The 144,179-nt window shown below is 39.5% G+C and overlaps 1 protein-coding gene across 4 annotated transcripts; it reads left to right on the top strand.

Moving 5' to 3' along the window:
- The first annotated feature begins 28,174 nt into the window (after positions 1–28,174).
- Positions 28,175–136,079, top strand: LOC133620373 (transducin-like enhancer protein 4). 4 transcript variants are annotated; one of them, XM_061981827.1, is made up of 20 exons: positions 28,175–28,691; positions 29,003–29,088; positions 46,893–46,956; positions 47,043–47,087; positions 70,037–70,099; positions 84,532–84,606; positions 88,077–88,278; positions 88,582–88,598; positions 102,293–102,406; positions 102,473–102,526; positions 102,608–102,760; positions 115,010–115,145; positions 115,855–116,030; positions 120,297–120,373; positions 122,854–123,103; positions 123,171–123,418; positions 126,841–126,988; positions 127,072–127,222; positions 127,303–127,379; positions 135,699–136,079. In XM_061981827.1, exons 1-20 carry the CDS (start codon positions 28,647–28,649, stop codon positions 135,804–135,806), a joined length of 2,289 nt encoding a protein of 762 aa, XP_061837811.1. In that variant the 5' UTR covers positions 28,175–28,646; the 3' UTR covers positions 135,807–136,079. The 4 variants fall into 4 exon arrangements, with proteins under 4 accessions (XP_061837811.1, XP_061837810.1, XP_061837809.1 ...); XM_061981826.1 differs by having other exon boundaries at positions 28,991–29,088; positions 88,080–88,278; XM_061981825.1 differs by having other exon boundaries at positions 28,991–29,088.
- The last annotated feature ends 8,100 nt before the right edge of the window (positions 136,080–144,179 follow it).

Here is a 144,179-nt window from a genome sequence, read left to right as displayed (position 1 = left end):
GGCAGTATGGATGATATTGGACGTGGCCTCTATCTGGATCGAGTTCGTGATGTGGGTGACGTGGTCGCCGAGGTCTTGGCAGTGCTTGGGATGCTGTCCTACGTGTACTCCCAGGTGTGCCAGCTACGCGGTGCCCACACAGCCCACTGGTTTGTAAAGATGATTCATCTCTGGGTTTGGGGAATTGGATGGGGGACTCTAAGCTCCCTCTGCCTGGCAGGATACCTATCCAACCTGCCATTAATTGTTTGGTTCAGCCTGTATGGATACCTATTCCCCCAACCTAACAGTAAGACTCTAGAAAGTGGTGAGGTTCCCCCGCATCAAAAGGGGCCTGCTCCTGTTCCCCCCAAACGATGGTCAAGATGGTCTGAACAAATTTATGAAGAAGTTCCTAAACCCTTGGGGTGAAGGGCTACAGTTGGACTTGCTATTTTCTCGCTAAAGTTGAAGGCCTGTATGCTATTTTGCTATGTGCTAAAGTGTTAAATTGAACTGTATTGGTGGAGGAGGAGTTTATGTAATGTGAAAGGGAAGTGGGTGGTCCTCCCGCCCACAAGGCGGGGCACCCTTTCAGTATTTAGGGAGGGACGCCGGACCGCTCCGCTCAGTGTGGTTCCGGCTTCCACAACGGTAGGATCAAGCAAACTTAAGCTACAACCATGCCAGGGCAACGGTCCCACCAACTCCCTTTGTAATTATTGTGAGTATGAATGCTACTACTCATACCAACCTATCAGATGTGCGTCCCTCCGGGGTAGTACTATCCGCCCTGGACTTTTGGATCCTCAAGGGCATCTGGCTGTTATTCTGCTGTACGGGAGAATGGTCACTGGACCAGCTGTTGCGATTTTTCAGTGTCCTGCTGGGCGCTGCTAAATCCATCCACGAGAACATTTTCCAAGGAAAAATGTGGCTGGCCTTTTTCTGGTTTGTAACCTATCAGCTGGGAGGAGTCTGGATTGATTCCTCCCGCCTGGGCCTGGATCCAGGGTACGGCCGTCGTCATATGGATGGCGCTTGACACCACTACTGTGTTCTGGGAGCTGTTAAGGGTCGTGGCCACTGTTCTCGAGGCCGTGTCGGTGATCCTCCTGGTGGTCTATCTCCTGGCCTTGACCACCCTTCTACACAACCACAGAAGGAGGTGGCTGTACAGAATCGGAGTCGTGATCCTCTGGGGTGTTGGCTGGGGAGCTCTCGGAGCCGTCTCCTGGGCTGGATCGGACTCTTCAATCTCGATGGCCGCCTGGTTCATGGTGTACGGAGCCCTCTTCCCGAGACGTGCATCTGGGGCGGGGTCGACTCCACCGCACCGGCTCCGAAGTCCTTGGCTGAGTCAACTGGCGCTCCGGAGGGCCATGGCACGCCACTCTGCCCCGGTCTAAGATGTCTCACGGACGGCGCTGCTTGGGGGTGCTCGCCTCTGCTTCTGCTTAACACCTAATGTTTCTTTTATTTTTATTTTTGTCCAGGACGCCACCCACTGCAGCAATTGTGGGCTGCGCTTTGTCTTGGATGGCTGCTTCTGGGACATTGCATCTGAACTGTTGAGTACCCCTGATATCCTCTCCCCCCTGATCCCTGAAGACGATTTTAAGCCTGTTCCTGATATATTGGATAATATTCTCCCTGAGGAGGATGCTGATCTCTTTTGACCACCCTCCAGATGGTTTCAAGAAGGGGGTGTCAAGTGAGTTGAAACCCTCTATCTCACCCACCTATGCACAGCACAACCCCAGGGCCTAGATACCTAGATACATACTCATCTGTGTATAATCAAGATTGTAATCACAACATATTTAATCAAGTGAGTTAAACGTGTATTATTACATGTTCTTATGTGTATTATCCCAGTGTGGTGAAAGAAAGTAATTGAGATAGTAATGATGAAATGTGATGAAATGTGAAGGGAATAACCTGAAATGACCCGAGCAGAGGCGTACCTGACTAGAAACACGTTGTTATTGCCAGCAATGTGATGGGCTGTACTCCGAGACCAAAAAAGGAGTTGTTTGTCTTAAAATGTACCGGCCCACTTTGAAGGGCATAAAAGGGTGCAGAAACAGCTATTATATGGGATTCGTACTTGGACCAGTCATCGGATGGAAGACAAAGAGGACTCCTGCTTGCTTGGACAAGAACTTTTCCAAAACTCCAAGAAGAACTAATTCGACGAAAGAGACTCTTTTTCATCTGAGATCCACCTGCTAAAAAGCAGAGAGGAAACAGATTTCGAATTCTACAGTCTGACGACAAGGCATTGAACTTGATCTGCCGAAGGACATCAAGGGCGTCGCCCGCCCGAGCACCAGCTCCTGGTCGACGCTGGTCTTCCGGGCTTCCTCTTCTGTGGAGCAGCCAGAGCCTGGGTGCGGTCGCCCTGATCCTGCGACCTACCCACCTCCTTCCAAACAAAGAGACACTTTTCGGACTTTTTTGGACATTCCCCAAAGAACCTTGCATAGTAAGAAACGAATTGAACTCCAATTTAAACTGAATTATAGATTACATAGAGGGGACGGGAACCTGTGAAAGGAGAGCTGGACCTGATTCGCAAGTTCTGGGAAGAACTTGTGGGTTACCACCGGAATCTAACAACTGTTAGTCCATTCACACATACCGTATTTCCTTGAATTGCCGCCGGGTATATAGTATACGCCTGCCTAGAATTACCGCCGGGTCAAACTCGTTTCGCAAAATAATTAGCGCATGCTTAGCATTACCGCCGGCTCAGGATTAACGCCGGGTCAAACTCGTTTCGCAAAACATTATTTTTATTATCGCATGTCTAGAATTTCCGCCGGGTCAAACTCGTTTCGCAAAATAATTAGCATATGCCTAGAATTTCCGCCGGGTCAAACTCGTCACGTCACGAGTGACACTTCACCTGTCATCATTTTCAAATTGGAGGAGGCTGATTTCAATCTTTTGAAATCGCATAAAGGGAAGAAGATTAAGAGCTATTCAGTAGGATTTAAGGTCCAAGCTATTGAATATGCTAAAAAGAACAGTAAGCAGCTATGTTTTATTAATATACCGTAGCTGCGTGTGTCAAATATGAGTCATTAAATGACTCCCGCCTCCTGGTGGTAGAGGGCGCTGGTGATCCTTCTTGCGACTACTCGGCTGCAGAAGAAGTGACCACAAGCAGCAACAGTGAGCAGCGATCGTTTATTTTTTCCTCTCGCTTGCACTTTTGACATGGAGGATTACATATCTAAAATAGAACAGTTTTCTAAACTGGACTTTCAATCGAAGCAGGAGGTAATAATTAAAGGAATATCTCCATCGAGACAGAGAGACTTTTAAAACTGAAGAAAGATAAGGAAGACTTCTATAAACAAGTTATCGATGCTTTTGTTCAGAAGGAGCTGCGCATGGACTTCATTTATTAGTAAAGGTAAGACCATAATAAAGTTTTTTTTATTAAATCTGCTTTTCATGACGGTATCCTTACATCACACTCAAATTTATAAGCGCAGGCCTAAATTTACCGCATGCCTTTGGTAAGCGCCGGAGTGAGAAGAGGTTTTAAATTAATTACCGCCCCGGCGACAATTCAAGGAAATACGGTATGTTAACATCTGTCTATTCTATGTACTGTATGAATAGATGTTGTCTATCTATATTTTCATGTATACATGCCATTTAAACATACTGTTAGTCCATTCACACACACATATGTTAACATCTGTTTGTCCATTCACATATACATATAATAAGTAGATCAAAGATGAGTTCTTAAATCCCAACATTTCAGCAACAGATACCGTGTGGCGTTTTCTTTTCTAAAATAATAGTGCTCACAATGGTTCCAGTTCTCGCTTTCCTCGCCACAGTCGTGTGATTTCCAGCGCCCGCTTGATTGGTTTGCATTCCAGTCACCTCTCATTGGGCGAGGCAGAACCCTGACTGAGCGGGGCTAATTTGCCATGCTAATGAGATGGCACCAGCAAACACAGCCAGCTGGAGACCAGAGTAAATGATCCTGTCACCGGTCGAGAACACAAACACGGCTAACGGCTAATTAGCTCGCCTCGGCTTGTCAGGGTGACATTCTTGCGGATTCCGAGGAGAACGACCAGAGGTGGGGGGGCGGGGGAGTGACTGGAGACAAAAGGAGCATATATTTTTGTAGCATTAGGTGCAGAATCTTCCTGCCACGTCCTTTTCTTCCTAGCCGCGCCGTACACTGAGGGGTAAGAGGGGACGACGGGCCATGAGAACGAGGCGGGCAAATATGCTAAGCAGACAATCAAAAGTGTACCCCCTGGTGCTAAACAGCCAATCACGGCAGCCCCAGCGTGTGTCACCAGCCGGCGGGAGGCAGAATTAGTCCTGGTTAGCGGCCAAAGCCCTGCCGTGTGGCTGATTAGGCCTTTAGATATAGACGAGGAGACATGACGGCAAAGTCTGCCTGCTACGTGCGCTGCTGACCCAGACAAAGGACTTTTTATACTGTTGGAAAAGTTCACAGCATATAGTTTCACTTTTGGAAAATGTGGCAGCACCCACACCTGACAGGAAATGTGACCAACAGGATCGATCCTGTCTGTCCGTTCACATAAGCAGGGATGTCAAACATTGAGGGCCACATGGCAGTTGTGGCTGCCATCAGAGGGCCGCTTGTAACAGTGAATAATGTAGGAATTTGCCTCTGGATTTCATTATTAATTATATACATTGTTGTAAGTAGACATTTTACAGTAAAAACTTTACTTTTACAAAATTTTACTGTAAAATATAGCGGTTTTTTTTGTGTTTTTTTTTTTTACAACATTTTACAGTAAATTGAAAAACATTACCACCCTTTTTTTGAGGGGTGGGTGGGGGGTGTTACGGAAAAAGCTGGCAGCTTAGTTGCTAGAATGTTAGTGTTAAATTAACATTGGTTTTTACAACACTATATTGTTAATGGAAAAACAGTACAAGTCTTTTTTTTTATTCTGGCAACTTCACTGCCGGTTTTTCTACCTTAAAAACAAACAACAACAACAACAACAACCATAGATTTTACAGTCAAAAACTGGCAGCTCAGTCAACAGAATTTTAACGCAATAAACAGTAGTTTCTTTTAATCTACAGTAATATGCTGTAAAGAACAACGTAACATTTATTGTAATTTGTATTAATTTGATGGGTAGTTTGCTCTAAAGTTAAGTATTTTTAATTAAACAAAAACATGTTTGGAAAGTATGATAATATACTGTAATATTTGTTGCAATATTGGATACTGTTAAAGTTTAAAAGGCATGCAAATTCAAGCAGTACATATATTTTTTCTGTCAAAATGACAAAAATCAATTACATTTAGTGGGAAAATGTTAAGTACTTTATTGACACATATCATTTCAAGGTGTTTGCGGGCCGGATAACCGGGCTTTGAGTTTGACACCTGTGCCATAGACACATCATGTAAAGCTTTGTCTGTTTACAGTATTAACATATAGTTGGTAGAGTGGCCGTGCCAGCAATCGGAGTGTTGCTGGTTACTGGGGTTCAATCCCCACCTTCTACCATCCTAGTCACGTCCGTTGTGTCCTTGGGCAAGACACTTCGCCCCTTGCTCCTGATGGCTGCTGGTTAGCGCCTTGCATGGCAGCTCCCGCCATCAGTGTGTGAATGTGTGTGTGAATGGGTGAATGTGGAAATACTGTCAAAGCGCTTTGAGTACCTTGAAGGTAGAAAAGCGCTATACAAGTATAACCCATTTATTATTTATCATTTAAAGGAGCCATATGTATTAATGTGGCCAGAAATGGTACTGCAATCACAGTCAAAATTCTGTAGTCCCCTCCCACTCTCCATGACTGAGGTTGCCAGATACGAATCCGAATCCTACTCCAAGGAACATCAAATGGCTACGGTTTCTCTTCTTTATGCTTCTTGCAAGATGGCTTACTAAGTAATTATGTCACATTTAATTTTTATTTTATTTATTTATTTATTTTTTGTCCTGTTCAGCTTCTCAGGCAAATCATATTGTTGATGTAAATGCCCATATCCGCTGTACTAATTTACTTCACAAAAGAGAAGTGTGGGATACTTCTCTTGACTTTATTAAATGCATTTATATTATCATTTAGTGCAGCCGGGCCGGAGCAGGAGGGTATAGAAAGTGAAAAAAAAAAATATTATTATTATGCCACATTTGAAATGTATTTGTAAAGTTACGCAGCAATATTTTAGTCGGGAGTCGGGACAGATTGTTGGCATTACCCTGCTAAAATGTCTAGTTTGACCGCACGGACCACCATCAAAATAATTATGATGATATCTTTATCATTTTCAAAGCATTTTCAATGTCAATTATTTGCCATCTAAAAAATTTACAAAACCCCAAAACATTGTGTAAATGGTAAATAAAAACAGAATACAATGATTTCCAAATCCTTATCAATCTATACTTAATTAAATAGACTGCAAAGACAAGATACTTAACATTCGAACTGGTAAACTTTGTTCTTTTTTGCAAATATTAGCTCATTTGGAATTTGATGCCTGCAACATGTTTCAAAAAAGCTGGCACAAATGGCAAAAAAGACTGAGAAAGTTGAGGAATGCTCATCAAACACTATTTTGGAACATCCCACAGGTGAACAGGCTAATTGGGAACGGGTGGGTGCCATGATTGGGTATAAAAGCAGCTTCCATGAAATGCTCAGTGATTCACTGATTCACAAACAAGGATGGGGCGAGGGTCACCTCTTTGTGAACAAATGTGTGAGCAAATTGTCAAGACGTGGACTATGGTGTGTTTGTTTTCCCGAGATGCAAGTAAAGCTGGACTGGTCATGGCGTGAAGGTGAATACATATTTATTTATAACACTCAAAGGAACAAAAAGCGCGCTCAAGGCGGATGTACAAACTTGACTAACGAAACAAAAAGACTTGCACGTGGGCAAAAAACTGTGAACAATTAAACAAAAACACTAACTGTGGCATTAATAAACAAAAAACTTACTTGGCATGGACTATGAAGTGCGCAGAGGTAAATGTGTGACAGGGGTATGAATCCGGGATTTCGCCAGAACGACGAACTGAAAACAATGAACTTAAATACTACCGACATGATTAACGAAAACAGGTGCGTGACTCAAAACGTGAAACAGGTGCGTGACGTGACAGGTGAAAGCTAATGGGTTGCTATGGTGACAAAACAAAACAAAAGTGCACAAAAAGTCCAAAAACAAAACCGAACATGACTAAAACAAAACATGATCACACAGACATGACACAAATTGTCCAACAGTTTAAGAACAACATTTCTCAACGAGCTATTGCAAGGAATTTAGGGCTTTCACTATCTACACTCCGTAATATCATCAAAAGGTTCAGAGAATCTGGAGAAATCACTGCACGTAAGCCAAAAACCAACATTGAATGCCCGTGATCTTCAATCACTCAGGCAGTACTGCATCAAAAAGCCACATCAGTGCGTAAAGGATATCACCAGGAACACTTCAAAAAACCACTGTCAGTAACTACAGTTGGTCGCTACATCTGTAAATGCAAGTTAAAACTCTACTATGCAAAGCCAAAGCCATTTATCAACAAAACCCAGAAATTTGTTAATATCAATGTACTATATGTGCTCTTTGTTTTACTTATACATTTAAGTTAAATGCTACATACTGTATTTACACGTGGTTTATATTGAGCCAGGACACTTGTTTTTTGGCATATCAGTGCTTGATTGTTAAATACAGTAAAATACCCACGATGCCTATTGAATATGTATTTGCAGTCAGATGTATAACAACTTGTTGCAAATCAGTGACAAGAGAATAAGGTAAATTAATACCTAATATACATAATAATAATCTGACTTGTTAAGTGGTTAAAAAATAAAACCAATTGGGTGTATTGCACCAGGCACTAGAGTTGGGGAAAATATTCGTTTTTTAGATGCATTACGTCGATAATCGATTTATTTATCGTAAATAATGTAATATAGACAGTTCTGAAATTTAGCTGACTGCAACGAGCCACCTCACCGAGAGATCCAACCAGCTCCTTTATTTTAGGGCACTTATGTTCCAGTTTTGCACACATTCTCATTAATTTAATATACAGTACAGGCCAAAAGTTTGGACACACCTTCTCATTTCAATGTGTTTTCTTTATTGTAGATTGTCACTGAAGGCATCAAAACTATGACACCTGTGAAGTGAAAACCATTTCAGGTGACTACCTCTTGAAGCTCATCGAGAGAATACCAAGAGTGTGCAAAGTCCTTGGGCGGGACACTTCACCCTTTGCCCCCGGTGCCACTCACACCGGTGAATTGAATGATGAATGATAGGTGGTGGTCGGAGGGGCCGTTGGCGCAAATTGCAGCCACGCTTCCGTCAGTCTACCCCAGGGCAGCTGTGGCTATGAAAGTAGCTTACCACCACCAGGTGTGAACGAATGATGGGTTCTACATGTAAAGCGACTTTTGGTACTTAGAAAAGCGCTATATAAATCCAAGGTATTATTAAAGCAATAATCAGAGCAAAGGGTGGCTATTTTAAAGAAACTAGAGTATAAAACATGTTTTTAGTTATTTCACCTTTTTTGTTAAGTACATAACTCCACATGTGTTCATTCATAGTTTTGATGCTTTCAGTGACAATCTACAATGTAAATAGTCATGAAAATAAAGACGCATTGAATGAGAAGGTGTGTACAAACTTGTGGCCTGTACTGTATGTGGGAATTAATTTAACGGTTTACTATTACAAATGCACTGTTTTTTGAAGTTGCAAGTGATAAACTCTTATTCGGTAAAACGAAAATAAAAGTAAAACTACATCATTATGTATAAATTAAAGATGCATCAATAACCAGTTTTTGATCGAATCATAATTCCTGAGTTTATGTTTGAGTTTATTTGGAACATGCATGCATACAACATGATACATCACAATTTCCAGTTTCTCTATTCAACATGTTCGAAAAGGAGTAGGAAGAAGCAGAGCTTATTTAATCCTACCCCTTTTCCTTTACATATTTTGTGTTTCCTATTAAAAATGCACTGTTTTTTTAAGTTGCAAGCGATAAACTGTTATTCGGTGAAACGAAAATAAATGTAAAACAGCATCGATATACAGTCGCGATCAAAAGTTGACATACACTTGTAAAGAACATAATGTCATGGCTGTCTTGAGTTTCCAATAATTTCTACAACTCTTATTTTTTTGTGATAGAGTGATTGGAGCACATACTTGTTTGTCACAAAAAACATTCATGAAGTTTGGTTCTTTCATGAATTTATTATGGGTCTACTGAAAATGTGACCAAATGTGCTGGCTCAAAAGTATACATACAGCAATGCTAATATTTGGTTACATGTCCCTTTGCAAGTTGCACTGCAATAAGGCACTTTTGGTAGCCATCCACAAGCTTCTGGCAAGCTTCTGATTGAATTTTTGATCACTCCTCTTGACAAAATTGGTGCAGTTCAGCTAAATTTGTTGGTTTTCTGACATGGACTTGTTTCTTCAGCATTGTCCACACATTTAAGTCAGGACTTTGGGAAGGCCATTCTAAAACCTTAATTTTAGCCTGTTTTAGCCATTCCTTTACCACTTTTGACGTGTGTTTGAGGTCATTGTCCTGTTGGAACACCCAACTGCGCCCAAGACCCAACCTCCGGGCTGATGATTTTAGGTTGTCCTGTAGAATTTGGAGGTAATCCTCCTTTTTCATTGTCCCATTTAAAGCACCAGTTCCATTGGCAGCAAAACAGGTCCAGAGCATAATACTACCACCACCATGCTTGACGGTAGGTAGGTGTTCCTGGGATTAAAGGCCTCGTCTTTTCTCCTCCAAACATATTGCTGGGTATTGTGGCCAAACAGCTCAATTTTTGTTTCATCTGACCACAGACCTTTCCTGCAGAAGGTCTTATCTTTGTCCGTGTAATGTCAGATGACATACTTTTGACCCAGCAGATTTTGTCACATTTTCAGTAGACCCATAATAAATTCATAAAAAAACCAAACTTCATGAATGTTTTTTGTGACCAACAAGTATGTGCTCCAATCATTCTATCACAAAAAAAAAAAAAGAGTTGTAGAAAGTATTGGAAACTCAAGACAGCCATGACATTATGTTCTTTACAACTTTTGAACGCGACTGTATTTAAATAATCGATTTTTAATCCCATCATAGCTCCTGAATCGTAATCGAATCGTGAGGCACCGTCAAGAACACTGGAAAACAAGAACATTCAAGGGGGCATTTAACGGGGTTAAAGGGGCCCACACGATAATCTTTCAGGGGGCCCAGGATGCCTAGCAAGGGCCCTGATGTACGGTGTATCAGTTCAAGCATAAACATCTGTTGGTTAATTCTTGAACTCCCATCATGTAAACATCTGTATGTCCTTTCACATACACCAACATCTTTCAAATGCACTCATGTAAACATCTATTTGTCCATCATGTACACTAGGGTTGTACGGTATACCGGTACAAGTATAGTACCGCAATATTAATTCAATACTATACCGCCTCTAAAAAGTATTGGCTTTATTTTTTGTTAAAATAAAGCCAATAATGCAATTTTTTGTGGTCCCCTTTATTTAAAAAAGTATCGAAAAGTACAGTTACCGGTACCAAAATATTGGTATCGGGACAATACTAATGTACAGTAAACATCTGTGTTCATGTAACGTCATGAGTCAATAAACGGCACTACATCTGAGGGGCGGTGTGACTTTGAGCACCAGATGTTGACGCTCCCCCGAGGTGCTTGCCATCCTTAAACGTCTCGTCACACACGTCGCTCTCCCCCGTGCGGAGGCAGGATTAACCTGCCGCCGGTGGAGTAAAGCCAGTGCTGCCTCCACCTCTCCATCTCTGTGTCTGGTTATCCCTTCACAGGAGCCGCTCCGTTGAAAGGGGACGGCAGCCGAGGGATTAATGATGTGTTAAAGGGGCCACAATGGAGGATTTGGATGCAGCTTGCTGTAAGGACAGGAGATTTGAGAACAGCGGTTAGTGCTGACTGGAGTGTGATTAGGTAGCAGCCGCAGACGCGTAAAAAGACAGCATGACAGACAGGTGATGTATTATTATTTCATGGGCCTTTGGTGGCGAGCTGTTCCTACAGCAAATACATGCCCACAACCCTGCTGACCTCAAGGTCAACAGCAGCGACTTATTGTTGTGTGATTTATTTATTTGTTGGATTGTGTCGTGGCACTGATCTCTCTTAGGACCTCAGAACACATTTGCATGATGAAATGATGATATAAATGAGTCAAGTGCAGCCCCCTCCAGGATTTCACAGCCTTTTTTTTCTGTGATTGTCGCGGTCTAAAGTGCCTGAATTCGTGGCAGCTTTTTAGAAAGTTTCGGCAAAAGTTTCAATGTGACGAGACTTATTTCTTCCCCCAATATCAATGAATCCACTTGTGATTTTATGAATTTATTATCAGTGTTCCTTGTTTGAGTTTGAGTTTATTTGGAACACATACAATATGATACATCACAATTTCCAGTTTCTCTATTCAACATGTTTGAAAAGGAGTAGAAAGAAGCAGAGCTTATTTAATCCTACCCCTTTTCCTTCACAGAGCAGTTGCTAACACTTGTGTTCACTTCCTGTTCTCAATGTATTCATAATATACTCCATAAGTAATAACATTAAAAAATAAATAATAATTAGTGAAGTAAGTTATATTTAATATGGTGAGATAAATAAGATTATCTAGAAAATGAATGGATGGCTGAAGTAAATTCAGAATGTTTATAATGGTTCTTCTTTGCACTTTGTAAACACTTTAAAGGGGAACATTATCACCAGACCTATGTAAGCGTCAATATATACTTTGATGTTGCAGAAAAAAGACCATATATTTTTTAACCGATTTCCGAACTCTAAATGGGTGAATTTTGGCGAATTAAACGCCTTTCTATTATTCGCTCTCGGAGCGATGACGTCACAACGTGACGTCACATCGGGAAGCAATCCGCCATTTTCTCAAACACATTACAAACACCGAGTCAAATCAGCTCTGTTATTTTCAGTTTTTTCGACTGTTTTCCGTACCTTGGAGACATCATGCCTCGTCGGTGTGTTGTCGGAGGGTGAAACAACACGAACAGGGACGGATTCAAGTTGCACCAGTGGCCCAAAGATGCGAAAGTGGCAAGAAATTGGACGTTTGTTCCGCACACTTTACCGACGAATGCTATGCTACGACAGAGATGGCAAGAATGTGTGGATATCCTGCGACACTCAAAGCAGATGCATTTCCAACTGGACTGGACAGATCAGCTTTCAGGAAAAGAGAGCGGATGAGGGTATGTCTACAGAATATATTAATTGATGAAAACTGGACTGTCTGCACTCTCAAAGTGCATGTTGTTGCCAAATGTATTTCATATGCTGTAAACCTAGTTCATAGTTGTTAGTTTCCTTTAATGCCAAACAAACACATACCAATCGTTGGTTAGAAGGCGATCGCCGAATTCGTCCTCGCTTTCTCCCGTGTCGCTGGCTGTCGTGTCGTTTTTGTCGGTTTCGCTTGCATACGGTTCAAACCGATATGGCTCAATAGCTTCAGTTTCTTCTTCAATTTCGTTTTCGCTACCTGCCTCCACACTACAGCCATCCGTTTCAATACATGCGTAATCTGTTGAATCGCTTAAACCGCTGAAATCCGAGTCTGAATCCGAGCTAATGTTGCTATACCTTGCTGTTCTATGCGCCATGTTTGTTTGTATTGGCATCACTGTATGACGTCACAGGAAAATGGACGGGTGTATATAACAATGGTTAAAATCAGGCACTTTGAAGCTTGAAGATGGGTAAAATTTTGAAAAAAACTTCGAAAAATAAAATAAGCCACTGGGAACTGATTTTTAATGGTTTTAACCCTTCTGAAATTGTGATAATGTTCCCCTTTAAGTTTGAAGAGTTTCTTGAAGTGGATGATATTAATACATTGTTTGATTGCTTTGCTTAATCCATTCCATAATTTTATTCCACATACTGATATACTGAAGGTCTTAAGTGTTGTACGTGCGCACAAATGTAAAAAAATGTACATTTTTCTCTAAGACTATATTTCTCCTTGAAACCTTAACCTCAAAAAGCACATGATTTCAACACAAAATGGGAAACAAATTGTGTATTATTTTACTAATTTCAGAGCACACTGACTTAAAAATAGTCATTAGATGGCAGGAATTGTATATGTTATGTATGTATGTATATTTATTAGGGTTGTACGGTATACCGGTACTAGTATAGTATCGCGGTACTAATGAATCAAAAACGGTACTATAATCTGTTTGAAAAGTACCGTTTCCCCTTTTTTTTTTAATAACGGGCATGAGGGCGCGTCGTCACGTCGTGACATTGCTGGTTTTACGAGCAGAGGAGCATGTTCGGCAGCGCAGAATCACGAAGTACTTACAAGCAGACAAGGTGTGTAGACAGAAAAGGGAGAACGAACGCATTTTGGTCTAAAACCTAAAGATAAAGGTGAAGTTATAACACTGAAACTACTTCAGAAAGTGGTGCTTTAAGACATGGCTAGCTAGCTGGCAGCTAACATCCAGCCACATTCTGCAGTGTTTTAGCTACTTCTAAATCACTAATCCTGGCCTCCATGGCGACAAATAAAGTAATCAGAAAACAAAGACTAAAACCAACTACAACCAACGCTAGCAATGGTTACACTGGCATACTTGCCAACCCTCCCGGATTTTCCGGGAGACTCCCGAAATTCAGCGCCTCTCCCGAAAACCTCCCGGGACAAATTTTCTACCGAAAATCTCCCGAAATTCAGGCGGAGCTGGAGGCCACGCCCCCTCCAGCTCCATGCGGACCTGTTGTACATGCACATGTGACCCACCCATAACGTGTCACATTTTTGTGTTGATTTATTTATTTTATTTTGTGGTTTGAATTCGTTTTTGGAGCTGTCATTACACATTTATCAGTATTCACATTGGTCAGTAGGGGGCAGTAGGGCGTTTCTTCCCAATTGAATGCTATCACCTGCAGACCGGAAGTGTCTTGTCATTCTGATGAGACTAGCGACCAGTCTGTGAACAATTGAAACGTCTTGTGTGCTTTTTCCTCCTGTATAACAGGTTAGTTTTGGTGAATCAACTCACTGAATAATATCCATGTGATCTTTATAAGTTTAAGTACACATTCTGATGGTGGAGCCTAACTCTAAAGTGTTTGTGAATTGTAGTTTGTATTTGTGAATGAATCCAGTGTACAGCTGCAGTAATCAATACAAAATGGCGACGTGAGTACGCAATGTTTATATAGGAACTTCTGATCCTAATTCAGACTCCCAAATTAGAGCTCCCGTTTTCTTATTGATTTTATAATGTATATTTGTATAATGTGTGTGTTCTGAAATAGTGACAGAGAATAGAACAAGGATGGACAATTCAACCCTTAACTCAACAATGAGTAGAGGAGTGTTATGTGTGTGTATATGTGTAAATAAATGAACACTGAAATTCAAGTATTTCTTTTATTTATATATATATATATATATATATATATATATATATATATATATATATATAATAAAATATATATGTATATATATATATATATATACATATATATACGGTATATGTATATATATATATCTAGAATTCACTGAAAGTCAAGTATTTCTTATATATATATATAATAATATATATATATATATATATATATATATATATATATATATATATATATATATATATATATATATATATATATATATATACATATATATATATATATATATATATATATATATATATATATATATATATCTAGAATTCACTGAAAGTCAAGTATTTCTTATATATATATATATATATATTTTTATATATATATATATATATATATATATATATCTTAACCACGCCCCCAACCACGCCCCCGCCCCACCCCCACCTCCCAAAAGCGGAGGTCTCAAGGTTGGCAAGTATGCACTGGTGAAAATAAGTCAGTTATAATACACATCGACATACAGGCTAACAGGCATATATTTCCCCCTGTATGTCGATGTGTCATTGCTGACATGCTAAGCATTGGTTGCAGGAACATACTATTGATTGATTGATTGAAACTTTAATTAGTAGATTGCTAGGGGTGTGGGAAAAAATCGATTTGAATTCAAATCGCGATTCTCACGTTGTACGATTCAGTATTGATTCTCATTTTTCAAAAATCGATTTTTTTTTATTTAAATTTTTTTATTTTTTTTATTAATCAATTCAACAAAATAATACACAGAATTACCATAACAATCAATCCAATTCCAAAACCAAACCTGACCCAGCAACATTCAGAACAGCAATAAACAGAGCAATTGAGAGGAGACACAAACACGACACAGAACAATCTAAAAGTAGTGAAACAAAAATGAATATTATCAACAACAGTATCAATATTAGTAACAATTTCAACATAGCAGTAATTAAAAATCCCTCATTGACATTATCATTAGACATTTGTAAAAATGAACAATAGTGTCACAGTGGCTTACACTTGCATCGCATCTCATAAGCTTGACAACATATTGTGTCTAATATTTTCACAAAGATAAAATAAGTCATATTTTTGGTTCATTTAATAGTTAAAACAAATTTACATTATTGCAATCAGTTAATAAAACATTGTCCCTTACAATTATAAAAGCTTTATACAAAAATCTACTACTCTGCTTGCATGTCAGCAGATTGGGGTAGATCCTGCTGAAATCCTATGTATTGAATGAATAGAGAATTGTTTTGAATCGGAAAAATATCGTTTTTGAATCGAGAATCGCGTTGAATCAAAAAAATCGATTTATAATCGAATCGTGACCCCAAGAATCGATATTGAATCGAATCGTGGGACACCCTATAGATTGCACAGTACAGTACATATTCCGTACAATTGACCACTGAATGGTAACACCCGAATAAGTTTTTCAACTTGTTTAAATCGGGGTCCACGTTAATCAATTCATGGTAAGCTTTGTTAGACAAGATCATAGACTGTATTGGACAATATAGTTTACATACCAAATGTTAATTTCCATTTATTACAAGTAATAAGAAAACGTAAATGCCTGACTTCAGGATTCAGGATTCAGGATGCTGGAAAAGAGGTTCTGGGGAGCCTGGCTGCCCTGATGGAACCATTGCTGTGGGGAATGTGATCGATTACTGGGACAAAAAGAGGTTCCCGTTATCAAGGCCACTATAGTAAAGAAAAAGAGTTGGTTCTTTATTCCAATCCCTGGGAACAAATCCGGTCCCACAGGAAATGCCCTGTGGAACATCACAGGAAATTACATAGCTCAGTCATTAAGCAGCAGATACAGAAAGCAGCAAAAATAATGGACCGGAAAAAACGCCTCAAGGCATGGCTTCATTTTACAAAAAAATACGACGAGGAAACAGCAATATGCAATTATTGCCAGGCTTCGCTCTCATGTAAGGGGAGGGAAGTACAACAAGCATGTTGAAACATGTTCAGGCCGCACATAACCTGAACGTTCGAGAACCGTGACGTGTCTTCGACACGTGTAGAAGCAGCTACAGAGATGACGAAGCACGCCCCTCTTCCTGTGCTTCAACCTGCAGCCCCAGTTCCAGTGATAGTGCCGGTGAGTAACTAACGTTAACTGTTGCCGGTTAATTTCCATATTTGCTCACTTGCAGCCTTTAGGCTAAAATAACGTTACCTCTTATGTCAACCAGGACTGCAGTAATGTTAGCTGGACTAACGTTACCTAAGCATAGTCAGTGGCTAACGGTAACGTTAACGTTAGCCTGTTTGTATGTGTCTGATAATGTTAACAGCATCTTGGAGCCTACACCACTCCAGAGTTTGCAGGTCTGTCTAATAAACTAGTGCTTTCTTTCTTTCTTTAGTTTATTTCGTACATGAACACACTTACAGTATAATACATCACAGTTTCATATCATTTCACTTTACATCATGTCCGAAAAGGAGTTGGAGGAAGTGAAGCTTATTTAATCCTACCCCTTTCCCACTTCAGAGCGTTTACAAATATATACCTCATTTACTGAACTTTTTATAATCAAATAACATCTGTGAATTAGTATATAGAACAGTTTTGTAATATGTAATTAATTAATTCAGTCATTATTAATATACTGAGATGAAGAATATCTTATTTTCAATAAGGTTGAAAGTATTTCTCATAATTCTTCTTCTTTGTACTTTGTAAGCACTATTAATTTGAACAACCTCTTAAAGTGGATCATATCAGTACAATGTTTAACTTCTTTACTTAATCCAGTCCATCGTTTAATTCCACATATTAATGCTAAAGACTTAATAACAGACATCCTAGTCTTCATATTCAGCTAATTTCCCCCCTAATCCTATGCTGTGTCTGTCCCTCATTTCCCCTCCAGGACAAGGACGTGCAGTCATTCCTGGAGGAGGCCACACTGATGGACCCCAGAAGGTTTAGATACAGACTGGAGGAGGATGTCGTCAAACCTATCTGTGTGTCCAAGCTAGTTCCACACCAAGTGAATGTGTTTTTTCCACCGTTGGCGACACAATTAGCGAAGAGCTGGTCAGACTTGATCCTGAAAAGGCAGACATGCTAATTTCTTGGAAGAAGAATTGTTGATTGATGACTGTGGTTTTCTTAGTGTCTTAGTGTGTGTAGTTAGTACGTTCCAATAGCAGCAGAAGTGCACTTTTTGGAGAGCTGTATTATTTTCAGTTTTGTGCCCAAGGGACTGATTTTATTTAACACTATATTATTATTTATACACCTATAGTGATCACAGAGACAGGTTGTTTTTGTGATACTGTATATATTTGTTTTTCTGAAAAATCCCACTTAATATGACAACAGTCAATATTTTTTTTTTTTATCTTTATTTTTTTAGGGGGGTAACAACAGTCAATATTTATTTAATTGTTTATTTAATTTAATTTTTTTCTTATAAAATAAAAGTGAGCTTTTGTTAAACCAAATATTGTGTTTTTTTTTCCCATATTCAACAACCTATCTGGATTCGATAAGAGAATCGATAAGGAATCGGTTCGATAAGAGGATTCGATAATGGGCTCGAACTCGATAATTTCTTATCAAACATCATCCCTAGCTCTATGTATTTTATTTTATATATATATATATATATATATATATATATATATATATATATATATATATATATATATATATATATATATATAATAATCAAACAATAATAATAATAATAATAACTACGGAAATGGAGTGTGACAAAACCCAAAAGTGTGTGTGTGTGAGGCTATGTGTGTAGTTAGCTGAAGTGTGTGTTACCAAGTGTTGAGAGCGAAGGAACGAGGCAGTCCAGGGCAGGAGAGGAGTGACAAGGTCTGTGTCCGGGCGAGGGTCAAAGATCAAGGAAGGCAGTCCAAAGTCCACAGGGGAAATCAACAGAAGAATCACCAAGGGCAAAACTTGGGAGGGCACTGAGGGAGGATAAACAAGGAAGTCAGGCCATGATGACGACGCATCCACCTCCTCGTCGGCCACGGATGTGGCCATTCCCAGGTTGCCCATCTCATCAGATGCAGCAGCGTTCTACGCGTCGTCGCCACCTAACTCCGCCCCGGTGGATTCAGGGACACGTGGTATGGCGACCCACCACCATGTCCCCCTCCCGCCCTCCCATGACTCTTGATCTTGTTTTTGTTGGTTGCTTGTGGACATCTGGGATCTGTCCGTAAGGGGGGTCTCTGTCATGTCTGTGTGATCGTGTTTTGTTTTGGTTATGTTCAGGTTTGGTTTTTGGACTCTTGGTGCACTCTTGTTTGTTTTGTCACCATAGCGACCATTAGTTTTCACCTGTCCTCATGTCACGCACCTGATTCATTTGAACTCACACACCTGTCACTAATCATGCCACTGTTATTTAAACCTGTCTTTTTCTGTTGATCGTCCTGGTGACATTATCCTTACTACCTCTGCTACTCATGAGATTCCTGTTTACTATAGTTCATATGCGTCATGCCATGCCACAGTAAGTGTTTTTGTTTCATGTTCATAGTTAATTGCCTTTGTGCTAGTCTTTTGGTTTCATTAGTTAAGTTTGTTCTCCGCCATTGTGCACACCTTTTGTTTGCTTTCTTTTTTTTAGTGTAAAAATAAACATGTCCTTACCTTCACGCCTTGCCCGCGCCAACTTTCCTTTGCATTCCGGGAAAACACAACACCCCAAGGTCCACGTATTGACAGAAACTTATTAGAGATGTTGTTTATTTTATGGAGAAATGTAGTTAATCATAGAACTGGCAACCAATGTTATCAAAAAAGTATTGATTTTTAATCGAGAATCGATTCTCAGTCGAATTGTTACCTCCAAGAATCGAATCGAATCGAATCGTGTGGTGCACAAAGATTCACAGCCCGAGTAAATTGTACACATTTCCTTCACTTCATTTGTTTTAGTCCAAAACATGCATCAAATTTAATTAAATCAAAAGTTGTATTAAAAATGTGTTAATACATAAATCAATTGTTTATAAAGTTGTTTCAAAGAAATACACATTTCAGTATTGGGATGTGCTTTAGACCTCAATTTAGCCAGAGTAACGGACTAAAAGATTTATATTGACATTACCAAAAGTCCTGTTATCAGCAACACAAGTTGGTGCTGTTTAGTTCAGACAATGTTTTGCTTGATTAAAAAAAACCTGTGAATGATACCAAAATAAGTGACCTGTACTACAGCACGTTTCTAGTGTCTCACATTCATTGGTGGGGGAAAGTGGGTCACGCCTACACAGCTCACGATGGAAACAAAAGCCAACTCAGGCTTTTACTAATCCAAAAAAGTACGGAGGAGAGCTGAACTCGACTTAACCGGTCGGTGGAAACATGTTTTATGACGTGGCGTGGTGTCTTATAGATACAGGTATGCCAGGTAATGTACAGAGGAAACATTGGACTATGGCATTAAAATAATGACATCAGATACAGTTTAGATGACTCATTAAGTTTTATCAGTCTGGATTTCCAAAGCAGATATTATTTTCAAATTATTTTTGCTTCTACTTTCAAGTGGCACATATCTCAGGATGGGCACCATTCACATCTGGACCGATACGAATTGATACCGATACTCAACAGTAACAGTTTTCAGTGCTTTTGTGAGTGTTAATAAATATTGTTTTTGACACTGAAATCTATTTTATTATCACATTTCTGAGTCTCATTTACAGTTGCAGGTCCTAGACCAGACCTGGGCAATCATTTTTCCTCGGGGTGCCGAATTCAGAGAAAAAAATGTGTCTGGGGACCGGTCTATCTATTTTTAGGAACACTAATACAAAACCTCACAATAATGTCTGATTTAATGGTAAAAGCGTTATGACAGACCACCTTAAAAAAACGGAATGGAATTTTAAATGTTTTACTGAATGAGATACCCAGAATGTACATGAAAATAAAGAATGTGGGATTTACAATATTAATGAATGATACAACACTAAGTTATGACAACATCGACATGTTTTACAATCAAGCGAAACGCAACAAAAATGCAACAAACACAGCGAAATATGAACGCTAAGAGTAAAGAAAATCCACCTACAATCTGATATATCTGATATATTACTAAGCTTTAGGACTTTGTTGTAAAAATCTCCTTCCGCGTCTGTCCCTGCCACCCGCATTTCAGGCTGACACTCTGTGGAAACGCTCCCCATCCACACTGCTTGGTGCCTCGTCTGAGCTGCTGTCACGTAGATTACCATAGTAGTGAAGTGAATTATATTTATGTAGCGCTTTTTCTCTAGTGACTCAAAGCGCTTTCCATAGTGAAACCCAATATCTAAGTTACATTTAAACCAGTGTGGGTGGCACTGGGAGCAGGTGGGTAAAGTGTCTTGCCCAAGGACACAACGGCAGGAACTAGGATGGCGGAAGCGGGGATCGAACCTGTAACCCTCAAGTTGCTGGCACGGCCACTCTACCAACCAAGCTATACCGCCCCATAGTAACTAATTAGATTACCATAGTAACTAGTACATCATGCAAAAGCGCAGATTCCAACCATTGAAATACTTTGTATAGTTCAAGACTTCCAGTAACTAAAAAACATCACTGCACATCATAGTGGCAGCTACAGTTTCCATCTTAAAGATGTAAAAAAATTATTTGGGAATGTCCGGCGGGCCAGATTGGAAAGCTTAATGGCCCCGGGCCTTAATTTGCCCAGATTTGTCCTTGACGTTAGATGACAGTAGTGTATGGTTTATGATGTGTTAGCTAGTCATTTAAGTCTTTTGTTAATACTGTAACAACTGTACATCTTACACACCAGCTGTTTGATTATAACGTGCACCTTAGTTGCAGTTTTCATTAGCAAATTTGGAGGTGTTAAAATCGCCATGTAAAATCGCAAATGCTAATCAGTTAGCATAATAGCATCAAGCAAGCGCCTTCATGGAAAAGAGGAGCCTTAATTTACCTTTGTTGGAGTGTTTTTTTGTCAGTTTCTTTGTTGGCATTGAAAATGGCAACATTGCCTGAAGGCAGTTTGGCAGACTGTGCTCTCAGTGCTGCTGGGGTAATCGCCAAGTGCCAAAATGCAATCGACAACCGGACGTGACACCAGGCGTAACCCAAGTACGGCAACGCGGCACTGTTGGGGTTTACGTAAATGGGTGTCCGGGTGGACCGACGGGATTCGGTCGGTGCCATAAGAGGATCGGATTCAGTACCCGTTCACGACCCATATTTGATTACTGTATTATACAGCTAGCAACAAAGCAAAGACACATTTTATTCAATAAAATTAGTAATGGTGAAAAAAAAATTTTAAATTAAGAAAATGTATTTTCTGTTAAACCACTAATAGTATCATAAGCTCGTGGTCTTGTCATATTTTTAGTACAGTACTTATGTTTGCTTTTAACGAGTTGCAAACAGCTACAGTCGTGGTCAAAAGTTGACATACACTTGTGAAGGACATAATGTCATGGCTGTCTTGAGTTTCCAATAATTTCTACAACTCTTATTTTTTTGTGATAGAGTGATTGGAGCACATACTTGTCACAAAAAACATTCATGAAGTTTGGTTCTTTAATGAATTTATTATGGGTCTACTGAAAATGTGACCACATCTGCTGGGTCAAAAGTATACATACAGCAACATACATTATACATTTTGGTGATGTAGAAAAGTTAATCAAATCAAATTAGCTTCATGGCATGGCCTCTTAACTTCATGTGAGTGATTATGTTTGACACCTGTTGACTTCTCTGTGCCCATTTAAATAGGGCTCATGTGATGCAGTCATTAGACTCGGTTACAAATGCGACAATGGGAAAGTCATAAGAACTCAGCACAGATGTGAAAAAACTAATCATTGACTTGAACAAGTCAAAGCAGCTTATGGTCCCAAGAACAACTGTGCAGACAATTTTTCGTAAAGTATAAAGTGCATGGCACAGTTTTGTCACTGCCACGATCAGGAAGAAAATACAAGCTATCACCAGCTGCTGAGAGAAAACTGGTCAGGATGATCAAAAGTCAACTGAGAACCACCAAAAAGCAGGTCTGCGATGAATTGGAAGTTACTGGAACACAGGTGTCAGTGTCCACAGTCAAGAGTGTTTTGCATCGCTATGGACTGAGAGGCTACCATGCAAAAAGGAAGCCCTTGCTCCACAAGCGACACCTCAAGGCTCGTCTAAAATTTGCTGCTGATCTCATGGACAAAGATAAGACCTGTTTGGCCACAATACCGAGCAATAATCTTTGGAGGAGAAAGGGTAAGGATCCCAGGAACACCACACCTACCGTCAAGCATGGTTGTGGTAATACTATGCTCTGAGCCTGTTTTGCTGCCAATGGAACTGGTGCTTTACAAAGAGTAAATGGGACAATGAAAAAGGAGGATTACCTCCAAATTCTTCAGGACAACCTAAAATCATCAGCCCTGAGGTTGGGTCTTGGGCGTAGTTGAGTGTTCCAATAGGACAATGACCCCAAACACATGTCAAAAATGGCAAAGGAATGGCTAAATCAGGCTAGAATTAAGGATTTAGAATGGCAAAGTGCTGACTTAAATGTGTGGACAATGCTGAAGAAACAAGTCCATGTCAGAAAACCAACACATTTAGCTGAACTGCACCACTTTTGTCAAGAGGAGTGGTCAAAAATTCAACCAGAAGCTTGTGGATGGCTACCAAAAGTGCCTTATTGCAGTGCAACTTGCAAAGTTACATGTAACCAAATATTAACATTGATGTATGTATACTTTTGACCCAGCAGATTTGGCCACATTTTCAGTAGACGCATAATACATTCATAAAAGAAGCAAACTTCATTAATGTTTTTTGTGACAAACAAGTATGTGCTCCAATCACCAAAAAATAAGAGTTGTAGAAATTATTGGAAACTCAAGAAAGCCATGACATTATGTTCATTACAACTGTATGTCAACTTTTCACCACAACTGTATATCTGTCAGTAGACTAGCTATCAAAGCGCTAAAAACAGGTGTGGGTTTACATAATTCACCCATAGAACTTTAGTTATTAGAGAGCTCCGGTCGGACGGTTTTTCACGGGACACATTTCCGGCCTTGTTGTTGCACTAGTGAGCCACGGATGAGGAGATGCTGCTCCGTTATTGATTGAAGTAAAGTCTGAATGTCATTAAAACAGTTAGCTCCATCTTTTGACACTTCTTCCACTTCCGTCCTTGCATGCTACACCGCTACAACAAAGATGACGGGGAGAGGACGCTGTAGAAGGTGAGCCACGTAAGAAAGCGACTTGAAGATGATCTGTAAAACATAATCTATGCAACATTTTGACCAAAGAACCACCATTACATGTTTTGTAGACCACAAGGGAGTGTTTTACATTTCGAAAAAAAATCTAAATAATATTACCCCTTTAATGCGCCCTATAATCTGTTGCGCCTTTTATATGAAAAAAGATCAAAAATAGACCATTCATCGCCAGTGCGCCTTATAACCCGGTGCGCCCTATGGTCTGGAAAATACGATAAGCATTGTATTAACGCATATTATTTCCAGGCTTTCGTTGGCCACATAAAATAATGTGGCGGGCCAAATTTGGCCCCCGGGCCTTGAGTTTGACACCTGTGATTTACAGTAATACATGTAAAAACACAGTAAATGTTACGTACACATTTTCTTTTGTAAAATAAATAATTTTTGTCAGTGTATTCCACATGATTGTTTTTGTTTGACGCATACCCGAACTGAGAGACAGGGGAGGCAAAAAATGGGAAGTGGGTCACTTGATTCATGTAGGTGTAAATCCCCCCAACGGTTTATGGTTGCACATAATATGTTACAGCCACCTCTTCACTTGTGCTTAGTGTGGCGTTTAAGGACGTGCATGAAATGGAACACAGCTGATATAGACCTTCTTATGTGGCACACTGGACAAGAACAATATGTTTTGGGATTTGTTGCTGATGAATAGCTGTCACAAAGGGTAAGACACACATACAGTATACACACTCATATCCATCTCAAAAACCTGCAATCTCCTGTGCATCAGCTGCCAAATGAAGTTCCTTTTTAGAAGACACAAAAAAAAAAAAGGAAGCCTGAGCTGTCAAATCGTCAGAGACTTCGTGGCCGCCGGCCTTGCAGCTCTTGTGTTGAAGCCAATAATCCGGCGTTGGGGCTTCAGGCGCGGCGAGAGCCGTGATTGATAGGACTCGATATGAGGCCCTCGCCTCACTTGACATTTGGGTTTCATAAGGTCTGGAACAAAAGGCAGGGGCAAAATAATCAGAGACAGGCGCAGGCAAATAAATCTGTTTATTCCTCCTCACCTGCCTCACCCCCGCCTCCGCCCCCCCTGCTCGCCCGCATCACGGCTCCGGCTGTTGGAGAGGATGGAGGGAGGGCATGATATTACCTTTTCTGAGCCTTAGTGGACTCATGCGCCACGACAGCAGGTCACTTTAGGCCCTGTGCTTACCTGAGATATTAGTTTGTATGTGTGCTGGATAGAGATATGTATTTGGATGGAGTGTGTGTGTGTGTGTGTGTGTGTGTGTGTGTGTGTGTGTGTGTGTGTGCGTGTGTGTGTGTGTGTGTGTGCGTGTGTGTGTGTGTGTGTGTGCGTGTGTGTGCGTGTGTGTCTGTGTGTGTGTGTGTGTGTGTACAAGCCCAAGATGTGCCAACCAGCAGGAAGGAAAGAGAGACCGAGGCAGATACAGGACGGATGTTGCGTCCAAGTCTAGATCATTACCAGGATGCACCCGAGTGATGGCCACCATACTACCACCACTCTTTTTTAAGACCTAAACTTAAATAAAATTAAAAAAAAGGCTATGTTCACAATACAAGTCAATTCTCATTTGTATCTGTTTTTTCATGTGAATGTAAACCAAATATATCAAAGTCAAGGCCCGCGGGCCGGATCTGGCCCATGAATGAATAATCCATGGCCCCCGGGATGATACTAGAACCGGCCCGCAGCTGTTTTGCATGCACCAATACTCCATCCGTGTTGGCGCTAGGAATTTTCAAAATGGGGTCCCAATGACATATATATATATATATATATATATATATATATATATATATATATATATATATATATATATATATATATATATATATATATATATATATATATATATATATAGTAGCTCAATAAATCATTGAGCTACTACACCCCTTTGTGGTCTGTATATATATATATATATATATATATATATATATATATATATATATATATATATATATATATATATATATATATATATATACATATATATATATATATATATATATATATATATATATATATATATATATATATATATATATATATATATATATATATATATATATATATATGCAACATGCAAACTCCACACCGAAAGATTGAATGATTGAACTCAGGACCTTCGTATTGTGAGGCACACACACTAACGTTTCTCAAAGTGCAATTGCAAGAAATTTAGGGATTTCAACATCTACTGTCCATGATATCATCAAAAGGTTCAGAGAATCTGGAGAAATCACCCACGTAAGCGGCATGGCCGGAAACCAACATTGAATGACCATGACCTTCGATCCCTCAGACGGCACTGTATCAAAAAGCGACATCAATCTCTAAAGGATATCACCACATGGGCTCAGGAACACTTCAGAAAACCACTGTCACTAAATACAGTTTGTCGCTACATCTGTAAGTGCAAGTTAAAGCTCTACTATGCAAAGGTAAAGCCATTTATCAACAACATCCAGAAACGCTGCCGGCTTCTCTGGGCCCGAGATCATCTAAGATGGACTGATGCAAAGTGGAAAAGTGTTCTGTGGTCTGACGAGTCCACATTTCAAATTCTTTTGTGAAATATTCGACATCATGTCATCTGGACCAAAGGGCAAGCGAACCATTCAGACTGTTATCGACGCAAAGTTCAAAAGCCAGCATCTGTGATGGTATGGGGGTGCATTAGTGCCCATGGCATGGGTAACTTACACATCTGTGAAGGCACCATTAATGCTGAAAGGTACATACAGGTTTTGGAACAACATATGCTGCCATCTATGCGCTGTCTTTTTCATGCTTATTTCAGCAAGACAATGCCAAGCCACATTCAGCACGTGTTAAAACAGCGTGGCTTCGTAAAAAAAGAGTGCGGGTAATTTCCTGGCCCGCCTGCAGTCCAGACCTGTCTCCCATCAAAAATGTGTGGCGCATTATGAAGCGTAAAATACGACAGCGGAGACCCCGGACTGTTGAACGGCTGAAGCTCTACATAAAACAAAAATGGGAAAGAATTCCACTTTCAAAGCTTCAACAATTAGTTTCCTCAGTTCCCAATCGTTTATTGAGTGTTATCAAAAGAAAAGGTGATGCAACACAGTGGTGAACATGCCCTTTCCCAACTACTTTGGCACGTGTTGCAGCCATGAAATTCTGAGTTAATTATTATTTGCCATAAAAAAAAAAGTTTAGGAGTTTGAACATCAAATATCTTGTCTTTGTAGTGCATTCAATTGAATATGGGTTGAAAATGATTTTCAAATCATTGTATTCCGTTTATATATACATCTAACACAATTTCCCAACTCATATGGAAACGGGGTTTGTATATATATAATAAATCATAGACCTACTCCGCCCCCCTTGTGGTCTGTGCCGTCTACTCTCCTCCTAAACATAATAGATATATATGTACGTATATATAAGATAAAGATATATATATATAATATACATATCTATCTAACTTATATATATATATATATATATATATATATATATATATATATATATATATATATATATATATATATACATATATATATATATATATTATACACACACGCACGCACGCACGCACGCACGCACACACGCACACACACGCACACGCACGCACACGCATACATTTATTTACATATATTCAGCATTCAAAGTCTTCATTTCTTGATAAGTCAACATTACAGCAGATTTTACCTAACTTAGGTAAAGGTCCTTACTTTACTGTGCTAATTATTTGATTATCAGTTCACTGTCTTTGCTTAAGGGAGTTTATAATATTATAATCACATTGTTAACTGTATATGACGATGTCACCAAAATTGAACAGACACGGAGATTGATGCATGTAATCTCAATAATTAATCAGGCGCACTGTCAAAAAGGTGCAAAGAGTCTTAGTGCTGTCCTGTTTAGGTGAGTCATGCCAATGATGGAAATGACCGTACATATACACCATTATGTATCCCACTTTGGCAGCTGTGATCATTCACATTGTGCTCACATCAGCACACCTACATGTCTTAATTATTCATGCGCAATACAAGCAGACTGGTGTACCTGCAAAGCCTGGTGACAATTTAATTGCGGGGTTGTAAAATGCAAAAATGTGCACATAATGGCAGACTGTTTTAATAGGTTAATAAATAAATAGTAGAAACAAACAGGGAGCACATGTTCGCCTGGGAGTGTGTGATAAAACCCACATAAATCTCGGTATAGTTACCATTATTGCTCTGTGTCATTTAGGACCAGACAGAGTCCACCCACGTGGGGTGTCTGCATAACGCGACGTGGTTGGACGACGTAGAAATGAGTGACAGGTGGCTCGTGCACTTCTAGATCACTATTGGTTGCCGTTAATGACCGCCCCCTCTTTATCCCAGAAGCAGAAAGTTGTAGTTCTCAACATCCGATTCACGCACGAAACACCCTTACATTCAAACTACAAATCCCATACACGCTCGCTCGACTCGGCGTTGTAAACGTCGTGAATGTGTAATTGAGCTCGTTTGACTGGCTGCTTCTAAATGTGCTTTTTGAAAGGTGGGGGCGAGATCCGTCAGTGTCGGTGAAGTGTTCGCCGCCGGGATGTGTGAACATTAACGGAGGAAGTAGGAAATTAACCGGCTGGCCAGCAGCAGGAGGACAAGTGGGGTCACGACATGGCGGAAGACGACGATTAGAAGAGGAAATTCAACAACATAAGTGACTGCGAGAGGGACATTCTCTCATCTCTTCAACTAAACCACCTCCGGAAGAATGGTGACCTGCCGAAGGTCCGAGGCGGCTTGATTCTGTTTTTTTTATTGACGCACAGGAGAAAGAGCCACGCTTCATTCTTTTGTTTCTTATTTTCACGTGGAGGAACTTTTTAATGCCTTTTTAATGATTCGAGACTTGAGCAAGATGTACCCTCCGGCGCGGCACCCGGTAAGTAGATAAAAAGCTAAATACAAATATATAAATAAAATGTATAAATAATAATATCAATAAATAAATAAAAATACATTTAATAAAATCTACCATTGAAGTGCGCATGCGTAATCACTTTGGTTGGACTTTCCGTGCCACTGTGCGCTATTGCTAGGACAATTGGGCTCATTGAAGGACGTATGTGTCCGAAAACATAGACAACTTGACAGGGGGCCATTGTGGTCTTGACACTCGTACCTCAGTTCTTCCTCTCTTCTTCTTCTTCTTCTTCTTGGGTTGTGTTGGTTCCACTTGAGGTCGTGCACCAGCCTGGACAGCCGTTTAAGTTCACTGTGTCCGAGTCCTGCGATCGCATCAAGGAGGAGTTCCAGTTTCTGCAGGCACAGTATCACAGGTGAGTGTTAAGTGCTGGGGTTGTCAGATCCCTGAATATAAAGCAGACCTGGGTAAATTAAGGCCGGGGGCCCCTTAAACTTTTCAATCTGGCTCACCAGACATTACCAAATAATTTTTTTTAGATCTTTAAGATGGAAACTGTCGCTGCCATTATGATGTGCAGTGATATTTTCAAATGACCATAAGTTTTGAACTATACAAAGTATTTCAATGGTTGGAATCTGTGCTTTTGCATGATATACTAGTTACTATTATAATCTTAAATCACATCAGCGTAGACTGGCACTAAGCAGTGTGGGTGGGGAGCGTTTCCACAGAGGGTCAGCCTGAAATGCGGGTGTCGGGGACTGATGCGGAAGGAGATTTTTACAACAAAGTTCTAAAGCTTAGTGATGTATCAGTTTTATATTAGTGTTCCTAAAAATAGATATACTGGCCCCCACACACTTTTTTTTTCTTTCTAAATTCGGACCCTCGAGTGAAAATATTTGCTTTGGTAGTCTACGTCACAGCAGCTCAGACGAGGCACCAAGCAGTGTGGGTGCGTTTCCAGTGATTCCAGAGCGGCCAGCCTGAAATGCGGGTGTCAGGGACAGACGCGGAAGGAGATTTTTACAACAAAGTTCTAAAGCTTATTGAATATCAGATATATCAGATTGTAGGTGGGTTTATTTCTTACCCTTCGTGTTCATATTTCGCTGTTTGTGTTGCATTTTTGTTACGTTTTGCTTGATTGTAAACTATGTTGATCAAGAGGGGGTGTGACTTTCATATGTTGTCAATATTCAGTGTTTTATAGTTCTTAGTTAATATTGTAAATCCCACATTCTTTAATTACATATACATTCTGGGTGTCGCATGCATTAAAACATTTTTAAATTCCATTCTGTTTTTTAAGGCGATCTGTCATAACGTTTTTAGCTTTCAATCAGATATTATTGTAAGGTTTTGTATTAGTGTTCCTAAAAATAGATATACCGGCCCCCAGACACATTTTTTTCTCTAAATTTGGCCCCCCGAGTAAAAATAATTGCCCAGGCCTGAAATAAAGGGTGGTTGACCTGATTTTATTTGTGTGTAAAGGAGTTCTATACTCGAAAACTGTATCGCGATATATGTATTCTATATCGGTCGATATTTTTATGAGCTATCGAAAATGAGGACCAGGAGAAAAATATATTAAATGCAAATATTTTAGTTTAAAATGTAACCTTCCTCTGATTATAATCCTCTCAGCTATCAAGGCAGAAATTAATTGTCATCACAACCATGGAAAACACTCAAAACAAACAACATAAACACAATTCTACACCTCTTAAAATGAAGGTGTAATAATAAGGAATATGTAAGAAATGCTTAATAAAGTGTAACAGAAAAGTGCAAAGTGTGAAAATCTAAACAGAGAAACAAGAGAACTATTTTCTGGAGGTTTAGTGTCGGTGTTCTAGAAATATTTCCGACTATACCCATGAAAATTTGCTACCCAACGCTACTGAGCTTGTGCACCCATGTGCACCAACGCTTAAGTTGTCCTCGAACAAAATAACCATAGCAATTAAGGTATAAAACGTTGATATGTTGTGGTTATTTTTCTGCATTTTTTTATATACCACGACCCAAACCAAAACAGTAAAAATAATTAGCCTAAAATGCATGGCTGGTTGCCAAACTTTTTTCACCAAGTACCACCTCACTTTTCAAGTACCACCATAATGACCAACATTATAATACAGTAGCATAGTAGGCCTAAATATTAATTACAAACAAGGCATAGATTTTATTCAACAAATATAGTTACTATTTTTGGTCACTGTAACATTACACACAGGGTTTTCCCGAAACCAATATTTTAGTACCGGTTCAATATGTTCTATCTACACTTGTGTTAAAATGTAATAATCACTTATTCTTCTGTTGTTTGATGCTTTACATTAGTTTTGGATGATACCACAAATTTAGGTATGGATCCGATACCAAGTAGTTACAGGATCATACATTGGTCATATTCAAAGTCCTCAAGTGTCCAGGGACGTATTTCCTGACTTTATAAACATAATATACATTTTAAAAAGAGGAAAAAAGATTTTGTGACGATAGAAAATATCGATGTAATCATAGTAGTATCGACTAGATACGCTCTTGTTCTTGGTATCATTGCAGTGGATGTTAAGTGTAGATCCACCCATGGCATTTGTTTACATTCATGGGTGCTAGCTTGCTATTAGCGGTTAGTTATCGAATCCTCCAACAGTGTGTAGTGAAGCATGTTTAGCTATTCCTCGTCCTGCAGGGATGATACTTGTTAGAAACTTACATTATTTGTCACCATGGAGGCCAGGATTAGTGATTTCGAAGTAGCTAAAACACAGCCAAGTGTGGATGGATGTTAGCTGTTAACTAGCTAGCCATGTCTTAAAGTACCTCTTCCTGAGGGCGTTTTAGTGTTATAACTTCACCTTTATCTTTAGTTTTTAGGCCAAAATGCGTCCATTCTCCCTTTTCTGTCGACACACCGTGTCTGCTTGTAAGTACTCCGTGTGTGCGCACTGCCAAACATGCTCCTCTGCTCGTAAAACCAACAATGTCATGACGTGACGGGGCGCCCTCATGCCCGTTATAAAAAAGAAAAGAAAAGGGGGAACCGGTACTTTTCAAACAGAGTATACCGTTTTTGATTCATTAGTACTACTAGCAATACTATACTAGTGCCGGTATACCGTACAACCCTAATTACACACAGTTTGGATATTTAATGCAGTGATTATTTGGCGTACCACTAGATCAGTGGTTCTTAACCTGTGTTCGATCGAACTGTAGTGGTTCGGTGAGTCGGCCTCTGGAGGTCAAGACACACCCGACTCATCGTGTCAATAAAAACTTCTCCCTATTGGCGTATTATGGATTCCCCCAAACAATGTTCCCTCTAATTTACCATATGCGTGGACCTACTCAGTGGCCTAGTAGTTAGTGTCCGCTCTGAGATCGGTAGGTTGTGAGTTCAAACCTCGGCCGAGTCATGCCAAAGACTATAAAAATGGGACCCATTACCTCCCTGCTTTGCACTCAGCATCAAGGGTTGGAATTGGGGGTTAAATCACCAAAAATGATTTCCGGGCGCAGCACCGCTGCTGCCCACTGCTCCCCTCACTTCCCAGGGGGTGAACAAGGGGATGGGTCAAATGCAGAGGACACATTTCACCACACCTAGTGTGACAATCATTGGTACTTTAACTTAGATGTACACACTGTGGCCACACCAGCAGCACACCTGTCCCAAACCTGACTAAATACCAAGTTAATGACCCCAAAAGGGACAAGCGGTAGAAAATTGATGGATGGATGTTTTATTATTATAATCAAATGACAGCAGTCATTTGAATGGTATTATTTTCTAATATAAGTGTTTTGGCCCACTTACAATGACAATAACAAAAAATATAGTTTTTCATGAGCTGTGTACTAGTATTGTATGTCTGGGTGGGGGTCCTGCTTTGGAAATAATTTTTACCCCTTTCCGATATCGCATTTAGTTCCCACTAAAACATTCACATGTTGCACAATGAGATGTAAACACGGGATTATGTGTACATTCCTGTAACTTTCTATTTGTAACATATATCTTTATTAGTATTTCTTTAATATAATATTAATAATTTCATGATTAATATTTATAAATTAAGATTGAATTAAGAAAAAAAAAATTTCACTAAAGAAGGGTTCGGTGAATGCACATATGAAACTGGTGGGGTTCAGCACCTCCAACAAGGTTAAGAACCACTGCACGAGATGGAGCCCGCTTACCACAAGTCGTACACATACCACAGTTTGAGAATCACTAGTCTATACTGTATGGTGACAAAATGAATGTCAACAACAAGTATCTTGACAAGCTCATATATGAATACTTATTAAAACTACCAGAGCACTTCTTCAAGGACCTATTTCGGGCATTTTCTGAAAATTTCATCAAAATATGTAAAATACTAATGTTGCTAACTATCCAATTATGCAACTCGTTGCATTTTTTTAATGAAGCAGGGTTGTTTTTTTTCAGAGCACCGGCTGTGCTCATGGGTGAGTGCGCCTAAGGTGGTGTAGTAAAACTGATTACGAACACCTTGGTCTGACCAGGGTCCGTTTTAAAAAATCCAAAAAAAGGCCATATTGTCGAAGTGACTTTTCCTGTTTTATCGGCAATTTCTTCACTCTCTGCAGCACTCATTTTTTATTTTACTTCTCGCGCCGACCAAAGAATCAACCGCGAGACAACAAGATGGTGCAACCAAACTTGATAGTTGATACTGTTACTTGATTGGCTGTGAGCGTTTCACTCCCACTGATCAGTGAACACTTCCTGTGTTGCTCGGTTACCAGTGAGCAAGTGCCTTTGTTAATGCAACCAGCCATGCTTGACAATTTCCGGTTTCTTCCGACGAAGAAAATAAACATACCTGTATATATCGGACACATTTTTTTTTATTGATCTTGATTGTCTATCGTGATACATATTGATATCGTTAACTGACCTCCATCCTGTTTAAAAGTAGAAATGTCCCAATCATGGGCCGATATTTGCTTTTCCTAACTGATCGGCTGATGAGCTGTGGAGCCCAGACGATTTTTCCTGCAGCTGTCTCTGTTTACATGACTTGCGTGAAAGAGTCCTTCAAAAGGGATGGACTCTCAGGGTGACATAATTACATAGAGGTAGGAAAAATGATCGATTCTCCGATGCATCCCGATTATAACTTGGGCGATTCATGAACCGATGGACAAATGTCCAAACAGCGATTATTTACGTATGTCAATGCAGCATTAATGCTCATGTTCTCTAAACTTTAGTTCTATGGTTCTAACTAACCATGGGAAAACCATGAACTAACATTCTTTTAACGCTATGTGTGGACGGTGGAGGACGAACAAGCTATGCTATCTGCGGCGCTAAGCGAACTTGAGTGTGAAGTAGTGAAAGAGGAAAATAAAAAATGCCTTGTACACTTCAACAGAAAGCTAATAGGACCCATGTTACAACAGAGAGTAACCCGCTAAGAAGAGAAAATTAGCAAGTAGATTAGTAAATCAGGGGAGACTAATATATTCACACAGTGCGGCAACACGTATGTCAGCCATAGATATGAAGGAGTAGATACATGACACGTATTTGAGCTGCAAGTTTGTGGCCACTGGGAGCAAAGTGTCTGAACATTCTGTGGCTTTAGAAGGCACAATAGTTAAATCAAGGATGCCTACTCGCCAAGTAGGGTTTTTATTTTATTTTTATTTTTTTACTTTGCACGCAGCACGTCTTGTCTTCCATATTTGTGTGTGTGTGTGTGTGTGTGTATATATATACATACACACATATGTGTAAATACATATACACTATATTGCCAAAAGTATTTGGCCACCTGCCTTGACTCACATATGGACTTGAAGGGCCATCCCATTCCTAACCCATAGGCTATTACAGCTTCAACTCTTCTGGGAAGGCTGTCCACAAGGTTGCCGAGTGTGTTTATAGGAATTTGCAACCATTCTTCCAAAAGCGCATTGGTGAGGTCACACACTGATGTTGGTCGAGAAGGCCTGGCTCTCAGTCTCCGTTCTAATTCATCCCAAAGGTGTTCTATCGGGTTCAGGTCAGGACTCCGTGCAGGCCAGTCAAGTTCATCCACACCAGACTCTGTTATCCATGTCTTTATGGACATTTGTGCACTGGTGCACAGTCATGTTGGAAGAGGAAAGGGCCCGCTCCAAACTGTTCTCTCAAGGTTGGGAGCATGGAATTGTCCAAAATGTTTTGGTATCCTGGAACATTCAAAGTTCCTTTCACTGGAACGAATGGGCCAAGCCCAACTCCTGAAAAACAACCCCACACCATAATTACTATCCACCAAATTTCACACGCTGCACAATGCAGTCCGATATGTAGCGTTCTCCTGGCAACCTCCAAACCCAGACTCGTCCATCAGATTGTCAGATGGAAAAGCGTGATTCATCACTCCAGAAAAGGCGTCTCCACTGCTCCAGAGTCCAGTGGCGATGTGCTTTACACCACTGCATCCCACGCTTTGCATTGGACTTGGTGATGTATGGCTTAGATGCAGCTGCTCGGCCATGGAAAGCCATTCCATGAAGCTCTCTGCGTACTGTACGTGGGCTAATTGGAAGGTCGCATTAAGTTTGGAGCTCTGTAGCAACTGACTGTGCAGAAAGTCTTTGTACTTGCGCTTCAGCATCCGCTGACCCCTTTCTGTCAGTTTACGTGGCCTACCACTTCGTGGCTGAGTTGCTGTTGTTCCCAACTCTTCCAGTTTCTTATAATAAGGCCGACAGTTGACTTTGGAATATTTAGGAGCGAGGAAATTTCACGACAGGATTTGTTGCACAGGTGGTATCCTATGACAGTTCCACGCTGGAAATCACTGAGTTCCTGAGAGCGGCCCATTCTTTCACAAATGTTTGTAGAAACAGTCTCCATGCCCAAGTGCTTGATTTTATACACCTGTGGCCAGGCCAAGTCATTAGGACACCTGATTCTCATCATTTAGATGGGTGGCCAAATACTTTTGGCAATATAGTGTGTGTGTATATATATATATATATATATATATATATATATATATATATATATATATATATATATATATATATATGTATGTATGTATGTATGTATGTATGTATATGTATGTATGTATATGTATATATATATATATATATATATATATATATATGTATATGTATGTATATTTATATATATATATATATATATATATATATATATATATATATATATATTAGGGCTGGGCAAGTTAATGTGTTCATTTCGAGTTAACCCATCAAACTATTAATGCCGACAATTAATTATTTTATCGCGCATTTGCTTATGTTGTTTACATGCTTTTATTTTGTTAACGCCTATTGCTGGCTCCTGCGGAAAAGGAAGGAGAAGGCGAAAGAAAACAAAACAAGTATGGAGAAGAAGAGTAACTCAACATTACTTTTACAGGGTCATTTTCATTATAAAGTACAAACCCTGTTTCCATATGAGTTGGGAAATTATAAATGATAAATAAATGATAAATGGGTTATACTTATATAGCGCTTTTCTACCTTCAAGGTACTCAAAGCGCTTTGACAGTAGTACCACATTCACCCATTCACACACACATTCACACACTGATGGCGGGAGCTGCCATGCAAGGCGCTAACCAGCAGCCATCAGGAGCAAGGGGTGAAGTGTCTTGCCCAAGGACACAACGGACGTGACTAGGATGGTAGAAGGTGGGGATTGAACCCCAGTAACCAGCAACACTCCGATTGCTGGCACAGCCACTTTACCAACTTCACCACTCCGTCCCCTAAATTGTGTTAGATGTAAATATAAACGGAATACAATGATTTGCAAATCCTTTTTAGAGCTGCCACAACTATATAATCGATTAAATCGATTAAAATCGATTATAAAAATAGTTGGCGATTAATTTCGTCATCGATTCGTTGGATCTATGCTATGCGCATGTGCTGAGGCCAGGTTTTTTTTTTTTTTTTTTTAACCTTTATTTATAAACTGCAACATTTACAAACAGCTGAGAAACAATAATCAAAATAATAGGGGTGTAACGGTACATGTATTTGTATCGAACCGTTTCGGTACGGGGGTTTCGTTTCGGTGCGGAGATGTGCCGAACGAGTTTCCACACGGACATATTAAGTAGCGTACTGCCTGTTGTGTAAACAATTCTCAAAATGCCGGACATTTGAGGCATTTAAGAAACTCCGCCCTGACAGCTCCGCAAAAGAGGACATGTGCGGTGAAAACAGGACGTATGGTCAGTCTATCGCAGCCCGTTAGCTGCTAGCATGCTAGCAAAAGAGGACATGTTCGGTGAAGCCGATCGCTGCTAGCATGCAGCGACCGGGCTAGGTCCTGACCATACGTCCTCTTTTCACCGGACATGTCCTCCTCTGCGGGGCTGTCGGGCGGTGTTTCTTAAATGCCTCAAATGTCCGGCATTTTGAGTTAGGGTTGCGTGTATTTTCAATGTACGTTCAGGGTTAAGAAGGTTAAAAACACAAATAATTGTGCGCGCAGCAGCATTCGTGAGGGAGGGGGAGAGACAGAGAGAGCGAGAGAGTTATGATAAACGCTCATGCGTCGTCAGGCTCTGCTTTTTATCGATAGATTTATCAGATTAAATTTTTTTATAATCTATAGCAGGGTGTCAAAAGTGTGCATTTTTGTAGCATTTTCCTTGTTTTATTTGGCAAGTTGAAAGAACATGGCGCCAGTATGCTGTTTTTTTTTCAATAAAATACTGGAAAGGATTTTATTTAGTTTGTCTCTTTTATCCGATTATTAATCGATTAATCAAAGTAATAATCGACACATTAATCGATTGTCAAATTAATCGTTAGTTGCAGCCTTAATCCTTTTTAACCCATATTTAATTGAATGCACTACAAAGACAAGATATTTGATGTTCAAACTCCTAAATTTTATATATTTTTTTGCAAATGATAATTAACTTAGAATTTCATGGCTGCATCACGTGCCAAAGTAGTTGGGAGAAAGGGCATGTTCACCACTGTGTTACATCACCTTTTCTTTTAACAACACTCAAACGGTTGGGAACTGAGGAAATTAATTGTTGAAGCTTTGAAAGTGGAATTCTTTCCCATTCTTGTTTTATGTAGAGCTTCAACCGTTCAACAGTCCGGGGTCTCCGCTGTCGTATTTTACGCTTCATAATGCGCCACACATTTTCGATGGGAGACAGGTCTGGACTGCAGGCAGGCCAGGAAAGTACCCGCACTCTTTTTTTTTACGAAGCCACGCTGTTATAACACATACTGAATGTGGCTTGGCATTGTCTTGCTGAAATAAGCAGGGGCGTCCATGAAAAAGACGGCGCTGAGATGGCAGCATATGTTGTTCCAAAACCTGTATGTACCTTTCAGCATTAATGGTGCCTTCACAGATGTGTAAGTTACCCATGCCTTGGCCACTAATGCACCCCCATACCATCACAGATGCTGGCTTTTGAAATTTGCGTCGATAACAGTCTGGATGGTTCGCTTCCCCTTTGGTCCGGATGACACGATGTCGAATATTTCCCAAAACAATTTGAAATGTGGACTCGTTAGACCACAGAACACTTTTCCACTTTGCATGAGTCCATCTTAGATGATCTCGGGCCCAGAGAAGCCGGCGGCGTTTCTGGATGTTGTTGATAAATGGCTTTCGCTTTGCATAGTAGAGCTTTAACTTGCACTTACAGATGTAGCGACAAACTGTATTTAGTGACAGTGGTTTTCTGAAGTGTTCCTGAGCCCATGTGGTGATATCCTTTAGAGATTGATGTCGCTTTTTGATACAGTGCCGTCTGAGGGATCAAAGGTCACGGTCATTCAATGTTGGTTTCCGGCCAAGCCGCTTACGTGGAGTGATTTCTCCAGATTCTCTGAACCTTTTGATGATATTACGGACCGCAGATGTTGAAATCCCTAAATTTCTTGCAATTGCACTTTGAGAAACGTTGTTCTTAAACTGTTTGACTATTTGCTAACGCAGTTGTGGACAAAGGAGTGTACCTCGCCCCATCCTTTCTTGTGAAAGACTGAGCATTTTTTGGGAAGCTGTTTTTATACCCAATCATGGCACCCTTCTGTTCCCAATTAGCCTGCACACCTGTGGGATGTTCCAAACAAGTGTTTGATGAGCATTCCTTAACTTTATCAGTATTTATTGCCACCTTTCCCAACTTCATTGTCACGTGTTGCTGGCATCAAATTCTAAAGTTAATAATTATTTGCAAAAAAAAAAAAGAAGTTTATCAGTTTGAACATCAAATATGTGAACATCATATTCAACTGAATATGGGTTGAAAATGATTTGCAAATCATTGTATTCCGTTTATATTTACATCTAACACAATTTCCCTACTCATATGGAAACAGGGTTTGTACTTCCAGGCGGCAGATTTGACAGAAGCTAAATTGTTTGTAGCCACTGCCAAGCTGAATTTTCTTATCACAGGAGTACTTCCAGTCTAAAATATCACCTTAATGCGAAGCACACTGTTGATGCGAGCAAACCATTCAACAAAGCAGAAAATGGAGCCAGGCTTCGGCAGACTACGTTAAATGCAGCGTACGGGAGAAGTATAGATAAACGAGAGCAAGAGAAGCTAACAAATGCCATAGCGAAGTGGATAGTTACAGACTGTAGGCCCATTAGTGTTGTGGAAGACGCCGGCCTGAGAAACATTGAGCGAATCGCAACAAGTGACAGCACGTATGAGCCGCCATCAAGACGCACCATCGCACGAAGAATACACGAGTTGTATGAAAAGGAGAGGACTGTAAAAGTGACAACTTTACAACGTGCAGCTATAGTTGCTCTCAGTGGGGACTACTGGACATCAATCGGTAACCATAATTACCTTGAAGTTACAGTGCATTATATCCATCCATCCATCCATTTTCTACCGCTTATTCCCTTTGGGGTCGCGGGGGGCATTGTTACATTTATTGTAACTGTTGTTACCTCAGAAATTGCCTGTAGAATTGTTGTGATAGTGGCTCAGGACTTTGTTTTATTTTTCATAAGGAACGGTATAACATTAATGCCCAGGTAGTGGCAATAAGCTTTAATTTTGTATTTGCTTTGATAACATTGTTGAAGCTGAGGCTGAAGATTTACAAATATTTTGTTTAACTGCTAGCAGTTTAAAAATGCTGTTAAAAGTGTGTTTGCACAGTAAATGTTATGGCACTTTAATTCATAGGTCAGTACATTTAAAATGAATGGCCGTCAAGTTCTAAGAATGAACAAACTGCACCGAGTTGAGTGAGATTCTCTGAAGGAACTCCATTATTAACATGGACTTTACATTCTAGTCCCCTGTAAAGGAAATCCCAGCAGTGAAGTGTTTTGTGCTTCCCCATTTCTTTTCTTTCTCCCTGATAAAAGAAAATGTTTCTGCTGTTACCTCAGAAATTGCCTGTTCGGATGTTATGATTGTGGCTCAGGGATTTGTATGTAGATTATATTTATTTTCCATAACAAACAGGATAACTTAAATACCCTGGCAGTTTGTATTTACAATTTTTGAGTTGATTTTCATAAAATTTGCTATTTAACTGCTACTGTTTAACAAGTACTGATTTAAATTGTGTTTGCACAACAAATGTTTTGGCGCTTTTGTTCATATGGGAGAATATTCCAATAAAGGTGCACTACACACTACTTTTGAATTCATTATTGGGTTTTGTGTATACAATGCAGTTAATTGTGATTAATCAGAGAAAGAGTGCGATTAATTCTGATTAAAAATTTTAATTGTTGCCCAGCCCTAATTAATATATATAAATATATATGTATATATATATATATATATATATATATATATATGTATGTACTGTATGTGTGTATGTATATATGTGTGTATATATATATATATGTATATATGTGTATATATATATATATATATATATATATATATATATATGTATGTATGTATGTATGTATGTATGTATGTATGTATGTATGTATGTATGTATGTATGTATGTATGTATGTATGTATGTATGTATGTATGTATGTATGTATGTATGTATGTATGTATGTATGTATCAGTGACGTGCGGTGAGGTTGATGGCTGGTGAGGCACTGACTTCATCACAGTCAGATTTACAAACATATGAACCCTAAAGAGTATCTTATTCACCATTTGATTGGCAGCAGTTAACGGGTTATGTTTAAAAGCTCATACCAGCATTCTTTACACATACAAACTGTAGCACACAAAAAAGCACATTTAATTAAAAAAAACATTATTATGGTCTTACCTTTCTTGCTGGACATCCACACAGCCAGCCTTTGCGTGTGTCCCACGCCGTTTGAAAAGAACGGGTCTTCTGTCCCGAAGTCTGAAGGAAACCTTTTAGCTCCGGTGTTGGTCTACCTTTGATTATTACCTCCTGCTTCGATTTAAAGTCCAATTTAGAAAACTGTTTTATTTTACATATGTAATCCTCCATGTTTTTAATAAAAGTTCAGGCGAGAGGAAATAATAAACAACCGCTGCATTTGACTTGCTAACTGTTGCTTGTTCTCACTTCTTCTGCGACCGAGGAATGATCTCTGGGATCACTACCGCCCTCTACCACCAGGAGGCCGGATTACTGCGAGCCTCAGCCAGTGTGTCTTTTGCAGCCGTTTTATGAATGCTCAGCACAAAAAATACGTTACACACATACAGTTGTTGACAAAATACACTGTACATTATATACCTCAGCTAACTAAACTATGGAAATGTATAATATAGTTCATATAGCAATACAGTCTCACTGCACAGCAGGCCAGCAGTTAGCCGAGTCATTGCGCAATCCATGTTGCGGCACTGAGTGACGTGCCTCAACTGGCTGCTGATCACCGCACCGTCTCTTCTTAGTATTTGAACGGCAAATGTGAAAATTCAGCGATTTTGAATAAAAAGAATCTAAAACTGGTGAAGTTAAATGGAAAATAACTTTAGTATAATCACTGGATACATATAACAATTTAATTAATTTTTTTTTCTTTTTACATTTTTTTTCTTTCCATGATGGCAGGTGAGGCTGCGCCTCACCTGCCTCTAGTGACCGCACGTCACTGGTATGTATGTATGTATGTATGTATGTATGTGTGGGGGAAAAAATCACAAGACTGCTTCATCTCTACAGGCCTGTTTCATGAGGGGTTCCCTCAATCATCAGGATTGAATCTCCTGATGATTGAGGGAACCCCTCATCAAACAGGCCTGTAGAGATGAAGTAATCTTGTGATTTTTTTCCCACACATACATATATTGCGCTCTACCACGGTATCGAGCACTATTTTTTGGATAATCTAAGTAAGATAGTAAGATATATATACATATATATATATATATATATATATATATATATATATATATATATATATATATATATATATATATATATATATATATACATATACATATATATATACACATATATATATATATATATATGTATATATATATATATATATATATATATACATACATATATATATATAAATGTGTATATATATATATATATATATATATATATATATATATATATATATATATATATATATATATATATATATATATACATCTATCTATATATATACATATCTATGCTGTGCGCACTAAATACAATAAACTGAAATTACGCCATACTACATACGTCAGTAGCCATATCATTAATATTAATAATAATTAAATGTAATACATTTAGAATATATAATATTAATATACCGTATTGTAACAATATACCGGTACATGATAATAATATTAATATATAATAAGATAATTGAAGGTGTACAGATAATAAATTTATAATTGAATCGTAGCACCTAAATTGTAATAGAATCGTGAAGAATGAATTCCAGAGGGTGCATGGCTTGCCAGAACACTGGCTCCAATTTGAGAACAAGCTGCAACCACAGTGTGAAGCCGCTTCTAAGATACTAATCCTCACCACCATTATCACCGGAGGACTAAAGAAAAAGGGATGGCTAAGCATGCTACACACATCAGGACAACAAGAAGCTAACCGCTAAAGCTTCAACGTAACGTTGGGGCGATCAGTCCATATATCGACATTATTGATGAGAATCAGTAGATAAACGATAATAAAATGATTAGATCAATATTTTTGTTGTTCTTATTATAAAAAAAAAAATTGTGTGTATTTTGTAATTATTTACAAAGTCTGTAAGTCTTTAGCGTTTAGTTAGTCTCTGGATACACGATGGCTTTGTACATTTTTTTATGAAGCATTCGATACCACACATTTAATGCATCATCTGATTTAGCACAATATTAGCAAATTTAATATAAGCTTTATAAAAAAAATATATATATGTTTACATGCTTCCTGTACGAATTGTTCTCTATAAATAAAATTGCCTTGCATTGCCTTACTTTAGTTACTTCCTATAAAACATTTTCAATTCAAAAGTATATTGTCAAAGTACGAGTCGGAACTCGAAATAAGATCAGATATGAGGCCAACAAATTGGATTGGAGGCCAAAAATGTTGTCCCTAAATGATAAAATTCAGTGTATTGCTTCACGATAGGGCAGAGGTCTCCAATTTTGTCATTGTGAAAACTATTATGACAAAAGCAAAAGACGGGTGATTGATTTGTCTTTTATTTATATAACTAGCATCATTTATATTGCCCTATTTGTTTTTGGTTTTTTTAAAAGCACTTTTTCACTCAAACTGTGTGCTATACTGTGGTAATTTATCATTTAACACTTACCGAAATATTACTAGTAGAAGCAAATATTCTTTGACCCTTTGTTGAGTCACTGTTTTACCCACTACCTGTTAGAGACCCCTGTTGTGTCACTATCATAAAGTGTAGTGTCACTATCATAAAGTGTAGTGTCACCATCAGAAAGTGTAGCGTCAGTCACTATCATAAAACTGGACACACTGGTTATGTTCAACAACTTTAATACACAACTAGTGTTTTGAGGACAGTAAATCGTTAATATAATGGAAATGAGAGCAGAGTCGTTAAATGCCACTTCTAAAAAAAAGTACTACTACTAAGTTAGCACGTACTCTGCGTACATGGTCGCCACGTGTAGCTTCTCTACCATCCGTCCACCCATTCTCTATACTGACTTAGTGCGAGAGGCTGTGTTAACCTGGACTGGTGCTCAATCACACGCCATGTGTAAACAAATTCACACTCACAGTAAACGATGTACGGTCTCTACTCTGCGTGTTTTCCGGGTGTGGGAAGGAGCTGGAGTACCCGGACAGAACCCACGCAAGCACGGGGCAAACACGCAAGTTCCACACAGAGATGTTCCGTACCAAGACCGCCAAACGTCCCAACTGCTGCGCCCACAAACAACTGCAAACAACGTGCCAACTCAAACCCACATTTGCCCCAGTTTCCTCTATTATACGCCCAGTGACTAACCACAGGTAAACCTTATCAATCTCCACATTGCACGTCTTCCTCTGCAAGTGCAAGAGGTGTGAAATACTTTTTTAGCCAACATGATGAAGTGTGAAATATTTGGGCTGGGGGTGGAACCCACAGGCGCCATACCAATGCATAATAATCACCCTGCACCTCTGGCTGCCATCATGTAATTATTGCCCACTCACCTGCTTGGTGATTGTTGCCCACTGGTTGTTTTTTTGTTATATTGACTGTATCAGATGTTTTTTTTTTTAAATTAGGGTGCACTGTTGTAAAAAACCCAAAGGAAAATAATATATTTTGTGTTTCCTGTGGTTGCCTGTAATTTGTCAAAATTGTTGAACCGTGGATAACCATTCCTTGGATAAGTTTGCTTGTTAGATGAAGTTATGAATTAAACTCGAAATAGTTTTTTTGTTCTTGCTCTGTTATCACAAAGAAGATGTTTTGTTTCAATTAAACAAAATCATCTCTTTTGAGTACTTATACACCACAGTTCCTCATACAAACTAGCTTGTGGTTAGGGCAGGATATTTGCAATGACTGTACAATACATATCACGATACTTGAGTTGCAATACCATACAGTATTACGATATATTGCGATATTCTATCTAAGTCAGTGATATATTTAAAATGTATTTAAATAATGAAATAATGAGTATGATATGCTGTATACAATTAGGTTGAGTATAGTTCTCTGTATATTTAACCAAACATTAAAAAAAAGTCAAATACAAACAAGTCAAGTATCCAACACTTCCCTTTTCTTAAGTAAATATGTACAGCAGATATGATCATCTACATCAGGGGTCCCCAAACTACGGCCCGCGGGCCGGATCCGGCACCCCAGCATCCAAAATCCAGCCCACAGGAAGTCCCAAGTTAAAAACAATTTTTTTTTTGTTTGTTTTTTTAATTTAATTTAATTTAATTTATTTATTTCTTTAATCTTTCCTTTCTAATCCATTTTCTACCGCTTGTTACTCTTGGTGTCTCCTAGCCGCTCAGGCAAATCATATTGTCTAAAAATTAATTTTCCCATCGATAACGTGACAATGTTAATTGTTGATGAACATCAATGTTAATTGATGTTAAATGACAAAACGGATCCGGCTTCCTCCCACCTCCAAAGACATGCACCTGGGGATAAGTTGATTGGCAACACTAAATTGGCCCTAGTGTGTGAATGTGAGTGTGAATGTTGTCTGTCTTTCTGTGTTGGCCCTGCGATGACTTGTCCAGGGTGTACCCCGCCTTCCGCCCGATTGTAGCTGAGATAGGCTCCAGCGCCCCCCGCGACCCCGAAGGGATTAAGCGGTAGAAAATGGATGGATGGATGGATTATAAAGACAATGTATATATATATATATATATATATATATATATATATATATATATATATATATATATATATATATATACAGCCTGGCCCCCGGCCAAATTTTTTTAACCCAATGCGGCCCCCGAGTCAAAAAGTTTGGGGACCCCTGATCTACATCAACAATATGATTTGCCTGAGTGGCTAGACTGGACAAATAAAAAAAAATAAAAAAAAACTATTTTTGATTACAGACCACCTCAAAAAAACAGAATATAATTTTACAGTTTTTTACTTAACAGGACACCCAAAATGTACATTAAAATAAAGTCGGATTTACAATATTAACTATGAACAATAAAACACTGAATATTATTTTATGAACATTGCTCCTGTTTTACTTCTCAGACCAGCTCCTCGATAGACATCTTTTACAATCAAGCAAAACACAACAAAAATGTAATAAACAAGTGTAATAAACACCTACAATATGATATACTGTATTATCACTTTAATACAGAACTTTGTTGTACAAATTTACTTCCACATCTGTTTCTGACACACGCGTTTCAGGCTTGCTGCTCTGAAAACAAACCCCGCCCAATCTGCTTTGTTCCTCGTCTGAGCTGCTGTGACGTAGATTACCGTAATAACTCCTATAACACTCAAAATCGCAGATTTCAACCATTGAAATACTTTCTATAGTTCAAGACTTACGGTCATTTAAAAACAGCACTGCACATCATAATGGCGGCTAGAGTTTTGATGTTAAAGGTCTAAAAAAATTATGAAGAACGTGCGGCGGGCCGGACTGAAAATCTTAATGGGCCGCATGTGACCCGCGGGCCGTACTTTTCCCAGGTCTGCATTAGTCTGTTGTCCTTAAAAAAACAACTTACATTATCGCCATTGTCTACTGAATTAGTTTTAAATTCTGTGGCGAATGCGTCTTTCATTTAACTTTGGTATGGCCCGGAAAAGCCACAAACGTCCGCACAGTATGTTTCCTCTCCACCTTATTGTCGCATCAGCATCCTTCCTTCACCTGCTCTAATCAGCTTCAGCTGACTATTATCTCATAAAACACTCACTACGAAGGAGTCCTGGTGGTAAGTGGAGCACTTCCTGTCATAGACATCCAAATAGGAGGAAAGGGTTAAGCTTTCGTGTAACCACACTTGTGATATGGATCTTTGTTATATGGTAGTTATTTTGCCGATTGTGCAGTTCAGGCCTTATGTTGAGGTTTGTGTGGTTGCTATTGATCCGTTAATTACCGAGGCGCGCAGTACGTGCTGAGTAAGTGTCTGCGAGGGAAGCTGGCGAGATGCAGAACGCCACATTTAAGTAGCAGGATGCGGTCGCTCGCGCCCTCGGCTTTTACATCCTGACATTGTTTTTGTGACGACGACGTTGCAAAAGAGTTTGCAGAATGTGTGTTTGCGCCTTACACTGATTTCTCCATCTGCTTCACAGTCTGAAAATGGAGTGTGAGAAACTAGCAGGTGAGAAGACGGAGATGCAGAGACACTACGTCATGGTGGGTTTCATGCTATGCGCGTTTGTATCGATGCCAAAAACAGAATCACACATTAGTTTCACCTTGCTTTGATCTTTGTTTTCCAGTACTACGAAATGTCGTATGGACTTAACATCGAGATGCACAAACAGGTAGGACTCCGTCAGAGCTGTGATGCAAACCAAAAGTGTTGATAATGGGGCACGTCGGATCCTGGAACTGATTAATATGACCTACCGTATTTTCCGGACTATAAGGCGCACTTAAAATCTTTTAAAATGTTTTATTGGTATCGATTACGTGAATATTGCGATACATTGATATTGTTTTATCGCCCAGCCCTACGACATATGCACTTTTAGCGTTTAAAATCGTACTTTAGGCTTCAAACATGCACATTTTGATTAATCAGTTCCGGAAAACTTAGCCTCAAAAAGCACGGGATTGCAATACAAATTGGTTAACAAATACTGCATTTATGTTTTACTCATTTTATACCACAGACAATAAAGTAGACACTAGATTGCAGTAAAAGCACAAACTCAGAGGTCCTTGTCAAATAACTGTACTGTTTTAATTAATTCTAACTAATAATAGTAATATCTACTATAAATACAGATAGAAACACCACCAGGAAGTTGCAGGCATTTTCCATGTTTATTTAAGGCTTAAAGTGTTTGTCTATCTTTACATTAATTTATTTTCCGACACATTTATCTGCGCACATTAGGAGCAATTGTGAACTGTTGAGTGATCTATAGCGCTGATTTTTGTTAGTAAATTAGAGACGATTAGAGATCTTCATCACACATCAACATCTCTAATGTGTAAATGCTGACTCTTTGCGAGGTCTGTATTGCAAATAAGATTCTGTTTTAATTGTCTTACCCTAAATAAATTAAGTTAAATAAAGATATATAAATAACAATAAAGTGAAGACGCCAGTGTGTTGCTAAATGTTTATATACTTCATTACCCAGAAGGCTTAGCGCCGTATACCGGAACTGGAAGTAGGTCTGAGCTGACAATTGTGCCGTTAAGAAATATAGTTACATGTTGTTGTTCCTGCTTTGTCTATGCAAGAAACAAACATACATTTTGATTAGACAGTTGAGTTTGTGTTTTAGCATCGCTCAGAGACAAATTTGATTGGCCAAAATATGCCTGGAAGTTGCTGGTATTGCACAAAGTTGCATGGTCACGCATTATTTGCAGGGATTGGTTAAATTTGGGTAAATTGGTGCAATCACGACTTTGCGAATTCCTGGAGGAACTGATATAATGCAGGGTTTCCCCTTAATGTAATTTAATGTGGTGCATTTTTTTTTACCGCCACACCATAAAAAATGTTTTTTGTTTATTTCTTTTGAAAATAAAGTATTATAATATATTGTAGTCACCAGAAGAAAATACACAACGTCCGACGCTATTTGTAACATTTATTACAAATGTTATGATAACAAATAGCACAATTCTAACAACACGTTCGTCTCGTGAATCCGGGCTTTCCCACCGGGCACACAACGACACTTCTTTATTTTCCGCCAATCACCTTTCAGGCACGGACAACTGACATTACATCAAAACCACACAAACATTAAACATTACCTTCAGCAGGTCGTTGCAGTTTGAATGGATATATATTTAGCCTATTATTTGCCCACTATTTACAAGGGATGTACCGAAAACTCGACCCGTATGTAAACAAGACGCACGCAATTTTTCAAAGAACATTGTACCATAAGCGGCAATTGAAAATATGGCAAACAAAAATATATCTTAATACTAATTAATAACAGATTTGTTTTTAATTGTATGTATGTATCTTTTTAGCCTTTTTATCCAATCCAATTAACTTTAGCACACTATAGCACATTTTAGAAAACAATAAACGTTTTACAAAGGGCTGCACATGAGTTAAAACACACATTTAGAAGTAGGATAAAACTAAAGAGAGTCCATTGTAAAAAAAAAAAAAAAACACTATTGAACATTTTTTTTTTTTAATAAGAAAATCATTTCATCATAGCAGATTAGCCAAATTATTTGATGATGGAATTTGACCACGCACCTGACAACGCCCCCACCGCTGTCTAGATGAAACCCTGTAACGTTTGAACATTTTGTAAAAAGTATCAAGAAAAATAACAAATGTACCAACTTCTTTTACTAGGTAAAGCCGCTACACTGAAATTGTGCTTTGATCCACTCACGTATTGAATATCCTGTTGGATACATTGTGTTCTATACAAATTGTTAAGAAGGGTTGTTAAGAATTTGGTGGTTTGATTGGAACTGGAGGTGGGGGAAATAATCGTGTTTTAGATGCATCACAATTCAGACATGGACAATTATATAATCGATTAGTAAACGTCAATAATCGATAAACGTTTTATTTATTGTGTGAATGCTCCAAAGCATTCACACATATGGTTTTCTACACCAAAATTAATCTATTTATTAAACTTCTTCAACTTCTTCTTCTTCTTCTTCTCCTCCAGATTTTGGCACGCACTACCTTCCACATTTTTCACCCGATTCAAACCGTTCCAACTTCACACTGTTCAGGCTATTCAGGAATTGCGGGTTTTCCTTTGACAAATTCCTGGATTTCCCAGAATTCCAGGTTTTCCGGGACATTTTTCTTATTCAAAATGAATTGACCATTTTTCAAACTTCCACCATTTCCACATTTTGTAACAGATTCCAACCATTCCATTTTCAACATATTCCACTAATCTTGGACATTCAAACTAATATTTTTCCAAGTTTAAAAAAATTCCAGGAATTCCCAGAATTCCCGTTTTTTCAAACCCTTTTTTTACCCTTTTTTCCTGACGACTACTCCTTCCACATTTTTCAACCCACTTCAACCGTTCCAGCGTCAAAACATTCCTTTTAATCAGGACAAAAAACTAAGTTGTTTTTTTTTTAACTGGAAAAATTCCCGGTTTTCCCGAAATTCCAGGAATTCCTTAATACCATTTGTCAATTAAAAATGTTACAACTTGAACTGAAGTCAATGGGACATTCTTCAAAGTTCCACAACTCCCACATTTTTCATCTGATTCAAACCGTTCCACCTTCAAAATATTCAGCCTGTTTAGAAATTGTGTGCTCTACTTCAACGATTATTAAAAAAAAAAAATACCAGGATTTCAGTTTAACGTCAGTATTGGAGCATTCACCGCAATTCCTTTAGGAATTGCCTCATCTAGTTGTAAATAAAGTCATGCAGACAGTTCTATAATTTGTATGACTCCAGCGAGCAACCTCACCGAGAAATCCGACCAGCTCCTTTATTTTAGGGCACTTATTTGTATAGTTTTGCACACATTTCCACTAATTTAATAAATGTGATGGAATTAATTTAACTCTTTGTTATTACAAAGGCTCTGTTTTAAAAAATTGCAAGTGATAAACGCTTATTTAGTGAAACGAAAATAATGTAAAACTGCATCAATATACATAAATTAAAGATGCATCAATAATCGATTTGTAATCGAATCCTGAGGTGCCCAAAGATTTACCCCTCTATATGGAATTGATTGTGGCTTTATTGCATCCTGAAGAAATTGAGTCAGAGTAGGCTGCAATACTTTGCTTTAATCTGCGGAGTTGCTGTTGATTCAGTCTCAACCAATTACCTAATTTTTTAGACTATAAAACGCTCTGGTATACAAGCAGCATTCACTATATTTTGAAAGAAAATTATATTTTTGCATATATATTTAATGTGTAATGAGTTATTTACAAACAAAGATTTTTTAAAGGTTTTATTTACACACTTCATTTCCAAATGGTGCCTGTCACACGGCAGTAAAATCTGATCAAACAAACATCGTCATGGACACACTAGCTGCGAAAGCTAGCTTTAGAATCAGCTAAAAAAGTCTCAGTAAGTACACCGTGGCGTTTTGGTGAATGTACGAAACTGGAACGATACAAACAGAATGCTATTGTAGGTTAATAATAGTAACAGAGATACTCAAAAAACATGTTAGCATATTAGCTAATGAAAACACTCCAACAGACATCACACATGTAAGTACGAAATGTTTTTGTTTTTTTGTAAATCTTACAAATGTTGCTTGGAGTGATGAATGAAGAATGCATACGGAACAGCAGTTATACTTCCGGTTTAAAGCATTCAACAGAATTTTTTTTTTTTACTAGATTTTCACCTCACAGCACCTGCAGTAAGCGAACACGTCCAAAAGATGGCATCATAGCACAAACAAAAACTCACCATTTTAGTGTTTGTTGAATTCAAAACATTATGGCCGGTAGCGAAGAAAGTCCGTAAATTCACTGCACCTTTCTAAAATCCGCAGGGTTCAAAATGTAGGAAAAAAGTAGCAGCTTTATGCTGTATAAGCTAACACTGGTATCGAAACAGGACAAAGATGCTTGAGTTCCGATAAAAAACAAACAAACAGCTGATTAAATCATACTTGCCAACCCTCCCGGATTTTCCGGGAGACTCCCGAAATTCAGCGCCTCTCCCGAAAACCTACCGGGACAAATTTTCCCCCGAAAATCTCCCGAAATTCAGGCGGAGCTGGAGGCCACGCCCCCTCCCGCTCCATGCGGACCTGAGTGACGTGTTGACAGCCTGTTCACACGTCCGCTTTCCCACAATATAAACAGCTAATGATCGAGGGCGAGTTCTTGGTTTCTTATGTGGGTTTATTGTTAGGCAGTTTCATTAACGTCCTCCCAGCGCGGTAACAACACAACAACAGCAGTCAAGTTTTCGTCTACTGTAAAGCAGTTCGTCTGCCGTAAACAGCAATGTTGTGACACTTTTAAACAGGACAATACTGCCATCTACTGTACATGCATATGTGACCCACCCATAATGTGTCACATTTTTGTGTTGATTTATTTATTTTATTTTGTGGTTTGAATTCGTTTTTGGAGCTGTCATTACACATTTATCAGTATTCACATTGGTCAGTAGGGGGCAGTAGGGCGTTTCTTCCCAATTGAATGCTATCACCTGCAGACCGGAAGTGTCTTGTCATTCTGATGAGCGTGACCAGTCTGTGAACAATTGAAACGTCCTGTGTGCTTTTTCCTCCTGTATAAAAGGTTAGTTTTGGTGAATCAACTCACTGAATAATATCCATGTGATCTTTATAAGTTTAAGTACACATTCTGATGGTGGAGCCTAACTCTAAAGTGTTTGTGAGTTGTAGTTTGTATTTGTGAATGAATCCAGTGCACAGCTGCAGTAATCAATACAAAAAGGCGACGTGAGTGCGCAATGTTTATATAGGAACTTCTGATCCTAATTCAGACTCCCAAATTAGAGCTCCCGTTTTCTTATTGATTTTATAATGTATATTTGTATAATGTGTGTGTTCTGAAATAGTGACAGAGAATAAAACAAGGATGGACAATTCAACCCTTAACTCAACAATGAGTAGAGGAGTGTTATGTGTGTGTATACGTGTAAATAAATGAACACTGAAATTCAAGTATTTCTTTTATTTATATATATATACATATATATATATATATATATATATATATATATATATATATATGTGTGTGTGTGTGTGTGTGTGTGTGTGTGTGTGTGTGTGTGTGTGTGTGTGTGTGTGTGTGTGTGTGTGTGTGTGTGTGTAATAAAATATATATATATAGCTAGAATTCACTGAAAGTCAAGTATTTCTTATATATATATATCTCAACCACGCCGCCAACCACGACCCCCGCCCCACCCCCGACCACGCCCCCCACCCCCCACCCCTCACCTCCCGAAATCGGAGGTCTCAAGGTTGGCAAGTATGGATTAAATGCTCGTTAAGTTTTCCTACCATGTGTCAGTGAGCACAAATATCAACAAAAAGTAGTTTTTCTTAAGTGTGCACATATTTACAGGGTTTTAAAAAAGATGTTCAGATCAATTTCTCCAATGTATTTCACTTGTAAAAAAATTATCATTTTAATTCAAAGGACAAAAAGACCAATATTTAGCAAGCCTTTGTAATGGCAATCCTTTGTTTTGTTCTCTAACGGCGGGGGCCATTAGCATAAATTTACCGAGCATCAGTTCACGCAAAATCCAACGGTGTCATGTTACTGTATAGGTTGCTTGTGATGTTAGTCCCGGTTGCCGACTCTACCGGCTTTTTGCACTTTGGCACTTGGCGATCACTCCGGCAGCACTGAGAGCAGACTCAGCCAAATTACTTGTACGTATTGTTGCAATTTTCAATGTCAACAAAAAAATTGACTCAAAACACGCTCCAACCTAAGTAAAGTAAGTCTCCAATTTTCCAAAAATGTGCTAGCTTGATGATAAAATACATTGGCTTTGCTATTAACATGCTACTGATTAGCATTTGCGATTTTACACGGAGATTACAACACCTTCAAATTTGTTAACAAAAACTACAATTAAGATGCTTATTACAGTCAAACAGCTGGTACTTGAAAAGTACAATACTTACAGTATTAACACATTTGGAGCGCAACAAAAGACTACATTTAGCATAGACTGAACTGACTAGCCAACACACGAAACACTTCTGCCATCTATTGTCTTGGACTTGCTACTCTAATTGCAATTTAATGCTATACTTGAAAATGACACTCAGAAATGTGATAATAATACAGGATATAACAACTGGACAGCAGTTATCATAAATAATCATTTTAATCCAGAGAAAAAAAAGACCAATATTTAGCAAGCGTTTGTAATGGCAATCCTTTTGTTTTGTTCTTTAACGGCAGGGTCCATTAGCATAAATGTCTACCTTAAGCACTCATCAGCTGCAAGGGTAAATGGGCTGCGGCTAACCAGCCACGCAGAAAAGTGTGTCTGAGTGGAGGTGGAAAAAATGCTTTGCCATGCAGTATGTATGTCTGTTTGCTTGTGTTTGTACACGTTTGCCCACTGTGTGTGCATGTGCGCATGTAGTGTACATGTGTGCACGTTATTTATTTAATTCTGTGTGCACGCCAATCTTACACTGTGTAAATTGCAGGCGGTTTGGACATTATTGTGAGGGTATACGGCGGTGTGTGCTCACCAGGGAATGTTGCACACACACGCAGCTTTTTCGCTGCACACTAATCAGGGCTGTGTGATGAAACATGGGGTGTCCACATAAATCCTGCTGTCAGCTGCTGTTTGAGTCCCTTTTGTGTTTGTGTGTCTATGAAGCCAAGATGGAAACAAATACAAATGTGAGCGTTGTTTGCCTTCTATGGGTGGCCGCTGCAATGATTTCTATCGTGTTTGTGTCTCTCCTGTAGAAGCAAATGATTTTTTGCTCTCTGTGTAAATGTGTGTCTGCGCCGTCCGATATGACGATACGACCCGCTGTTTGGATGTCGAGATGGAACAGGATGGAGGGTGTTGCCAGTGCCCTCCAGCTCCAGTCCCATTACGGCAGATGGTCTCTCCCTCCAAGTGAATCTCTGATATTGCTTGTTTAGCATTTTCCGAGGGTAATAGGCCCATTGATTTTTGGCGCCGCTCTCTGTTTTATTTACACAGAAGGGCCGCGGCGCCCGGGGAGCGAAATGTACCAACACTCGTTAAAGAGAAATTGACTTGTGGACTGAGCGCACACTAGGAGAGGAGGGGGCCGCCAGGGCTTTTGAGCAGGCAACTGAGCTACAAGTGGACAGCTAATCAATTGCAAATTACTGAGACTGAAAGAGAAATAAAGCAGGCGATGGACGGGTCGAGACGGGGAGGAGAAGAAGGTGGCGAGAGGCGGAAGTAATAAAGTGCTGTGATAGTGAGGAATGGCAGCGTTCCCAACCAAGGCTGACAACTCATTTACTGCTGCTGCATGGGAAGCTGAGTTGGATTCTTTTAGTCTTCGGTGACGCTTTTGGAGATGGATCAGGATAGAAATTCCAAGCAACTTGTAAATTGCCTTGAGTCACGTCTTGAGTGACTCTCCAAGTGATCTAAACTTTAACCGTACAATTAAAACGTCAACAAGCGCATCAGTCCTTTCAGGATTTCGCAAGCTTCGTGATTGTTTTGGCCTAAAGTGCCTGAATTCACAGCAGTCGCCCCAAAAAGTTGCAATATTTCAGGCTTACTGTATTTTTTGGACCATAGGGCGCACCAGATTATAAGGCGTACTGCCGATGAACGGGTCTATTCAGGTCTATTTTCATACAAAAGGCGCACCGGATTAAAGGGGTCATATTATTATTATTTTTTTTAAATGTAAGACACTTCCTTGTGGTCTACATAACATGTAATGGCGACCCGAGGGTCCCTGGTTCAATCCCCACCTAGTACCAACCTCGTCATGTCCGTTGTGTCCTGAGCAAGACACTTCACCCTTGCTCCTGATGGGTGCTGGTTGGCGCCTTGCATGGCAGCTCCCTCCATCAGTGTGTGAATGTGTGTGTGAATGGGTAAATGTGGAAGTAGTGTCAAAGCGCTTTGAGTACCTTGAAGGTAGAAAAGCGCTATACAAGTACAACCCATTTATCATTATTTATTTATTTGGTCAAAATGTTGCATAGATGATGTTTTACAGATCATCTTCAAGTCACTTTCTGACAGTCGCTTCAGGATTCGCCGTTTTGTGGGCGGCCTTATTTACGTGGCTCACCTTCGGCACAGTCTTCTCCCCGTCATCTTTGTTGTAGCGGTGTAGCGTGCAAGGACGGGAGTGGAAGAAGTGTCAAAATATGGAGCAAACTGTTTTAATGACATTGAGACTTTACTTCAATTAATAATGGTGCAGCATCTCCTCATCCGTGGCTCACTTAGTGCAACAACAACGCCGGAAATGTGTCCCGTGAAAAACCCTCCGACCGGAACTCTCTACTAACTAAAGGTCCTTGGGTGAATAATGTAAACTCACTACACCGATATGTTTTAGCGCTTTCATGGCGACTTTACTGAAAAATATAAGTAAGAACGTTACACTACTTTACATTAGAAATGGCAACAGCGGAGGATGAATGTCCCATAACAAGAAGATAGAGAAAAAGAAGAAGCTTATCGACTACGGTGTCGCCACGGACTATAAAGGCGGACACGCGCAAATTTTCAGGACTTATGCAGATCCCAAATACAGATCAGCAGGTACAAGAAGCTAAGAAAAGTTGGTTTTGCATAATATTGTGAAACAAAACGCCAGATAATGTTTTACCTTATACAAACACTATAATAATACTCGTATGTTGAAGCACAGTACAATCCATCAAGCGGTGCGGCTTCATAGCTTACCAAAGTCCTACTAAAACATTTTGATAGATTTTTGAGCGCCGTGTGTAATGTTCTATATTTTCAATGGAACATTTACATTTGTTGGTGTTTACTTAAATCATATTGCAGTTTACACGTGTCTTTTATGTGTGACTGCCATCTACTGGTCACACTTATCATTTCACCCTGTACCAAATAAAATAGCTTTGAGGTCGATAAGCACAACCAAAATTATTACGTACATTAGTCACACCAGGTTATAAGGCGCACTGTCGAGTTTTGAGAAAATTAAAGTATTTTAAGTGCGCCTTACGTACTTTTTTCAATAAAATTAAATCAACATGATTTTATGAAAAAGCAAATTACTTTAATAGAAATTGTAAAACAAATATTGTATTAATGTTGTACCCGTTTTATATTGCACAGCCATAAAAGTAGACACTAGATGGCAGTAAAAGCACATACTCAGACCTAGGGATGGCTACTGAATGGATTACTTTATCGACACCGACCGAATCTCGCCGGTCTTACCGAGCACCAGTTCACATAAAATCCAACGGTGTGATCACAGCTAAATCTAGGGTGTTATTTCAAGTCAAATAGTGTTAAAATCAACACTTTTCCTGAGTTTATATAATTCTCGCGGATTTTAGTTAAAATAACACTTTTGATAGTGTTATTTTTCAACTCATTAATCATGTTGATATCTGACACTTTCTGTGTTGTTTTATGACACATAAGTGTATTTTCAACACTGAATTGTGTTATTCCTTTTCACTATTAACTGTTAATTTTAAACACCAATTTGTTGTGTTTAATGACACAAGTGTTTTTTTAACACTAAATTGTGTCATTCCTTTTCACTGTAAGTGTTAATTTTAAACACCCTTTGTGTTGTTTAATGACACAAAAGTGTCTTTTTAGCACTAAATTCTGTCATTCCTTTTCACTGTGAGTGTCTCAAATGAAGTGAAGAAATCAAACGCTTCTACTAGAGGTGGGAATCTTTGGGCACCTCATGATTCCATTACGATTACGTTTCAAGAGCTACGATTAGATTAAAAATCGATTATTGATGCATCTTTAATTTATGTATATTGATGCAGTTTTACATTTCTTTTCGTTTTACTAAATAAGCGTTTATCACTTGCAACTTTTAAAAACTGCATTTGTAATAAGAAACAAATGCAGTTTGTTTCTTATTACAAACTGCATTTATTATTACTCCCACATTTATTAAATTAATGGAAATGTGTGCAAAACTGGAACACAAGTGCACAAAAACAATAGAGCTGATGGATCTCTCTGTGAGGTGTCTCGCTGCACTCAGACAAATTATAGAACTGTCTATATTATTTTATTTACAATAAATAAATCGATTATTGACGTTTACTAATCCATTTTCTGATCGTCATTGTCCGAATTGCCAAGCATGGCGTAGATTCCTTCAATAGTTCGCACCAAATGCTCTGGTGGAGGAAAAGCGTTCCTGGCTTTAGCACAATAAATCTCATTCGCCTCCCGAAATGTCTGCGTCATACCCGCGTCTCGCCAAAGAAGCTAACCCAAAGCCAGCCACAAAGAAGAAAGGCCCCACCCGAAAAGTGCAAAAAGCCAGCTTGAGACGACCAAACAATCCACCATGTCATTGACTGCACTGGAAGACCCACCCTGGACTCGAACATGAAATTATAATCGGGCATCATGTGAACATAGCCAAAGACTTCAAGATATTTTATTTTGGAAAACAATCTTTTCCTTGATCACTATTATTTTTTTTAAAATGGCATTTGGTTTGCAAACTCGCGCAACATGTCTGTGTCGTGTCTTCATCTCCATGTAAGTGGTCTGTGTGAGTGACAGGAAGAAAAGCTCTGACTCGTTTGGGAAGGAGTCTTTTGGTGCCACCCCAAATATGTTGACCTCTGATTTTCAGCCTTCCTTTCTACTTCTTTTGTACAAATACTGTCCTCTATCTGGGTCAGTGTGGGGTAATAACAGTCTACTTAAGTCACATTTTGGTAAGTTACAGGGGTCATATTATGATTTTTTTTCTACATTTAAAAGACTTCCTTGTGGTCTACATAATATGTAATGATGGTTGTTTGGTCAAAATGTCACATAGATTATGTTTTACAGACTATCTTTAAGCCGCTTTCTGACCGTCTCTTCAGGCTGCGCCTGTTTGTGGGCGGTCTTATGTACGTGCCTCCACTTTGATTGCGTCTTCTCCCCGTCATCTTTGTTTGGAGTCTTTACGCTACTTTTTTTTTTTTTGGTGGGGATTTTGTAAGAATTTATTTTGAAAAACAAAAAAGAAGAGAAACAAACAACAACAAGAGTAATGAAAATAAAATAACAATATAGTGATGTATTTTGAACATGTATACAGTTACAATGTTGACATCACGTTTACAATTTCACATTCTAACATGTATGAAAGGGAGTAGAAACACAGCTTATTTACAGTTATCCTACCCCTTTTCACAACTATTCACTTGCTTTTACAATTTTTAACACAACAAATAAATAAATGAATAAATGGATATCAATACAGTTAACATAAAAAGATAGTTGGTTGACATAAATTACTAACGCAGCAGCGAAGGACAGTCACCTCACAACAAGAGGATCAAGAAAAAGAAGGAATTTATTGACTACACAGTTGGAATACAATGGTACTCGCGCAAAGCTCTTTGGGTAAACCCCTACCATATATGGAGATATCCGCTGACTTTACTCGCGACAACTAAGTCACTAGCTGCAAACGGCTCGTTTGGAGCGAGTATGAATGAAGACAAGATTGTTTTATAAATATCTCTGCCATGCCTCCATGGTTTGAATTCACATTTTTAGCACCATTGCAGATCCCAAATACACAAAAACGGGTATGAATAGGCAAGAACAGTTGGTTTTGCGTTAAGGTTGTACGGTATATCGGTATTAGTATAGTACCGCGATACTAATGAATATTATTCGGTACCATACCGCCTCTAAAAAGTACCAGCCCCCCCATCCCTGTTGTCGTCTTGTGGTGACATTGCTGGTATTTTGAGCAGAGGAGCATGTTCAGCAGCGCACAGTCACAAAGTACTTACACGCAGACACAGTGTGTAGACAGAAAAGGGAGAACGGCCACATTGTGGCTTAAAAAGTAACGATAAAGGTGAAGTTATAACACTGAAACACCCTCAGGAAGAGGTGCTTTAAGGCTAAAATCCATCCGCAGTCTGCGGTGTTTTAGCTACTTCTAAATCACTAATCCTCGTCTCCATGCCGACAAATAAAGTATGTTTCTTACAAGTATCATCCCTGCAGGACGAGGAATAGATAAACATGCTTCACCACACACCCTAGGAGGATACAATAGCTCACCGGCGTCAAAATGTAAACAATCCCCATTGGTGGAGCGTATCTAGTCGATACTACTATGATTACATCAATATTTTTTGGCATTACGACATCTTCTTTCGTCTTTTTCAAATGTATATTATTTTTTATAAACTCAGGAAATACGTCCCTGGACACATGAGGACTTTGAATATGACCAATGTATGATCCTGTAACTACTTGGTATCGGATTGATACCCAAATTTGTGGTATCATCCAAAGCTAAGAAGAATAAGTGATTATTACATTTTAACAGAAGTGTGGATAGAACATGTTAAAACAGAAAGTAAGCCGATTTTAACAGTAAATGAACAAGTACAAACCCCCTTTCCATATGAGATGGGAAATTGTGTTAGATGTAAATATAAACAGAAAACAAGGATTTGCAAATCATTTTCAACCTATATTCAGTTGTATATGCTACAAAGACAACATATTTGATGTTCAAACTGATAAAAAAATGTTTTTTTGCAAATAATCATTAACTTTAGAATTTGATGCCAGCAACACGTGACAAAGAAGTTGGGAAAGGTGGCAATAAATACTGATAAAGTTGAGGAATGCCCATCAAACACTTATTTGGAACATCCCACAGGTGAACAGTCAAATTGGGAACAGGTGGGCGCCATGATTGGGTATAAAAGTAGATTCCATGAAATGCTCAGTCATTCACAAACAAGGATGGGGCGAGGGTCACCACTTTGTCAACAAATGCGTGAGCAAATTGTTGAACAGTTTAAGAAAAACCTTTCTCAACCAGCTATTGCAAGGAATTTAGGGATTTCGCCATCTACGGTCCATAATATCATCAAAGGGTTCAGAGAATCTGGAGAAATCACTGCACGTTAGCAGCTAAGCCCGTGACATTCGATCCCTCAGGCTGTACTGCATCAACAAGTGACATCAGTGTGTAAAGGATATCACCACATGGGCTCAGTAACTACAGTGGGTCGCTACATCTGTAAGTGCAAGTTAAAACTCTCCTATTCTAGGCGAAAACCGTTTATCAACAACACCCAGAAACGCCGTCGGCTTTGCTGGGCCTGAGCTCATCTAAGATGGACTGATGCTAAGTGGAAAAATGTTCTGTGGTCTGAGGAGTCCACATTTCAAATTGTTTTTGGAAACTGTGGACGTCGTGTCCTCCGAACCAAAGAGGAAAAGAACCATCCGGATTGTTATAGGTGCAAAGTTGAAAAGCCAGCATCTGTGGTGGTATGGTGGTGTATTAGTGCCCAAGACATGGGTAACTTACACATCTGTGAAGGCGCCATTAATGCTGAAAGGTACATACAGGTTTTGGAGCAACATATGTTGCCAACCAAGCAACGTTACTTATTTCAGCAAGACAATGCCAAGCCACGTGTTGCATCAACGTGGCTTCATAGTACTAGACTGGCCTGCCTGTAGTCCAGACCTGTCTCCCATTGAAAATGTGTGGCGCATTATGAAGCCTAAAATACCACAACGGAGACCCCCGGACTGTTGAACAATTTAAGCTGTACATCAAACAAGAATGGGAAAGAATTCCACCTGAGAAGCTTAAAAAATGTGTCTCCTCAGTTCCCAAACGTTTACTGAGTGTTGTTAAAAGAAAAGACCATGTAACACAGTGGTGAACATGCCCTTTCCCAACTACTTTGGCACGTGTTGCAGCCATGAAATTCTAAGTTAATTATTATTTGCAAAAAAAAAATAAAGTTTTTGAGTTTGAACATCAAATATCTTGTCTTTGTAGTGCATTCAATTGAATATGGGTTGAAAAGGATTTGCAAATCATTGTATTCCGTTTATATTTACATCTAACACAATTTCCCAACTCATATCAACTCATTCATTTTCTACCACTTGTCCTTAAAAATGTTGACAAAATAATAGAATGATAAATGACACAATATGTTACTGCATACGTCAGCAGACTAATACGGAGCTTTTCTTTGCTTACTTACGAATAAAAGACACGTTGTCTAGTATGTTCACTATTTCATTTAAGAACAAAATTGTTCTTTGATTGCAAAAAAAAACATATGTTTAATGCACTGTAAGATTTTTAGTTAAAATAAAGCCAATAATGCCATTTTTTGTGGTCCCCTTTATTTAGAAAAGTACCGAAAAGTATTGAAATACATTTTGGTACCAGTACCAAAATATTGGTATCAAGACAACACTATTTTGCATAGTAGGTGCCCTTTAAGTAAAAGTTAACTTGAATATTTGCCGTTGTCACTGCTGTGGTGTCCATATACCGATAATTATTGACCTTATTATCAAATGTCTATATTTACTTATTACTTCCAGTTCCTGTTTACATTCTTGCACCCACCGCTGACCAACTAGAGAAGACATTCATATCATTTTTGCTGGCTGTGATGAGTTTTTTGGTAAGCTTGGAATTTGTACAGTGTGAACAGAAGGGAAAACATGCAAACACAACCGATTCAGTCCAGATAAAGCAAGCACGTGTGATGTGACTTGAGTGAGGATTCTGGTTTTGTATGCATTGATGTCCATAGTCACCCGCCAACATTTGCATTGTTTTCGCCATCTCACATCATCTTCTCTGTTTCACAACTGTGTTTCTCTGCCTGCCTATCACACTCTCTTCCTAACGCACACTCTCACTGTCAGCCAGTCTCAGGGGAAGGCAGTCTTTATATAGTGAGGTCCATTAGGTGTATTAGCTGCTGGTGAAAAGCGGTGCTGATGTGATGCTTACAAAGCTACACGGGGGAGATGGACATTTGATCTTCTCCCTGACCCAATCTGACTCCAGGGCAGCTGCCTGGTTTCATTTATCAGATGTGATGCTGTTACGCTTTCAAGCGACATCCATGGCGAAAAGTAACAGTCACCGAGCTGCTACAGAAGCTAGCCATCTTGTTTTTGCCGAGAGGGCCACAGTACTCTATCCTAGGACTGGGCTAAAGGCTGAAAACTGTATCACAATACAAGTGTTTTATATCGGTTGATATCAGTGATTTTCATAACCTATGGAAAATAATTAAACCAGGAGAAAAATATAATAATTGTAAACATTTTTATTTCAATACAAAGCTTTGCACAGTACTGAATCTGCACTTTTAAAGGTTTTAAATGACTTGCTTTTAATGTCTGATTCCGGCAGCTCTGCCATTTTAGTGCTTTTAGATCTTACAGCTGTCTTTGACATAGTCGACCACACAATTCTTTTAGACCGCCTGAGAGACTGTGTGGGTGTCAGGGGGACTGCATTAGAGTGGTTCAGATCATACCTGTCAGGCCGGGGGACGCCACCTCTTCTTCTGCTCCGCTTTACTGTGGTGCCCCCCAGGGATCTATTCTAGGCCCCATCCTTTTTGCTCTATATCTCCTCCTTCTTGGAGAGATTTTTAAGAGGCATGGAGTGTCTTATCACCTTTATGCGACGTCAAGGCTTGGTTAGCCCAGAATTTTTTTAATAATGAATGAGGGAAAAATGGAAATTTTACTTTTTGGTCCAGCCCTCACTGACTTGGGACCATTGCAAAATGATGTGCGTCCCAAAGTCACCAGCCTTGGCGTCACTATAGACAGTGATTTTAAACTTGACAAACAAGTCAATGGCGTTTTAAAATAGTGTTTTTATCATCTTCGTCTTTTAGCAAAGATAAAACCGTTTTTATCTTTTAACCTTTTTAAACAAGTCGTGAATGCTTTTATTTCAAGTCGCCTGGACTACTGCAACGCACTTTATGCTAGTATTAGCCAAACAGCTCTCTCCCGGTTGCAGTTAGTCCAGAACGCGACAGCATGACATATAACAGGGGCCAGGAAAAGCGAGCATATAACCCCAATTCTTGAGACTTTGCACTGGCTCTCTGTTCATTTTAGAATTGATTTTAAAATGTTGCTATTTGCTTTTAAAGCTTTGCATGGACTGGCACCTCATTACATCTCGGACCTCATCCAAATTTACACTCCTGTGCGCGCTCTGAGGTCCGAGAGCCAGCTCCAGCTTGTGGTGCCCAAGACGAGACTTAAAACCAGGGGAGACAGGGCCTTCTCTGTGGTCGGCCCCAAGATCTGGAACACTCTGCCCCTCCATGTTCAAACTGCTCCCACAGTGGAGTGTTTTAAGTCTTGTCTTTTAAGACCCACTTTTATTCTCTGGCTTTTAACACTACGTGAGTTGTGTGGTCCTCTGTGTTTTTACATTTTGATTTCTATTTATTGTTTTAATGGGTTTTACCCTTTAAAATCGTTTTTAATCATATTTATTTTTATATTGTTTTTATATTGGTTTTATATATATATTTTTTTTTCAGTCATTGGTGGAGCTAAGGATAATATTTGAATATTGTTTTTAATATTGTTGTGCAGCACTTTGGAAACATTTTTGTTGTAGTACATAACTCCACATGTGTTCATTCATAGTTTTGATGCCTTCAGTGACAATCTAATGTAAATAGTCATGAAAATAAAGAAAACGCATGAGAAGGCATGTTTAAACTTTTGGCCTGTACCGTATATCCACATATGCGGAACTCTCCAAGGTGTCTCATAGTCATTCACATCGACGTCCCACTGGGGTGAGTTTTTCCTTGCCCTTATGTGGGCTCTGTACCGAGGATGTCGTTGTGGCCTTTGCAGCCCTTTGAGACACCTGTGATTTAGGGCTATATAAATAAACATTGATTGATTGATGCCTTCAGTGACAATCTACAATGTAAATAGTCATGAAAATAAAGAAAACACATTGAATGAGAAGGCGTGTTTAAACTTTTGGCCTGTACTGTGTATGAATAAGAAGACAATGAACCCTTTTGAGCAACTGAAAGACTTGTTGATGAAGACTAATACGTCTTCGTTCGTACCAATCCAGAAGTCATTGCAGTGGTAGCAGTTTGTTTTAATGCATGCAGGTTCTTGTCTTCCACGTTCTTTTCTTGTATGCATGCATGCTGCATTGGAATTACACTTCTGGCACTTCCTTTGGGACGGTGGATCAGGCAATTTCCTGTTTGGAAAAAAAACAACAACAACAACAAAACACCTGGCGGGGGTGGGGGTGCTTTATAATCTTTAAAAGCGAACCCTCGTGTTCAGCAAAAACATCTGATGATTACAGACGGGGGAGGTGTGCGCATGGAGGTGTGTGCACCGCTCTGCATTAGAACTGGCGTGTGTGTGTCCACTCTCATGGCCTGTGGCGGGTTATGTTAGTGCTGATACCAATACTTCACCTCTGTCAAGGTCCTAGACCAAATCAAGTAGTTTAAGGTGAGATTTGAGTCTCTCTGCATTTGGTTTGTGTTCAACTTGTGTTTACTTTTACTTTGATCATATTTTGCCACTTCAATCACAATCACACAGACGTTTTCAAGTCACATTTGTGATGTATTTTTCCACATAGTATTAGCCACAACTTTAGGTACACCTGCACAGTCTCTGAAGAGTCAATATAGATGGGATTATATGCCTCTCTTGACAATATGGACATAATGAGGGACCACACATATACAGGACAATATATATCAATCAATCAATCAATTGCACCGGTTGCCCCCCCCCCCCCCCCTCCCCCCGGGCAACCGGTGCAATGGACGTCGAGTTGATCTAGCGTAATATTGTGAGAGTTCAGTCCATAGTGGATCTAACATAATAGTTGAGAGTCCATAGTGGGGCCAGCAGGAGATCATCTTGAGTGGAGACAGGTCAGCAGCGCAGACACGTCCCCAACTGATGCACAGATGAGTGGTCCACCCTGCACCCTGGGTCCTGACTTTGGACAGCTGGCGGGTTATCTGTGGTCACCGAATCTGTGCCCCCCCTCTCCACGAAGGAGAGGGGGGCAGAGCAGAAAAGAAACGGCAGATCAACTGGTCTAAAAGGGGGTCTATTTAGAGGCTAGAGTATACAAATGAGTTTTAAGATGGGACTTAAATGCTTCTACTGAATATAGATGTTATATATAGATGCAAAAGAAGCTTTTCTTCCTGTCACTCACAAGCGGCACTGACGTGTAGATATGCACTGTAAATCCCTCTTGATGTCTATTTACATGTGTTTTTAAATGCTAATTTGTACAATAATTAACCGCGAACACACAAAATTGACGGTTCGAATCTCATCGTGGTTTTGTGACACGATTTTTGGTTCGGTTTGTGGTTCTTATATCTTATAAAATGCCTTTTATAAAAACGCTGACCCTTAAATTAGTGTAAACAAAATATGACTGACTGTATAATATTTACAACCGCAATATATATCAACAAAGTGAAGCACACGCTTTGGCTTCGCTTTTTGTTTGGTTAAATCAAAACAAGAACAATGTAAACATCGGGATATTATATCTTATTGCCGTATTTTTGGACTATAGAGCGCACCGTTATATAAGCCGCACCCACTAAATGTGAGAAAAAAATAGTATACATATATTAGCTGCACCGGACTATAAGCCACACATACATATCCCTTTTAAAATGAGTTATTTACACAGAGATATTTATAAATTATTTCCAAACGATGTCTGTAACGCGGCATTGAAGCGGCTGATCAAACAAAACAGAAGTCATTGTCATGAACCCACTAGCTGCGGAAGCTAGTTTTCCAAAAAGCTAAATAGACTCAATAACTCCACGGTGACGTTTTGGTGAATTTACTGAGGAATTTGCGCAATACGAAAATAATGCCATTATAAGTTAAAAATACTAACACAGACACTCATAAACATGTTAGCATATTAGCTAATTTTAACGACACTAGCTTGATTACATTACGATGGGACGTACAAATATGCATGAAAACACTCCTACAGACATCATACATGGGACGGTTTAGTAAGTAAGAATTGTTTTAGTTATATAGTAAAACTAACAAATCAGCTAAACAAATTCAATAACTCTAGGGTGACGTTTTGGTGAATTTACTGAAGAATTTGTGAAACTGAAATAGTACAACAAGAATGCCATTGCTAGGTAATAATACTAACACAGACAGTTGTAAACGTGTTAGCATATTAGCTTATGCTAACAATGCTAGCTTCATTACATCACGATAGCACATACAAATATGCACAAAAACACTCCCACAGACATCACATATGGGACGGTTTAGTAAGTAAGAAGTCTTTTAGTTACATTGTAAAACTTCCAAACGTTGCTTGGAGTGATGAATGAAAAATCCATACGAGTAGAGAATGCTATGGACGATTAGAAGACAGAACGGCACTTTTACTTTCGATTGAAAACTTTAAACAGCAGGAATTCACATTCACCCAGCAGCACCTGCAGAGAGGTAACCCGTGTAAAAGATGGCGCCATAGTACAAACAATAACACACCATCTAAGTGTCTTTGCATGTATTTATTGAAAACTATTTGCATTATGGCCGTCAACGAAGTAACATCCATAAAGTAGCGGCACCATTTTATAAGCCGCAAGGTACAAAGCGTTGAAAAAAAAAAGTGGCTTATAGTCTGGAATTTACAATTTATAATGTGGCTCACATGCTCTAACAAGTGCTAAAATACTGCACCCTCCACCATAGCACAACGCTGCAAAGTAGGAGGTGCCCTCTTCCTTCTCTCCTTATTGCCGTCAGTACCTAAAACCGTTTAGGTTTTTACCCTACTGTCCGAGTCACAACTGACAGGCTGTCGAGTGGAAGTTCTTTCTGTCATTTGACACACCGGGGTGATGTCTCCGCGGACAATATGACATGTGTTACAGATAGCCTCGCTCGGAGCGATGGGGTCCCTGCGGGGAGAGAGGGCGAGGTGAGCACTCAATTCACAGCCTCGTAGACGGTGTCTGGGCGAAGGACGTTGTCAAGCACACGCTGGTCATCCCGACCCTGGAGAGCTGGGTTCCTAACAGGTGCAACCTTCGTCCCGAATCTGTCAAAGTGACCCTGCTCAACACCTCAGAGGAAATGCGTCACAAGGGGCCAGATTTTGCTACATAAAATAACGTTAACACTTTTAAATAAAAGTAAAATGTATCAATTAAAATTATGTAAAATTTAAATTAAATTGAAATTAAAATAAAGGTGCAAAAATAAGGAATACGTAAGAAATGCTAAATAAAGTGTTGCAAGTTAGTGCAAAGTGTGAAAATGTAAAAATAAAGAAACCTGAAAATAAGCATTTTCTGCAGGTTTAGTGCTCTAAAGGGTGAGCGCGGCTGACTAGGGTCCGTTTTTTTTTTAAATCCCCAAAAACTGCCATACCGTCAAGGTGATTTTTCCTATTTTATCCACAATTTCTTCATTTTTACTTTGTCTTCTAACTCCATGCAAAAAATCAACCGCAAGACAACAAGATGGCGCCACCAAACCTGATAGTTGATACTGTTACCTGATTGGCTGTTAGTGTGTCACTCCCACTGATCAGTGATCACTTCCTGCCTTTGTTCATTTTTTTATTGATACCGATTACATGTCTATCGCAAAGTGTTTACAATGTGTAATATTTATTGAAAGTAAGATATGATTCATCTCTTTATGTGAATCGTAACTGACGTTAATATTTATGAAGAGAACTGTTGTTTTTAGAAAACATTGATATAACTGTGCTACAAATTGGAAACAGGAAGTGAACATATACCGTATTTTTCGGACTATAAGGCGCGCTTAAAATCCTTTAATTTTCTCAAAACTCGACAGTGTGCCTTTTAACCCGGTGCGCTTAATGTACAGCATAATTCTGGTTGTGCTTATCAACCTCGAAGCAATTTTGTTTAGTACATGGTGAAATTATAAGTGTGACCAGTAGATTGCAGTCACACATAAGAGATACGTGTAGACTGCAATATGATGGCAGTCACACATTAGAAATATGTGTAGACTGCAGTATGACTCAAGTAAACAACACCAACATTTTTCACCCAAGGAACTTTAGTTATTAGAGCGTTCCGGCCTGACGGTTTTTCATGGGACGCTTCCGGCGTTGTTATTGCACTAGTGAACCACGGATGAGGAGATGCTGCTCCGTTATTGATTTAAGTAAAGTCTGAATGTCATTAAAACAGTTAACTCCATCTTTTGACACTTTTTCCACTCTCGTCCTTGCACGCTACACCGCTACAACAAAGATGACGGAGAAAAGACGCTGCCGAAGGTGAGCCACCTAAATAAGACCGCCGACAAAACGGCGCATCCTGCAGCGACTGTCAGAAAGCGGCTTGAAGATGATCTGTAAAACATAATCTATGCAACATTTTGACCAAAGAACCACCATTACATGTTATGTAAACCACAAAGAAGTGTTTTACATTTAGAAAAAAAAAATATGACCCCTTTAATGCGCCTTGTAATCCGGTGCGCCTTTTGTATGAAAATAGACCTGAATAAACCCGCTCATCCTCAGTGCGCCTCATAATCCGATGCGCCCTATGGTCCGGAAAATACGGTATGTGTAAAAAAACTGCTTTGAAGAAGAAAAGGGGTAGGATTAAATAATGTTTGCTTCTTCCTACTCCTTTTTGAGCATGTTGGAAAGCGAAATGTAAAATATGTGATTTATCATGTTGAAACTGAGTTCATTATCGAAATAAACTTCAACCAGTACCAATATCTTGATATCGTTGTATCGCCCAGTCCTAGTAAGAGTAAGTTTGTTTGTGTGAGAGATAGTGTGTGTGTCTTTAGAAGAGTGTTTATTGTATGTCCATTTTGTGTTGATAAACAAACATTTCCATGAAGCAAGCAAATGTTCAAATCCCGTGTTGGTAATATTAAAACCTTGAAAATTATCTAAGGTACACTTGTTAGAAAATACATTACAGGCCACAGGTTTGGACACACCTTCTCATTTCAATGCATATTCTTTATTTTCATGACTGTAGATTGTAGGTTGTCAATGAAGGCATCAAAACTATGACACCTGTGAAGTGAAAACCCTTTCAGGTGACTACCTCTTGAAGCTCATCGAGAGAATGCCAAGAGTGTGCAAAGCAGTAATCAGAGCAAAGGGTGGCTATTTTGAAAAACTAGAATAGAAAACATGTTTTCAGTTATTTCACTTTTTTTTGTTAAGTACATAACTCCACATGTGTCCATTCATAGTTTTTGATGCCTTCAGTGACAATCTACAAGTCATGAAAATAAAGAAAACACATTAAATGAGAAGGTGTGTCCAAACTTTTGGCCTGTACTGTATATATAAATTTATGTGCGATTATTGCAATCAAAGACAAGTGAACTACAAACAAAATTCCATGAATCGCTAATAAATTATTTTATTGTTTGACAATACTAATTAAAACGTACTTTTAGTATTTCTGTGTGTTTTTGCTAATGTTATCCTTACACTGACTGATAAGTTTTCTTGGGGAAAAAAAATCCTTCTGCCCTCACTTTTAGCACCAACCTTTCTACAACACAGCATAGATCACATCCTGATTGTACACCAACATGCCATACTGATATTTATCACCATATATGACACGCTTTACTACGCCCAATTGCCAAGACGGGAGTTTCAGCGGGATGTGCGCCAATAGTGGTCGCCCTGTCAGTCGCTTGTGTTTACGTGCCCACTTCTCTGTCTTCCAGGCGGAGATTGTCAAGCGGCTGAACGCAATCTGCGCCCAAGTCATCCCCTTCCTCTCTCAAGAGGTGAGAAAGAAATGCCTGTCGCTGTGAGTTAAGGAGGAGGTGGGTGAAAGTGTAACGAGGGAGGAAAGAACGAGTGTGGCGCCAGGTGGATGGCGAGGCAGGCAGCATGGTCGCGAATGTACAGACACAAACACACATTCTTGTATTTGTTACCTCTCTGAGACCTCAGAAAAATGCCTACCTCTTTAGGATCAACTTTTTGTAGATATTTAAAGATTTGTATTTACAACAATAATAATATACACATACTATGCAAATATAAAAAAGGTAAGCTTTTAGTAATTTTTTTTTCAGTTATTTACTTCAAGTTATTACAGTATGTCTCTGTATACATATTTATTTAATTTTTTTAAATTAATTTTAGCCAAAGGGGTCGCATTTCAATTTTTTACACACACTTATTACATATGTTGACCAGAGGGGGAGCACTTTTAAAACCAACACACAGTCAATTTGAAAAATCCCTCCTTTTTGGGACCACCCTATTTTTAATAGATTTCACCACCAGGGGTGCAAATGAGACATTCTCTATTAGATGCAATGGTTTTCCGTATTTGGACCATGATTTATGTCCTAACTTGTTCACACCTCCTCTAATATGGAAGGTACTTTTCCTTGTTGATGTCTCAAGAAGGGTAGAAATACAAGAACACACACACGAACACACACACATTCTTGTATTTGTTACCTTATTGAAACCTCTTTAGGACCACCCTTTCCAGATATATAAAGATTTGTATTTACAACATTAATAATGTATACATACTATGCAAATATAAAAAAGGTAAGCTTTTAGTTAATTCTCTTAGATGCAATGGTTTTCCGTATTGGGACCAGGATTTCGGTCCTAACTTTTTCACCGGTCCTCATATGGAAGGTACTTTTCCGTGTTGATGTCTCAAGAAGGGTAGAAATACAAGAACACACACACACAGAAACGGATTATCCTTGGTTTATCCCCCCTTCTCAGGATAGGCAGATATACTGTGAACCTATTAAATGTCTCCCACCAACATATGCAGGAAAGAGTGTGATTGGTGCTGCAAACGTGGACTGTGTTTTAATATTATGTTCACTGAAGAATGCTTCTCGTGTATGTGTGTGTTTAGCAGATAAATCCCCCCAATGGTGGAGTTGAAAGTGCCTGTGTGTGTGTTTGCGGAGGGGTGGGAACAGCAGAAAAGAGCGAGTGTGTACTCCAGGACTCTCCTCCAGATTAGCCCTGGATTAGGAGGGTTTAGGGTGGATTAGAAATAATGGCATTAGACAGCGGTGCCACTGCTGCTTGCCGCACGGCCCTGAGGCCCGCAGAGGATGGAGGCAGCGAGAGGAAAAAAAGGCTTTTAGCTGTTTTGTTTTAATTCACAGCCATGCTTGAATGTGAAATGTAACACAATCACACTTGCACCGCTCTGTTTAAGGAGCTTCTTTGATTTTACATATGGCGTTTATGATATTGTTCTTTCATGCTGCTTGGAAAGTTGCTTCCTTTTTTTTCCCAAAATATGTATATTTTTACATATCTTAGCCTCTTTTATTGTGACATAGTTTAATTGTGCCCGGACACCCACTGGCTGCAACAGTAGGTACATCTGTACAATGTATTGAGAACAAACACAAGAGCATTCTGCCTATACAAAGATTATAAAGCTCAGTTTGGATGTTTGTTCTGAATTAGGGTTGTACGGTATATCGGTACTAGTATAGTATTGTGTCGTGCGGGTTCCAAGAACCATCAAGGAAAGACGTAATGGTGAGCAGGTTTAGACTTCTTTATTTTTCAATAAGAAAAAGTCTCTAACGGGTTGCTTTTCAGCCTTGCCGCCCTGCTTCCTCTGCCGCTCCAACTTTTCAGTCGTGTGCGTCGTCGTCTTCCATTTGCTCTCTTGCGCTCTCGCTCCACATCCGCTTTTCTCTGGCTTCGTCTATGATCTCCGGCTCTCTACCTGGCGTTTACGGCTGCCGCCCTTTTATACAGTGTGAGAGGATATTTAAATTGTGCCCAGCTGCGCGATCCACGCACCTTGTAATTATTGCGGCATCGCTCCCGGCGCGCCCCGCCTCGCTGCTCGCTCGTCGTCCACGCCTCCTCGCCACCATCTTGGAGCGGGCTCCGGTGTGCCCTGTCTCGCTGTCGGGCTGCCGGCCCCGCCTCTCCACACGGTACTATACTCTGTTTGAAAAGTATTGGTTCCCCATTTTTTTTTTGGCAAGACTGCGCGTCGTCACGTCATGACATTGCTGGTTTTACGAGCAGAGAAGCATATTCGGCAATACAAGCAGACACAGTGTGTAGACAGAAAAGGGAGAACGGATGCATTTTGACCTAAAAACTAAAAACAAAGGTGAAGTTATAACACTGAAACATTCTCAGGAAGAGGTACTTTAAGACATGGCTAGCGGCTAACATCCATCCGCAGTCTGCAGTGTTTTAGCTACTTCTAAATCACTAATCCTGGCCTCCATGGCGACAAAGTAAGTTTCTCACAACTATCATCCCTGCAGGACGAGGAATAGCTAGACATGCTTCACTACACAGGGGTCGGCAACCTTTACCACTCAAAGAGCCATTTTGACCAGTTTCACAAATTAAAGAAAACAATGGGAGCCACAAAACTCTTTTGAAATTTAAAATGAAATGACACTGCATACAAAGTTTTTTTTTTGCTTTGTGCTATGTATAAACCAGGGGTCTCAGACACGCGGCCTGCACCTTAATATGAAAATGTAATGTTAGTGCGGCCCTTGAGTTTTTTTACGAATGGCGCTTGACAGCGTCATACTTGTCAACCCTCCCGATTTTTCCGGGAGACGACCGAATTTCAGGGCAGCTATTCTATCGGATGTCTGCTGATTTTCACCCAAACATCAATAATAAGGGCATGCCGTGATGGCACAGCATTTAGCGCCCTGTACAAACAGCGTGCCAGCCCAGCCACATGTTGTATGCAGCTTCTGCTTGCACACGTAAGTGACAGCAAGGCATACTTAGTCAACAGCCACACAGAGCACACTGACGGTGGCCGTATAAAACAACTTTAACACTCTTACTAATATGCGCCACACTGTGAACCCACACCAAAAAAAAAGTCAAACTCATTTCGGGAGAACATCCGCACCGTAACACAACATAAACACAACAGAACAAATACCCAGAATCCCATGCATCCCTAACTCTTCCGGGCTACATTATACACCCCCGCTACCACCAAACCCCGCCCCCCCAACCCCGCCCACCTCAACCGACGCACGGAGGGAGGGGGGGGGGGTTGATGTGTGGGGGGCAGGGTACGTAGATATACCCCTTCTGTTGCAGTCCCAAAAGCATGTTTGATGAGCAGGGCAAAGAAGATGCCGAAAAGGGTAGGAGCAAGGACGCAACCTTGCTTGACTCTACTCTTAATGTCGAATGGGTTGGACATGCTACCCTCATATTGGATGGTTGCCTTCATGTCGTCATGAAAAGATCTAATGAGACTATGGAGCTTTGGAGGGCATCCAATCTTTGGTAGGATGCTGAAGAGCCCTTCTGTGCTATCCAGGTGGAAAGCCTTGGTCAGGTCAATGAAGGATATGTACAGGGGCTTCTGTTGTTCCCTGCATTTCTCCTGAATTTGGCGTAGGGAGAATATCATGTCCACTGTAGAGCGCTTGGCGCGAAAGCCGCATTGAGATTCCGGGTAAACGCGCTCAGCAAGTTTCTGAAGGCGGACAAGCATGACACAGGCATCGAGTTTCCCTACGATATTCAGGAGGGAGATGCCCCTGTAATTGTTACAGTCGCTCCTGTCGCCCTTATTTTTATAAAGGGTGACAATCTTGGCATCTTTCATGTCTTGCGGCACGGCTCCCTCTTTCCAGCACTGGCAGAGGACATCATGCAAAGGCTGCAGGAGGGTGTCTTTACAGCGCTTGATGAAGTCTGGGGGGATGCCATCAGTACCAGGTGCTTTGCCAGTTGCTAAGCTGTCAATCGCTTTGTGAAGTTCAGCAAGTGTTGGTTCAGCATCTAATTCCTCAATGATGGGCAGCTGTTCAATGGCATCAATGGCTGAGGCGACGACAGTGTTCTCTCTGGAATAGAGTTCTGAATAGTGCTCTACCCATCTGTCCATCTGCTTGCCCTTATCCGTGATAACTTCCCCACTGGTGGTCTTTAGGGGGGCTGTTTTGCTCTGTGTTGGGCCCAGAGCAGTCTTGATGCCCTCGTACATCCCCCTGATGTTACCTGAGGTAGCTGCAGACTGGATGGATTTACTGAGTTGTTGCCAGTATTCATTGGCACAATGTCTTGCAGTCTGTTGCACTTTGCTTCTTGTAGTTTTCAGTGCTTGCAGGGACTTCTCATTTGGGGAGCGTTTGTATTCAGCGAGGGCAGCACGCTTTGCTTCAATGACGGGGTCATCTCGCTGGACTTGGCAAAAAACTAGTCGTTGTTTTTGAAGATCTTCCTCCCAAAAGTTGCAAGGGCTGTTTTCTGAATGGCCTCCCTGAGGTGGCCCCATTTCTCGGAGGCGGAGTAGTGCTGGTGTTCTTCAGATAGGATGTTGTTGAGAGACTTGGCAAACTCTTCTACTTTCTCTGGAAGATGCATGCTGGTGGAATCAATGCGGGGCTTGCCTTTCTGTTTGGAGTTGTGAAACATTTTTGGTTGTAGCCTGATCTTGCAACAGACGAGTGAATGGTCGGCGTCGCAGTCTGTGCTGTGGTAACTACGAGTAACGAGCACAAACTTGAGGCTGGCTTGTCGGATCAGGATCATGTCTAGCTGATGCCAATGCTTTGAGCGGGGATGGCGCCATGTCACTTTGTGCTGTGGTTTCGTCTGAAAGTAGGAGTTGGTCACGCAAAGGTTATGGTAGGAACAGAACTCCAGTAGCCGTTGCACGTTCTCATTGACCTTGCCAACTCCGAAGTGTCCAAGACAGGAAGGCCATGAGTCATGGTCAGCATCCACTCTTGCATTGAAGTCACCAAGGATGATGAGATCTTCCTTGGGGGGAATGTTCTTGATGACGTCATTCAAGTTGGCATAGAATTTATCCTTAACTTTTGCTGTAGACATTAGAGTGGGAGCATATGCGCAGACTAGGGTCACTGGGACATCAGAGGTGTGGAGGTGGAGTGTCATCAGGCGTTCGGATCCTTTGTCTCCTGGTTCAACCATCTTTGACAAGGTGTTCCTGACAGCGAATCCAACTCCATGCTCTCTGCGGTCTCCGGCACTCTTTCCTTGCCAGAAGAAGGTAAAGTCTTTCGCCTTGAGGGTTCCCGAGTCGGCTCGGCGGGTCTCTTGCAATGCAGCTATGTCTACCTGGAGTCTCAGTAGCTCATTGTTAATGGCAGCCGTTTTTCTAGCATCACTGATGTCTTGGAGATCGTTTGAGTGTCCGGGTGTCATAGTTCGGACATTCCAGCTTCCCAGTTTTAGGATTGGGCGCCTGTTTTTCATACTTTGTTTCTTGCTTGGTGCAGGTATTGCAGTCTGCTTGTCGGTTTTTTCCTAATCCCTATGTACCCAATGAGGAAGGCAGACTGTGGCGGGACAGCACCTAATTGGCTGGGGGCTGCCCAGTTTAAGGCGGGCAATAGCTGTCCAATGAAATTCAAGGATCTCTCCCACCGTCGAAAGCAACTCCTGGCGCTATGCTCTACGCCAATCGAGCATTGTAGCTTATAACCGACTGTTGCTTCCCGTTGTTGTTTCCACGCTATGACACAAGGCTGGAGTGACCTCTCCAGGGCGCAAGCCAGGACAGAGTAGTATGGAGGTCAAGCTGTTGCCTATGCAGCAGGACCCCCCTCTTCACACTGATGATGGATCCAAAGGAGCAGCAAGAGCTGGTAAAATTTGGCACCAACATTGTTGCAGGAGTTGCCAGTGCACCGCTGTAGTCAGCAGTGGACCACCTTAGGGACTCCGTCTCCGGATTTTTCCTCAGGGTTTACTCCCGAAGCCTTCCCCTAGAAAGGTATGCCACAAGGCAGGGGCGGTTTTGGATCGGAGTTTACCTTCTTCTAGGAGAAGGTAAATGAACAAGTGGATTAATAGTCAATTTTTACAGTTTGTCCTTCATAATTTTGACAAAATAATAGAATGATAAATGACACAATATGTTACTGCATACGTCAGCAGACAAATTAGGAGCCTTTGTTTGTTTACTTACTACTAAAAGACTTACAACTAGTCACATCCGGTTGCAGACTAAACAACGGCTCAAGGAAACAATAACTCAAGCAGGTCTTAGGGTGTAAGTAATGTTGCAATTTTCAAAGCAAGTATTTTTGATAGAAAATGTTTGAATAAAAGTAAAGTTCCACTCTTCCAAAATGCACGTGCTTGATGCTAATTTATATTAGATTTGCCATAGACAGGCTACTACTAGCACTAACATTTTTACATGGCGATTTTAACACCTCCAAATTTGGTAATGAAAACTAATATGAATGTTACAATCAAACAGCTGGTGTGTCATAAGCACAGTACTTGCAGTATAAACACTTGTAGGGCACAACATAACACATTCAGCTTCCTAGAAAAGATACTTCCTATTTAGACAACGTACAATAGATAGCTCTTACAGTACTGCGAGCTAATGTCTTGGAAGTGCAACTGCACTGCAAATGAGAAACAAATGTAATCAGAAACAAGATATAACAACTGGACAGCACAGTTATCATAAATAAATGATAAATGGGTTGTACTTGTATAGCGCTTTTCTACCTTGAAGGTACTCAAAGCGCTTTGACACTACTTCCACATTTACCCATTCACACACACATTCACACACTGATGGAGGGAGCTGCCATGCAAGGCGCTAACCAGCACCCATCAGGAGCAAGGGTGAAGTGTCTTGCTCAGGACACAACGGACATGACGAGGTTGGTACTAGGTGGGGATTGAACCAGGGACCCTCGGGTCGCGCACGGCCATTCTTCCACTGCGCCACGCCATCATCATCAGTTTGTTTTTAAATGTTACTTAAAAAACAAACTGTAGTTATCAAACAATTAAAATGTATTAACACACACACCAAAGTATCGAAAATTGGTAACGTTGTGTATCGATTCCCAGGTACCGTATCAATTCAAACGTGAACGGTACCCATTCCTAGTTGTGTCATTGTGTCATAGTCGTGCATCCAACAGAGATTATAAAACATATCAGTTTCATTTCAATCACAAAAAAACCACAAAAATTTGGACATTTTGTGTATTGGTAGTCGATTTAATTAGATTCTGATTCTTTGTTTGACAGTTCAATTCAGAATCATTTCGGAATTCAGCACTTGTTGAATCAAACAAATTCTCGCAATATATTATTTAGTATATGAATTATGATAAAACCTTTTTTCAAAACAAGTTACAAAATGTCCTCATGGCTGCTGATGCTAATACATGACGTATATGCGCGTGTAGGCGTGCATCCATCCATCCATTTTCTGCAGATGGCCGAAAAAAACGTCTTTTTAAAAATCGATTCTTGAAATTTTTGAATCTATTCAAAATCCAGTTGTGTGCCGTCAGGGCCAGCTAGGCTTTCTTTGCTGGCTTAACATAACCACAAATCGTGATCATAATTAAAGATAAAAACATTTTTTAATTTACTTTCCCAAAATATCTAAAAGTATTCATATTCTCTTCATGTCATATTATGCTCCTTCCAGTGCTGTTGTTTTTAGGTTAGAGTTTGTATCCAATCAGAATTCACCTAGCTTATGTTGCCATGCTGTACCAAATCTGCCTGGACCCTTCAGAATCAACAATGTGGGCGTCTGTGCGCTGTAAGTGAACGGGCACATACAGTTGATAGATAATTGCGATAGCCAATCAGATCACGAGTTGTTGTCAGTAAGGCCTTCTAGCTTGCCTCACGTTAAACGTGACATTTACGCGTCCTGTGATTGGATACTCACCGGGACTGTTAGCGGATGAATTTGAAAACACCGACCGTTACGAAAGCCAATCAGATCACAAGAAACGCACGGCCCGCCACTGTCAAAATCATAATATATAAAAATGGCAACTCAAAATGTGAATTTTTTCCAGCAATCCTAGTATTATTGTTAAACTGCGGTAAAGCTCCTAATGGTTAGTATTACCGTTTTAAATTAAAATTATCTTAAAAACGTTACGGATAAACCCAATTCGATAAACAAGGCACGCTTGCAGCTAATGGCTTCTTAGCTTTAAGCTTTTAACTTTAACATGAATACAAGAGACATAATGTATTTTCCAATTAAGAAACATCATACTTTAACCTAAACATGCATAAACACATGATTGTCTGAACAACTAAGATATTCAAATGTGTACATTAAACCTACAGACTTACAATAGAGTGATAGACCCACAGTAAACACGGCAGAATATTATATTACAGGAAGTAAACACTCGTGATGTCACATAAACCAGACATGCAGCAATCGTTTTGCCTTTGTCATTAAAAAACCTTTACAAATTAATGGAAGAAGATAAGAGAGGGACAAGCGGTAGAAAATGGATGGATGGATAAGCATACAGCATGTCAAAAATAATAATTAGGCTCTTGGAAGTAACAACAATATTTCATGTTTTGTTTGCAGAGGAAAGTATATTTAATTTTTTTCTTAAATATAACTTGGTTGAAATACTTTTAGTGTGTATGTACTTTTTGAGCATATTCAAAAATGGGACACAAATATATATTTCCTTATGATGGAATTATGCACATGATTTGCCATGACAGTGTTATATCATAAACAATAGGAGGATGCCCAGTGGTGTGCATTGTGGTTGTCTACAACCATGCATCCATAGAATAGTGGGGGGAGGGGTGGGGGGTTAATTCTAAAGTAGCTGCAGTTTACAATGGTATTTCCCCTTCTCATGTAGCTAAATAACACACATTATGAAAACACATAATAGTCCATTTCAAGCACTAGAATGTCCATACAGTTAAAGGAACACATTTTGGCAGTATCAATAGTAAACATTATGTTTCTCTGTATAGGTTTTACAGAACAATCATTATATTACAAACCCCGTTTCCATATGAGTTGCAAAATTGTCTTAGATGTAAATATAAACGCAATACAATGATTTCAAATCATTTTCAACCCATATTCAGTTGAATATGCTACAAAGACAACACATTTGATATTCAAACTGATAAACATTTTTTTTTTTTTGCAAATAATCATTAACTTTAGAATTTGATGCCAGCAACACGTGACAAAGAAGTTGGGAAAGGTGGCAGTAAATACTGATAAAGTTGAGGAATGCTCATCAAACACATTTTTGGAACATCCCACAGGTGAACAGGCAAATTGGGAACAGGTGGGTGCCATGATTAGGTATAAAAGTATCAGTCATTCACAAACAAGGATGGGGCGAGGGTCACCACTTTGTCAATAAATGCGTGAGCAAATTTTTGAACAGTTTAAGAAAAACCTTTCTCAACCAGCTATTGCAAGGAATTTAGGGATTTCACCATCTACGGTTCGTAGTATCATCAAAGGGTTCAGATAATCTGGAGAAATCACTGCACGTAAGCAGCTAAGCCCTTGACCATCGATCCCTCAGGCTGTACTGCATCAACAAGCGACATCATTGTGTAAAGGATATCACCAAATGGACTCAGGAACACTTCAGAAACCCACTGTCAGTAACTACAGTTGGTCGCTACATCTGTAAGTGCAAGTTAAAACTCTCCTATGCAAGGCGAAAACCGTTTATCAACAACACCCAGAAACGCCTTTAGCTTCGCTGGGCCTGAGCTCATCTAAGATGGACTGATACAAAGTGGAAAAGTGTTCTGTGGTCTGACGAGTCCACATTTCAAATTGTTTTTAGAAACTGTGGACGTCGTGTCCTCCGGACCAAAGAGGAAAAGAACCATCCGGATTGTTATGGGCGCAAAGTTGAAAAGCCAGCATCTGTGATGGTATGGGGGTGTATTAGTGCCCAAGACATAGGTAACTTACACATCTGTGAAGGCGCCATTAATGCTGAAAGGTACATACAGGTTTTGGAGCAACATATGTTGCCATCCAAGCAACGTTACCATGGACCCCCCTGCTTATTTCAGCAAGACAATGTCAAGCCACGTGTTACATCAACGTGGCTTCATAGTAAAAGAGTGCGGGTACTAGACTGGCCTGCCTGTAGTCCAGACCTGTCTCCCATTGAAAATGTGTGGCGCATTATGAAGCCTAAAATACCACAGCGGAGACCCCCGGACTGTTGAACAACTTAAGCTGTACATCAAGCAAGAATGGGAAAGAATTCCACCTGAGAAGCTTAAAAAATGTGTCTCCTCAGTTCCCAAACGTTTACTGAGTGTTGTTAAAAGGAAAGGCCATGTAACACAGTGGTGAACATGCCCTTTCCCAACTACGTTGGCACGTGTTGCAGCCATGAAATTCTAAGTCAATTATTATTTGCAAAAAAAAAAAAAAAAAGTTTATGAGTTTGAACATCAAATATCTTGTCTTTGTAGTGCATTCAATTGAGTATGGGTTGAAAAGGATTTGCAAATCATTGTATTCCGTTTATATTTACATCTAACTCAATTTCCCAACTCATATGGAAACGGGGTTTTTACAACAGAGCAGTTATTTGTCGTCCATGGGGTATAATTTGTAATAATGATTTTCATCACGTTGTGTTTTTGCACAGGTAGGCTAGGCGTTGCAGCTACACACATCTTTGTTTCCCACCTGATAAGCGCTTTCATCTCTGGCCTACTTTTAAATCTCCCACTCTCCATCTGGATCTTCCCTTCTCTCTCTTTGTACCCTCAGTAGGACTTTGTAGAGTTTGCTTCATCTTTGTTTATGTCTCCGTCTGGCTTTCTTCACGTTCAAGAGTTTTTTTTTTAAGTTGCTAGTTTCTTTCTCCCATAGCAAAAAGCTTCATTAATGGACATCCATTAATTAAGTTTTTGCTATGGGAGAAAGTTGCTTGCTTTTGGGACTCTTTTTACTTGATGTGAACTGGACCAATTTCCTCTTGCGCGGTTAGTTGTATAAAATACAGAATACGTAGGGATAGGTAGCGTTTACATTTGAACCAATAATACCAAATCAATACTTTAAAAATGGTGCTTAAATGGTGCCCCAACATTGAAAAACATTGAAAACATAAAATTTTTTGTTAAAAAAAATACATATTTTTATTGAATTGTGTGACATTGAAGTTGAACAGGCTAGTAATGTAAATATTAAACTTCAGTTTTGTAAATTAAATGATTAAAATAAAATTCACAACACATTTTCATGAATACCGGGTTCCAGTCCAGATAGGATTTCATGGGATTACTATTTGCCATTACCGTAATTTCCAGACTATAGAGCACACCAGTATATAAGCCGCACCAACTAAATGCTAGAAGAAAAAAATATTTATTCCATATATTAGCCGCAGATGTATATGTTGTGAAATGAGTTATTTACACAGAAAGATTTTATAAATGTTTATTTACATTTATTTTGTAAATGGCGGTATAGCTCGGTTGGTAGAGTGGCCGTGCCAGCAACTTGAGGGTTCCAGGTTCGATCCCCGCTTCAGCCATCCTAGTCACTGCCGTTGTGTCCTTGGGCAAGACACTTTACCCACCTGCTCCCATTGCCACCCACACTGGTTTAAATGTAACTTAGCGTTTTGAGTCACTAGAGAAAAAGCGCTATATAAATATAATTCACTTCACTTCACAATTTACATATCTTTAATTGTTTTCAAACGATGCCTGTAACACTGCGGTAAAACGGCTGATCCAACAAAACAGAAGTCAACGTCATGGACCCACTAGCTGCGGAAGCTAGCTCTCCAATTAGCTAAACAGATTCAATAACTCCACGGTGACGTTTTGGTGAATTTACTGAGGAGTTTGTGAAAATAAAAACAATACAAAAATAATTAAATTTTAAAATAATACAAACACAGTAGTCGGAGCCAGGACTGGTGAGTTCGTAAAATATTATTTTCACCAGTTTTCTTCTCATTTGTCAACTATTTATTTAGCAACCGTCTATTTTGGCGAAACATTATGACGCGTATTGCTTTATGCTGACGTATTAGTCGGATGAGCGCGACCCGATTGTTAAGACCGCAGTCCCATCGCATGCATATCATATTTGTAGCCGCATACGAAAGAGGCCTCTGTCGGATTTGAAAGATTCGGACTGTACTGTTCACATTCACATGAAAAGATTCGATACAAGTCACATAGGGGCAGAAAATTTGAAATTGACCCACAGTGTGAACAAAGCCTTAGTGATGTGCCTTGTTTGAAAAATGAACATTTATTACAAATGTACTCGTTGCGATTCCGTTGCGCCCCGGTGTGTAATTCCATGCAATGGCACCACAATGAAAGTGATTTTTTTTAATCTACCCCTTGTTCATATTATTGTTCTCTCTTCCCATTATGTGTGCCTCTTTATACAAAATATTAAAAAAAACATTTAAATATCACAACATGTGACGTCGCAGAAGAACCGTTAAAATTGCAAGTACAGGAAGTGACACAGTCCGTAGGCATGCGTGGACAGATCGTGTCTTCCGGTACCGACCGTTTAGCGACATGACTAACCCTCTCAATGAGGCATTTATGTCTACTGTCATTTTCTGGAAGTTGGAGTAGGGCTGTTTTCAAAGTCTGAGATGGGCTTCCACTGGGACTTGCACATTGTACGACAAGAAGGTAAATCGAGTCTGGGGTGGTTATTAAAGGCCAAAAAATATGCTTCAGTAAATATTTTTTTCAGAAAGGAGCACTCTAAGCCCAGCAGGCACAAAACAATAAAACAATGTTTAGAACTTGTTGAGAACGCTTAATCAATGATGATTTTTGACGTTGATTTGACCGTTAAATTGTGGTAATTTCCCAACCAATATTCTACAACAGAAATACAACATTCAAACAACATATTTGACGACGAGTATTCAATGTCAGGTTGTGACGTTGATTTTGACCATTGAAATGTGGTCATTTCCCAACCAATATTCTACAACACAAATACAACGTTGAAACAACATGCTTTTTGACAACGTTTATTCAATTTCAGATTGTGACGTTGATTTGACTATTGAATTTTGGTCATTTCCCAACCAATATTCTACAACATAAATACAACATTCAAACAACATATTTGACGACGTTCAGTCAATGTCAGCTTGTGACGTTGATTTGACCATTGAAATTTGTACATTTCCCAACCAATATTCTACAACACAAATACAACATTGAAACAACATGCTGTTTGACGACGTTCATTCAATGTCAGGTTGTGACGTTGATTTGATCGTTGAATTTTGGTCATTTCCCAAACAATATTCTACAACATAAATACTACGATGAAACAACATGCATTTTGACAAAGTTTATTCCATGTTAGGTTGTGACGTTGATTTGACCATTAAAATTTGATCATTTCCCAATCAATATTCTACAACACAAATACAACGTTGAAACAACATGCATTTTGATGATGTTTATTCAATGTCAGGTTGTGATGTTGATTTGACCGCTGAAATTTGGTAATTTCCCAAACAATATTCTACAACATAAATACAACGTTGAAACAACATGCATTTTGATGATGTTTATTCAATGTCAGGTTGTGATGTTGATTTGACTGCTGAAATTTGGTAATTTCCCAAACAATATTCTACAACATAAATACAACGTTGAAACAACATGCTTTTTGGAGACCTTTATTCAATGTCAGGTTGTGACGTTGATTTGACCATTGAAATGTGGTCATTTCACAAACAATATTCTACAACATAAATACAATGTTGAAAAAACATGCTTTTGGACGACGTTTATTCAATGTCAGGTTATGACGTTGATTTGCCCACTGAATTTTGGGCATTTCCCAAACTATATTCTACAACACAAATACAATGTTGAAACAACTTGCTTTTTGACGACATTTATTCAATGTCAGGTTGTGACGTTGATTTGATCATTGAAATTTGGTCATTTCCCAACCAATATTCTACAACACAAATACAACGTTGAAACAACATGCTTTTTGACCACGTTTATTCAATGTCAGGTTGTGACGTTGATTTGACCATTGGAATTTGGTCATTTCCTAACCAACAACGTGGATCCAGCGTTAGACATCAACGTTGACTCAGTTTACAAATACAACTATTTTGCAACGTTGTTTCAAAGTCAGTTTTAAAGGACATGTATGTAAAATCAACGTTGTATCAATGTCTTGTGCCTGCTGGGAAGTTAGTCTCACTGTGCCACACTTTATGAACTCTTAGTAGTTACAGTCCATTGATCCACTAATAGAAGAGCTCATTTACAGTAAGTTGCAACCCTATGCATTAATGCTCAGAGTAATTAGGAGCTTTGTAGATAGAGACCACAACATTTTCAACCTTCTCTGTCAACCTTATGCGGAACATTAATTCCCGATTTTGTGTCTCAGCATCAGCAGCAGGTGGTGCAAGCAGTGGAGAGGGCCAAGCAGGTCACCATGGCTGAACTCAACGCTATCATTGGAGTGGGTGTTCGTCTTTCTCGCACGCAAACGTCATTTTTCTTCTGCAAAATATTTTGTTCTATTATAGTTACCGGTATACTTAAATTCAAGTTTCAGTCACATGCAGTGGTACCTCAGTTTTTGTACACCCCACTTTTTGTTGTATTCTGTTTAGAGATGGGATTTATGGCTCTTTGAAGGAAGCTAGGTCTTGAGGAGCTGTCCCTTTCAAAGAGACGTTCAAAAAACTGGCACATTACTAGTTATCTTTTTTCTTAAATCAGGACCCAATCACCAGTAGCAGTTATAAGATAATGCGGCTCGATATATTAAAATTTGCACCACTATTACTGTATTAATGGGAATGATTTTAAAAATATGTATACAGTACAAAATTGTACTACCATACCTGGTGTGCGTACACTTAAACTACTTAACATCAGAAGAATAAACCTGAAAAGGGAATTCTACGTTTCTTTGACTCGGAAACAGTTCGTAACTGTAAATCAGTTCTCGTTCACTTAACAGAGCAGTTCAAAAGTCTCGATTTGTTTGTAAACGTCACATCTCTAATTTATTTTTCGACAAACTAATCCGTTGCCCCCGCATATTCCGCCAAAACCAAGAACCTTATGCATTGGTGACTCAATCTTGTCGTGTTGTGTCTTTATCACAAAACATGCCCGTGTTGGACTGACTCAACTTCTCCCAGCCCCTTCGCTTCTCTATGATGTCATCTTTAGTTAACCCTGTAGTACTTCGTTAACACAGCGTGTAAACAGATTGTGCAAACAATAAAATTGGGTGCACTGTCAGTGGGCGTGTTGCATGTGATTTACGAAGACTGTGTGTGCTATTCATAACTGGTGCAGACCGCCTTATTTTAAATTTGCATGTACTAACGGGTCTTTCACCACAGAGACACTCGATCATTTTACTGCACATTCATGTTATCATACCCGTTTTGATGTGTTTTTAAAAAAAGCAAAAGACATGTACCACTTTTTATGGGCATTTCAGAAACCAGCTGTCCTGACTTGTGTGGTGCATCTACAATGAAACCCACTTTCTTTTATTTCAATGCGCTCTTAGGAGCTGGCTGCGGCACTGACTGTGAGTGTGAAGAAGAATATGCAAGAAAATGCACATTGCAAGTAGTTATTTTCACATAGGAAATATATTAGTAATATTATCTTATATATGAAAAAACATAATAAACAAAACGTCATCAACAACAATGCTAATCAAGCAGACTTTGTGAGAGCCAACGACGATTATTTTGGGAAAAATTATGATCCAGAAACGTATATTTTTGAGCCCGAACACAAAGAGGATGAGCAATAAGTTTTGGGAAAATTAACCAAGTGCTAAATGGAAGCAGCTTTATTGTAACACAATAGCATTGCTATGTGCTAAACATAAAAACCAATCATAATAAACCATAATACAAAAAGCACTAACTGTACAATTTCCACTCTTGCTGGGATCTCGACTGGCGGGTCATTCGCATAATTCCGTTTAGATGAAGTTTCACTTGCAATCCTCATGAAGAGTTAAAAAGAAAAAGTTGTCGCAACTCGCGTCTTTTTTTACCATCTCGGGGTGTGTGAAAGTGGACCAGCCTGTCGGTCCGTGGCCACATTTATCTACTACCAGATGACAGATGCATGAATTATAATCTAGAATTGACTATGAGCAAGTGAGACGAAGCAAAAACCAGCCGTGTGTCAGTGTGTCAACAATAGCAACGTAAGCTAGCATTAGCTCACTGCTATCAATGCACCGCTAAAATAGTCAGTCTGCGTTAGCGTTAATAATAACAATATCACTCATATTTAGTTAATTTTCAAGTCAAGACATGTAAATGGAGTATTGTTGGCGCTTTCTGGATGTTTTTTAGAGGGTATAATGGGCGCCAAATAAGACCCTTGGTCTGTTGACTTAATTGTTAGCTATTTACTTATGATTTCGAATGCATAGATAATAATAATAATAATGGATTAGATTTATATAGCGCTTTTCTAGACACTCAAAGCGCTTCACAGAGAAGTGAGAACCCATCATTCATTCACACCTGGTGGTGATAAGATACTTTCGTAGCCACAGATGCCCTGGGGTAGACTGACAGAAGCGTGGCTGCCAGTTTGCGCCTACAGCCCCTCCGACCACCACCTATCATTCATCATTCATTCACCAGTGTGAGCGGCACTGGGGGAAAGGGAGTAGTGTCCTGCCCAAGGACACAACGGCAGAAATTTGTATGGTAAGAGGCGGGGAGCGAACCTGCAACCCTCAGGTTTCTGACACGGGCGCTCTACCCACTATGCCATGCCGCCCCAAAAAAACCAAGCATATGTGTTCTTGTTTTACATAAGGATTGTGAATGATAAACAGCACATCTCTTTAACATTTTTGCGTACTTCCAGTATGACTGATCTAATAATACGGTCAGAGTGCAGAAGTGTTACTCCATTGACGTAGTATCTATGGGAATTGTTGAAGATATTCAAAGCGGAATATTCAAAATGGCAGACTGAATTTATGGTATTTCGTGATGTTTCGCTGGTATTTTCACATACTTTGCAGATTTTAAATAAAATTGGATACGGTTCAATGGATACAATGAAACACAATTAAGCATATAAAGTAAACGTGTTTTTCCACTCTACTGATACTTTAAGTCATCCAGCAGCGATAAAATTATAAAAGCTGAATAGACGATCGGCATAATTTGTATTTATTTTTCACAGTCCAAATATGAGTGTTTACACTCACACGTAGGACGGAGGTTTCTCTGTCCATCTTCTGTCTTTGCAGCGCGAGCACCGAGTGTGTGTCAGTTTGTACACACTTTTCAGAAGTGCTAAATAAAATGCAAAATAGTGCTCGCAAAACGGTGATGAGTATTGCTAAATCACATTGCGCGTGCTAAATAGTATATATTTACATAATCTCCTCCCAGTATTGTAGGCGTTTTGAGATCAGCATATGTTTTGCATATCACTTAACAGACACAATCCTCTTTGCACACGTCTAGTAGATCAGCTTTGCGTGTGTTGTCAAGTTGGCACGTGTTTTAGTACACGCAAATCTTTATTAAATCAGGCCCTCAGTCTTTTTTTTTTTTGCCTACGGCTGATGAGTACGCCGCCATGGGGGCCAAAAACATTTGCAAGTGTTAACACATATATGAAATGTTTTATAGCATCTGGAACTGTTTAATTGGATGTACATAATTTGTTGTGGGAAGAACTTAGTTTTTAGAAAGGATTACTAACGAGAACCGATGTGCCGCTGTATGTTAAGTTATCTGTTCTTCCGTTTCCATATTTATTTAAATGTAGCATTAACATGATGTGTGTGTGTGTGCGCGTGTGTGTGCTCGGGTTTGTGTGTGTGTGTGTGTGTGTGTGTGTGTGTGTGTGTGTGTGTGTGTGTGTGTGTGTGTGTGTGTGTGTGTGTGTGTGTGTGTGTGTGTGTGTGTGCTGCAGCAGCAACAGCTCCAAGCTCAGCACCTCTCCCACAGCCACGCCATCCCTGTCCCGCTCACGCCTCACCCAGCAGGTCTTCAGCCCCCCCTGGGCCCTGGCGCCGGTACTGCCAGCCTGCTGGCGCTCTCCTCTGCCCTGGGTCATCAGCTGCCCCTCAAAGACGAGAGGAAACACCAGGACAGCGCCGAAGAACACCCAAGAGGTAGGACACTTTCCTCCGTACTGTACTGTCGTTGATTTTGACATAGTGTGTGAAACAGGCGCTCAGTTATCTAACTCGTGTGCAAACACATTTGGCAGAAGATTAGAATGCATTAAGATGGTCTAGGTTTACCATGTTCGCCAGATGCATGTTTACCATTTTAATGAGCTGATGTTGATTCAAGGCAAACAGTTAATGAAGTTCTAGTGTTACCTCGTGTTGCATCAGATGATGTGTGTGTGTGTTGGACTTAATTATGCTACTCATTTGAAATGTTTCTGTTTCCTTTCTCCTGCCTCACAGAGAGAGACTCAACTAAGGTATGTCCTCTGTCTTACAATCCGAAAATGTCTTTTATTAAACAGTCCCTCCAGGATTTTGTTTAGATTGTCGCAGCCTAAAATGCCTGAATTCGCTGCAACTTGTTCAAAAAGTTGCAGAAAAAGTTGTGATGTTTTGAGTTATCACAGTACAATAAAATAATATCACGATAAACACGTAATCGAATGCGTTCGGATAAAGTGTTCGATAATTCAGAGACCGGAAGCAGCCGAGCAAGGTTGGTTGCATGAAAAAAGGCACTCTGTCTCTGGTAACCGATTAACGCAGGAAGTGATCACGCCACGTAGCGCCATGTTGATGTTTCGCGATTGATTCTTTGCATGGAGTGAAAAAAGAAAGTACAAATTAGTGCAATGAGAGCAAATAAATTGTGGATAAAACAAGAAAAGTCACCACGACATAATGGCAGTTTTTTTTTTTCAAACAGACCGTTGTCAGACCAATGTGGACTATAAATTATGCAAGGTGCTCGTCTCCACCAAGAACGGTAATACCACACGCTCACCTATTGTAGTCACGCTCACCCTTTAGAGCACAGCCTGGCACTAAACCTGCAGAAAATAGTTATTTACATTGTCACACTTTGCACTATTTTGTTACACTTTATTAAGCATTTCTTAAGTATTTCCAATTTTTGCAGCTTCATGTTAAGAAGTTTTTTTTAAGTGTTCAATGTGACTTTAAGAATTTTATATACATTAAGTGTTTTCAATGCTTGTGTTGACATTTCCTTTCCATTGTACTTGAATAGCTGAGGGGATTTTACAAGCAGAGGAAGATTACATTTGAAATATTTTTTTTTACCTTTTTTCTCCTGGTGCTTATTTAAAATATAAATAATTATTGATATCGACTGATATATAACACCTATTTCGTGATACAGTTTTCAGCCGTATTGCCCAGCCCTATTTTAAGGCTTATTTTTTCATAACATTTATTTAATGTCATCCATTTTTTAGTCTTCCTTGATCACAGAATTTCAACATCAACTACAAAACAACAATTTTTTACGTATTTTATACCACATACTTAAAAGTAGACACTAGATGGCAGTAAAAGCACATACTCAGTGTTCTTTGACTACATTTACATTACAGGTCAAAGTGGCCGAAATAGGATTTTTTCTAAATTAAATCTTTTCTATCTGACTGTTTAGATTACAAGTAAAATGTGATCTTTATCAGACTCCAGTCTGAAAGTACACAGGCCCCAGTGTGGCCCCAATGTGGCCTCGACGTCACTTGCATGCGATAAAGTGAAAACAAAGAAAGTTGACCATATTCCATAAATTAACTACTACTAAAAAATAAAATATAAGTAGCCAGACCTTAAAAATAAGTGTTTTTTACGTGAAAATAAATAAAAGTAGTGTATTTTCTGGATTATAGAGCGCACCGGGATATAAACTGTACCCACAAATTTTTAGAAGAACATTTTTTTTCCCATACATTAACCACACCAGACTATAAGCCGCAGATATATAAAGTCGTGGTCAAAAGTTTACATACACTTGTAAAGAACATAATGTCATGGCTGTCTTGAGTTTCCAAAATTTCTACAACTCTTATTTTTTTGTGATAGAGTGATTGAAGCACATACTTTTTTGTCACAAAAAACATTCATAAAGTTTGGTTCGTTTATGAATTTATTATGGGTCTACTGAAAATGTGACCATATGTGCTGGGTCAAAAGTATACATACAGCAATGTTAATATTTGGTTACATGTCCCTTGGCAAGTTTCACTGCAATAAGGCACTTTTGGTAGCCATCTACAAACTTCTGGCAAGCTTCTGGTTGAATTTTTTGAGCACTCCTCTTGACAAAATTTGTGCAGTTCAGCTAAATTTGTTGGTTTTCTGACATGGACTTGTTTCTTCAGCATTGTCCACACATTTAAGTCAGGACCTTGAGAAGGCCATTCTCAAACATTAATTCTAGCCTGATTTAGTCATTCCTTTACCACTTTTGACGTGTGTTTGTCGTCATTGGCCTGTTGGAACACCCAACTGTGCCCAAGACCCAACCTCCGGGCTGATGATTTTAGGTTGTCCTGAAGAATTTGGAGGTAATCCTCCTTGTTCATTGTCCCATTTTCTCTGTAAAGCACTAGTTCCATTGGCAGCAAAACAGGCCCAGAGTATAATACTACCACCACCATGCTTGACGGTAGGCTTTGTAATCCTGGGATTAAAGGCCTCACCTTTTCTCCTCCAAACATATTGCTGGGTATTGTGGCCAAACAGCTCAATTTTTGTTTCATCTGACCACAGAACTTTCCTCCAGAAGGTCTTATCTTTGTCCATGTGATCAGCAGCAAGCTTTAGACGAGCCTTAAGGTGTCACTTCTGGAGCAGTGGCTTCCTTCTTGCATGGTAGCCTCTCATTCCATGGCGATGCAAAACACACTTGGTTGTGGACTCTGACACCTGTGTTCCAGCAGCTTCCAATTCATTGCAGACCTGCTTTTTGGTGGTTCTCGGTTGACTCTTGATCATCCTGACCAATTTTCTCTTAGCAGCAAGTGATAGCTTGCGTTTTCTTCCTGATCGTAGCAGTGACAAAACTGTGCCATGCGCTTTATACTTACGAACAATTGTCTGCACAGTTGCTTTAGGGACCATTAGCTGCTTTGAAATGGTTCCAAGTGACTTTCCTGACTTGTTCAAGTCATTGATTCATTTTTTTCAGATCTGTGCTGAGATCCTTTGACTTTCCCATTGTCGCGTTTGTAACCGAGTCTAATGAATGCATCACATGAGCCCTATTTAAATGGGCTCGGAGAAGTCAACAGATGTCGTCAATCATAATCATTCACAGAATTATAAGAGGCTTTGCCATGAAGTTAATTTGATTTGATTGTAACTTTTCTACATCACCAAAATTGATATGTGTTGCTGTATGTATACTTTGGACCCAGCAGATTTGGTCACATTTTCAGTAGACCCATAATAAATTCATAAAAGAACCTAACTTCATGAATGTTTTTTGTGACCAACAAGTATGTGCTCCAATCACTCTATCATAAAAAAATAAGAGTTGTAGAAATTATTGGAAACTCAAGACAGCCGTGACATTATGTTCTTTATAAGTGTATGTAAACTTTTGATCACGACTGTACATTGTGAAATTAGTTATTTACACAGAAGCATTTTGTAAATGTATATTTACATTCCTTAATTTTTTCCAAACTGTGTCTGTAAAACGGCCGATCAAACAAAACAGACACCATCGTCATGGACCCACGAGCTGCAGAAGCTCGCTCTACTATCTGCTAAACAGACTCAATGACTCCGCAGTGACGTCTTGATGAATGTAAGAAATTGATACAATACAAACAGAATGTCATTGTAAGTTAATAATACTAACAACAACACTTGTAAACGTGTTAGCATAGTATCTAATGCTAACGATGCTAGCTTCATTACATTACCATAGAATGTACAAATATGCATGAAAACACTCCTATAGACATGACTTATTTTTGACGGTTTAGAAAGTAAAAACTGTTTGTTATGCTGTAAAACTTAAAAACACAACATGAATGAAGAATCCATACGAGCAGAAACGCTTTGGACGACAAGAAGACCGAACGCGTTCCCATACATATCAAACTATTTTGCTCCAGACATCATTCTACACGACAAAAAAGATGGAAACTTGGAAAAGCATGGAGGTATACAACTTCTTTGTGTATGGCTGGGTCAAAGAAAATTGTTATCAAGACGTTTACGAGTAGCGTGTTTCATCCGTCTTTATCGAAATATAACTAGAGATGTCAACACTGTGTTTGTGCTGAAAGGTTTTGCTCACATTTGGTTTTTTTTATTCAGACTCGCCGAGTTGGTGCTTTTTAACACACTTGTAGTGTGTGTTTAAGAAATACAAATAATACAAATACTTATATGGGAAATGCTAAACGTTAAAAGTATATCAAACAAACCTTTAACAAAGTGATCACCACAAACTTGTGCGTTCTTGGACTCTGCTCCGTAGGACTGGAGTGCCTGCTACTTTTCTCGTCGTCGTTTAATAAAATCTTGCTCTCTTCTGCCCTCCTCAATTACCTCTTCAGAAAAAAAACGTTTATCCTTTTCGCGATTTGAACGATTTGTACAGTCGAAAACAACACAAGCAAAGGGCAGTTTTTCTTCGAGAAAGGCTAAATGGCACCTCGTACCCATTAAGAACAGAGTTAGCTGTTACGGCAGGGTCGCATGTTAACGCACGGATCGTTTCCCCAAGATGCAGATGGAACTCCGGAGGCAGTGTGCAGGTAGTACAATGATTTATTTACCATAAATCAGTCAGGAAATACAACTCAACAGAAAAGCATGCCAATAACATGTGAAGCTATGGCGAAGCTTAGTCCAAGAACAGGAATCACAAAAGTGTTCAACGTAACTTGTTGCATGAGCAAACAAGACAGCCGGACCAAATGTGGCGAAAGGCAGGAATAAATAGCACTCTGATTAGTGCCCGGGAGCAGGTGAGTGTCCCGAACGCTAATCAGAGGCAGGTGAAAATAATCAGCGCCCATGGCAACTAAGAAACACAAACCCAGGGGTGCTGAAAACAGAAATAAGGGCGTCAAACTAAAATAAATCATGATCCGGGAAACGGATCATGACACAAGCTTGACCACCGGGACGTGAGTCAAACGTGACGTAAAATACAAGTAATAAAGGGTTGATGTGCATGTTTGAGCGCCACTCATTGGAAAAATTCCATTGGCAAAAACAATGCAGATTGGCCAAAACGTGCAGGGAAGTTACGGACATTGGACAAAGTTTTGTGGCCGGTATACTTCGCAGGGATCGGTTGTATTTACATGAACTAGCGTGATGGCGACATTGTGAAATCTTGAAAGGACTCATGACAAAAATAGCTCCATTAAGAGCTCTATTATACTGATGAATATATTAAAACGTATAAATAAGGCACTGAGCATTATTACACAAGAAGCAAGTCTTTCCTGCAGGTAATCAAGTTCGTCTTTTAAGATTTAGCAATGTGCAATTGGAGACACCAAAGAAAGGATGATGGTTAGTGAAGGGAGGAAGCGCCAAAGACAAACATTGCAGCTTGTAGTAATTAGTCCCTTAAGCTGAGCCTTTTCCCAAGGCAAACATTTGGTTTGTCGAATACTCAATGAGCAGATTAGTATTTCTTTATTCCAGCAGCTCTACTCGGCGAACACACACACACACATTTAGCAGGCTGCGTGTTCTCTAATGTTTGGTAGTAGGTGGAAACAGGAGGGATGGTTAATATGTTATCTCCGGCCCCCCTCCATGTAGCCTATCCTCCTCCAAACACACTCGCAGGAGTGGGCGCTGTGATGGCAGCGATTAGGTGTGTGTGTGTGTGCGTGCGTGCGTATGTGAGGTCTTCTGGAATCAGCGGCAAAGATTGGAAGACCAGAATGATGAATGCCTTTCATTAGTGTCCAGTGGGAAAAGGAACACACATACACCAACACACACTCACACACAGGCGCGCGCACTTAGGGATGCTCTTTGACATGGCGGCCAACAGTCACTTCATGAAACCAATAAGCCCCTTGTCAGCGGTCTACGGTTGCCTTGGCAACAGTCCATCGGGTACAGTGTGTGAAATGCACGAGCCTCTGTGGCTTAATGTCCTTGGTGTTAGCGCCTCGCAAGCTGATAACGCTATGTAGGCGTAAATGGCAACACACCACGTGTTGGTTGTGATGTTGTGGTGGTGGTGCGTTCAAGGACTGCAGGTGCTAGGGATTCTCGTTGGGGCTGATAGATAGATTTGTTTTTTCAGGATCATTGACATACTCATAAAAGTGAGTACCGTATTTTCCGGACCATAGGGCGCACTGGACTACAAGGCACACTGCCGATGAGCGGGTCCAGTCAGGTCTATTTTCATATATAAGGCGCACCGGGTTATAGAGCGCATTAAAGGGGTCATATTATTTAAAACAATTTTCTAAATATAAAAGACTTCCTTGTGGTTTACATAACATGTAATGGTGGTTCTTTGGTCAAAATGTTGCATAGATTATGTTTTACAGATCATCTTCAGGTCACTTTCTGACAGTCGCTTCAGGATAAGCCGTTTTGTGGGCGGTCTTATTAACGTGGCTCACATTCGACAGCGTCTTCTACCCGTCATCTTTGTTGTAGCGGTGTAGCGTGCAAGGACGGGAGTGGAAGAAGTGTCAAAAGATGGAGCTAACTGTTTTAAAGACATTCAGACTTTACTTCAATCAATAACGGCGCAGCATCTCCTTATCCGGAAACAACAAAAATGTGTCCTGTGAAAAACCGTCCGACCGGAATTCTCTAATAACTAAAGTTCCTTGGGTGATTAATGCAAACTCACTACACCGGTATGTTTTAGCGCTTTCATGGCGAGTTTACTGACAGATATACAGTAAGAACTTTACACTACTTTATATTAGAAAGGGCAACAGCGGAGGATGAATGTCTTATAACAAGAAGACAGAGAAAAAGAAGAAGCTTATCGACCACGGCGCGCTAATTTTCAGGACTTATGCAGATCCCAAATACAGATCAGCAAGTACCAGAAGGTAAGAAAAGTTGCATATTGCAAAACAAAACGCCAGATAATGTCTTACCTTATACACACACCATAATAATACTCCTATGTTGAAGCACAGTTCAATCAATCAATCAATTGAATTGTCATTGTGATAATAACACTCAAGTCATACCTGTCAACGAGATTTTGTTTGAGATAGATAGATAGATAGATAGATAGATAGTACTTTATTGATTCCTTCAGGAGAGTTCCCTCAGGAAAATTAAAAAGCTTTGTCTAGCGGCATAGAAACTGCATTAATGTGCAGGTTGACCCTAGTTTACATTATCATTGTCAAGAAGATCGTGGTACGAGGGGGTACAATCCATCAAGCGGTGCGGCTTCATAGCTTACCAAAGTCGTACTAAAACATTTTGATAGATTTTTGAGCGCCGTGTGTAATGTTCTATATTTTCAATGGAACATTTAAATTGTTGGTGTTGTTTACTTATTAAATCATATTGCAGTTTACATGTATCTCTTATATGTGACTGCCATCTACTGGTCACACTTATCATTTAACCCTGTACCAAATAAAATAGCTTCAAGGTCGGTAAGCACAACCAAAATTATTCCGTACATTAGGCGCACCGGGTAATAAGGCGCACCGTTGAGTTATGAGAAAATGAAAGGATTTTAAGTGCGCCTTATAGTCCGAAAAATACGGTACACATATTTTCATAAGATAATACTATAGAAATTAAACTTGGATGTATTTTAAAGAGTGATTCTTAGCTGGTGGGTTGAGACCAGAGGAAGGTCGTAAGGTAGCTGTAAATCTTTGGGCACCTAACCAATCGATCCGATTGCTGGGGCGGCGATTTGATTCAGAATCAATTCTCGATTTCACATGGTTCTTGATTCAAACCGATTCTCGTAATGTGTTATTTGGTATGATAATTATAATGAAACTTTTTCAAACGAGTTATAGGTCAGAAAATATATTTCTGGTTGCATGGAGTGAAAAAAAAAGTTTTTCTTATAGAAATAAAAAAAACATTAAAAAAAAAATCAAATTTGGAAAATTATGAATAGATTTAAAGTAGGGATGAATAAGAATCACGATTTGGAAGTGAACCGTTTTTAGTAATGTGCCACTTTTACTCAGTTACATTTACTTAAGTACGTTTTTGGATGAATTGCAATATGTAACATATTTTGGTGATGAAAAACAATACTTTAACTACGTTTCAATCTGATTGCTACATTTATTTATAATCTATTGATTACCGCTTGCAAAGAGAAAGAGACTTCCTCCATCGGGCTCTGTCACATGACTCCCTTTTACCAATCCAACGACGCCCGGCAGTTTTTTATTGACCATTTCAAGGCTCCAAAGACTTCACATCAAATATACCACTTTGCAAATATTTTGCATATTTTGTGTTTTTGCCATAAAAAAACCAGGGTTTAAAGGGCATAAAAATGTAAACTTTTTATCGACAGATCTGATCTAAATATTTAAGCATTGAAAATGTTTTTTATATATTACTTATTTTTATGACTGAAAACCTTCCAGGTCCCCGGGACCAAGCTTTAGGGGAGCCCTAAAGGTTAAAAAAGATCTATAATAATGGTTTTGAAAATTTATAAATATCAAAATGGCTCCCACGTGCTTTGATTTTTACGTGTGCGGCCCTCAGTGGCAAAAGTTTGGACACGCCTGTTATAGATTTAGTCTCCACTGAAAATGACAACAAGCATCCATTATTGTAGTGTCTTGCAGTTCCTTGGTGCAACTGCTCACACATGGGCATGCAAGAGTAAAATAATCTACCGAAGGGTATTAAACTCTGGGATGTCTCCCTGATGAATGAAAGTGATTGTTTTGATCTGCCTAGCTCGGTCTGACAGTGGGTAGAGTGGGGGTCATCGTGTCTCGTCAGTGGAAATTAATTCTCCCTGATGTTATTGAAAGTACTAATCTCTGGGCTAATTAATGTAATCACAGCGGGGAGCATCAACCTGCTTCGCTGCACTCCCTGACACACACACACGCACACACACGATGAGCAGTAAAATGTAAACATGTACAAGTGCTACACACACACACACACACACACACACACACACACACACACACACACACACACACACACACACGCACACACACACAAGAAGAATCCTTGTCATCAACACTTGCATCACGGCAAAGGGCAGCAGAAAGGTTGCAAGCGTGAGTTAGCGGAAAGGTCGAGTTAAAGGTCCTGCTTCTTTTCTCTTCTGTCTGTTGCTTGTCTGCCGGCGAAGCAGAGCTTCCCGATGAGACGCAATTGATGGGTGATAAGTGATCAGGACGGGTGGCCATTTTTACAGTTTTCTGCAGTAAAACTATTCAAATGCACCGGGCACTTTTCTTTCATTGAGTCCAAACATAATTGCATATTGTTGTTTTCACCTTCACACAACTCCCACTTTTTAATACAACCTTTTCCAACCTTTTTTCTTTCGATTGCTTCTCCCACTTTTTTCAACTGATTTCCAACATCAAAACATTCCACTTCACGCTATTTATTTTTCATGTCCTGGATTCCTCACTTTTACAGGGGTTTCAAACTAATTTTAGCCGCATAGAGGAAAATCTGTGCACACGCGCGCCGGACTATTAAAATTATGGCTTTAAAACTAAAAAAATAAAGACAACTTCACATTGTTTTCTTTGTGTCACTTTGGCCAAAAATAAAACAAACACATTCTGAAAATATTACAATAAAAATATAGAAAAAATACTGGCAGCGGTTAAGTTTAGATCCATGAAGGAAAGGCGAAAACGAATTAATTTTTATAACGGAATACATGCATAAATATTTGTTTTCTTTTGTATTATTTTTTTAATGAATTAAGTAACGTTTATGACAACCTTTTTCCAAAACACAATATAGAATGTGAGATATAACAGGATAATGTATACATTTATCATTTGTTTTCAAAACGCTTACAAAAAAGTGGGACCCCAAAAATGTACTATGGGACCCCATTGTAATGACTTGATGGGGTCCCTGGGACCCCATTTTGAAATTTCCTAGCGCCAACACTGATGGAGTAATAATACGTGCAAAACAGAAGCAGGCAGCTGTGGCCCGCGGGCTGGTTCTAATACTAATCAAATATCCCGGGGCCATAGATCATTCATTTACGGTAGACTTAGACTTAGACTTAGACTTCCTTTTTATTGTCATTCAAATTTGAACTTTACAGCACAGATAAGAACGAAATTTCGTTACATAAGCTCATGGTAGTGCAGGATAAAAAAGCAATAACGTGCATATATAAATAAATAAATATATATAAACATTATATATAATATATATATAAAATAAATAAATATATATAAATAAATAAATAGATTACTGTAGCGATAAATATATTGCACTTTTTCACATGCGTCCACGTTTATGGATGTATGTTATATTGTCTTTTTTATTCCAGCGAGTTAATCCATTTTGGGGGTAGTTGAGGGGATAATTTAATTATGATGCGTTCAAGAGTCTTACGTCTTGAGGGAAGAAGTTGTTACAGAACCTGGAGGTTCTGCTTCAGAGGCTGTGGAACCTCTTTCTAGAGTCCAGCAGTGAAAACAGTCCTTGGTGGGGGTGGGAGGAGTCTTTGCAGATTTTCTGAGCCCTGGTCAGGCAGCGGCTTTTTGCGATCCCCTGGATAGGAGGAAGAGGAGTCCTGATGATCTTTTCCGCCGTCCTCACCACTCTCTAGAGAGACTTCCAGTCTGAGGCACTGCAGGCTCCAGTCCAGACAGAGATGCTGTTGGTCAGCAGGCTCTCTATAGTGCCTCTGTAGAATGTGGTGAGAATGGGGGGAGGGAGCTGTGCTCTTTCCATCCGACGCAGAGCTGAGCTGAGCTCTTTTTACAAGAGCTCCGGTGTGTAGGGACCAGGTTATATTGTCAGTTATCTGCACCCCCAGGAACTTGGTGCTGCTTACTATCTCCACCGCTGTGCCGTTGATGTAGAGTGGAGCATGGCTGGACTGGTGCTTCCTGAAGTCAACGATGATCTCCTTGTTCTTGTTGACATTCAGGACCAGGTTGTTGGTTCTGCAGCAGTCAACCAGATGTTTCACCTCCTCCCTGTAGTCCATGTCGTTGTTGTCACGGATAAGGCCCACTACTGTCGTGTCGTCCGCATACTTCACAATGTGGTTAGTAATGGACCTAGCGCAGCAGTCATGGGTCATCAACGTGAACAGCAGCGGACTCAGGACGCAGCCCTGGGGGGAGCCAGTTACTCAGGGAGATGGCACTGGAGGTGTTCTTGCCCACTCTCACAGATTGGGGTCTGTCTGTGAGGAAGTCAAGCAGCCAGTTGCATAGAGGGGTACTGAATCCAAGGGGGGCCAGTTTGCTCACCAAGTGCTGCGGGATGATGGTGTTGAATGCTGAGCTGAAGTCCAGGAACAACATCCGCACGTGTGTGTCCTTTCCTTCCTGATGTTCTAAGCTCAGGTGGAGTGCAGAGGAAATGGTGTCCTCTGTGGAGCGGTTAGGGCGATAAGCAAACTGGTATGGGTCGAATGTGGGGGGAAGTCTGGAGACAATATATTCCTTTACCAGCCTCTCGAAGCACTTCATTATGATGGGGGTGAGTGCAACGGGGCGATAATCATTGAAGGAGGAGATTGTGGGTTTTTTTGGCACTGGAATGATTGTGGCCGTCTTAAAACATGATGGTACCACAGCCTGGGTCAGCGAGATGTTGAAGATGTCTGTGAGAACCCCAGCCAGCTGGTCTGCACATCCCTTAAGCACCTTGCCCGGAATGTCATCAGGTCCCGGTGCTTTCCGGGGGTTCACTCTTCTCAGGGTTTTCCGGACATCCGCTATATCCAGGTTGAGCGGCTGCTCATCGGGGCGAGGGATGGATTTTCTCGCCGGAGTGGTGTTAAGTGCCTCAAACCTTGCAAAGTAGTTGTTAAGGTCATCTAGGAAGCTGATACTGTTGTCACAGGGATAGGGGGCAGCTTTATAGTCCGTGATGACCTGTATGCCCTGCCACATTCGTCTAGTGTTTGTAGGGTTCTCGAAGAAGTCCTGCACTTTCTGACTGTGAGCACGCTTTGCAACCTTAATGGCACGGTTCAGGTTAGCTCTGGCAGATTTTAATGCCACCATGTCGCCAGACTTGAAAGCCTTGTTCCGAGCCTTCAGCATTGCACGTACCTCACTGTTCATCCAGGGTTTCTCGTTGGCCCGTGTAGGGATGTTCTTGATCACACTGACATCCTCCATGCACTTCTGAATGTATGCGGACACAGACTCTGCATACTCCTCCACACGTGTGCGGTGATTTTCGTTGGCGGCTGCTTTGAACATGTCCCAGTCTGTGGTTTCGAAGCAGTCTTGTCAGAATCAGAATCAGCTTTATTGTCATTACGCAGGGTAACGAGATTGAGGCCATTCCATACAGTGCGATGTGTGCATGCAAGAAAAACAATGTGTAAATATATAGAAATATAAAAAATATAGAAGTGCAATGCTGACATTGCTCCCTCTGGCCAGGTCCTCACCTGCTTCACTGTAGCTTGCTTCCTGATCAGCAGGGGCTTGTATGCAGGAATTAGCATCACAGATAGATGGTCTGAGGAGCCGAGGTGGGGGCGTGGTGCAGCTTTATACGCCTGTTTAATATTACTAAAAACCAAGTCCAGCTTGCTTCCACCTCTGGTTGCAAAATTCACATATTGATGGAAATGAGGGAAAACTGTTTTCATGTTAGCTTGATTAAAATCCCCTGCCACGATGAAAACTCCCTCTGGATATGTAGTTTGCAGTTCATTGATGGAGCAGTACAAAGCATTCAAAGCTTCTTTGGTGTTAGCACTGGGGGTAATGTACACTACTGTGAAGATCATAGCACTGAATTCCCTGGGTAAATAAAATGGCCTGCATTTTATAGATAATAGTTCAAAATCAGAAGAGCAGTGACGTGATACTATCTTCCCATTATTGCACCAGTTATTGTTGACGTATATGCAAACACCACCGCCTCGGGATTTACCAGTGAGAGATTTGCTTCTGTCCGACCGAAACATAGTTAGCCCCTCGATGCTAACTGCCTTGTCCGGAACGGTTGGTTTCAGCCACGTTGCTGTTAGAAATATGGCGCAGCAGTCTCTCATCTCACGTCTTGCATTTAAATCCAGCTTCAGGTAGTCCAGTTTGTTCTCCAGGGAGCGGACGTTTGAAAGCAGGATGGAAGGAAGCGGCGTTCTGTGGGGATTAGCCTTTAGCTTTGTTGTTAGCCCCGCTCGGCATCCCCGCTTCTGCTTCCGATCACACTGCTTACTATTTCCACAGGCCTTGACTTTGACACATTGGTGTTAGTACGTCCACATTTCTTGACCAATTTGAAGTGTTCCAAAGCCAAAATGGTCCTTGCTAATGTTAGTTCATTGCTAGCATACTATCATTTGCAAGCTAGCTTTGAGTCGAATAGCAGGTACCAGAAGGTAAGAAAAGTTGCTTTAGCGTAATATTGTGAAACAAAACAGCAGATAATGTCTGCTAATAGGTGCCATTTTGCGGTCCTTTTACATGCACCATAATAATACTCGTATGTTTAATGCGCCGACTATCCATCAAACGGTGCGACTTCATAGCTTACTGAAGTTGTACGAAAAACATTTTGACAGATTTTTAATGCCGTGTGTAATGTTCTATATTCTCAATGGAACATTTAAAGTTTTGCTGTTGTTTACTGGTGTCATCTTGCAGTCTACACGTATCTCTTATGTGTGACATCTACTGGTCACACTTATCATTATATCATGTACCAAATAAAATAGCTTCGAGGTCAGTAAGCACAACCAGAATTATGTTGTACATTAGGCGCACCGGGCCATAAGGCGCACTGTCGAGTTTTGAGAAAATGAAAGGATTTTAAGTGTGTCTTATAGTCCGAAAAATACAGTACCCCTCTTAGTCAAATAATTTGCTATTGCACACGTTAACTGTTAGCGTGCTCATTTTAGCATGTCAACATATGTAGGCTAGCTTTTTTTGGATTTTGTTACTTGACGCTCTCTGGATAGTGTGCTTACTGTTAGTATATCAGTTCATTTCAGAAATGTAATTTCTTCCAGAGCTCATCCGAGTCACCGTCAGCCACTTTTCGGACTGGAGAGAAGCACAGAGGCTCGGGCGATTACACCACGGACAGCAAGAAGCAGAAGACAGACGATAAAGAGTCACGCTACGTAAGTCTGTATCATCATTTACTACAAAGTATGAGCTGTACATCAATTTCATTTTACAATATCCAGGAGAGTGACGGAGAGAAGAGCGATGACAACTTGGTAGTGGACGTCTCCAATGAGGTATGTCGGAGTATGACTCCATGACGTCCTGTGGATTGGGAGATGAAACCGTCTTCATTTCTGCACACACAACCACCCCAGGATCCAGCGACTCCCAGAGGAAGTCCCGCCCACTCTCCCCGGGAGAACGGTTTGGACAAAAGTCGCCTGCCGAAGAAGGACGCACCCTTGAGTCCCTCCTCCGTCGCTTCCTCCAGCAGCACACCTTCATCCAAGTCCAAAGAGATTAATTTGGTGAGTCATTTGGGTAATCATATCCTTCTGATCTTCTTTGTATCATTTCTCAGGGTAAGTTGCTATTCTTAGGGAAGAAACGTTATTATGAGTTTCCTCCAAAGTGCGACACCGCCTCAAAGTCACTAATCCTTGCCTCCATATCAGCAAATAAACGACAGTTCTTCTTGGAGGACAGGGAATAGCAGAACATGCTAGGCTATACACCGTAGGAGGATACAAGAAGCCATGCTAATCGCTAAGCTAGAGCTTTTGTGTGTAAACTAGTGTGAGTTTATCGATCTGAATATTGATAGTTGTTTGTTTTATTGACATTTTTGTATAAACCCCAAAACCAGTGAAGTTGGCATGTTGTGTAAATGGTCAATAAAAACAGAATACAATGATTTGCAAATCCTTTTCAACCTATATTAAATTGAATAGACTGCAAAGACAAGATATTTAATGTTGGAACTGAGAAACAACATTTTTTTTTGCAAATATTAGCTCATTTGGAATTTAATGCCTGTAAGATGTTTCAAAAAAGCTGGCACAAGTAGCAAAAAAGACTGAGAAAGTTGAGGAATGCTCATCAAACACCTTTTTGGAACATCCCACAGGTGAACAGGCTAATTGGGAACAGGTGGGTGCCATGATTGGGTATAAAAGCAGCTTCCATGAATGCTCAGTCATTCACAAACAAGGATAGGGCGAGGGTCACCACTTTGTCAACAAATGCGTGAGCAAATTGTCCAACAGTTTAAGAACAACATTTCTCAACCAGCTATTGCAAGGAATTTAGGGATTTCAGCATCTACGGTCTGTAATATCATCAAAAGGTTCAGAGAATCTGGAGAAATCACTGCACGTAACATTGAATGCCCGTGACTTTCGATCTCTCAGGCGGTACTGCATCAAAAAGCAACATCAGTATACTTGCCAACCTTGAGACCTCCGATTTCGGGGTGGGGGTGGGACGGGGGCGTGGTTGGGGGCGTGGCTAAAAGGGGAGGGGTATATTTACAACTAGAATTCACCAAGTCAAGTATTTCATATATGTATATATATATATATATATATATATATATATATATGTATGTGTGGGGAAAAAAAATCACAAGACTATTTTTTTTTTTCCCCACACATACATATATTGCGCTCTACTACGGTATCGAGCACTATTTTTTGGATAACCTTATTAAGACATATATATATATATATATATATATATATATATATATACAGTGGGGCAAAAAAGTATTTTGTCAGCCACCAATTGTGCAAGTTCTCCCACTTAAAATGATCACAGAGGTCTGTAATTTTCATCATAGGTACACTTCAACTGTGAGAGACAGAATGTGAAAAAAAATCCAGGAATTCACATTGTAGGAATTTTAAAGAATTTATTTGTAAATTATGGTGGAAAATAAGTATTTGGTCACTTCAAACAAGGAAGATCTCTGACTCTCACAGACCTGTAACTTATTCTTTAAGAAGCTCTTCTGTCCTCCACTCGTTACCTGTGTTAATGGCACCTGTTTGAACTTGTTATCTGTATAAAAGACACCTGTCCACAGCCTCAAACAGTCAGACTCCAAACTCCACTATGGCCAAGACCAAAGAGCTGTCGAAGGACACCAGGAAAAGAATTGAAGACCTGCACCAGACTGTGAAGAGTGAATCTACAATAGGCAAGCAGCTTAGTGTGAAAAAATCAACTGTGGGAGCAATTATCAGAAAATGGAAGACATACAAGACCACTGATAATCTCCCTCAATCTGGGGCTCCACGCAAGATCTCATCCCGTGGGGTCAAAATCATCATGAGAACGGTGAGCAAAAATCCCAGAACCACACTGGGGGACCTGGTGAATGACCTGCAGAGAGCTGGGACCAAAGTACCAAAGGTTACGATCAGTAACACACTACGCCGACAGGGAATCAAATCCTGCAGTGCCAGACGTGTCCCCATGCTTAAGCCAGTGCATGTCCAGGCCCGTCTGAAGTTTGCCAGAGAGCACATGGATGATACAGCAGAGGATTGGGAGAATATCATGTGGTCAGATGAAACCAAAATAGAACTTTTTGGTATAAACTCAACTCGTCGTGTTTGGAGGAAGAAGCATACTGAGTTGCATCCCAAGAACACCATACCTACTGTGAAGCATGGGGGTGGAAACATCATGCTTTGGGGCTGTTTTTCTGCTAAGGGGACAGGCCGACTGATCCGTGTTAAGGAAAGAATGAATAGGGCCATGTGTCGTGAGATTTTGAGCCAAAACCTACTTCCATCAGTGAGAGCTTTGAAGATGAAACGTGGCTGGGTCTTCCAGCATGACAATGATCCCAAACACACCGCCCGGGCAACGAAGGAGTGGCTCCGTAAGAAGCATTTGAAAGTCCTGGAGTGGCCTAGCCAGTCTCCAGACCTCAACCCCATAGAAAATCTGTGGAGGAAGTTGAAAGTCTGTGTTGCTCGGCGACAGCCCCAAAACATCACTGCTCTCGAGAAGATCTGCATGGAGGAATGGGCCAAAATACCAGCTACTGTGTGTGCAAACCTGGTAAAGACCTATAGTAATAGTTTGACCTCTGTTATTGCCAACAAAGGTTATATTACAAAGTATTGAGTTGAATTTTTGTCATTGACCAAATACTTATTTTCCACCATAATTTACAAATAAATTCTTTAAAAATCCTACAATGTGAATTCCTGGATTTTTTTTCACATTCTGTCTCTCACAGTTGAAGTGTACCTATGATGAAAATTACAGACCTCTGTCATCATTTTAAGTGGGAGAACTTGCACAATTGGTGGCTGACTAAATACTTTTTTGCCCCACTGTATATATAAGAAATACTTGACGTTCAGTGAATTCTAGATTTATATATATATATATATATATATATATATATATATATATATTTTATTATATATATATTTTATTATATATGTATATATATATAAAATAAATACTTGAATTTCACACACATAACACTCCTCTACTCATTGTTGAGTTAAGGGTTGAATTGTCCATCCTTGTTCTATTCTCTGTCACTATTTTTCGAACCATGCTTAACACCCTCTCTGATGCATTGCTGTGTGGCACGCACAAAAGTGCTTTCATCAAATGCACTAGATGGCAGTATTGTCCTGTTTAAGAGTGTCACAACATTGCTGTTTACGGCAGACGAACTGCTTTACGGTATACAAAAAAGTGACTGCTGTTGTTGTGTGTTGTTGCCGCGCTGGGAGGACGATAATGAAACTGCCTAACAATAAACCCACATAAGAAACCAAGAACTCGTCCTCCATCATTCTACAGTTATAACGTCATTGGGCAGGTACGCTTTTTTATATTGTGGAGGACCTGAGTCTGCCTGAATTTCGGGAGATTTTCGGGAGATGTGCTGAATTTCGGGAGTCTCCCGGAAAATCCGGGAGGGTTGGCAAGTATGCATCAGTGTGTAAAGGATATCACCACATGGGCTCGGGAACACTTCAGAAAACCACTGTCAGTAACTACAGTTTGTCGCTACATCTGTAAGTGCAAGTTAAAACTCTACAATGCAAAGCCAAAGCCATTTATCAACAACACCCAGAAATGTCGCCCGCTTTGCTGGGAACGAGCTCAGTTCCCAAACGTTTACTGAGTGTTGTTAAAAGGAAAAGCCATGTAACACAGTGGTAAAAATGCCCCTGTGCCAATTTTTTTTGCAATGTGTTGCTGCCATTAAATTCAAATTTAATGATTATTTGCCAAAAAAAAAAAAAAAGTTTCTCAGTTACAACATTAAATATCTTGTCTTTGCAGTCTATTCAATTGAATATAAGTTGAAAATAATTTGCTAATCATTGTATTCTGTTTTTATTTACGATTAATACCCAATGTGCCAATTTCACTGGTTTTGGGTTTTGTATTTACATTTCTGTTATTTGGCAGTAATAACTGTTTTCTTAAATAATTCCAATTCAATCTAGTAAGTGAGTTATTTTCTTTAATTGTATACTAACGTTTTGTGTAGTTATAAGAACAATGTTCTTTGAATAAAATAATATTTCCTGTTGTCTTTGTCGTAATCAACTAACTAAAGACAAAATGAATAAATGAGTTTGAGTTTGAGTTTATTTAAAACATGCATGCATACAACATGATACATCACAATTTCCAGTTTCTCTTTTCAACATGTTCGAAAAGGAGTAGGAAGACGCAGAGCTTATTTAATCCTACCCCTTTTCTTTTACATATCAGTTGCTAAAACTTTTGTTCACTTCCTGTTCTCAATTTATTCACAATAAAAAATAAATAAATAAATAATACTCGGTGAAGTAAGTTACATTTCATATGGTGAGATGAGTAAGATTATTTTGAAAAAATGAACGGATGTTATCATGGTTCTTCTCCTTTGTAATTTGTAAACACTTTAAGTTTGAAGAGTTTCTTGAGGTGGATCATATTAGTACATTGATTGCTTTGCTTAATCCATTCCATAATTTAATTCCACATACAGATATGCTGAAGGTTTAAGTGTTGTACGTGCATACAAAAGATTATGACATTTCAGGTCAAATTATCAGTATCAGCGATACTAGTCCAGTATTTACAGTGGAAACTCGATTTACAAACTTAATTAGTTCTTAAGCATGGTTCGCAAATGGAAAAGTTTGTATAATGAAGCAAATTTCTCAATAAGAAACAATGTTAAATATGAATAATGGGTACCATTCTCGACAAAAGTCCATATTTTAGTGAAGGTTCGTACACTTTGAACACAATATAAAGTGCTATACACTACTGTATAACAAACAAACAGGGGCGGCATGGCGTAGTGGGTAGAGCAACCGTGCCAGAAACCTGAGGGTTGCAGGTTCGCTCCCCGCCTCTTACCATCCAAAAAAAAAAAAAATCGCTGCCGTTGTGTCCTTGGGCGGGACACTTCACCCTTTGCCCCCGGTGCCACTCACACCGGTGAATTGAATGATGAATGATAGGTGGTGGTCGGAGGGGCCGTTGGCGCAAAATTGCAGCCACGCTTCCGTCAGTCTACCCCAGGGCAGCTGTGGCTATGAAAGTAGCTTACCACCACCAGGTGTGAATGATTGATGGGTTCTACATGTAAAGCGACTTTGGGTACTTAGAAAGGCGCTATATAAATCCCAGTTATTATTATTATTATTATTAAACATAACAAGGAGGTGATGGATCAACTTTCTCTTTTATCAACAAGTCAAAAAAACAACAATGACAAGCTAAACTGTGCTGTATTTGCTGCTCTGCCAACACATTTACACACACATATGTCACATTGGTGGCGTCACAAATAATCAGAAATCACAAAAATAATTAACTTTCACAACCATGTTGCTGCAATAACAAATAAAGGTGTCAAAAAAATCGATTTTAGAATTAGTCGCAATTCTTATTTGTGATAAATCTTAATCGATTCATTAAAAAAAACAAAAAAACAGTTTAAAAACAAAAACAAAAAAAAAAGGCCTGTCCAGCCACTCAGACAAATCATATTGTTGATGTAGATCAGGGGTGCTCACACTTTTTCTGCAGGCGAGCTACTTTTCAATTGATCAAGTCGTGGGGATCTACCTCATTTATATATATAATTTATATTTACTTATTTATGAAATATATGTTTTTGTTAACAAGTTAAAGGTGTTTAATGATAATGCAAGCATGTTTAACACATATAGTTAATATTGTTAAAAAATTAAAGGTGTTTAATGATAATACAAGTATGTTTAATAAATATAGTTAATATTGTTAACAAGTTAAAGGTGTTTAATGATAATACAAGCATGTTTAACACATAGTTAATATTGTTAAAAATTAAAGGTGTTTAATGATAATACAAGAATGTTTAATACATATAGTTAATATTGTTAACAACTTAAAGGTGTTTAAAGATAATACAAGCATGTTTAACACATATAGTTAATATTGTTACAAGTTAAAGGTGTTTAAAGAAAATACAAGCATGTTTAACACATATAGATTCCTTTCTTTCATGAAGACAAGAATATAAGTTGGTGTATTACCTGATTCTGATGACTTGCATTGATTGGAATCAGACAGTAGTGCTGATAATGTCCACATTTTCGAATGGAGGAGAAAAAAAGTCCTCCTTTCTGTCCAATACCACATGAAAGTGGTTGGTTTTTGGCATCTTATTTGTCCAGCTTCCGTACTCCTTTGTATACACTTTACAAGAAATACATTGTCGGCAAACTCCGTAGCTTGCTAGCTTGTGCACGCCAGCTTTTTGAGACTCTTATTTTGGTAGCGCAGGCAGGATGAAGCAGAGCTTTTATTGTGCAACTGTGCAGTCGGTCTTTGGAGTTTTGACGACAGGTACGGCGCCAGAGTCTGTTGAAATAAAGTGTTTCTCGCCTTCCAGTCGGTAATTTTAATGAGCTGGCAGCAGTCAGCGTCATCTCAGAAGACCCTCGGGTGCCGTGAATGTCAATCAAGTGACGAAAGTGACGTCATAGTGAAGATTTATGATCGCTCATTTTTAGGACTATTTTTTTAATGCCTGGCTGGTGATCGACTGACACACCCTCCGAGATCGACCGGTAGCTCGCGATCGACGTAATGAGCACCCCTGATGTAGATGATCTATATCTGCTGTAAATATTTACTTTAGCTGTGTACATACATCTACTGATGCTTAGTCTGGACACATCCTCAGTGACCTCTTGGATTCACCGGGCGTTTCGGGTCTCTCAACTGGTCATACGCCCTCCTCCAAGCGACCCAACCGGGGGTGATCAAATCCCCCGGCTTGTGTCCAGACGGCTAGCTAGCTACCATGACTCCAAGGATCTCCTCTTTTGAGCCACAACCATCTCAAGGCCCTCTCCGCCGCTTAGGTGGTACTGCGGATGGCTCTCCTCTTTCGCTCTCCATCGATGCCCAAACTGCTGAAGGCTCTGACCAAGGAACGGGCTGCAAATCCTCTGCATCCAACCTACACAGGGAAACACCTTGCTCTCCAACCAGCCTGTTGACAGTCGCTGACCAGTCCTGCATACTTGGAGAGCTTCCTCTCGGAGGTTTCTTCCAGGCGATCTTCCCACTGGACTGTCAGCTCCAGCAGCACAGCTTGTTTGGTGGACACAGACACAAGGACAATGTCGGGTCGCAGGGTGGTGACTGCGATTTGGCTGGGGAACTTCAGCTGGTTTTCCAGGTCCACCAACAACTGCCAGTCTTTTGCAGACGTCAGGATGCCTGCTGATGTTCTTCTAGCAGGAGTTGGCGTGTCCCCAGCTCTGACAAAGACGATAGTTTTCTTGGAGGGGTGGAACTGTTTTGCCCATGCCAGTCCTGTGCTAATGGCTTCAGCGATGGTCTTCAGGACTTGGTCATGCCTCCACCTGTACTTTCCATCTCCAAGTGCCTTTGTACAGCAACTGAGGATGTGTTACAGGGTTCCTCGCTTGGAGAACAGTGGGCATGCTGGTGTCTCTGCTATGCCCCATGTGTGCAGGTTTGAAGGGCTTGGGAGCACATCATACACTGCCTTGATGAGAAATTTGATGCGTTGCGGTTCGGCTTTCTAAAGCTCAGCCCAGGTCACTCTCCTCTCAACCGCATTCTCCCATCTTGTCCAAGCTCCCTGTTGCTTCATTCCAACAGCCTTGCAGGTTCTTGTCTCCTCCACTGCCGCTCTCACCTCATCCTGAACAAGACGTCGGCCTTCCTTTCCCCTAGTGTTCAGTTGGGGAGTTGGAAAGGATCCTAGCCCAGCTCAACCCCGTGTGACTGCTCCAACCAGGCTCCTGTGTTGCAGCCTTGCATCTGCCTCTTAAACTGCTTCCTCTGCCCTCCATTTCCTGCCAGTCCTCACTTGGATCCCTGCTTTGGCCACCTTCAGATCACTTGAGTCCCTGTACTGTACCACTTCTCTGGCTCTAGTTACCTTAAATTCGTCCTCCAAGGATTTGAAAGGCAACTGCAGTTTGTTGCTGTTCCCGTAGAGTGCAATGCTACTCAGGCTCTTAGGTAGTCCCAGCCATCTCCGGAGGTGGTTGCTGACCCTCCGCTCTCGGATTTCAACTGTCGAGATGGGGAATGAGTTGATGAGGAGGGGCCACAGGATCCTGGGAAGAATGCCATGCTGGTAAATCCAGGCTTTAAACTTCCCAGGTAAGCCTGACTTGTCCACGGATTTCAGCCAGCCATCCAACTCAGCGCATGTCGACTGGATGGATGTTGTGTCTCTCAAAGAGCAGTCAAAAACCTTGCCCAAGCTCTTGACTGGCTTCTCTGAGATAGTTGGAATGGCCGTGCCTGTGATGTTAAACCGGAACTTGTCCTCCACCTTCCCCTTCTTCAGCACCATTGATCTGGATTTGGCGGGTTTGAAACGCATCCGGGCCCACTCCACCAACTTTTCAAGTCCTTTCAGAATCCATGGCAGCCTGGGAATGATTCTGTCATGACTGTGAGGTCATCCATGAATGCCCTGATGGGTGGTTGCCTTTGTCCGGAATTTGCCCTCTGCACTCTGGTTCAGCAGACTTGGTGAGCATGTTCATTGCTCGTGAGAACAGTGTCACAGAGATAGTACACCCTGTGATAATACCAATCTCCACTTTGTGCCAACTGGATGTTGTTGGTCCGGAAGAGACCCTCATCCTGAAATTGCTGTAGTAATCAGCAATGAGGTCTCTACACCTGTTGGGTACATGATGTTTCATCAGAGTGAGTTGAACGAGCGTGTGCGGAATGGAGCCGAATGCGTTTGCCAGGTCAAGCCACAGTACTGATAGGTTGCCCTTATTCTCTCGAGCCTCCCGAATGAGCTGCGTCACCACACCGTTATGCTCCATACAACCCGACATTCCTGAAATTCAGCCTTTCTGGACAGATGTATCGATATAGGTGTTCTTTGCCAGTTAGGGACACAGTCGTTTGGAAACGGCGCTGAAGAAAACCTTTGCCTCAACACACAGCAGGGAGATGATGCGGAACTGGTCTAGCCTACTCAGTCTAACCTACTCAGTGGTCTAGTGGTTAGAGTGTCCGCCCTGAGATCGGTAGGTTGTGAGTTCAAATCCCGGCCGAGTCATACCAAAGACTATAAAAATGGGACCCATTACCTCCCTGCTTGGCACTCAGCATCAAGGGTTGGAATTGGGGGTTAAATCACCAAAATGATTCCTGGGCGCGGCCACCGCTGCTGCCCACTGCTCCCCTCACCTCCCAGGGGGTGATCAAGGGTGATGGGTCAAATGCAGAGAATAATCTCGCCACACCTAGTGTGTGTGTGACAATCAATGGTACTTTAACTTTAACTTTAACTTTAGCTGGGTGGAGTTTTCCTCCTTTGGGATCCATACCCCTTCCGCCATTCGCCATTGCTCAGGGATCCTCCCCCTTCTCCAGAAGACTCGCAGGATTTTCCAGAGACGCTGCAGGAGTTTGGGACAGTTCTTATACACTTTGTATGAAGTGCCACTCGGTCCCGGTGCAGAGCTTGCCCTGGCTCTGCGGACAACCTCCCTGACTTCCTTTAGCTGCAGCTCCGACATATCAAACTGCATTTCTGGTTCAGGGGGGTCTATGAGGTTGTTACACTCTCCCAACTCCTGCTCTCTTGCGGGGTCACTGTACGTCTGCTTCAGATGTTGATCTATGTCTTCTTGCGAGGAGGCCAGTTTGCCACTGCGCTTCTGTCCCAGCAAATCCTTCGTGAACTTGAAGGGGTTAGCAATGAAAGCAGCACGTTTACGTGCCCTCTCGCGTCGCCGCCTCCGATGCCACTCTGCCCGACGGAGAATTCTGATCTTTTTCCGCAGGATGCACATCAGCTGGGCCAGGCCAGTGCGTTCCTCATGTCCTGCCGCCTTCTACTGGAACTCCAGCGCTTTCATCTCTTGCCTAATGTTGTGGATCCTTACAGCTCTGTGGTTCTTTGAGTACGTGGTGCCGGAGCTTCTCTTCTCCTCCTCGCCGAACCGTTCAGCTGCAATGCTGACAATGATTGTTGTCATAGCTTGTAGCCTCCCGTCGGCTTCTCCCTTCGCTGTTGCCTCCAGAATTTGGTCGACATCGTCATCAAGTTGCTTCCAGAGTGAGGTCATGCTAGCTGCAGGCCACTTCATCCGCCTCTGTTCAGACTTGATGCTCGAGGGACTAGTTTGCAACACATTGAGATTCTGGACACTAAGGGGTGACTTCGGGCCTGGCACCTCCTGCGTCTCACCAGGTGTAACACCTGTGCGTTGTGTTGCTTCTGCTCCCATCAGGCACTTCTTCCTTGCTTGGTGGATCTTTAAGCCATGGATGTTCTTGCAGACTTTACCGCATGTACACGCGCGCTCATAGTCGTTTGTCCGTTGCCTAGGTCTGTTAACGTTAAGTCTGTCCGACTGGGGTGCTCCCCCCCTCTCGGGCTCCCCTGGGGGTATTTTTCCTTTCGGTACATCGTAGTTTGTTTGGGTTCCTCCTCACAGAGGATGCAAATTGGGTTGCCGACCCTTTCTGCCCCGGTTGCCGTCTCTCCGGGCTGTCACTGACTCTCCAGTAGTCTCCACACTCTTCATGGTTGTCATCCAGTCTTTCCTGGCTGTCACAAATAATCAGAAATCACTAAAATAATTAACTTTAACAACCATATTGCTGCAATAACAAATAAGGGTGTCAAAAAATCGATTTTAGAATTGGTCGCAATTCTTATTCGTAAGAAATCGTAATCGATTCATTAAAAAAATAAAAATAACAGGTTTTTAAAAAAGAAAATATTAATCATCCGTCCTGTCCAGCCACTCAGACTGTTATGATCCGCCGCCCGGATCATATTTTTGTTTACGTTTTCAAGGTACTTGTGTTTTTTGTTAGTTTTGGACTCCTTGAGTGCCTGTTTTGTACACCTGAGTTTGTTGTCATGGCTGCTTATTGTTTTCACCTGCCGCGTGTGTTCCCGACGCGCACCTGTTGGTCATCACTGACATTATTATTTAAGCCTGCCTTCCCTGTCATTCTGTCTTGCTTCCTAGTTTGTTCTCGTACAACAGTTGACGACTTTTGTTTCCTGCTCTGAACCTGCTAGCCTCCACGCTAGACTCCTTTTTACCTTCTAGCTCCCACGCTAGTTCTTTTATTTTTTGCCTTCCGTGCTATGAGCATGTTTTTGTTTGTTCCAGTATAATTTATTTATTAAATAAATCCTTTCTTACCTGCACGCTGTGTCTGAAGCCCGTCTGCATTTCTGGGAGAACGAGACCCGCATCACCATGCGCCCCGGTCGTCACACAGACAAATCATATTGTTGATGTAGATGATCTATATCTGCTGTAAATATTTACTTCAGAAAAGAGAAGCGTTGGATACTTCTCTTGTTGACTTATTTGTATTTGACTTTATTAAATGTTTGGGTAGAATTTTATTAAACAAAACCAGTTTTCTTTTAAGTAAAATATAAATGTATTCGAGCTATTTATCTATTTTATGGAGTAATGTAGTTAATCATAGAACTGGCACCAAATGTTATTAAGAAAAGTATTGATTTTGAATTGAGAATCGTTTCGAATCAAGAATCGTTTTGAATCGAAGAGTTACCCCAAAGAATTGAAACGTGTGATGCCCAAAGATTCACAGCCCTAATAAATACCATGTTAAAAATAAATACATACCGTACACTAAATGTTGAATGTAATAAAAGGGAATAAGGAAATAATGGCAATGTTTATTTGATATTGTTGCACCGCCATCCTGTGTTTTTGTCTGATTATATTTGTGATCAAAAATGTAATCATTCAGTAATATTGAACATTTTTAAGTATCAGCATTGGTGTGACCAATACTGATACTGCAACAACTTAATATTGGATCGATATCAACATTTGTAGTATCGCGCAACACTAATGTAAAGTATCCAAACAACAGAAGAAGTGCTTATTACATTTTAACAAAAGTGTAGATAGAACCATGTTACAACAGAAAGTAACCAGCCATTAACAGTACAATAGCAAGTAGGTTATTAATAGTTTTAAGAAAATAAAACAGGAAATTACACAATATGATACATACTTTAGCCGCCAACATTGAACTTTTGTGACCTGTTTTGATATGATTCTATTATAATTTATATGCCAAGTAATATATAGTGATGTATATCACTATTGCAAGAGGCTGCAATGTATATTGGGATAGAGATTTTAGTCCACATCGCCCAACCCTGCACTGAGTACTGTAATCCATATTCAAGTTTTGCACTGCCTTTTTTTCCTTTTTTTTTTTTTTTAAAGAATGAAAAATCCACAACACCCGTTTCCAAGTCCAGCACTCCCACCTCGCGCTCTGATGCGCCCACGCCCAGCAGTGCCACTACTACCCCGGGCCTGAGGGCTGCCCCCAGTAAGTCATCAGGAGTGGAGACACTAGGTAGGTGTTACCGTGTCGTCTAATACAGAGGTTATTTACCTTTTTGACTTCGGGGTCAAACTTTTCCACGACGGAGCTGCCCGGAGCCGGTTTAAATATTAACACCGAATTAGTAACCTTGCTCTTCATTTTAATTATATTCAATAATTATATATAACCTGCTTACATTTTAAAACATTGTCAAATGAAATAAAAGCATGTGTTGATCCCAAATATTATTTATTGAAAGCATAAACCTTCGACTCATGCCAGGCTGATTAGAAAAATAAGTACTAACCAAATATGCTGCTGAAAAAGGGACTCATAAATAACTGATGAAAAATACATTTTCATGCAATTATGTTGTGCTAAAATAAATAAAATAAATTAATAATGAATATGTTTTTGAATAAACTGTCAATACAATTAAAGTGAAAGTACAAATACATCTTCATCAATTTAGTTATAATTTTTTGCGCTTAATAAACTTCTCTATGTGCTCCAGACTTCTTCTGTTTGTTTGATATTGTCATTACTACCACAAGTTGTGGAAAGGTGTATTACAACTGAGTATTGCAGGGGCCCATACGGACCACAGCTGAGAAACAGATATTTTTTAGCGGCCCAACAATGGGCCCAGGCCCTATGGTTAAGAAACACCGGGCTAAAATACAGCAATAAGATATGTATACTGTATGCATAGACTTGATTCTGACTATTGTTGTCGTAGCCCCTGGTCTCCGCACACCTCTGGCGGTGCCGTGTTCGTACCCTGGTCCATTTGGAATCGTCCCTCACCTGGGCATGAACGGTGAGCTGAGCGGAGCGGGCGCCGCCTACAGCGGCTTGCATAACATGAGCACGGTGGCCGCAGCAGCTGTCGCCGCTTACGGACGCACACAAGTGGTATGACAAACACTACCAATTTGTATTTTTGGGCATAGACATAAAAGTATTGGGACACATGGTCATAAAAGCAAATAAAGTAGCCTCTAATCTTCTGGGAAAACTCTGGTGCGCTTAAGTTTTTTAAACGCAAGGTGTGTCAAACTTGAAATGCCTGAAGGCCTCTGGTGGTCAAGTCTGACTAAATAAAACTAAATGAATACAAACTACTTCTACCAGCAGCTAAAGTAATCCTAATTTATGACAGGCGTTAGAGGGAACTGCACTTTTTGGGGGAATTTTTCCTATCATTCACAATCCTTATGTAAGACAACAACACATTTGTGTTTTTTTTTAATATGGTCCAATTTGTAATACAAATACAAATACAAGGTGGCTAACAATGAAGCTAATTGGAGTAAACCATTGCGCCCTCTAAAAAACATCCATAAACCACCAACAGTACTCCATTTACATATCATGACCTGAATATTTACAAAGTATTAACGATATTGTTGTTATATGCGCTAATGCAGAAGAACCTGGATAGTAAAAGGTTGTAGCCAATGTTCCCTCTAACTGTTTTGATGTGTCTACTTTGGCAAACGCAAAAACTCCCTGAGCATTGAGTGACACACGTGAGCAACATCAGACGTGCACACTGTGGCCATAACAGCAGCACACCTGTCCCAACTAGGGCTGCAACAACTATCCATCCATCCATTTTCTACTGCTTATTCCCTTTGGGGTCGCGGGGGGCGCTGGAGCCTATCTCAGCTACAATCGGGCGGAAGGCGGGGTACACCCTGGACAAGTCGCCACCTCATCGCAGGGCCAACACAGATAGACAGACAACATTCACACTCACATCCACACACTAGGGCCAATTTAGTGTTGCCAATCAACTTATCCCCAGGTGCATGTCTTTGGAGGTGGGAGGAAGCCGGAGTACCCGGAGGGAACCCACGCAGTCACGGGGAGAACATGCAAACTACACACAGACTAATCGATTAAAATCGATTATAAAAATAGTTGGCGATTAATTTAGTCATCGATTCGTTGGATCTATGCATGCGCATGCGCAGAGGCTACGTTTTGTTTTTGTTTTTTTTAACCTTTATTTATAAACTGCAACATTTACAAACAACTGAGAAACAATAATTAAAATAATAGGGGTGTAACGGTAGGTGTATTTGTATCGAACCGTTTCGGTATGGGGGTTTCGTTTCGGTGCGGAAGTGTACCGAACAAGTTTCCACACGGACATATTAAGTAGCGTACTGCACGTTGTGTAAACAATACTCAAAATGCTGGACATTTGGGGCATTTAAGAAACTCCGCCCTGACAGCTCCGCAAAAGAGGGCATGTCCGGTGAAAAGAGGACGTATGATCAGTCTATCCTAGCCCGTTAGCTGCTAGCATGCTAGCAAAAGAGGACTAGCAGCGATCGGACGTGAAACCGATCGCTGCTAGCAGCTAACGGGCTAGGATAGACTGATCATACGTCCTCTTTTCACCGGACCTCTCCTCTTTTGCGGGGCTGTCAGGCGGAGTTTCTTTTATGCCTCAAATGCCCAGCATTTTGAGTATTGTTTACACAATATACGTTCAGGGTTAAGAAGGTTAAAAACACAACAAATTGTGCGTGCAGCAGCATTCGTGAGGGAGGGGGAGAGACAGAGAGAGCGAAAGAGTTGTGTTAAACGCGCATGCGTCGTCAGGCTCTGCTTTTTATCGATACATTTATCAGATTTAATTTTTTATTATCTATAGCAGGGGTGTCAAAAGTGTGCATTTTTGTAACATTTTCCTTGTTTTATTTGGCAAGTTGAAAGAACATGGCGCCAGTATGCTGTTTTTTTCCAATAAAATACTGGAAAGGATAGAAATGTAGTTTGTCTCTTTTATCCGATTATTAATCGATTAATCGAAGTAGTAATAGACAGATTAATCGATTATCAAATTAATCGTTAGTTGCAGCCCTAGTCCCAACCTTGAAATCATAAGTTAAATATCTTATCATTATAATCAAACGATAGCAGTGATTCCCATGAGATTTTTTTCGAATATAAGCGAGTTGGCCCGCTTACAATGAAAATAACAAATGTGTTTTTCATGAGCTGTGTACTAGTATTGTATGTCTGGGTGGGGTCCTGTTTTGGAAATAATTTGTACCCCTTTCGGAGGCGACATTGAGTTCTCCTTAAAACATTCGCATGTTGCACAATGAGATGTAAGCATGGGATCAAGTTGTAAAGTAAACATTCCTGTAACTTTCTGTCTGTAAAATATACATCTTTTTATTAGCATTTCTGTAATCTAGTAACAGCATTTCATGGTTATTATCCATAAATTAACATTCTTTATAATTGACAGGAGAATAAGCACACATCTGATTGGGGGGTCATAGTGTAATGACCTGGAATGTACACTTTATGTGTGGTGTTGGAGTTGTCTGACTATTTGCGTGACCGTAAACACATCAATGGCTAATTGCCATTAGTGCATGTGTTGGTGCAGGTGAGAAAGAGCGAGCAGCTGGTGTTGATATGACAGATGACAAAGAGTTGGTTTAAGTCTGGTTTGTACGGCAGAAAATGACCCGTTTTTCATCATAGAAGTTTTTTTACTAATGTTTTTGGTGTGGTTAAAGCCGACAACAAACGGTTTTGCTCAAAAGTAATCGAGGGAATTCCTGTCTTCCTTAAAGTCAGACAGACGTTACAATAATTGAACGGTGTTATCGAATTTTGTTTTATTTTTTGTCCCTTGTAACTCACAGTTGCATTGCAAAATCATACAGAATAAATTATGTTTATTTTGTTTAGCGTTCAGATGGGGTTTGATTTTGTGTGCGGCATAGATTTGCTGTGCGCAGAGGATGTGTGAGCAGTGCGCAATTGTGGCCATAAACCGAGAAGTTAGTCAACTTTGACATTCAACTTAGACCCGGAGATCAATCAATCAATCAAAGTTTACTTATATAGCCCTTAATCCCAAATGTTTCAAAGGGCTGCACAAGCCACAACGAAAGAGAAAGACACGAAAAGACGCTATTTTGCGGCAACCTTTTTTCTTTTTTCTTTTTAACGTGCGTAAGGATTATGATTAATTCTTCATCTAAACGGGAAGATATAAACATCCCATCAGTCGGCATCCCAGTGAGAGCAGACATTGTACAGTAAGTGGTTGTTGTATTATGTTGATAGTTTGTATTTCTTGTTCAGCACTTAGCAGTACTGCTACTGACTGTATCTGTTTATCACTCAGTTTCTGAAACTTGTTTTGTCATCCTTCATATATTCAGACTCAAAAATATAAGGTCCTGGATCATCATTTGTCCAAAGTAGTCTTTGTCTCTCATGAAGTTTGCCATGATTTGTAGGTTTGTTGTTGTTAAAAAGAAAAGGAAATGTTATGCGCCTGTGAAATGAATACGCTACCGCATGCTTAAAATGAGCAAACTACGTAAATATTACATATTATTTTTTATATACTTGTTACTCCATTACATATACACTTACAGCATGTATATAAAACAAAGATGGAGGTTGTTTTGTAGAGCGCTTTATAGGTGGAATAGAGCAACTCTCATTACCTCCATTGTTAGCTGACTTTTGCTAGCGTTTATTTATGAGTTAGAATGTATAAAACAAAGAAAAACATTTGTGTTGTTGTCTTACATAAGGATTGTGAATGTGACTGCCAGGCTCCGTTTGATTGGTGAAAAGGAGTCAAAGCTTACATTGGATTGGTGAAACTTGACAGAAGTCTCTCTAACGAGCCAATTAATACATATCTTTGCAAGCAGTAATCAATAGATTATAAGTAAATATAATATTGATATAAATAAATGTAGTGATCGGAATACACTTAGTGTAATGAAGTAAAAGTAGCGTTTGTTCTTCACCTAAATACTCAAGTAAAAGTATGTTGCATCAAAACTACTCTGACAAGTACAATATATCCAAAAAGTTACTGAAGTAAATGTAACAGAGTAAATGTATTACCCACCTGTTATTGTAGTTTGCGTCTACTAGTATTCAAGATTGTCATGAAATATTCAACTATTAGCCAGCCAGGGTGCCGCAATTACACTCAACTAGGAAGTTACGGTAAGTAGAGCTGCCCGCAAATTTGAGACCACGTTCTACACCAAATTCATCCAACTCCTGATTAGTGCACTGAACACTAACAATCTAAAACTGGTACCTTTTAGATTGATCTAAAATTGAAAGCATATTTTCCTGCTGTGTTTTCAAAGTTAACCTTTATTTCTGTTCTAGGTTGGGTTTGATCCTCACCACCACATACGTGTCCCTGGTCTTCCTCCTAACCTGTCAGGCATTCCAGGCGGAAAACCGTATGTTTCCTTTTCCAACCTATAAAAACAATCATTGCCATTTATTTATAATTTATTGCCACCTTTTACTTCTTGGTCACCTATAAGTAAGGAGGGTACTGATCACATTAGAACCGATACAGTACCAATTCCCAGTACCTGGAAATCGATACCAGTATTAGATGGTGTTCATTTTCGGTACGTTTGTGTGTGTTCATAAATGTTATTGTTTGATAATGAAATTTTATTTTTAGATGACATTACTGTGGAGGCCAGAGGTGTTCAAAGTGTGGCCCAGGGACGATTTGCGGCTTGCAGCCAATTTTTTTAACGGTCTGAAAATACTATTTAATAGAACCCATAAAAAAGTGGAATAAAAGAGCAAACAGGTGACATGTAATGAGGAAAAGTTGTAATGTTGACACTAATAACACAAAGCTGCCAGGCAGGGTGTTTTTTTCTTTTTTTAAAAACTGTCATTGTTAAAAAAAAAAAAAAGAATCAAAATCTATGTTGTTATGAATTATTGACCTATTGAAGGTTTTCATTACCTCACATCAAATATTCCACTTTTAAATGTTATTTGGGGAGAATATTACATATTTACTGTTTGCCATAAAAAAATAAATAAGAAAAACGTTTCTATGAAAAAAAGGGCCTAAAAGAAACAAAACAAAATCGTAAAAAAAAAATCATTAAAACGCATAATCACCAGATAGATCTGAAATTGATCTATAGATTTAAATGTTGAAAGTTATAAAACAAATAATAATAATGAATGACCTATTTTTAACACTTTTATGAGTGGAGCCCCTTTGGATCACTGACAATTTTAATGGGATTTATTTTTAAAACTGTCATTGATCAAAAAATTATCAATGCTGTTATGAATTATTGACCTACTTAAGGCTCCAATTACTTCATTACTTTTTAGGGGGGATATTGTGCATATTATGTGTTTTGGGTATAAAAACAAGGTTTTCTTTAACAAAAAAGGCCATAAAATAAATAATAATTACATCGACAAATAGATCTTAAGTTCATCTAAAAATGCAAGCTTTGAAAAAAAGTCACATATTAATGGTTAAAAAAAAATCGATATATCATAATGGTTTTGAAAATGAAAAATATTGCAATGGTCCTATGCTTTGACTTTTCAGTGCTAAAGTTTGGTGGTATGGGCTATTTTTTGTACAATGTCTAACTAGGAAGTAGCTTTTTTCAGGAAGCTGTATGTGTCATGTTGTGCCCTGCAAAGTGTTTACACTGTAAGTATTGTGCTAATTAGATACCAGCTGTTTGATTGTGACATTCATCTTAGTTGTGGTTTTCATTACCAAATGTAGATTGTTGAATTCACCATGTAAAGTTTGTAATGCTAATAGTAGCCTGTCTATGACAAATCCAATATAAATTAGCATCAAGCTAGCGTGTTTTGGAAGAGCATGCTTGCTTTGTTGGTTTTGAAAATGACAACATTACTTAAAGGGAGTTTATGCTGCTTGAATAAATGTTGACATAAGCCGTTTAGTCTGCACACGAACGTGACACGTGCAACATTGGTATCAAAATATAGCAGTGTTTAATTTTACGTGAATCAATACCCGGTTGTACCGATGGAATTCGATTGTTGCTTGTAAAAGTACCAAATTTGGCACCCATCCCTACCTTTTACACCAGAGGTGTCAAAGTCATTTTCACTGAGGGCCACCTCGCAGTTATGTTTGGCCGCAGAGGGCTGCTTCTAACAGTGAATACTATAGTTACACAATTTTTTATGCATTTTATTATTAGATTTTTTTTAAACTAAAAAGTTAAAAGAAATATGGTAAGTTGCAATAATTTCACCTCAAAATTTAGTGTCTATTACTGTAAATAGAAAAACAGTACTGCTGTTTTTATGGTAAAAAAGGCAGCTCAGTTGCCAGAATTTTACTGTAAAACGTACATTTGTTTTTTTACTGTAAATAAAAAAACTGCAATTTTACAGTAAAATTTTGGCACCTGAGCTGCAATTTTTTTTTTTTTTTTTTTTTTTTTTTTTTACTGCAAGTCAACTGTAAATTTTTCGGTGTATTACTGTAAATGCCAAAACGGCACCACAGTTTATTACAGTAAAAAAATAGTTTTTTCATTAAGAGAAAAATGCTGTAAAAACCACAGTAAATTTCACAATTTTACCATGAAATCTATTGCTACTTTTTCATTGCACAATTTGATAAATAACTTGCTTTGAGATCATTATTATTAGTATTTATTTCTATTTGAAAAAATAATTTGAATGTTTGATAATATATTTTTGCATAATTATACAAAATTTAAGTTAACATAATTTGCGATTACATGGAGTACATATATTTTTGTTTCTCCCAAATTAGAAAGAAAGAATACATTTAGTAAGAAAAGTTACAGTACTTTATTGATACATAGGCTTTCGAGGGCCAAATAAAATGAAGTGGCACATGTGTGTTACCGATGACCGCTGTGTTTCTTCATTTCAGAGCCTACTCCTTTCACGTGAGCGCTGACGGACAGATGCAGCCAGTTCCTTTCCCTCCTGACGCGCTGATCGGGCCTGCGATCCCACGCCACGCACGGCAGATCAATACTCTCAATCACGGGGAGGTGGTGTGCGCCGTGACTATCAGCAACCCAACGCGTCATGTTTACACCGGCGGCAAGGGCTGCGTGAAGGTGTGGGACATCAGTCACCCTGGAAACAAGACCTCCGTGTCCCAACTGGACTGCCTGGTGAGTGCCAGCTGTCTGATTCACGACAGTCTGTTTAAGAAATGAAAACAAACATCTGTACCATCAGAATAGAGACAACTACATCCGCTCGTGTCGACTGCTTCCTGACGGACGGACGCTCATCGTCGGAGGCGAGGCGAGCACTTTGTCAATATGGGACTTGGCCACGCCGACGCCTCGGATCAAGGCAGAACTGACCTCGTCGGCTCCTGCGTGTTACGCGCTAGCCATTAGTCCCGATTCCAAAGTGTGCTTTTCCTGCTGTTCTGATGGAAACATAGCCGTGTGGGATCTTCACAACCAGACTCTGGTGAGGTAGGTCACCTCATGCTAACTCAATGTGGGTCACTGGTGGGGCAGGAGTCCATCCCGGCTGACTCCGGGTAAGAAGTGGTGTTCACCCTGGACTTAAATTGCCTGTTTTTACAGCAAAACGTATCTCTTTACTAAGCCTATAAAAGGTGAGCCTCTTGTCGCTAAGTACAACATTAGCTTAGCTTAGTTCTGGACACTATACAGTGCAGTGTTGGTGCTACGAATATTCAAAATGGGGTCCCAGGGACCCCGTCAAATCATAAAAATGGGGTCCCACAGTACATTTTTGAGGTCCCACGTTTTTGTAACCATTTTGAAATCCAATGATAAATGTATGCATTATGCTGTTATATCTCACATTCTATATTGTTTTGGAAAAAAGTTGTCATATACGTCACTTAATTCATCAAAAAAATTATACAAAAGAAAACAAATGTTTATGCATATGTAAATGTATTCAGTTACAAACATTCATTCACATTCTTCTTTCCTTAATGGATCTAAACTTTACCGCTGCCACCCCAAAATCAAAGTTCTCTGGCTGACGAGGACCATTGACACATCTCATCTCTGCATATTTTACTAGAAAACCCTTATAGGCATTACATATATCAAAACCAAGGACCCACTGTGCTGTTTATTTGTTGAAATACCTTTTTTAGAGTAAATATCTACCCAAACGACCACTTTGCTGCTGCCAAAAATGTATTTGAAGGGTATTTCAACAAGTACAGTAAGTACTTTATTTTGATATATGTAATGCTCATAAGGGTATTTTAGTAAAATATGCGTGTGTAAATATGCGATGTGTAAATATCAAAATATTACGTTGAATCACTTTTTGTCAGGCAATATTACATTTGATGAAAATTTTACATAAATGAATACATCCAAACACTTTATAAATATTTATTATGTGCATAAATAAGTAACAGTTACAATTGTATGTATCTTCCAAACAAGACAGAGGTTTTATCACGCCAACATCGGACTAACAACAGTCCTTTAAATCTCATTAATACCACAGAAAAGGCAAACGATCAGTTTCCAGACACAATAAAGGCTTAAATAATGTCAAACACGTAGCGTTACAATAACCACATAGATAAAGTGTTTGTCTTACACCTAGTAATCCGCTGTGGACAGACGAAGCCAAGCAATGCAGGTTAATAAGCGAGCGGTGCGCGCTCCCGTTAAGAAAATACATTTTTGGCAGGCAATCACATTTTGGCATAACACCGGCAAATATAATCAAAACAAAACACCGGCGGAAAGCGATATTCGATAAAAAAAACAAAGCAAACCGGAGTTTTGACGCGGAGAAGGCAGGGTCGGTAAAAACAATAAAATAAATGTGCGTCCCGGCGACGCGCAGACTTCCGGAAATGCACATCTTTTCTGATTTCAATACGTAAAAAGAAACAAAAAGTGCGTTAACGCAATAATTGCAGTGTTTATGACACAAATTTTAAACTCCACTGTTTTCTTGGCTATAATGTGTCTACTTACCTGTTGCTGAGAAGTCACCACTTTGGTTCACCTTCATTATAGTTAGCATGTTTCATTCCAGCCGATGCATTTAATAGGGGTGTCACTTCCTATATGATACGGATATTGGAGCTTTTATTTTGTTATTTTGTCGCGTGGAAAGTTAGAGAAGGCCTGATCAGGTGAAATTAGTCAAACAGAGAACAATAGTAGGTATGAAAAACACTAACATTTATTATTAACTGTCATGGAATTATGCTGTCTTTGAATTAAAGTGGAATGGTAATTAGTTTTTTGGCGATTCATTAAGTTAAGCTTATGACTCGGTCTGCAGCTATCAATTGTTTTAGTAATCGAGGAATCTATATGTTTGTTCGATTCAGCTAATAAAAGAAGATTACCACTAGAGAAACTAGTGGAAAATAAACAAATATTTTCTGCACATCGTCAACATTGAAACTGCCCTTTTTAACATGTGTGCAATATTAGCGGCCTTGTGCAAACAGCGTCCACGCCCGAATATTTAAAGTTGCGGGCACTCCATGCGGTCCAGATGTTATCAATTGTTACTGGTTACATTCGATGATTGATTAATAGAAAAATCTAATCAATTAAATGTTTCGGTCCTACTCATGACACAGTAAATGGATTGATGCAGACACATTTGTTACTGGATACTTTGTAATACACTTCTGCCTTGGATACTTTGTATGTGTAAGTAATATGCAACTATAATTATTTGATACTTGTTTATATTGACAGATGTGCTGTGCTCAGCCCTCCCCATTCAATGAATGGGGAGGGCTGGGCAATATGGCTAAAAACTGTATGACAATAAAAGTGTTTTATGTCGGTCGATATCGATAAATATTGATATTTTTATGACCTATCGAAAATAAAGACTAGGAGGATATTAAATGTAAACATTGTTATTTCAAATTTAACTTTCCTCTGATTATAATCTATATAGCCATCAAGCCAGAAAGGAAAGAAAATGTCAACACAACCATGGGAAACACTCAATCAATGTAAAATAAAGTGTAACAAAATAGTCCAAGGTGTGAAAATGTAAACATAGAGAAACCTGAGAAGAACTACGGGCTTAATGCCAGGAAGTTAGAGCTGCGCTCTAAAGGGTGAACGCGGCAAAAGGTATTCTGGTAATACCGGTATTGGTGGGGAAGAGCGCCTTGCATCATTCACAGACCACATTGTCTCGGCAACGGTCTGTTTGAAAAAATCCCAAAAAACTGCCATACTGTCAAGGTGACTTTTCCTGTTTTATTCACAATTTCTTAATTTTTACTTTCTCTTCTCACTTCATGTAAAGAATCGACAGTGAGACAACAATAGAGATACTGTTACCTGATTGGCTGTGAGCGTGTCACTCCCACTGATCAGTGATCCCATCCTACGTTGCTCGGTTACCAGAGAGCGAGTGTCTGTTCATGCAACCAACCTTGCTTCGCCACTTCCCCTTTCTACTGACATTAAAACAAAATCGTTATTTTTAACATATTTTTTATTGATATCGATGTCTATCGTGATATATATCGCTATCATTTTATCGCCCAACCCTATCAGTGAAGGACACGTACCACAAATAACTAGCTTGTGTGGCATTATTGTGTGCTTAGCTGTTGTGTAGCTTCTAGTAGCCTATAGCCTAGCATGTTTACCTTTTGTAAATGACTAAAATTGAAGAAAAGACCAACCTCTTGTGCTTATTGGAGAACATTTAAACACACATGACTGTTTGTATGGGACATTTTAGATGCAAGCTGTTATAATCCGCTACTAGTTATTTCGCTGATATCAGCCCAATATCAATATCGAATCTGGACAGCCCTACTTATTATTTTTACTGAAGGGGCCTTTGAAGATGACCTTTTTCCCTCAGTTTGCATGAAATAAAGCTTCATGTTCTTCTACAGGCAGTTCCAGGGCCACACGGACGGAGCGAGCTGCATAGACATCTCCAATGATGGCACCAAGCTTTGGACGGGAGGTCTGGACAACACCGTCCGCTCCTGGGATCTCCGAGAGGGCCGGCAGCTGCAGCAGCATGACTTCACCTCACAGGTACGCTCTCGCGGTCCGCTTCTTCAGCCAGACTCCCGCAGGAAAGGTAAGATGAAGATAATGGTTCTGGACTGCGATTGCAGATCTTTTCGCTGGGCTACTGTCCAACTGGCGAGTGGTTGGCGGTGGGGATGGAGAACAGCAACGTGGAGGTCCTGCACGTCTCCAAACCTGACAAGTACCAGCTTCACCTTCATGAAAGCTGCGTGCTGTCGCTTCGTTTTGCTCACTGCGGTGGGTCAACATTGTCTGCTCGTGTTTTCTCTCACTTCTTTGGCCGGTTGTCGGCTCATTGACTGCACTGTCATATGCAGGAAAGTGGTTCGTCAGCACAGGAAAAGACAATCTGCTTAACGCATGGAGAACCCCGTATGGAGCCAGCATATTCCAGGTAAGTGTGGATTGCAAGATTGTGTATCGGTAGAAAGGATGGCAATTCACCCCGATTCTCGCTTCTCTGCATTGGCTTCCTGTTCATTTTGAATTTATTTTAAAATGTTGCTCTTTGTTCTTAAAGCTTTGAATGGACTGGCCCCAAAGTACATCACAGACCTCATCTTCAACATTGAGGTCCGAGGGCCAGTTCCAACTTGTGGGGCCTAAAACGAGGGGAGACAGGGCCTTCTCTGTTTTTGGCCCTAAACTTTGGAATGTTCTGCCCTAGGGTTGTACGGTATACCGGTACTAGTATAGTATCGCGGTACTATTGAATCAAAAACGGTACTATACTCCGTTTGAAAAGTACCGGTTCCCAGGCATGATGGTGCGTCGTGACTTTGCTTTTTTTTACGAGCAGAGGAGCATGTTCGGCAGCGCACAATCACAAAGTACTTACAAGTAGACACAGTGTGGAGACAGAAAAGGGAAAATGGACGCATTTTGGCCTAAAAACTGATAATAAAGGTAAAGATATAACACTGAAACGCCCTCAGGAAGAGGTGCTTTAAGACATGGCTAGCTAGCGAGCAGCTAACATCCATATGCAGTCGGCAGTGTTTTAGCTAATTCTAAATCACTAATCCTCGGCTCCATGGCGACGAATAAAGTGAGTTTCTTACAAGTACCATTATCACTGCAGGACGAGGAATAGCTGAACATGCTTCACTACACACCTTAGGAGGATACAATAGCTCACCGGCGTCACCGCTAACAAAAGCTAGTGCGCCTGAATGTAAACAAATGCCATGGGTAGATCTACATCTAACATCCACTGTAATGATATCAAGTACAAGAGCGTATCTAGTTGATACTACTATGATTACATCCATATTTTTTATCCTCACAAAATCTTTTTTCCTTTTTTAAAAATGTATATTATGTTTATAAACTCAGGAAATACGTCCCTGGACACATGAGGACTTTGAATATAGTTGAATAGTAACTGCTTGGTATTGGATCGATACCTAAATTTGTGGTATCATTCAAAACTAATGTAAAGTATCCAAACAACAGAAGAATAAGTGATTATTTAATTTGAACAGAAGTGTAGATAGAACATGTTGAAACAGAAAGTAACCAGATATTAACAGTAAATGAACAAGCGGATTAATAATAAATTTTTACAGCTTGTCCCTCGTAATTTTGACAAAATAATAGGTAGATAAATGACACAATATGTTACTGCATATGTCAGCAGACAAATTATGAGTCTTTGTTTGTTTACTTACTACTAAAAGACAAGTTGTGTCCTAAAGCAGAAATACAAATTCTGTATTTCTACAAAATACAAAATCTGGCAAGACACCAACACATTGCAAGCATTTTTTTTTAAATCTCAGGGCATTCAATCAATCACAACTGGACTGTTTGGTTTGTCTTAGAGTATGTTTTGCCGCTCACCCGAGTAGGCTTCATCAGTTTGTGCGCTTAGACCAGGGGTCGGCAACCCGCGGCTCCGGAGCCGCATGCGGCTCTTTGATCAGTCTGATGCGGCTCAGCTGCATACTTGCCGACCCTCCCGATTTTCCCGGGAGATTTCCGTGTTTCTCGCAGAAAATTCCGGGATTAATATTCTCAGATTTTCACCCTAACAATAATAATAAGGACGTGCCATGATGGTACAGCATTTAGCGCCCTCTACAATCTGTATTAACAGCGTGCCAGCCCAGCCTTTTGTTGTATTCATCTTCTACTTGCACACGCAAGTGACAGCAAGGCATACTTGGTCAACAGCCACACAGGTTACACTGACGGTGGCCATATAAAACAACTTTAAGACTCTTACTAATAATGCGCCACACTTTGAACCAAAACCAAACAAGAATGACAAACACATTTCGGGAGAACATTTGCACCTTAACACAACATAAACACAACAGAACAAATACCCAAAATCCCGTGCAGCCCTAACTCTTCCGGGCTACATTATACACCCCTGCTACCACCAAACCCCGCCCCCACCCATCCGTGCGTTGGTTAAGGTGGGCGGGGTTTGGTAGCGGGGGTGTATAATGTAACCCGGAAAAGTTAGGGCTGCATGGGATTCTGGGTATTTGTTCTGTTGTGTTTATGTTGTGTTACGGTGCAGATGTTCTCCCGAAATGTGTTTGTCATTCTTGTTTGATGTGGGTTCACACTGTGGCGCATTATTAGTAAGAGTGTTAAAGTTTTTTATAACGCCACCGTCAGTGTAACTTGTGTGGTTGTTGACCAAGTATGACTTGCTGTCACTTAAGTGAGCAAGCAGAAGCTCCATACAACATGTGGCTGGACCGGCACGCTGGTTGTAGTGGGCGCTAAATGCTGTACCATCACGGCACGTTCGAGGGAACAGTTGCCCTGGAATCCGTAGTATGCCGGTAAAGTCGGGAGGGTTGACAAGTATGACGCTGTCAAGCGCCATTCATATAAAACTTGCGGGCCGCACTAACATTCAGTTTTCATATTAAGGTGTGGACCGCGTGTCTGAGACCCTTGGTTTATACATAGCACAAAGCAAAAAAAACAACTTTGTATGCAGTGTTATTTCATTTTAAATTTCAAAAGATTTTTGTGCCTCCCATTGTTTTCTTTAATTTGTGAAACTGGTCAAAATGGCTCTTTGAGTGGTAAAGGTTGCCGACCCCTGTCTTAGACGTACATTGGTCAGATCTAGTCTATGAACAGTGGCTGGTGCTAAAACCCAAAATATTTAAGCTCCAAAACCAGGAGGGTGTGCCTGGGCAAGGATGGTTTTGCCCTATGGAAGCTAGAAAAACAACTGTTTTGATGCAAACAAACAATCCTAACTGTCAAAGTCAACGACAGTTGTTAAAGTGTAATTTCCCCTTGTTAGCATTAAGGTATTGTGTGGTAGAACGATCGCTGTGGATCGACTACTATCAGTCCAAAATAGTCGTAATCCCCCACGTAAGCATTCCATTCAGTTGTAAACAAATGGCATTCTGGTCCTACTCGGATGTGAGGCGCAACATCTTCTAAGACAAACCAAACAGTCCAGTTGCCATCGATTGAATGCCCTGAGATGACAATGACCTGATGAATGAGAAAAATGTTTTATATCCATTAAAAACTTGTTGGTCCTTTTTGTGTTGAGCTGTTTAAAAAAGCATAATGTTACAAAAAAAGCAAATTAATTGTCCACTCATGGCATTAAAACCTGTAAATGATCTGTCTCGGGTACACTTGCTATTGGTGAAAAAGTATAGCTTTCTGCGATTATCGCGATTAATTTTGAGTTAACGATGAACAATGCAAATATTTTGAATTGACTTTGAACAATACGATTATTTTGGGTTAACTATGAACAATGCGATTTTTTTGAGGTAACTCTGAACAATGCTATTATTTTGAGTTAACTATGAACAATGCGATTATCGTGATTATTTTGAGTTCACTATGAACAAAGTGATTATTTTGATTTAAGTATGAACAATGCGATTCTTTTGAGTTAACTACGAACAATGCGATTATCGCGATTCATTTTGAGTTAACTATGAACAATGCGAGTATCGAGACTATTTTGAGTTAACTATGAACAATGCGATTATCGCGATTATTTTGAGTTAACTATGAACAATGCAATTATCGCGATTATTTTGAGTCAACTATGAACAATACGATTATCACAATTATTTTGAGTTAACTATGAACAATGCGATTATTTTGAGTTAAATATGAACAATGCAATTATTTTGAGTTAACTGAACAATGCGATTATATTGAGTTAACTATGAACAGCGCAATTATTTTGAGTCAACTATGAACAACGCAATTATTTTGAGTTAACGATGAACAATGCGATTATTTTGAGTTAAATATGAACAATGCAATTATTTTGAGTTAACTATGAACAGCGCAATTAATTTGAGTCAACTATGAACAACGCAATTATTTTGAGTTAACGATGAACAATGCGATCATTTTGAGTTAACTATGAACAATGCAATTACCTGAATTATTTCGAGTTAACTTTGAACACTGCGATTATCGCGATTATTTTGAGTTAACTATGAACAATGCGATTATCGCGATTATTTTGAGTTAACTATGAACAATGCGATTATATTGAGTTAAATATGAACAGCGCAATTATTTTGAGTCAACTATGAACAACGCAATTATTTTGAGTTAACGATGAACAATGCGATCATTTTGAGTTAACTGAACAATGCAATTATCTGAAGTATTTCGAGTTAACTATGAACACTGTGATTATGGCGATTATTTTGAGTTAACTATGAACAATGCTATTATCGCGATTATTTTGAGTTAACGATGAACAATGCGATCATTTTGAGTTAACTATGAACAATGCAATTATCTGAATTATTTCGAGTTAACTATGAACACTGCGATCATCGCGATTATTTTTGAGTTAACTATGAACAATGCGATTATCGCGATTATTTTGAGTTAACTATGAACAATGCGATTATTTTGAGTTAAATATGAACAGCGCAATTATTTTGAGTCAACTATGAACAACGCAATTATTTTGAGTTAACGATGAACAATGCGATCATTTTGAGTTAACTATGAACAATGCAATTAGCTGAATTATTTCGAGTTAACTATGAACACTGCGATTATCGCGATTATTTTGAGTTAACTATGAACAATGCTATTATCGCGATTATTTTGAGTTAACTATGAACAACGCAATTATTTTGAGTTAACTATGAACATTAGGATTATTTTGAGTTAACTATGAACAACGCGATTATTTTGAGTTAACTATGAACAACTCAATTATTTTGAGTTGACCATGAACAATGGGATTATTTTGAGTTAACTATGAACAATGCGATTATTTTGAGTTAACTATGAACAATGCAATTATTTTGAGTTAACTATGAACAGCGCGATTATTTTGAGTTGACTATGAACAACGCGATTATTTTGAGTTGACTATGAACAATGCGATTATTTTGAGTTAACTATGAACAATGCATTTATTTTGAGTTAACTATGAACAACACGATTATTTTGAGTTGACTATGAACAATGCGATTATTTTGAGTTAACTATGAACAACGCGATTATTTTGAGTTGACGATGAACAACGCAATTATTTTGAGTTAACGATGAACAATGCTATCATTTTGAGTTAACTATGAACAATGCAATTATCTGAATTATTTCGAGTTAACTATGAACACTGCGATTATCGCGATTATTTTGAGTTAACTATGAACAATGTGATTATCGTGATTATTTTGAGTTAACTATGAACAATGCGATTATTTTGAGTTAAATATGAACAGCGCAATTATTTGAGTCAACTATGAACAACGCAATTATTTTGAGTTAACGATGAACAATGCGATCATTTTGAGTTAACTATGAACAATGCAATTATCTGAATTATTTCGAGTTAACTATGAACACTGCGATTATCGCGATTATTTTGAGTTAACTATGAACAATGCGATTATCGCGATTATTTTGAGTTAACTATGAACAATGCGATTATATTGAGCACCGCAATTATTTTGAGTTGACTATGAACAATGCGATTATTTTGAGTTAACTATGAACAATTCGATTATGGTGATTATTTTGAGTTAACTATGAACAATGCGATTATTTTGAGTTAACTACGAACAATGCGATTATCGCGATTCATTTTGAGTTAACTTTGAACAATGCGAATATCGCGATTCATTTTGAGTTAACTATGAACAATGCGATTATCGCGATTATTTTGAGTTAAATATGGACAATGCGATTATCACGATTATTTTGAGTTAACTATGAACAATGCGATAATTTTTGAGTTAACTATGAATAATGCAATTATTTTGAGTTAACTATGAACAATGCGATTGTATTGAGTTAACTATGAACAGCGCAATTATTTTGAGTTAACTATGAACAACGCAATTATTTTGAGTTAACGATGAACAATGCGATCATTTTGAGTTAACTATGAACAATGCAATTATCGGGATTATTTCGAGTTAATTATGAACACTGCAATTATTGCGATTATTTTGAGTTAACTATGCACAATGCGATTATCGAGATTATTTTGAGTTAACTATGAACAACGCAATTATTTTGAGTTAACTATAAACAATGGGATTATTTTGAGTTAACTATGAACAACGCGATTATTTTGAGTTAACCATGAACAATGGGATTATTTAAAATTAACTTTGAACAATGCGAATATTTTGAGTTACCTATGAACAATACAATTATTTTGAGTTAACTATAAACAATGGGATTATTTCGAGTTAACTATGAACAATGCGATTATCGTGATTATTTTGAGTTAACTATGAACAATGCGTTTATTTTGAGTTAACTATGAACAATGCGAATATTTTAAGTTAACTATAAACAACGCAATTATCGTGATTATTTCGAGTTAACTATGAACAACGCGATTATTTTGAGTTAACCATGAACAATGGGATTATTTTGAGTTACCTATGAACAATGCAATTATTTTGAATTAACTATGAACAATGCGATTATTGCGATTAATTTTGAGTTAACTTTGAACAATGTGATTATCGCGATTAATTTTGGGTTAACTATGAACAATGCGATTATCGCGATTAGTTTGAGTTAACTATGAACAATGCGATCATTTTGAGTTAACTATGAACAATGCGATTATTTTGAGTAACTAAGAACAACGCAATTATTTTGAGTTAACAATGAACAATGCGATCATTTTGAGTTAACTATGAACAATGCAATTATCGGGATTATTTTGAGTTAACTATGAACACTGCAATTATCGCGAATATTTTGAGTTAACTATGAACAATGCGATTATGTTGAGTTAACTATGAACAATGCAATTATCGTGATTATTTTGAGTTAACTATGAACAACGCGATTATTTTGAGTTGACTATGAACAACGCGATTATTTTGAGTTGACTATGAACAATGCGATTATTTTGAGTTAACTATGAACAACACGATTATTTTGATTTGACTATGAACAACGGGATTATTTTGAGTTGACTATGAACAATGCGGTTATTTTGAGTTAACTATGAACAATGCGATTATCGTGATTATTTTGAGTTAACTATGAACAATGCGTTTATTTTGGGTTAACTATGAACAATGCGATTAATTTGAGTTAACTATGAACAATGCAATTATCGTGATTATTTCGAGTTAACTATGAACAATGCGATTATCGCGATTATTTTGAGTTAACTATGAACAACGCAAATATTTTGAGTTAACTATGAACAATGGGATTATTTTGAGTTAACTATGAACAACGTAATTATTTTGAGTTAACCATGAACAATGGGATTATTTTGAGCTAACTATGAACAATGCGATTATTTTGAGTTAACTATGAACAATGCAATTATTTTGAGTCAACTATGAACAATGCGATTATTTTGAGTTGACTATGAACAACGCGATTATTTTGAGTTAACTATGAACAATGCGATTATCGTGATTATTTCGAGTTAACTATGAACAATGCGATTACTGTGATTATTTTGAGTTAACTATGAACAATGCGTTTATTTTGAGTTAACTATGAACAATGCGATTATCGCGATTAATTTTGAGTTAAGTATGAACAATGCGTTTATTTTGAGTTAACTATAAACAATAAGATTATTTTGAGTTAACTATGAACAATGCGATTACTGTGATTATTTCGAGTTAACTATGAACAATGGGATTATTTTGAGTTAACTGTGAACAATGCGATTATCGTAATTAGTTCGAGTTAACTATTAACAATGGGATTATCGCAAATATTTTGAGTTAACTATGAACAATGCGATTATCGGGATTATTTTGAGTTAACTATGAACAACGCAATTATTTTGAGTTAACTATGAACAATGGGATTATTTTGAGTTAACTATGAACAATGCGATTATTTTGAGTTAACTATGAACAATGCAATTATTTTGAGTTAACTATGAACATTGGGACTATTTTTAGTTAACTATGAACAATGGGATTATTTTGAGTTAATTATGAACAATGCAATTATTTTGAGTTAACTATGAACAACGCGATTATTTTGAGTTAATTATGAACAATGTGATTATCGTGATTATTTTGAGTTAACTATGAACAATTCGATTATCGTGATTATTTCGAGTTAACTATGAACAATGCGATTATCACGATTAAATATTTGAATCATTTGACGGCCGTAATAACATGATTCATTGAAAAGCGATGCAGACCTACTGTAACACATGCAACTGATTGTTTTCTGCACATGAAGGATTTCCACACTGACATGTTTTCCTCCTCCCTGACAGTCCAAGGAGTCTTCGTCAGTGCTGAGCTGCGACATCTCCGTGGATGACAAGTACATCGTGACGGGCTCGGGAGACAAGAAAGCCACTGTCTATGAGGTCATATACTAAGGGAGGGGGCGAAGTCATCCCATCCAAGGCACTGTTCAATACCGTATTTAAGTACTTTTTTTAAAAGCTGCTCCTCACCAAGCAGCAATGTTTTGTTTATTTAACGAGTGAATGTCAATATCCACTGAGCAAATATTGTTAACTTATTTTCCAAACTCTGCTTTTTGAATTCCTGAAAGTGCGGCCTGTTTGTTTGTTGCGTTCTTGCCTTTTCTCGCTTGAAGGAGGCAAACATCAACATAAACAAATATAAATACACACAGATGACCTGTTTTTTGTATTTGTGTCATCATTGTGAGTAGGAATTACTGTGTGAATGTCTACCTCTTGGCCGTATAACAAGTCTGTCCTCAATGTCCTCATAACTGATTTGCCTTTACACGTCTTCTTGTTGCAACTTCCTGCTTAATGACCCAGCGGCTCTCCTCCGACAGCTGCGATTCGTTACTCGTCTCAGACGTGTAGACAACAACAACAACAACACTGTGCCTTTACGCTTTTCTCTTCAACTGAAGGATGTTTCTGTTACTTTTTGCAAACTAAAGTCACTATAAAATATAGTTTTGCATGTGCAACATTATAGTTATATAGGGACGGCGTGGCGAAGTTGGTAGAGTGGCCGTGCCAGCAATCGGAGTGTTGCTGGTTACTGGGGTTCAATCCCCACCTTCTACCATCCTAGTCACGTCCGTTATGTCCTTGGGCAAGACACTTCACCCCTTGCTCCTGATGGCTGCTGGTTAGCGCCTTGCATGGCAGCTCCCGCCATCAGTGTGTGAATGTGTGTGTGAATGGGTGAATGTGGTAATACTGTCAAAGCGCTTTGAGTACCTTGAAGGTAGAAAAGCGCTATACAAGTATAACCCATTTATCATTTATTTATTTAGTTACTAATGAGTGCTAAACACGTACAGTACAGTGAAACCTTGATTTACCAACTTACCCTAAATTCCAGACAATAAGCCGCTACTTTTTTCCTACGCTTTGAACCCAGCGGCTTATAAAATGGCGCGGCTAATTGACAGCCATAATAGAAATAGTTTTCATTAAACACGTGCACTTGAAGGATGTGTTATTGTGCTTTGATGCCATCTTTTGAACGAGTTATCTTGCTGCAAGTGCTGCTGGGTGAATTTGAAATCCTGCTGTTTAAAGTTTTTAACCGGAAGTACAAGTGCCGTTCTGTCGTCTAGTCCTCCATAGCGGTTCTACTTGTATGGATTCTTCATTCATCACGCCAAGCAACGTTTGTAAGTTTTGCAATATAACTACAACAATGTCTGTAGGAGTGTTTTCATGCATATGTGCATGTGCTGTTGTAATGTGATGAAGCTAGCTTTGTTAGTGTTAGCTAATATGCTATCATGATTATGAGTGTCTGTGTTAGTACAAAACCCAAAACCAGTGAAGTTGGCACGTTGTCCATCCATCCATCCATTTTCTACCGCTTGTCCCGTTTGGGGTCGCGGGGGTGCTGGAGCCTATCTCAGCTACAAACGGGCGGAAGGCGGGGTACACCCTGGACAAGTCGCCACCTCATCACAGGGCCAACACAGATAGACAGACAACATTCACACTCACATTCACACACTAGGGCCAATTTAGTGTTGCCAATCAACCTATCCCCAGGTGCATGTCTTTGGAGGTGGGAGGAAGCCGGAGTACCCGGAGGGAACCCACGCAGTCACGGGGAGAACATGCAAACTCCACACAGAAAGATCCCGAGCCCGGGATTGAACCCAGGACTGCTCAGGACCTTCGTATTGTGAGGCACATGCACTAACCCCTGTGGTTGGCACGTTGTGTAAATGGTAAATAGAAACAGAATACAATGATTTGTAAATCCTTTTCAACTTATATTCAATTGAATAGACTGCAAAGACAAGATATTTAATGTTCCAACTGAGAAACTTAATTTCTTTTTGCCAATAATCATTAACTTAGAATTTAGTGGCAGCAACACATTGCAAAAACGTTGGCACAGGGGCATGTTTACCGCTGTGTTACATGGCCTTTCCTTTTAACACTCAGTAAACGTTTGGGAACCGAGGAGACCAATTTTTGAAGCTTTTCAGGTGGAATTCTTTCCCATTCTTGCTTGATGTACAGCTTAAGTTGTTCAGCAGTCCGGGGTCTCCGTTGTGGTATTTTAGGCTTCATATTGCGCCACACATTTTCAATTGGAGACAGGTCTGGACTACAGGCAGGCCAGTCTAGTACCCGCACTCTTTTACTATGAAGCCACGCTGTTGTAACACGTGCAGAATGTGGCTTGGCATTGTCTTGCTGAAATAAGCAGGGGCGTCCATGAAAAATACGTTGCTTGGATGGCGACAGCTTTTTTGAAACATGTTGCAGGCATCAAATTGCAAATGAGCTAATATTTGCAACAACAAAAAAAAGTTTACCAGTTCGAACGTTAAGTATATTGTCTTTGCAGTCTATTCAATTGAATATAAGTTGAAAAGGATTTGCAAATCATTGTATTCTGTTTTTATTTACCATTTACACAACGTGCCAACTTCACTGGTTTTGGGTTTTGTAGTATTGACTTACAATGGGATTCTTTTTGTATTGTTTCAGTTAGGTAAATTCACCAATTAGTCTGTTTAACTGATTGGAGAGTTAGCTTCCGCAGCCAGTAGGTCCATGACGATGACCTCTGTTTTGTTTGATCGGCCATGTTACAGACACCGTTTAGAAACAATTAAGGTGTGTAAATAAACATTTACAACATTTTTCAATCTAAATAACTTAATTTACAACATATATATATCTGCGGCTTATAGTCCAGTGTGGCTAATATATGGAATTAAAAAAAAGTCACAAAATTTAGTTGGAAAAATACGGTAATTGGTTTTTGATCAGTGTTCGTAAATTGAAAAGTTTGTATAATGACATTTCTCCATAAGAAACAATATAAATATTAATATTGGGTTCCATTTTTGACAAAAGTCCATATAGTAGTGAAGGTTTGAGCACAATATAGAGTGTTATACAGAACTGTATAACAAACAAACATAACTAGGAAGTGATGAATCAATTGTGTCTTTATTAACAAGCCAAACCAACAACGACAAACTGAACTGTGCTGTATGCAATGCTCTGCTAACACAAGCACACACACAAAAGTTCCTACGGTGCCCTCACAAACAATCTGAAATCCCCAAAATCCTTAATTTTAACAACATTTTTACAATAATAAACATTTTGATAAGTAAAATCTGATTACAGTACATTAACATCCGCAAAAGTCCTATCTTGAGCTGCTCCTTACGAGAAGAGAGAAGGGAGGTGGCTAGGAGAAGGGGCCATGTTCTTTGGAAGAGACGCCGCTAAACGAAAAGGTAGCCGTAAAGTAAGTACGATTTGGCATCTTTTTCCATAAGCGTTCTCATCACAATTAAAAACTTGCTGTAGTATGAAACCGACTTTCCCAATCTCTTCAACACAAACACAAAATGGCTGCCAGCAGGACACAAAATGGCTGAATAAAGCAAACAGAGGCATATTTGGCGCAATCTAAAAGTTGGTCAACCGAGACGTTCCCAAATAGACGTGTTGATAAATCGAGGTTCCACTGTATATTGATTTTCCCCCCTAATCCTTGTGGGGCCCCTTGAGAATGCTGCCCGTAGTTAAATAATAATAACTAGCATTATAATAACAGCCCTACAACAATGATTTAGTTTCATATTCTAGATGTAACGCCCCAGTTTGAGGCAGACTTTCCTCAGTTTCTTCATCTAAGTTTGTTAAACATGATTGTCGTTGTAATTCATGTCAAGTTAATGTTATGGCAATACAGGATGTATTTATTAAGTCCAGGTCTCTGATTTCGAAACAGGAAATTCTGTCCTGACCTTTCATAGTTGTATGTATATGATATTTTATGATACCATGCAAGACATGTATGGTGTTTCAGTGAATGCATGGTTTTACATGTCACCTTTGTGTCTAATAGACTAAAAGAATGTGTTTTTCTTTTTGCCTTTCAACGTTTTAAAATGCTGCCACACATCTAAAATCCCTTAGATTTGTGTCTTATACTGAAACTTAAAAATAAATTGTTTTGTATGTAAGAAAAATGGACAGAAAACACAGCTATTTCCAATATTTGAATAATAATTGTATATATATATATATTTTTTTTTTTTTTATTGGTATCGTATATTATTATTCCAACAACAATAAGTATATTATTAATTATAAAAAAAGAATACAAATATAATAATTGTTGTAAATGTAAAAGTTATTTTATATGATTAATATATTATTATATATAATTAATATAAAATAAGTATAATTATTACTAATATAAAATGCTGCCACACATCTAAAATCGCCTTGATTTTTGTCTTACCCTGAAACTTAAAAATCAATTTTTTTGTATGGAAGAAAAATGGACAGAAAATATTTCCAATATTTGAATGATAATTATATATATATTTTTTTGTATTAGTATAGTATATTATTATTCCAACAATTATAAGTACATTATTAATTATGAAAATAATACAATTATAATTGTTGTTAATGTAAGTTATGTTATATTATATATTAACTATTATATATGATTAATATCAAATAAGTATAATTATTAAATGTATTAAATTAAATAAAACTGTTAATATGTAATGATTTTTATTATATTAATAATAATTATTATGTGTGTTATTTTTATTGATTATACAATTAATATTGTTTGAAATATATAATACTATATTATTATTATTACATAATTACTATTTTACTACCAATAACAAAAATTGTATTGTTATATAATTAAATACGATTATAATAATGATTGTATTATTATTTGTAGTTATTGCTTTGTTCTAAAAGTGAAGTTTAGCTAAGAAGCATCATGTAAGAATATATATAAAGCTGCCTTCTTGTTGAAAAACTAATGCAAAAACTGAAATGTAATCCAAGTCAAATATCTTTAAAAAAAAAAAAAAAAAAAAAGGTCAGAGAAGCCTGATTATGAATAACAAAAATGTTTTCTTCAAATAAATAAAAATAGTTTTGCCAACAGAAGAAGAAAGGTCGATTTGATAAAATGCCATCAAATGTTGTGCTAGCAGACATTTATGGATGTACATTTTTATTATATTTAAAATGTTGCTACAGTTGCAGTAAAATAAGGAGATTGGACAAAACTGGAAAGTGCATATCTTTTTAAATATTTGGCTTTTGTTTTCAGATTTTGGCAATGTTGTCATTTATTTACGTCCAAGTTCAACTGAGCCTCTATGTTTTTTTGCTCTCTCACATCCTTTTTTCTCAATGCTTGGGGAAAAATGTTACAACAGTATTTTCAGAATCAGAATACCTTTATTGTCATTGTATGGAAACAACTAAATTGGACAGCAATCCAGCTCAGTGCTTTTAAAACAACCTACATAAAATAGTCTTAAGACAACAAACAATAATAAAACAATTTAAAATTTAAAAACATAATAAAATGTTAAAAACATATTGCACAGTAGATCTCTATCAGAGGTAAGCAAGTTAATAAAGTGGTGAGTGTTCAGGTACGTGCAGAGTTTAGGGCAATAACAGCTCTAGGATAGAAACTGTTTTTCTATCTATTTGTCCTTGCTTTGATGGACTTATAGCGCCTCCCTGAGGGCAAGAGTTCAAGCCAGTGGTGACCTGGGTGGGATGAGTCCCTGAGGATGCTGTTTGCTCTCCTGTTGCAGTGTCTCTTATACAGCTCCTCTAGAGATGTAAGAGGACATGCAGTGATCCTCTGGGCTGCGTTTATGACCCCCTGTAATCTCTTTCTCTCTGCCAGCGTGCAGCTAGAAAACCACACGGAGATGCCGTAGGTCAGTATTGACTCAACGGAGCAGCCATAGAAGGACAGGAGCAGGTTATCAGCCAGATCTATTTTCCTCAGCCTTCTCAGAAAATACAGTCTTTGCTGACTTTTTTTCTGGAGTGCAGTGGTGTTGCTTTTCCAGGTCATGTTGCTTGAGATGTTCACGCCCATGCAGGAACTTGCACTCTGAGACCCTTTCCACCTCCTCTCCCATGATGTAGACGGGCTGGATGGGCTCAGTGATTTTTTTCCTGAAATCAACAATCAGCTCCTTGGTGTTCGTGGGATTGAGAATGAGGTTGTTTTTGGCATAGTGGTCTGACAGTGCCTTCACCTCTTCTCTATAGGCAGTCTCGTCCCCTTCTGTGATGAGCCCCACCACAAATTTGATGATGGAATTGCTAGGATGGATGGGAACACAGTCATGGGTGTAAACACTGAAAAGCAAGGGGCTCAAAACACAGCCCTGTGGGGCACCGGTGCTGACGCTGAGGGTTGAGGAAAGATGGTGTCCGACCTTCACTCTCTGAGGGCGGTCCGTTAGAAAGTCCTTGATCCAGTAACAGATCTGTTGAGACAGACAACTCCAGCAGCTTGGGAATCAGTCTGCTGGACAGAATGGTGTTAAAGGCACTACTGAAGTCAATGAAGAGCAGCCTGACATAGCTCCTTGGCTTTTCCAGATGTGTAATTGTGGAATGGAGAACTGTTGCTATGGCATCCTCTGTAGATCAGTTTGCTCTATATGCAAACTGGTGAGGGTCGAGTGTAGGTGGTATGATAGCGGTGATATGGCTTCGGACCAGTTTCTCAACACTCTTGATGGTTGGTGTAAGAGCTACTGGCCGGTAGTCATTTGGGCTGCTGGCGTTTACCTTGTTTGGCAGGGGGATTATTGTGGAGGACTTTAGGCAAGGTGGAATCACGCCCTGTGATAGGGACTGGTTGAATATCTTGGTAAAGACATTCGCCAGTTGGTCCGCACAGTCCTTCAGAACCCTGCCTGTCACGCCATCTGGCCCCGCCGCTTTCCTCGGGTTTACAGCTCGCGGTGTGCGCCTGACCTCCTGCACCTGCACCGTGAGGATGTCGCTGCCGTGCATTGGTGGCTGTGGTGAGGCCTCCGGTGTCTCCACCTCAAAATGAGCGAAGAACTCCTCAGCTGATGAAGCGTCCCCGCTGGATGCGGCGTGATTGCTGGTTTTGTAGTTGGTGATGTGTTGGACCCCTTGCCGCATCTGTCTTGTGTTATTACTGCAGAAGTGACCCTCAATCTCCTGCTTGTATGTCGCTTTAGCCCTCCTAATGCCTTTGTCCAAACATATTCTTGACGCCTTGTAGAGTGCCTCGTCTCCATTTCTGAAAGCACTATTTCTCTCCTTTAACAGGATTTTGACCTCTCTGGTCATCCAGGGTTTCTGGTTAGGGTACACCCGGACACACCTGTCCACTGTGACTGTGTCTACACAGTGTTTGATGTAGCCTAAAACAGATGAGGAGTACATTTCCAAGTCCTGGTGTGTAAAGATGTCTAAGGCGGTGCTTTCAAAGCAGTCTTGCAACTGCTCCGTAGCTCCATCTGGCCACATTTGAACAGTCCTTGTTGTGGGGGGAGCTTTTTTCCTGAGGGGGGTGTATGCTGGTGTCATGAGCAGGGAAATGTGATCTGAGAAGGCAAGGTGTGGTAGTTGTATAGCCCTATAGCCCTGCTTGATGTTAGAGTAGACTTTATCCAGGGTGTTTACACCTCTGGTGGCACGTTTTACGTGCTGATGGAATTTGGGCAGTACTACTTTAAGATCACATGTACTCCCTCTGGATGCTTGTTTAGCTGAAAGCTAATTGCGTCATACAAGTGAGTAAGGGCTGATCTAGCATTTGCGTCAGGTGGTATGTACACAGCAGTTACCATGACAACATGTTGCATACAGTAAAAAAAACATTTGAATTATGAGCAATGTTACAAAGACGACACTGTAAACAGGGTTTCCCTAAGGGTGTATCTTCCTGTATTGCCATCACATGAACATATACTATACAATATCAGATAGTCCCACCCTGAGTCCTCTATAGCAGTGGTCCCCAACCACCGGACCGATTGGTACCGGGCCGCACAAGAAATAAAAATGAAAAAATAAAAATTATATATATATATATATATATATATATATATATATATATATATTTTTTTTTTTTTTTTTTTTTTTTTTTTTAATTAAATCAAAATAAAAAACACAATATATACATTATATATCAATATAGACCAATACAGTCTGCAGGGATACAGTCCGTAAGCACACATGACTGTATTTCTTTATGACAAAAAAAAACAAAAAACATAACCCCCCCCCCCATTCCCATAACCCTCCCCCCCCTGTCCGTGGGACAATTTGCAATCGTTGACTGGTCCGCAGCTACAAAAAGGTTGGCGACCACTGCTCTATAGGATGACCTCACCTTGAATATTAATACCTGACACATCTAGCGTGACTGACTCAACTGCTGATGAGACTGTACAATAACTGTAAACATGTCATTATTTAAGA

This window comes from Nerophis lumbriciformis, linkage group LG24 (genome assembly GCF_033978685.3).
Source record: "Nerophis lumbriciformis linkage group LG24, RoL_Nlum_v2.1, whole genome shotgun sequence".
Classification (NCBI taxonomy): domain Eukaryota; kingdom Metazoa; phylum Chordata; class Actinopteri; order Syngnathiformes; family Syngnathidae; genus Nerophis; species Nerophis lumbriciformis.
Note: the sequence above shows the minus strand (reverse complement) of the source record. Positions and strands in the feature narration are given on the sequence as shown.

Excerpts from the sequence above, each read along its gene's own strand:
- LOC133620373 (XM_061981825.1), top strand. The coding sequence starts at position 28,647 with ATGATTCGAGACTTGAGCAAGATGTACCCTCCGGCGCGGCACCCG. Across the intron at positions 47,088-70,036 it reads ACATCGAGATGCACAAACAG|GCGGAGATTGTCAAGCGGCT; the intron begins GTAGGACTCCGT and ends TCTGTCTTCCAG. Across the intron at positions 126,989-127,071 it reads AGCATGACTTCACCTCACAG|ATCTTTTCGCTGGGCTACTG; the intron begins GTACGCTCTCGC and ends CTGCGATTGCAG.